Raw genomic sequence first — 144,179 nt, forward strand, 5'->3', positions numbered from 1 at the left:
AGGTGTTTTTTTACAAAGTGCCTACCTGTGGATTTTGGCCTCTAGCTCAGCCAAGACCTGGGGAAACCTTTGCAAACCAGTGCAATTTTGAAAACTAAACACCTAGGGGAATATAAGATGGGGTGACTTGTGGGGCTCTGACCAGGTTCTGTCACCCAGAATAATTTGCAAACCTCAAAATTTGGCCAAAAAAACACTTTTTGCTCACATTTCGGTGACAGAAAGTTCTGGAATCTAACAGGAGCCACAAATTTCCTTCCACCCAGCGTTCCCCCAAGTCTCCTGATAAAAATGGTACCTCTCTTGTGTGGGTAGGCCTAGCACCCACGAAAGGAAATGGCCCAAAACACAACGTGGACACATCACATTTTTCCACAGAAAACAGAGGTGTTTTTTACAAAGTGCCTACCTGTGGATTTTGGCCTCTAGCTCAGCCGGCACCTGGGGAAACCTAGCAAACCAGCACATTTTTGAAAACTAGACACCTAGGGGAATCCAAGATGGAGTGCCTTGTGGGGCTCTGACAAGGTTCTGTAACCCAGAATCCTTTGCAAACCTCAACATTTGGCCAAAAAACACTTTTTCCTCACATTTCAGTGACAGAAAGTTCTGGAATCTGAGGGGAGACACAAATTTCCTTCCACCCAGCATTCCCCCAAGTCTCCTGATGAAAATGGTACCTTACTTGTGTGGGAAGGCCTAGCACCCACAAAAGGAAATGGCCCAAAACACAACGTGGACACATCACATTTTTCCTCAGAAAACAGAGGTCTTTTTTACAAAGTGCCTAACTGTGGACTTTGGCCTCTAGCTCAGCCTGCACCTGGGGAATCCTAGCAAACCAGTGCATTTTTGAAAACTAGATACCTATAGGAATCCAAGATGGGGTGACTTTTGGGGCTCTGACCAGGTTCTGTTACCCAGAATCCTTTGCAAACCTCAAAATTTGGTGAAAAAAATACTTTTTTCTCACATTTCAGTGACAGCAAGTTCTGGAATCTGACAAGAGCCACAACTTTTCTCCCACCCAGCGTTCCCCCAAGTCTCCCGATAAAAATGGTACCTCACTTGTGTGGGTAGGCCTAGCGCCCACAAAAGGAAATGGCCCAAAACACGACATGGACACATCACATTAATCCACAGAAAATAGAGGTGTTTTTTACAAAGTGCCTACCTGTGGATTTTGGCCTCTAGCTCAGCCAAGACCTGGGGAAACCTTTGCAAACCAGCGCAATTTTGAAAAATAAACACCTAGGGGAATCTAAGATGGGGTGACTTGTGGGGCTCTGACCAGGTTCTGTCACCCAGAATCCTTTGCAAACCTCAAAATTTGGTGAAAAAAACACTTTTTTCTCACATTTCAGTGACAGCAAGGTCTGGAATCTGACAAGAGCCACAACTTTTCTCCCACGCAGCTTTCCCCCAAGTCTCCCGATAAAAATGGTAGCTCACTTGTGTGGGTAGGCCTAGCACCCACAAAAGGAAATGGCCCAAAACACAACATGGACACATCAAATTAATCCACAGAAAATAGATGTGTTTTTTACAAAGTGCCTACCTGTGGATTTTGGCCTCTAGCTCAGCCAAGACCTCGGGAAACCTTTGCAAACCATCGCAATTTTGAAAAATAAACACCTAGAGGAATCTAAGATGGGGTGACTTGTGGGGCTCTGACCAGGTTCTGTCACCCAGAATCCTTTGCAAACCTCAAAATTTGGTGAAAAAACACTTTTTTCTCACATTTCAGTGACAGCAAGGTCTGGAATCTGACAAGAGGCACAACTTTTCTCCCACCCAGCGTTCCCCCAAGTCTCCCGATAAAAATGGTACCTCACTTGTGTGGGTAGGCCTAGCGCCCACAAAAGGAAATGGCCCAAAACACAACATGGACACATCAAATTAATCCACAGAAAATAGAGGTGTTTTTTACAAAGTGCCTACCTGTGGATTTTGGCCTCTAGCTCAGCCAAGACCTGGGGAAACCTTTGCAAACCAGCGCAATTTTGAAAACTAAACACCTAGGGGAATCCAAGATGGGGTGACTTTTGGGGCTCTGACCAGGTTCTGTTACCCAGAATCCTTTGCAAACCTCAAAATTTGGTGAAAAAAATATTTTTTTCTCACATTTCAGTGACAGCAAGTTCTGGAATCTGACAAGAGCCACAACTTTTCTCCCACCCAGCGTTCCACCAAGTCTCCCGATAAAATGGTTCCTCACTTGTGTGGGTAGGCAAAGCGCCCACAAAAGGAAATGGCCCAAAACACGACATGGACACATCACATTAATCCACAGAAAATAGAGGTGTTTTTTACAAAGTGCCTACCTGTGGATTTTGGCCTCTAGCTCAGCCAAGACCTGGGGAAACCTTTGCAAACCAGAGCAATTTTGAAAACTAAACACCTAGGGGAATCTAAGATGGGGTGACTTGTGGGGCTCTGACCAGGTTCTGTCACCCAGAATCCTTTGCAAACCTCAAAATTTGGTGAAAAAAACACTTTTTTCTCACATTTCAGTGACAGCAAGGTCTGGAATCTGACAAGAGCCACAACTTTTCTCCCACCCAGCGTTCCCCCAAGTCTCCCGATAAAAATGGTACCTCACTTGTGTGGGAAGGCCTAGCGCCCACGAAAGGAAATGGCCCAAAACACAACATGGACACATCAAATTAATCCACAGAAAATAGAGGTGTTTTTTTACAAAGTGCCTACCTGTGGATTTTGGCCTCTAGCTCAGCCAAGACCTGGGGAAACCTTTGCAAACCAGTGCAATTTTGAAAACTAAACACCTAGGGGAATCTAAGATGGGGTGACTTGTGGGGCTCTGACCAGGTTCTGTCACCCAGAATAATTTGCAAACCTCAAAATTTGGCCAAAAAAACACTTTTTGCTCACATTTCGGTGACAGAAAGTTCTGGAATCTGACAGGAGCCACACATTTCCTTCCACCCAGCGTTCCCCCAAGTCTCCTGATAAAAATGGTACCTCACTTGTGTGGGTAGGCCTAGCACCCACTAAAGGAAATGGCCCAAAACACAACGTGGACACATCACATTTTTCCACAGAAAACAGAGGTGTTTTTTACAAAGTGCCTACCTGTGGATTTTGGCCTCTAGCTCAGCCGGCACCTGGGGAAACCTAGCAAACCAGCACATTTTTGAAAACTAGACACCTAGGGGAATCCAAGATGGAGTGCCTTGTGGGGCTCTGACAAGATTCTGTTACCCAGAATCCTTTGCAAACTTCAACATTTGGCCAAAAAACACTTTTTCCTCACATTTCAGTGACAGAAAGTTCTGGAATCTGAGGGGAGACACAAATTTCCTTCCACCCAGCATTCCCCCAAGTCTCCTGATGAAAATGGTACCTTACTTGTGTGGGTAGGCCTAGCACCCACAAAAGGAAATGGCCCAAAACACAACGTGGACACATCACATTTTTCCACAGAAAACAGAGGTGTTTTTTACAAAGTGCCTACCTGTGGATTTTGGCCTCTAGCTCAGCCAAGACCTGGGGAATCCAAGCAAACCAGTGCATTTTTGAAAACTAGATACCTATAGGAATCCAAGATGGGGTGACTTTTGGGGCTCTGACCAGGTTCTGTTACCCAGAATCCTTTGCAAACCTCACAATTTGGTGAAAAAAATACTTTTTTCTCTCATTTCAGTGACAGCAAGTTCTGGAATCTGACAAGAGCCACAACTTTTCTCCCACCCAGCGTTCCCCCAAGTCTCCCGATAAAAATGGTACCTCACTTGTGTGGGTAGGCCTAGCGCCCACAAAAGGAAATGGCCCAAAACACGACATGGACACATCACATTAATCCACAGAAAATAGAGGTGTTTTTTACAAAGTACCTACCTGTGGATTTTGGCCTCTAGCTCAGCCAAGACCTGGGGAAACCTTTGCAAACCAGCGCAATTTTGAAAAATAAACACCTAGGGGAATCTAAGATGGGGTGACTTGTGGGGCTCTGACCAGGTTCTGTCACCCAGAATCCTTTGCAAACCTCAAAATTTGGTGAAAAAAACACTTTTTTCTCACATTTCAGTGACAGCAAGGTCTGGAATCTGACAAGAGCCACAACTTTTCTCCCACCCAGCGTTCCCCCAAGTCTCCCAATAAAAATGGTACCTCACTTGTGTGGGTAGGCCTAACACCCACAAAAGGAAATGGCCCAAAACACAACATGGACACATCAAATTAATCCACAGAAAATAGATGTGTTTTTTACAAAGTGCCTACCTGTGGATTTTGGCCTCTAGCTCAGCCAAGACCTGGTGAAACCTTTGCAAACCAGCGCAATTTTGAAAACTAAACACCTAGGGGAATCCAAGATGGGGTGACTTTTGGGGCTCTGACCAGGTTCTGTTACCCAGAATCCTTTGCAAACCTCAAAATTTGGTGAAAAAAATACTTTTTTCTCACATTTCAGTGACAGCAAGTTCTGGAATCTGACAAGAGCCACAACTTTTCTCCCACCCAGCGTTCCCCCAAGTCTCCCGATAAAATGGTACCTCACTTGTGTGGGTAGGCCTAGCGCCCACAAAAGGAAATGGCCCAAAACACGACATGGACACATCACATTAATCCATAGAAAATAGAGGTGTTTTTTACAAAGTGCCTACCTGTGGATTTTGGCCTCTAGCTCAGCCAAGACCTGGGGAATCCTTTGCAAACCAGTGCAATTTTGAAAACTAAACACCTAGGGGAATCCAAGATGGGGTGACTTTTGTGGCTCTGACCAGGTTCTGTTACCCAGAATCCTTTGCAAACCTCAAAATTTGGTGAAAAAAATACTTTTTTCTCACATTTCAGTGACAGCAAGTTCTGGAATCTGACAAGAGCCACAACTTTTCTCCCACCCAGCGTTCCCCCAAGTCTCCCGATAAAATGGTACCTCACTTGTGTGGGTAGGCCTAGCACCCACAAAAGGAAATGGCCCAAAACTCGACATGTACACATCACATTAATCCACAGAAAATAGAGGGGTTTTTTTCAAAGTGCCTACCTGTGGATTTTGGCCTCTAGCTCAGCCAAGACCTGGGGAAACCTTTGCAAACCAGTGCAATTTTGAAAACTAAACACGTAGGGGAATCTAAGATGGGGTGACTTGTGGGGCTCTGACCAGGTTCTGTCACCCAGAATCCTTGGCAAACCTCAAAATTTGGCCAAAAAATCACTTTTTGCTCACATTTCGGTGACAGAAAGTTCTGGAATCTGACAGGAGCCACAAATTTCCTTCAACCCAGCGTTCCCCCAAGTCTCCTGATAAAAATGGTACCTCTCTTGTGTGGGTAGGCCTAGCACCCACGAAAGGAAATGGCCCAAAACACAACGTGGACACATCACATTTTTCCACAGAAAACAGAGGTGTTTTTTACAAAGTGCCTACCTGTGGATTTTGGCCTCTAGCTCAGCCGGCACCTGGGGAAACCTAGCAAACCAGCACATTTTTGAAAACTAGACACCTAGGGGAATCCAAGATGGAGTGCCTTGTGGGGCTCTGACAAGGTTCTGTTACCCAGAATCCTTTGCAAACTTCAACATTTGGCCAAAAAACACTTTTTCCTCACATTTCAGTGACAGAAAGTTCTGGAATCTGAGGGGAGACACAAATTTCCTTCCACCCAGCATTCCCCCAAGTCTCCTGATGAAAATGGTACCTTACTTGTGTGGGTAGGCCTAGCACCCACAAAAGGAAATGGCCCAAAACACAACGTGGACACATCACATTTTTCCACAGAAAACAGAGGTCTTTTTTACAAAGTGCCTAACTGTGGATTTTGGCCTCTAGCTCAGCCTGCACCTGGGGAATCCTAGCAAACCAGTGCATTTTTGAAAACTAGATACCTATAGGAATCCAAGATGGGGTGACTTTTGGGGCTCTGACCAGGTTCTGTTACCCAGAATCCTTTGCAAACCTCACAAATTGGTGAAAAAAATACTTTTTTCTCTCATTTCAGTGACAGCAAGTTCTGGAATCTGGCAAGAGCCACAACTTTTCTCCCACCCAGCGTTCCCCCAAGTCTCCCGATAAAAATGGTACCTCACTTGTGTGGGTATGCCTAGCGCCCACAAAAGGAAATGGCCCAAAACACGACATCGACACATCACATTAATCCACAGAAAATAGAGGTGTTTTTTACAAAGTGCCTACCTGTGGATTTTGGCCTCTAGCTCAGCCAAGACCTGGGGAAACCTTTGCAAACCAGCGCAATTTTGAAAAATAAACACCTAGGGGAATCTAAGATGGGGTGACTTGTGGGGCTCTGACCAGGTTCTGTCACCCAGAATCCTTTGCAAACCTCAAAATTTGGTGAAAAAAACACTTTTTTCTCACATTTCAGTGACAGCAAGGTCTGGAATCTGACAAGAGCCACAACTTTTCTCCCACCCAGCGTTCCCCCAAGTCTCCCGATAAAAATGGTACCTCACTTGTGTGGGTAGGCCTAGCACCCACAAAAGGAAATGGCCCAAAACACAACATGGACACATCAAATTAATCCACAGAAAATAGATGTGTTTTTTACAAAGTGCCTACCTGTGGATTTTGGCCTCTAGCTCAGCCAAGACCTGGGGAAACCTTTGCAAACCAGCGCAATTTTGAAAACTAAACACGTAGGGGAATCTAAGATGGGGTGACTTGTGGGGCTCTGACCAGGTTCTGTCACCCAGAATCCTTTGCAAATGTCAAAATTTGGCCAAAAAAACACTTTTTGCTCACATTTCGGTGACAGAAAGTTCTGGAATCTGACAGGAGCCACACATTTCCTTCCACCCAGCGTTCCCCCAAGTCTCCTGATAAAAATGGTACCTCTCTTGTGTGGGTAGGCCTAGCACCCACGAAAGGAAATGGCCCAAAACACAACGTGGACACATCACATTTTTCCACAGAAAACAGAGGTGTTTTTTACAAAGTGCCTACCTGTGGATTTTGGCCTCTAGCTCAGCCGGCACCTGGGGAAACCTAGCAAACCAGCACATTTTTGAAAACTAGACACCTAGGGGAATCCAAGATGGAGTGCCTTGTGGGGCTCTGACAAGGTTCTGTAACCCAGAATCCTTTGCAAACCTCAAAATTTGGCCAAAAAACACTTTTTCCTCACATTTCAGTGACAGAAAGTTCTGGAAGCTGAGGGGAGACACAAATTTCCTTCCACCCAGCATTCCCCCAAGTCTCCTGATGAAAATGGTACCTCACTTGTGTGGGTAGGCCTAGCACCCACAAAAGGAAATGGCCCAAAACACAACAGGACACATTACATTTTTCCACAGAAAATAGAGGTGTTTTTTACAAAGTGCCTACCTGTGGATTTTGGCCTCTAGCTCAGCCAAGACCTGGGGAATCCTTTGCAAACCAGCGCAATTTTGAAAACTAAACACCTAGGGGAATCCAAGATGGGGTGACTTTTGTGGCTCTGACCAGGTTCTGTTACCCAGAATCCTTTGCAAACCTCAAAATGTGGTGAAAAAAATACTTTTTTCTCACATTTCAGTGACAGCAAGTTCTGAAATCTGACAAGAGCCACAACTTTTCTCCCACCCAGCGTTCCCCCAAGTCTCCCGATAAAATGGTACCTCACTTGTGTGGGTAGGCCTAGCACCCACAAAAGGAAATGGCCCAAAACTCGACATGGACACATCACATTAATCCACAGAAAATAGAGGTGTTTTTTACAAAGTGCCTACCTGTGGATTTTGGCCTCTAGCTCAGCCAAGACCTGGGGAAACCTTTGCAAACCAGCGCAATTTTGAAAACTAAACACCTAGGGGAATCTAAGATGGGGTGAATTGTGGGGCTCTGACCAGGTTCTGTCACCCAGAATCCTTTGCAAACGTCAAAATTTGGCCAAAAAAACACTTTTTGCTCACATTTCGGTGACAGAAAGTTCTGGAATCTGACAGGAGCCACACATTTCCTTCCACCCAGCGTTCCCCCAAGTCTCCTGATAAAAATGGTACCTCTCTTGTGTGGGTAGGCCTAGCACCCACGAAAGGAAATGGCCCAAAACACAACGTGGACACATCACATTTTTCCACAGAAAACAGAGGTGTTTTTTACAAAGTGCCTACCTGTGGATTTTGGCCTCTAGCTCAGCCGGCACCTGGGGAAACCTAGCAAACCAGCACATTTTTGAAAACTAGACACCTAGGGGAATCCAAGATGGAGTGCCTTGTGGGGCTCTGACAAGGTTCTGTTACCCAGAATCCTTTGCAAACCTCAGAATTTGGCCAAAAAACACTTTTTCCTCACATTTCAGTGACAGAAAGTTCTGGAAGCTGAGGGGAGACACAAATTTCCTTCCACCCAGCATTCCCCCAAGTCTCCTGATGAAAATGGTACCTCACTTGTGTGGGTAGGCCTAGCACCCACAAAAGGAAATGGCCCAAAACTCGACATGTACACATCACATTAATCCACAGAAAATAGAGGGGTTTTTTACAAAGTGCCTACCTGTGGATTTTGGTCTCTAGCTCAGCCAAGACCTGGGGAAACCTTTGCAAACCAGCACATTTTTGAAAACTAGACACCTAGGGGAATCCAAGATGGAGTGCCTTGTGTGGCTCTGACAAGGTTCTGTAACCCAGAATCCTTTGCAAACCTCAAAATTTGGTGAAAAAAACACTTTTTTCTCACATTTCAGTGACAGCAAGGTCTGGAATCTGACAAGAGCCACAACTTTTCTCCCACCCAGCGTTCCCCCAAGTCTCCTGATAAAAATGGTACCTCACTTGTGTGGGTAGGCCTAGCGCCCACAAAAGGAAATGGCCCAAAACACAACATGGACACATCAAATTAATCCACAGAAAATAGAGGTGTTTTTTTACAAAGTGCCTACCTGTGGATTTTGGCCTCTAGCTCAGCCAAGACCTGGGGAAACCTTTGCAAACCAGTGCAATTTTGAAAACTAAACACCTAGGGGAATATAAGATGGGGTGACTTGTGGGGCTCTGACCAGGTTCTGTCACCCAGAATAATTTGCAAACCTCAAAATTTGGCCAAAAAAACACTTTTTGCTCACATTTCGGTGACAGAAAGTTCTGGAATCTAACAGGAGCCACAAATTTCCTTCCACCCAGCGTTCCCCCAAGTCTCCTGATAAAAATGGTACCTCTCTTGTGTGGGTAGGCCTAGCACCCACGAAAGGAAATGGCCCAAAACACAACGTGGACACATCACATTTTTCCACAGAAAACAGAGGTGTTTTTTACAAAGTGCCTACCTGTGGATTTTGGCCTCTAGCTCAGCCGGAACCTGGGGAAACCTAGCAAACCAGCACATTTTTGAAAACTAGACACCTAGGGGAATCCAAGATGGAGTGCCTTGTGGGGCTCTGACAAGGTTCTGTAACCCAGAATCCTTTGCAAACCTCAACATTTGGCCAAAAAACACCTTTTCCTCACATTTCAGTGACAGAAAGTTCTGGAATCTGAGGGGAGACACAAATTTCCTTCCACCCAGCATTCCCCCAAGTCTCCTGATGAAAATGGTACCTTACTTGTGTGGGTAGGCCTAGCACCCACAAAAGGAAATGGCCCAAAACACAACGTGGACACATCACATTTTTCCACAGAAAACAGAGGTCTTTTTTACAAAGTGCCTAACTGTGGATTTTGGCCTCTAGCTCAGCCTGCACCTGGGGAATCCTAGCAAACCAGTGCATTTTTGAAAACTAGATACCTATAGGAATCCAAGATGGGGTGACTTTTGGGGCTCTGACCAGGTTCTGTTACCCAGAATCCTTTGCAAACCTCAAAATTTGGTGAAAAAAATACTTTTTTCTCACATTTCAGTGACAGCAAGTTCTGGAATCTGACAAGAGCCACAACTTTTCTACCACCCAGCGTTCCCCCAAGTCTCCCGATAAAAATGGTACCTCACTTGTGTGGGTAGGCCTAGCGCCCACAAAAGGAAATGGCCCAAAACACGACATGGACACATCACATTAATCCACAGAAAATAGAGGTGTTTTTTACAAAGTGCCTACCTGTGGATTTTGGCCTCTAGCTCAGCCAAGACCTGGGGAAACCTTTGCAAACCAGCGCAATTTTGAAAAATAAACACCTAGGGGAATCTAAGATGGGGTGACTTGTGGGGCTCTGACCAGGTTCTGTCACCCAGAATCCTTTGCAAACCTCAAAATTTGGTGAAAAAAACACTTTTTTCTCACATTTCAGTGACAGCAAGGTCTGGAATCTGACAAGAGCCACAACTTTTCTCCCACGCAGCTTTCCCCCAAGTCTCCCGATAAAAATGGTAGCTCACTTGTGTGGGTAGGCCTAGCACCCACAAAAGGAAATGGCCCAAAACACAACATGGACACATCAAATTAATCCACAGAAAATAGATGTGTTTTTTACAAAGTGCCTACCTGTGGATTTTGGCCTCTAGCTCAGCCAAGACCTCGGGAAACCTTTGCAAACCATCGCAATTTTGAAAAATAAACACCTAGAGGAATCTAAGATGGGGTGACTTGTGGGGCTCTGACCAGGTTCTGTCACCCAGAATCCTTTGCAAACCTCAAAATTTGGTGAAAAAAACACTTTTTTCTCACATTTCAGTGACAGCAAGGTCTGGAATCTGACAAGAGGCACAACATTTCTCCCACCCAGCGTTCCCCCAAGTCTCCCGATAAAAATGGTACCTCACTTGTGTGGGTAGGCCTAGCGCCCACAAAAGCAAATGGCCCAAAACACAACATGGACACATCAAATTAATCCACAGAAAATAGAGGTGTTTTTTACAAAGTGCCTACCTGTGGATTTTGGCCTCTAGCTCAGCCAAGACCTGGGGAAACCTTTGCAAACCAGCGCAATTTTGAAAACTAAACACCTAGGGGAATCCAAGACGGGGTGACTTTTGGGGCTCTGACCAGGTTCTGTTACCCAGAATCCTTTGCAAACCTCAAAATTTGGTGAAAAAAATACTTTTTTCTCACATTTCAGTGACAGCAAGTTCTGGAATCTGACAAGAGCCACAACTTTTCTCCCACCCAGCGTTCCCCCAAGTCTCCCGATAAAATGGTACCTCACTTGTGTGGGTAGGCCTAGCGCCCACAAAAGGAAATGGCCCAAAACACGACATGGACACATCACATTAATCCACAGAAAATAGAGGTGTTTTTTACAAAGTGCCTACCTGTGGATTTTGGCCTCTAGCTCAGCCAAGACCTGGGGAAACCTTTGCAAACCAGCGCAATTTTGAAAACTAAACACCTAGGGGAATCTAAGATGGGGTGACTTGTGGGGCTCTGACCAGGTTCTGTCACCCAGAATCCTTTGCAAACCTCAAAATTTGGTGAAAAAAACACTTTTTTCTCACATTTCAGTGACAGCAAGGTCTGGAATCTGACAAGAGCCACAACTTTTCTCCCACCCAGCGTTCCCCCAAGTCTCCCGATAAAAATGGTACCTCACTTGTGTGGGTAGGCCTAGCGCCCACGAAAGGAAATGGCCCAAAACACAACATGGACACATCAAATTAATCCACAGAAAATAGAGGTGTTTTTTTACAAAGTGCCTACCTGTGGATTTTGGCCTCTAGCTCAGCCAAGACCTGGGGAAACCTTTGCAAACCAGTGCAATTTTGAAAACTAAACACCTAGGGGAATCTAAGATGGGGTGACTTGTGGGGATCTGAACAGGTTCTGTCACCCAGAATCCTTTGCAAACCTCAAAATTTGGCCAAAAAAACACTTTTTGCTCACATTTCGGTGACAGAAAGTTCTGGAATCTGACAGGAGCGACAAATTTCCTTCCACCCAGCGTTCCCCCAAGTCTCCTGATAAAAATGGTACCTCTCTTGTGTGGGTAGGCCTAGCACCCACGAAAGGAAATGGCCCAAAACACAACGTGGACACATCACATTTTTCCACAGAAAACAGAGGTTTTTTTTACAAAGTGCCTACCTGTGGATTTTGGCCTCTAGCTCAGCCGGCACCTGGGGAAACCTAGCAAACCAGCACATTTTTGAAAACTAGACACCTAGGGGAATCCAAGATGGAGTGCCTTGTGGGGCTCTGACAAGGTTCTGTTACCCAGAATCCTTTGCAAACTTCAACATTTGGCCAAAAAACACTTTTTCCTCACATTTCAGTGACAGAAAGTTCTGGAATCTGAGGGGAGACACAAATTTCCTTCCACCCAGCATTCCCCCAAGTCTCCTGATGAAAATGGTACCATACTTGTGTGGGTAGGCCTAGCACCCACAAAAGGAAATGGCCCAAAACACAACGTGGACACATCACATTTTTCCACAGAAAACAGAGGTCTTTTTTACAAAGTGCCTAACTGTGGATTTTGGCCTCTAGCTCAGCCTGCACCTGGGGAATCCAAGCAAACCAGTGCATTTTTGAAAACTAGATACCTATAGGAATCCAAGATGGGGTGACTTTTGGGGCTCTGACCAGGTTCTGTTACCCAGAATCCTTTGCAAACCTCACAATTTGGTGAAAAAAATACTTTTTTCTCTCATTTCAGTGACAGCAAGTTCTGGAATCTGACAAGAGCCACAACTTTTCTCCCACCCAGCGTTCCCCCAAGTCTCCCGATAAAATGGTACCTCACTTGTGTGGGTAGGCCTAGCACCCACAAAAGGAAATGGCCCAAAACTCGACATGGACACATCACATTAATCCACAGAAAATAGAGGTGTTTTTTACAAAGTGCCTACCTGTGGATTTTGGCCTCTAGCTCAGCCAAGACCTGGTGAAACCTTTGCAAACCAGCGCAATTTTGAAAACTAAACACCTAGGGGAATCCAAGATGGGGTGACTTTTGGGGCTCTGACCAGGTTCTGTTACCCAGAATCCTTTGCAAACCTCAAAATTTGGTGAAAAAAATAATTTTTTCTCACATTTCAGTGACAGCAAGTTCTGGAATCTGACAAGAGCCACAACTTTTCTCCCACCCAGCGTTCCCCCAAGTCTCCCGATAAAATGGTACCTCACTTGTGTGGGTAGGCCTAGCGCCCACAAAAGGAAATGGCCCAAAACACGACATGGACACATCACATTAATCCACAGAAAATAGAGGTGTTTTTTACAAAGTGCCTACCTGTGGATTTTGGCCTCTAGCTCAGCCAAGACCTGGGGAATCCTTTGCAAACCAGCGCAATTTTGAAAACTAAACACCTAGGGGAATCCAAGATGGGGTGACTTTTGTGGCTCTGACCAGGTTCTGTTACCCAGAATCCTTTGCAAACCTCAAAATTTGGTGAAAAAAATACTTTTTTCTCACATTTCAGTGACAGCAAGTTCTGGAATCTGACAAGAGCCACAACTTTTCTCCCACCCAGCGTTCCCCCAAGTCTCCCGATAAAATGGTACCTCACTTGTGTGGGTAGGCCTAGCACCCACAAAAGGAAATGGCCCAAAACTCGACATGGACACATCACATTAATCCACAGAAAATAGAGGTGTTTTTTACAAAGTGCCTACCTGTGGATTTTGGCCTCTAGCTCAGCCAAGACCTGGGGAAACCTTTGCAAACCAGCGCAATTTTGAAAACTAAACACCTAGGGGAATCTAAGATGGGGTGACTTGTGGGGCTCTGACCAGGTTCTGTCACCCAGAATCCTTTGCAAACGTCAAAATTTGGCCAAAAAAACACTTTTTGCTCACATTTCGGTGACAGAAAGTTCTGGAATCTGACAGGAGCCACACATTTCCTTCCACCCAGCGTTCCCCCAAGTCTCCTGATAAAAATGGTACCTCTCTTGTGTGGGAAGGCCTAGCACCCACGAAAGGAAATGGCCCAAAACACAACGTGGACACATAACATTTTTCCACAGAAAACAGAGGTGTTTTTTACAAAGTGCCTACCTGTGGATTTTGGCCTCTAGCTCAGCCGGCACCTGGGGAAACCTAGCAAACCAGCACATTTTTGAAAACTAGACACCTAGGGGAATCCAAGATGGAGTGCCTTGTGGGGCTCTGACAAGGTTCTGTTACCCAGAATCCTTTGCAAACCTCAAAATTTGGCCAAAAAACACTTTTTCCTCACATTTCAGTGACAGAGAGTTCTGGAAGCTGAGGGAAGACACAAATTTCCTTCCACCCAGCATTCCCCCAAGTCTCCTGATGAAAATGGTACCTCACTTGTGTGGGTAGGCCTAGCACCCACAAAAGGAAATGGCCCAAAACACAACAGGACACATCACATTTTTCCACAGAAAATAGAGGTGTTTTTTACAAAGTGCCTACCTGTGGATTTTGGCCTCTAGCTCAGCCAAGACCTGGGGAATCCTTTGCAAACCAGCGCAATTTTGAAAACTAAACACCTGGGGGAATCTAAGATGGGGTGACTTTTGTGGCTCTGACCAGGTTCTGTTACCCAGAATCCTTTGCAAACCTCAAAATTTGGTGAAAAAAATACTTTTTTCTCAAATTTCAGTGACAGCAAGTTCTGGAATCTGACAAGAGCCACAACTTTTCTCCCACCCAGCGTTCCCCCAAGTCTCCCGATAAAATGGTACCTCACTTGTGTGGGTAGGCCTAGCACCCACAAAAGGAAATGGCCCAAAACTCGACATGGACACATCACATTAATCCACAGAAAATAGAGGTGTTTTTTACAAAGTGCCTACCTGTAGATTTTGGCCTCTAGCTCAGCCAAGACCTGGGGAAACCTTTGCAAACCAGCGCAATTTTGAAAACTAAACACCTAGGGGAATCTAAGATGGGGTGACTTGTGGGGCTCTGACCAGGTTCTGTCACCCAGAATCCTTTGCAAACGTCAAAATTTGGCCAAAAAAACACTTTTTGCTCACATTTCGGTGACAGAAAGTTCTGGAATCTGACAGGAGCCACACATTTCCTTCCACCCAGCGTTCCCCCAAGTCTCCTGATAAAAATGGTACCTCTCTTGTGTGGGTAGGCCTAGCACCCACGAAAGGAAATGGCCCAAAACACAACGTGGACACATCACATTTTTCCACAGAAAACAGAGGTGTTTTTTAAAAAGTGCCTACCTGTGGATTTTGGCCTCTAGCTCAGCCGGCACCTGGGGAAACCTAGCAAACCAGCACATTTTTGAAAACTAGACACCTAGGGGAATCCAAGATGGAGTGCCTTGTGGGGCTCTGACAAGGTTCTGTTACCCAGAATCCTTTGCAAACCTCAAAAGTTGGCCAAAAAACACTTTTTTCTCACATTTCAGTGACAGCAAGGACTGGAATCTGACAAGAGGCACAACTTTTCTCCCACCCAGCGTTCCCCCAAGTCTCCCGATAAAAATGGTACCTCACTTGTGTGGGTAGGCCTAGCGCCCACAAAAGGAAATGGCCCAAAACACAACATGGACACATCAAATTAATCCACAGAAAATAGAGGTGTTTTTTACAAAGTGCCTACCTGTGGATTTTGGCCTCTAGCTCAGCCAAGACCTGGGGAAACCTTTGCAAACCAGCGCAATTTTGAAAACTAAACACCTAGGGGAATCCAAGATGGGGTGACTTTTGGGGCTCTGACCAGGTTCTGTTACCCAGAATCCTTTGCAAACCTCAAAATTTGGTGAAAAAAATACTTTTTTCTCACATTTCAGTGACAGCAAGTTCTGGAATCTGACAAGAGCCACAACTTTTCTCCCACCCAGCGTTCCCCCAAGTCTCCCGATAAAATGGTACCTCACTTGTGTGGTAGGCCTAGCGCCCACAAAAGGAAATGGCCCAAAACACGACATGGACACATCACATTAATCCACAGAAAATAGAGGTGTTTTTTACAAAGTGCCTACCTGTGGATTTTGGCCTCTAGCTCAGCCAAGACCTGGGGAAACCTTTGCAAACCAGCGCAATTTTGAAAACTAAACACCTAGGGGAATCTAAGATGGGGTGACTTGTGGGGCTCTGACCAGGTTCTGTCACCCAGAATCCTTTGCAAACCTCAAAATTTGGTGAAAAAAACACTTTTTTCTCACATTTCAGTGACAGCAAGGTCTGGAATCTGACAAGAGCCTCAACTTTTCTCCCACCCAGCGTTCCCCCAAGTCTCTCGATAAAAATGGTACCTCACTTGTGTGGGTAGGCCTAGCGCCCACGAAAGGAAATGGCCCAAAACACAACATGGACACATCAAATTAATCCACAGAAAATAGAGGTGTTTTTTTACAAAGTGCCTACCTGTGGATTTTGGCCTCTAGCTCAGCCAAGACCTGGGGAAACCTTTGCAAACCAGTGCAATTTTGAAAACTAAACACCTAGGGGAATCTAAGATGGGGTGACTTGTGGGGATCTGAACAGGTTCTGTCACCCAGAATCCTTTGCAAACCTCAAAATTTGGCCAAAAAAACACTTTTTGCTCACATTTCGGTGACAGAAAGTTCTGGAATCTGACAGGAGCGACAAATTTCCTTCCACCCAGCGTTCCCCCAAGTCTCCTGATAAAAATGGTACCTCTCTTGTGTGGGTAGGCCTAGCACCCACGAAAGGAAATGGCCCAAAACACAACGTGGACACATCACATTTTTCCACAGAAAACAGAGGTGTTTTTTACAAAGTGCCTACCTGTGGATTTTGGCCTCTAGCTCAGCCGGCACCTGGGGAAACCTAGCAAACCAGCACATTTTTGAAAACTAGACACCTAGGGGAATCCAAGATGGAGTGCCTTGTGGGGCTCTGACAAGGTTCTGTTACCCAGAATCCTTTGCAAACTTCAACATTTGGCCAAAAAACACTTTTTCCTCACATTTCAGTGACAGAAAGTTCTGGAATCTGAGGGGAGACACAAATTTCCTTCCACCCAGCATTCCCCCAAGTCTCCTGATGAAAATGGTACCATACTTGTGTGGGTAGGCCTAGCACCCACAAAAGGAAATTGCCCAAAACACAACGTGGACACATCACATTTTTCCACAGAAAACAGAGGTCTTTTTTACAAAGTGCCTAACTGTGGATTTTGGCCTCTAGCTCAGCCTGCACCTGGGGAATCCAAGCAAACCAGTGCATTTTTGAAAACTAGATACCTATAGGAATCCAAGATGGGGTGACTTTTGGGGCTCTGACCAGGTTCTGTTACCCAGAATCCTTTGCAAACCTCACAATTTGGTGAAAAAAATACTTTTTTCTCTCATTTCAGTGACAGCAAGTTCTGGAATCTGACAAGAGCCACAACTTTTCTCCCACCCAGCGTTCCCCCAAGTCTCCCGATAAAATGGTACCTCACTTGTGTGGGTAGGCCTAGCACCCACAAAAGGAAATGGCCCAAAACTCGACATGGACACATCACATTAATCCACAGAAAATAGAGGTGTTTTTTACAAAGTGCCTACCTGTGGATTTTGGCCTCTAGCTCAGCCAAGACCTGGTGAAACCTTTGCAAACCAGCGCAATTTTGAAAACTAAACACCTAGGGGAATCCAAGATGGGGTGACTTTTGGGGCTCTGACCAGGTTCTGTTACCCAGAATCCTTTGCAAACCTCAAAATTTGGTGAAAAAAATACTTTTTTCTCACATTTCAGTGACAGCAAGTTCTGGAATCTGACAAGAGCCACAACTTTTCTCCCACCCAGCGTTCCCCCAAGTCTCCCGATAAAATGGTACCTCACTTGTGTGGGTAGGCCTAGCGCCCACAAAAGGAAATGGCCCAAAACACGACATGGACACATCACATTAATCCACAGAAAATAGAGGTGTTTTTTACAAAGTGCCTACCTGTGGATTTTGGCCTCTAGCTCAGCCAAGACCTGGGGAATCCTTTGCAAACCAGCGCAATTTTGAAAACTAAACACCTAGGGGAATCCAAGATGGGGTGACTTTTGTGGCTCTGACCAGGTTCTGTTACCCAGAATCCTTTGCAAACCTCAAAATTTGGTGAAAAAAATACTTTTTTCTCACATTTCAGTGACAGCAAGTTCTGGAATCTGACAAGAGCCACAACTTTTCTCCCACCCAGCGTTCCCCCAAGTCTCCCGATAAAATGGTACCTCACTTGTGTGGGTAGGCCTAGCACCCACAAAAGGAAATGGCCCAAAACTCGACATGGACACATCACATTAATCCACAGAAAATAGAGGTGTTTTTTACAAAGTGCCTACCTGTGGATTTTGGCCTCTAGCTCAGCCAAGACCTGGGGAAACCTTTGCAAACCAGCGCAATTTTGAAAACTAAACACCTAGGGGAATCTAAGATGGGGTGACTTGTGGGGCTCTGACCAGGTTCTGTCACCCAGAATCCTTTGCAAACGTCAAAATTTGGCCAAAAAAACACTTTTTGCTCACATTTCGGTGACAGAAAGTTCTGGAATCTGACAGGAGCCACACATTTCCTTCCACCCAGCGTTCCCCCAAGTCTCCTGATAAAAATGGTACCTCTCTTGTGTGGGTAGGCCTAGCACCCACGAAAGGAAATGGCCCAAAACACAACGTGGACACATCACATTTTTCCACAGAAAACAGAGGTGTTTTTTACAAAGTGCCTACCTGTGGATTTTGGCCTCTAGCTCAGCCGGCACCTGGGGAAACCTAGCAAACCAGCACATTTTTGAAAACTAGACACCTAGGGGAATCCAAGATGGAGTGCCTTGTGGGGCTCTGACAAGGTTCTGTTACCCAGAATCCTTTGCAAACCTCAAAAGTTGGCCAAAAAACACTTTTTTCTCACATTTCAGTGACAGCAAGGACTGGAATCTGACAAGAGGCACAACTTTTCTCCCACCCAGCGTTCCCCCAAGTCTCCCGATAAAAATGGTACCTCACTTGTGTGGGTAGGCCTAGCGCCCACAAAAGGAAATGGCCCAAAACACAACATGGACACATCAAATTAATCCACAGAAAATAGAGGTGTTTTTTACAAAGTGCCTACCTGTGGATTTTGGCCTCTAGCTCAGCCAAGACCTGGGGAAACCTTTGCAAACCAGCGCAATTTTGAAAACTAAACACCTAGGGGAATCCAAGATGGGGTGACTTTTGGGGCTCTGACCAGGTTCTGTTACCCAGAATCCTTTGCAAACCTCAAAATTTGGTGAAAAAAATACTTTTTTCTCACATTTCAGTGACAGCAAGTTCTGGAATCTGACAAGAGCCACAACTTTTCTCCCACCCAGCGTTCCCCCAAGTCTCCCGATAAAATGGTACCTCACTTGTGTGGTAGGCCTAGCGCCCACAAAAGGAAATGGCCCAAAACACGACATGGACACATCACATTAATCCACAGAAAATAGAGGTGTTTTTTACAAAGTGCCTACCTGTGGATTTTGGCCTCTAGCTCAGCCAAGACCTGGGGAAACCTTTGCAAACCAGCGCAATTTTGAAAACTAAACACCTAGGGGAATCTAAGATGGGGTGACTTGTGGGGCTCTGACCAGGTTCTGTCACCCAGAATCCTTTGCAAACCTCAAAATTTGGTGAAAAAAACACTTTTTTCTCACATTTCAGTGACAGCAAGGTCTGGAATCTGACAAGAGCCTCAACTTTTCTCCCACCCAGCGTTCCCCCAAGTCTCTCGATAAAAATGGTACCTCACTTGTGTGGGTAGGCCTAGCGCCCACGAAAGGAAATGGCCCAAAACACAACATGGACACATCAAATTAATCCACAGAAAATAGAGGTGTTTTTTTACAAAGTGCCTACCTGTGGATTTTGGCCTCTAGCTCAGCCAAGACCTGGGGAAACCTTTGCAAACCAGTGCAATTTTGAAAACTAAACACCTAGGGGAATCTAAGATGGGGTGACTTGTGGGGATCTGAACAGGTTCTGTCACCCAGAATCCTTTGCAAACCTCAAAATTTGGCCAAAAAAACACTTTTTGCTCACATTTCGGTGACAGAAAGTTCTGGAATCTGACAGGAGCGACAAATTTCCTTCCACCCAGCGTTCCCCCAAGTCTCCTGATAAAAATGGTACCTCTCTTGTGTGGGTAGGCCTAGCACCCACGAAAGGAAATGGCCCAAAACACAACGTGGACACATCACATTTTTCCACAGAAAACAGAGGTGTTTTTTACAAAGTGCCTACCTGTGGATTTTGGCCTCTAGCTCAGCCGGCACCTGGGGAAACCTAGCAAACCAGCACATTTTTGAAAACTAGACACCTAGGGGAATCCAAGATGGAGTGCCTTGTGGGGCTCTGACAAGGTTCTGTTACCCAGAATCCTTTGCAAACTTCAACATTTGGCCAATAAACACTTTTTCCTCACATTTCAGTGACAGAAAGTTCTGGAATCTGAGGGGAGACACAAATTTCCTTCCACCCAGCATTCCCCCAAGTCTCCTGATGAAAATGGTACCATACTTGTGTGGGTAGGCCTAGCACCCACAAAAGGAAATTGCCCAAAACACAACGTGGACACATCACATTTTTCCACAGAAAACAGAGGTCTTTTTTACAAAGTGCCTAACTGTGGATTTTGGCCTCTAGCTCAGCCTGCACCTGGGGAATCCAAGCAAACCAGTGCATTTTTGAAAACTAGATACCTATAGGAATCCAAGATGGGGTGACTTTTGGGGCTCTGACCAGGTTCTGTTACCCAGAATCCTTTGCAAACCTCACAATTTGGTGAAAAAAATACTTTTTTCTCTCATTTCAGTGACAGCAAGTTCTGGAATCTGACAAGAGCCACAACTTTTCTCCCACCCAGCGTTCCCCCAAGTCTCCCGATAAAATGGTACCTCACTTGTGTGGGTAGGCCTAGCACCCACAAAAGGAAATGGCCCAAAACTCGACATGGACACATCACATTAATCCACAGAAAATAGAGGTGTTTTTTACAAAGTGCCTACCTGTGGATTTTGGCCTCTAGCTCAGCCAAGACCTGGTGAAACCTTTGCAAACCAGCGCAATTTTGAAAACTAAACACCTAGGGGAATCCAAGATGGGGTGACTTTTGGGGCTCTGACCAGGTTCTGTTACCCAGAATCCTTTGCAAACCTCAAAATTTGGTGAAAAAAATACTTTTTTCTCACATTTCAGTGACAGCAAGTTCTGGAATCTGACAAGAGCCACAACTTTTCTCCCACCCAGCGTTCCCCCAAGTCTCCCGATAAAATGGTACCTCACTTGTGTGGGTAGGCCTAGCGCCCACAAAAGGAAATGGCCCAAAACACGACATGGACACATCACATTAATCCACAGAAAATAGAGGTGTTTTTTACAAAGTGCCTACCTGTGGATTTTGGCCTCTAGCTCAGCCAAGACCTGGGGAATCCTTTGCAAACCAGCGCAATTTTGAAAACTAAACACCTAGGGGAATCCAAGATGGGGTGACTTTTGTGGCTCTGACCAGGTTCTGTTACCCAGAATCCTTTGCAAACCTCAAAATTTGGTGAAAAAAATACTTTTTTCTCACATTTCAGTGACAGCAAGTTCTGGAATCTGACAAGAGCCACAACTTTTCTCCCACCCAGCGTTCCCCCAAGTCTCCCGATAAAATGGTACCTCACTTGTGTGGGTAGGCCTAGCACCCACAAAAGGAAATGGCCCAAAACTCGACATGGACACATCACATTAATCCACAGAAAATAGAGGTGTTTTTTACAAAGTGCCTACCTGTGGATTTTGGCCTCTAGCTCAGCCAAGACCTGGGGAAACCTTTGCAAACCAGCGCAATTTTGAAAACTAAACACCTAGGGGAATCTAAGATGGGGTGACTTGTGGGGCTCTGACCAGGTTCTGTCACCCAGAATCCTTTGCAAACGTCAACATTTGGCCAAAAAAACACTTTTTGCTCACATTTCGGTGACAGAAAGTTCTGGAATCTGACAGGAGCCACACATTTCCTTCCACCCAGCGTTCCCCCAAGTCTCCTGATAAAAATGGTACCTCTCTTGTGTGGGAAGGCCTAGCACCCACGAAAGGAAATGGCCCAAAACACAACGTGGACACATAACATTTTTCCACAGAAAACAGAGGTGTTTTTTACAAAGTGCCTACCTGTGGATTTTGGCCTCTAGCTCAGCCGGCACCTGGGGAAACCTAGCAAACCAGCACATTTTTGAAAACTAGACACCTAGGGGAATCCAAGATGGAGTGCCTTGTGGGGCTCTGACAAGGTTCTGTTACCCAGAATCCTTTGCAAACCTCAAAATTTGGCCAAAAAACACTTTTTCCTCACATTTCAGTGACAGAGAGTTCTGGAAGCTGAGGGAAGACACAAATTTCCTTCCACCCAGCATTCCCCCAAGTCTCCTGATGAAAATGGTACCTCACTTGTGTGGGTAGGCCTAGCACCCACAAAAGGAAATGGCCCAAAACACAACAGGACACATAACATTTTTCCACAGAAAATAGAGGTGTTTTTTACAAAGTGCCTACCTGTGGATTTTGGCCTCTAGCTCAGCCAAGACCTGGGGAATCCTTTGCAAACCAGCGCAATTTTGAAAACTAAACACCTAGGGGAATCCAAGATGGGGTGACTTTTGTGGCTCTGACCAGGTTCTGTTATCCAGAATCCTTTGCAAACCTCAAAATTTGGTGAAAAAAATACTTTTTTCTCAAATTTCAGTGACAGCAAGTTCTGGAATCTGACAAGAGCCACAACTTTTCTCCCACCCAGCGTTCCCCCAAGTCTCCCGATAAAATGGTACCTCACTTGTGTGGGTAGGCCTAGCACCCACAAAAGGAAATGGCCCAAAACTCGACATGGACACATCACATTAATCCACAGAAAATAGAGGTGTTTTTTACAAAGTGCCTACCTGTGGATTTTGGCCTCTAGCTCAGCCAAGACCTGGGGAAACCTTTGCAAACCAGCGCAATTTTGAAAACTAAACACCTAGGGGAATCTAAGATGGGGTGACTTGTGGGGCTCTGACCAGGTTCTGTCACCCAGAATCCTTTGCAAACGTCAAAATTTGGCCAAAAAAACACTTTTTGCTCACATTTCGGTGACAGAAAGTTCTGGAATCTGACAGGAGCCACACATTTCCTTCCACCCAGCGTTCCCCCAAGTCTCCTGATAAAAATGGTACCTCTCTTGTGTGGGTAGGCCTAGCACCCACGAAAGGAAATGGCCCAAAACACAACGTGGACACATCACATTTTTCCACAGAAAACAGAGGTGTTTTTTACAAAGTGCCTACCTGTGGATTTTGGCCTCTAGCTCAGCCGGCACCTGGGGAAACCTAGCAAACCAGCACATTTTTGAAAACTAGACACCTAGGGGAATCCAAGATGGAGTGCCTTGTGGGGCTCTGACAAGGTTCTGTTACCCAGAATCCTTTGCAAACCTCAAAAGTTGGCCAAAAAACACTTTTTCCTCACATTTCAGTGACAGAAAGTTCTGGAAGCTGAGGGGAGACACAAATTTCCTTCCACCCAGCATTCCCCCAAGTCTCCTGATGAAAATGGTACCTCACTTGTGTGGGTAGGCCTAGCACCCACAAAAGGAAATGGCCCAAAACACAACAGGACACATCACATTTTTCCACAGAAAATAGAGGTGTTTTTTACAAAGTGCCTACCTGTGGATTTTGGCCTCTAGCTCAGCCAAGACCTGGGGAAACCTTTGCAAACCAGTGCAATTTTGAAAAATAAACACCTAGGGGAATCTAAGATGCGGTGACTTGTGGGCTCTGACCAGGTTCTGTCACCCAGAATCCTTTGCAAACCGCAAACTTTGGTGAAAAAAACACTTTTTTCTCACATTTCAGTGACAGCAAGGTCTGGAATCTGACAAGAGCCACAACTTTTCTCCCACCCAGCGTTCCCCCAAGTCTCCTGATAAAAATGGTACCTCACTAGTGTGGGTAGGCATAGCGCCCACAAAAGGAAATGGCCCAAAACACAACATGGACACATCAAATTAATCCACAGAAAATAGATGTGTTTTTTACAAAGTGCCTACCTGTGGATTTTGGCCTCTAGCTCAGCCAAGACCTGGGGAAACCTTTGCAAACCAGCGCAATTTTGAAAACTAAACACCTAGGGGAATCTAAGATGGGGTGACTTGTGGGGCTCTGACCAGGTTCTGTCACCCAGAATCCTTTGCAAACGTCAAAATTTGGCCAAAAAAACACTTTTTGCTCACATTTCGGTGACAGAAAGTTCTGGAATCTGACAGGAGCCACACATTTCCTTCCACCCAGCGTTCCCCCAAGTCTCCTGATAAAAATGGTACCTCTCTTGTGTGGGTAGGCCTAGCACCCACGAAAGGAAATGGCCCAAAACACAACGTGGACACATCACATTTTTCCACAGAAAACAGAGGTGTTTTTTACAAAGTGCCTACCTGTGGATTTTGGCCTCTAGCTCAGCCGGCACCTGGGGAAACCTAGCAAACCAGCACATTTTTGAAAACTAGACACCTAGGGGAATCCAAGATGGAGTGCCTTGTGGGGCTCTGACAAGGTTCTGTTACCCAGAATCCTTTGCAAACCTCAAAAGTTGGCCAAAAAACACTTTTTCCTCACATTTCAGTGACAGAAAGTTCTGGAAGCTGAGGGGAGACACAAATTTCCTTCCACCCAGCATTCCCCCAAGTCTCCTGATGAAAATGGTACCTCACTTGTGTGGGTAGGCCTAGCACCCACAAAAGGAAATGGCCCAAAACACAACAGGACACATCACATTTTTCCACAGAAAATAGAGGTGTTTTTTACAAAGTGCCTACCTGTGGATTTTGGCCTCTAGCTCAGCCAAGACCTGGGGAAACCTTTGCAAACCAGTGCAATTTTGAAAAATAAACACCTAGGGGAATCTAAGATGCGGTGACTTGTGGGCTCTGACCAGGTTCTGTCACCCAGAATCCTTTGCAAACCGCAAACTTTGGTGAAAAAAACACTTTTTTCTCACATTTCAGTGACAGCAAGGTCTGGAATCTGACAAGAGCCACAACTTTTCTCCCACCCAGCGTTCCCCCAAGTCTCCTGATAAAAATGGTACCTCACTAGTGTGGGTAGGCATAGCGCCCACAAAAGGAAATGGCCCAAAACACAACATGGACACATCAAATTAATCCACAGAAAATAGATGTGTTTTTTACAAAGTGCCTACCTGTGGATTTTGGCCTCTAGCTCAGCCAAGACCTGGTGAAACCTTTGCAAACCAGCGCAATTTTGAAAACTAAACACCTAGGGGAATCTAAGATGGGGTGACTTTTGGGGCTCTGACCAGGTTCTGTTACCCAGAATCCTTTGCAAACCTCAAAATTTGGTGAAAAAAATACTTTTTTCTCACATTTCAGTGACAGCAAGTTCTGGAATCTGACAAGAGCCACAACTTTTCTCCCACCCAGCGTTCCCCCAAGTCTCCCGATAAAATGGTACCTCACTTGTGTGGGTAGGCCTAGCGCCCACAAAAGGAAATGGCCCAAAACACGACATGGACACATCACATTAATCCACAGAAAATAGAGGTGTTTTTTACAAAGTGCCTACCTGTGGATTTTGGCCTCTAGCTCAGCCAAGACCTGGGGAATCCTTTGCAAACCAGCGCAATTTTGAAAACTAAACACCTAGGGGAATCCAAGATGGGGTGACTTTTGTGGCTCTGACCAGGTTCTGTTACCCAGAATCCTTTGCAAACCTCAAAATTTGGTGAAAAAAATACTTTTTTCTCACATTTCAGTGACAGCAAGTTCTGGAATCTGACAAGAGCCACAACTTTTCTCCCACCCAGCGTTCCCCCAAGTCTCCCGATAAAATGGTACCTCACTTGTGTGGGTAGGCCTAGCACCCACAAAAGGAAATGGCCCAAAACTCGACATGGACACATCACATTAATCCACAGAAAATAGAGGTGTTTTTTACAAAGTGCCTACCTGTGGATTTTGGCCTCTAGCTCAGCCAAGACCTGGGGAAACCTTTGCAAACCAGCGCAATTTTGAAAACTAAACACCTAGGGGAATCTAAGATGGGGTGACTTGTGGGGCTCTGACCAGGTTCTGTCACCCAGAATCCTTTGCAAACGTCAAAATTTGGCCAAAAAAACACTTTTTGCTCACATTTCGGTGACAGAAAGTTCTGGAATCTGACAGGAGCCACACATTTCCTTCCACCCAGCGTTCCCCCAAGTCTCCTGATAAAAATGGTACCTCTCTTGTGTGGGAAGGCCTAGCACCCACGAAAGGAAATGGCCCAAAACACAACGTGGACACATAACATTTTTCCACAGAAAACAGAGGTGTTTTTTACAAAGTGCCTACCTGTGGATTTTGGCCTCTAGCTCAGCCGGCACCTGGGGAAACCTAGCAAACCAGCACATTTTTGAAAACTAGACACCTAGGGGAATCCAAGATGGAGTGCCTTGTGGGGCTCTGACAAGGTTCTGTTACCCAGAATCCTTTGCAAACCTCAAAATTTGGCCAAAAAACACTTTTTCCTCACATTTCAGTGACAGAGAGTTCTGGAAGCTGAGGGAAGACACAAATTTCCTTCCACCCAGCATTCCCCCAAGTCTCCTGATGAAAATGGTACCTCACTTGTGTGGGTAGGCCTAGCACCCACAAAAGGAAATGGCCCAAAACACAACAGGACACATAACATTTTTCCACAGAAAATAGAGGTGTTTTTTACAAAGTGCCTACCTGTGGATTTTGGCCTCTAGCTCAGCCAAGACCTGGGGAATCCTTTGCAAACCAGCGCAATTTTGAAAACTAAACACCTAGGGGAATCCAAGATGGGGTGACTTTTGTGGCTCTGACCAGGTTCTGTTATCCAGAATCCTTTGCAAACCTCAAAATTTGGTGAAAAAAATACTTTTTTCTCAAATTTCAGTGACAGCAAGTTCTGGAATCTGACAAGAGCCACAACTTTTCTCCCACCCAGCGTTCCCCCAAGTCTCCCGATAAAATGGTACCTCACTTGTGTGGGTAGGCCTAGCACCCACAAAAGGAAATGGCCCAAAACTCGACATGGACACATCACATTAATCCACAGAAAATAGAGGTGTTTTTTACAAAGTGCCTACCTGTGGATTTTGGCCTCTAGCTCAGCCAAGACCTGGGGAAACCTTTGCAAACCAGCGCAATTTTGAAAACTAAACACCTAGGGGAATCTAAGATGGGGTGACTTGTGGGGCTCTGACCAGGTTCTGTCACCCAGAATCCTTTGCAAACGTCAAAATTTGGCCAAAAAAACACTTTTTGCTCACATTTCGGTGACAGAAAGTTCTGGAATCTGACAGGAGCCACACATTTCCTTCCACCCAGCGTTCCCCCAAGTCTCCTGATAAAAATGGTACCTCTCTTGTGTGGGTAGGCCTAGCACCCACGAAAGGAAATGGCCCAAAACACAACGTGGACACATCACATTTTTCCACAGAAAACAGAGGTGTTTTTTACAAAGTGCCTACCTGTGGATTTTGGCCTCTAGCTCAGCCGGCACCTGGGGAAACCTAGCAAACCAGCACATTTTTGAAAACTAGACACCTAGGGGAATCCAAGATGGAGTGCCTTGTGGGGCTCTGACAAGGTTCTGTTACCCAGAATCCTTTGCAAACCTCAAAAGTTGGCCAAAAAACACTTTTTCCTCACATTTCAGTGACAGAAAGTTCTGGAAGCTGAGGGGAGACACAAATTTCCTTCCACCCAGCATTCCCCCAAGTCTCCTGATGAAAATGGTACCTCACTTGTGTGGGTAGGCCTAGCACCCACAAAAGGAAATGGCCCAAAACACAACAGGACACATCACATTTTTCCACAGAAAATAGAGGTGTTTTTTACAAAGTGCCTACCTGTGGATTTTGGCCTCTAGCTCAGCCAAGACCTGGGGAAACCTTTGCAAACCAGTGCAATTTTGAAAAATAAACACCTAGGGGAATCTAAGATGCGGTGACTTGTGGGCTCTGACCAGGTTCTGTCACCCAGAATCCTTTGCAAACCGCAAACTTTGGTGAAAAAAACACTTTTTTCTCACATTTCAGTGACAGCAAGGTCTGGAATCTGACAAGAGCCACAACTTTTCTCCCACCCAGCGTTCCCCCAAGTCTCCTGATAAAAATGGTACCTCACTAGTGTGGGTAGGCATAGCGCCCACAAAAGGAAATGGCCCAAAACACAACATGGACACATCAAATTAATCCACAGAAAATAGATGTGTTTTTTACAAAGTGCCTACCTGTGGATTTTGGCCTGTAGCTCAGCCAAGACCTGGGGAAACCTTTGCAAATCAGCGCAATTTTGAAAAATAAACACCTAGAGGAATCTAAGATGGGGTGACTTGTGGGGTTCTGACCATGTTCTGTCACCCAGAATCCTTTGCAAACCTCAAAATTTGGTGAAAAAAACACTTTTTTCTCACATTTCAGTGACAGCAAGGTCTGGAATCTGACAAGAGCCACAACTTTTCTCCCACCCAGCGTTCCCCCAAGTCTCCAGATAAAAATGGTACCTCAACTGTGTGGGTAGGCCTACCGCCCACAAAAGGAAATGGCCCAAAACACAACATGGACACATCAAATTAATCCACAGAAAATAGAGGTGTTTTTTACAAAGTGCCTACCTGTGGATTTTGGTCTCTAGCTCAGCCAAGACCTGGAGAAACCTTTGCAAACCAGCGCAATTTTGAAAACTAAACACCTAGGGGAATCCAAGATGGGGTGACTTTTGGGGCTCTGACCAGGTTCTGTCACCCAGAATCCTTTGCAAACCTCAAAATTTGGTGAAAAAAACACTTTTTTCTCACATTTCAGTGACAGCAAGGTCTGGAATCTGACAAGAGCCACAAAAGTTCTTCCACCCAGCGTTCCCCCAAGTCTCCCAATAAAAATGGTACCTCATTTGTGTGGGTAGGCCTGGCACCCACGAAAGGAAATAGCCCAAAACACAACGTGGACACATCACATTTTTCCACAGAAAACAGAGGTGTTTTTTACAAAGTGCCTCCCTCTGGATTTTGGCCTCTAGCTCAGCCGGCACCTGGGGAAACCTAGCAAACCAGCACATTTTTGAAAACTAGACACCTAGGGGAATCTAAGATGGAGTGACTTGTGGGGCTCTGACCAGGTTCTGTTACCCAGAATCCTTTGCAAACCTCAAAATTTGGCCAAAAAACACGTTTTCCTCACCTTTCAGTGACAGAAAGTTCTGGAATCTGAGGGGAGACACAAATTTCCTTCCACCCAGCATTCCCCCAAGTCTCCTGATGAAAATGGTACCTCACTTGTGTGGGTAGGCCTCGCACCCACGAAAGGAAATGGCCCAAAACACAACGTGGACACATCACATTTTTCCACAGAAAACAGAGGTGTTTTTTACAAAGTGCCTAACTGTGGATTTTGGCCTCTAGCTCAGCCTGCACCTGGGGAATCCTAGCAAACCAGTGCATTTTTGAAAACTAGATACCTAGAGGAATCCAAGATGGGGTGACTTTTGGGGCTCTGACCAGGTTCTGTTACCCAGAATCCTTTGCAAACCTCAAAATTTGGTGAAAAAAATACTTTTTTCTCACATTTCAGTGACAGTAAGTTCTGGAATCTGACAAGAGCCACAACTTTTCTCCCACCCAGCGTTCCCCCAAGTCTCCCGTTAAAATGGTACCTCATTTGTGTGGGTAGGCCTAGCGCCCACAAAAGGAAATGGCCCAAAACACAACGTGGACACATCACATTAATCCACAGTAAATAGAGGTGTTTTTTACAAAGTGCCTACCTGTGGATTTTGGCCTCTAGCTCAGCCAAGACCTGGAGAAACCTTTGCAAACCAGCGCAATTTTGAAAACTAAACACCTAGGGGAATCCAAGATGGGGTGACTTGTGGGGCTCTGACCAGGTTCTGTTACCCTGAATCCTTTGCAAACCTCAAAATTTGGTGAAAAAACCACTTTTTTCTCACATTTCAGTGACAGCAAGGTCTGGAATCTGACAAGAGCCACAAAAGTTCTTCCACCCAGCGTTCCCCCAAGTCTCCCAATAAAATTGGTACCTCACTTGTGTGGGTAGGCCTAGCACCCACGAAAGGAAATAGCCCAAAACACAACGTGGACACATCACATTTTTTCACAGAAAACAGAGGTGTTTTTTACAAAGTGCCTCCCTCTGGATTTTGGCCTCTAGCTCAGCCGGCACCTGGGGAAACCTAGCAAACCAGCACATTTTTGAAAACTAGACACCTAGGGGAATCTAAGATGGAGTGACTTGTGGGGCTCTGACCAGGTTCTGTTACCCAGAATCCTTTGCAAACCTCAAAATTTGGCCAAAAACACTTTTTCCTCACATTTCAGTGACAGAAAGTTCTGGAATCTGAGGGGAGACACAAATTTCCTTCCACCCAGCATTCCCCCAAGTCTCCTGATGAAAATGGTACCTCACTTGTGTGGGTAGGCCTCGCACCCACAAAAGGAAATGGCCCAAAACACAACGTGGACACATCATATTTTTCCACAGAAAACAGAGGTGTTTTTTACAAAGTGCCTAACTGTGGATTTTGGCCTCTAGCTCAGCCTGCACCTGGGGAATCCTAGCAAACCAGTGCATTCTTGAAAACTAGATACCTAGAGGAATCCAAGATGGGGTGACTTTTGGGGCTCTGACCAGGTTCTGTTACCCAGAATCCTTTGCAAACCTCAAAATTTGGTGAAAAAAATACTTTTTTCTCATATTTCAGTGACAGCAAGTTCTGGAATCTGACAAGAGCCACAACTTTTCTCCCACCCAGCGTTCCCCCAAGTCTCCCGATAAAAATGGTACCTCACTTGTGTGGGTAGGCCTAGCGCCCACAAAAGGAAATGGCCCAAAACACGACATGGACACATCACATTAATCCACAGAAAATAGAGGTGTTTTTTACAAAGTGCCTAACTGTGGATGTTGGCCTCTAGCTCAGCGAAGACCTGGGGAAACCTTTGCAAACCAGCGCAATTTTGAAAACTAAACACCTAGGGGAATCCAAGATGGGGTGACTTGTGGGGCTCTGACCAGGTTCTGTTACCCTGAATCCTTTGCAAACCTCAAAATTTGGCAAAAAAACACTTTTTCCTCACATTTCGGTGACAGAAAGTTCAGGAATCTGAGAGGAGCCACAAATTTCTTCTACCCAGTGTTTCCCCAAGTCTCCCGATAAAAATGGTACCTCACTTGTGTGGGTAGGCCTAGCACCCACCAAAGGAAAGGGCCCAAAACACAATGTGGACACATCACATTTTTTCACAGAAAACAGAGCTGTTTTTTTACAAAGTACCTACCTGTTGATTTTGGCCTCTAGCTCAGCCGGCACCTGAGGAAACCTAGCAAACCAGCACATTTTTGAAAACTAGACACCTAGGGGAATCCAAGATGGGGTGACTTGTGGGGCTCTGACCAGGTTCTGTTACCCAGAATCCTTTGCGAACCTCAAAATCTGGCAAAAAAAACACTTTTTCCTCACATTTCGGTGACAAGAAGTTCTGGAATCTGGGAGGAGCCGAAAACGTCCTTCCACCCAGCGTTCCACCCAGTCACCCGATAAAAATGGTACCTCACTTGTGTGGGTAGGCCTAGCGCCCACAAAAGGAAAGGGCCCAAAACACAACGTGGACACATCACATTTATTCACAGAAAATAGAGGGTTTTTTTTCAAAGTGCCTACCTGTGGATTTTGGCCTCTAGCTCAGCCGGCACCTGGAGAAACCTAGCAAACCAGCACATTTTTGAAAACTAGACACCTAGGGGAATCCAAGATGGGGTGACTTGTGGGGCTCTGACCAGGTTCTGTTACCCAGAATCCTTTGCAAACCTCAAAATTTGGCCAAAAAACATGTTTTCCTCACCTTTCAGTGACAGAAAGTTCTGGAATCTGAGGGGAGACACAAATTTCCTTCCACCCAGCATTCCCCCAAGTCTCCTGATGAAAATGGTACCTCACTTGTGTGGGTAGGCCTCGCACCCACGAAAGGAAATGGCCCAAAACACAACGTGGACACATCACATTTTTCCACAGAAAATAGAGGTGTTTTTTACAAAGTGCCTACCTGTGGATTTTGGCCTCTAGCTCAGCCAAGACCTGGAGAAACCTTTGCAAACCAGCGCAATTTTGAAAACTAAACACCTAGGGGAATCCAAGATGGGGTGACTTTTGGGGCTCTGACCAGGTTCTGTCACCCAGAATCCTTTGCAAACCTCAAAATTTGGTGAAAAAAACACTTTTTTCTCACATTTCAGTGACAGCAAGGTCTGGAATCTGACAAGAGCCACAAAAGTTCTTCCACCCAGCGTTCCCCCAAGTCTCCCAATAAAAATGGTACCTCATTTGTGTGGGTAGGCCTGGCACCCACGAAAGGAAATAGCCCAAAACACAACGTGGACACATCACATTTTTCCACAGAAAACAGAGGTGTTTTTTACAAAGTGCCTCCCTCTGGATTTTGGCCTTTAGCTCAGCCGGCACCTAGGGAAACCTAGCAAACCAGCACATTTTTGAAAACTAGACACCTAGGGGAATCTAAGATGGAGTGACTTGTGGGGCTCTGACCAGGTTCTGTTACCCAGAATCCTTTGCAAACCTCAAAATTTGGCCAAAAAACACGTTTTCCTCACCTTTCAGTGACAGAAAGTTCTGGAATCTGAGGGGAGATACAAATTTCCTTCCACCCAGCATTCCCCCAAGTCTCCTGATGAAAATGGTACCTCACTTGTGTGGGTAGGCCTCGCACCCACGAAAGGAAATGGCCCAAAACACAACGTGGACACATCACATTTTTCCACAGAAAACAGAGGTGTTTTTTACAAAGTGCCTAACTGTGGATTTTGGCCTCTAGCTCAGCCTGCACCTGGGGAATCCTAGCAAACGAGTGCATTTTTGAAAACTAGATACCTAGAGGAATCCAAGATGGGGTGACTTTTGGGGCTCTGACCAGGTTCTGTTACCCAGAATCCTTTGCAAACCTCAAAATTTGGTGAAAAAAATACTTTTTTCTCACATTTCAGTGACAGTAAGTTCTGGAATCTGACAAGAGCCACAACTTTTCTCCCACCCAGCGTTCCCCCAAGTCTCCCGTTAAAATGGTATCTCATTTGTGTGGGTAGGCCTAGCGCCCACAAAAGGAAATGGCCCAAAACACAACGTGGATACATCACATTAATCCACAGTAAATAGAGGTGTTTTTTACAAAGTGCCTACCTGTGGATTTTGGCCTCTAGCTCAGCCAAGACCTGGAGAAACCTTTGCAAACCAGCGCAATTTTGAAAACTAAACACCTAGGGGAATCCAAGATGGGGTGACTTTTGGGGCTCTGACCAGGTTCTGTCACCCAGAATCCTTTGCAAACCTCAAAATTTGGTGAAAAAACCACTTTTTTCTCACATTTCAGTGACAGCAAGGTCTGGAATCTGACAAGAGCCACAAAAGTTCTTCCACCCAGCGTTCCCCCAAGTCTCCCAATAAAATTGGTACCTCACTTGTGTGGGTAGGCCTAGCACCCACGAAAGGAAATAGCCCAAAACACAACGTGGACACATCACATTTTTTCACAGAAAACAGAGGTGTTTTTTACAAAGTCCCTCCCTCTGGATTTTGGCCTCTAGCTCAGCCGGCACCTGGGGAAACCTAGCAAACCAGCACATTTTTGAAAACTAGACACCTAGGGGAATCTAAGATGGAGTGACTTGTGGGGCTCTGACCAGGTTCTGTTACCCAGAATCCTTTGCAAACCTCAAAATTTGGCCAAAAACACTTTTTCCTCACATTTCAGTGACAGAAAGTTCTGGAATCTGAGGGGAGACACAAATTTCCTTCCACCCAGCATTCCCCCAAGTCTCCTGATGAAAATGGTACCTCACTTGTGTGGGTAGGCCTCGCACCCACAAAAGGAAATGGCCCAAAACACAACGTGGACACATCATATTTTTCCACAGAAAACAGAGGTGTTTTTTACAAAGTGCCTAACTGTGGATTTTGGCCTCTAGCTCAGCCTGCACCTGGGGAATCCTAGCAAACCAGTGCATTTTTGAAAACTAGATACCTAGAGGAATCCAAGATGGGGTGACTTTTGGGGCTCTGACCAGGTTCTGTTACCCAGAATCCTTTGCAAACCTCAAAATTTGGTGAAAAAAATACTTTTTTCTCATATTTCAGTGACAGCAAGTTCTGGAATCTGACAAGAGCCACAACTTTTCTCCCACCCAGCGTTCCCCCAAGTCTCCCGATAAAAATGGTACCTCACTTGTGTGGGTAGGCCTAGCGCCCACAAAAGGAAATGGCCCAAAACACGACATGGACACATCACATTAATCCACAGAAAATAGAGGTGTTTTTTACAAAGTGCCTAACTGTGGATGTTGGCCTCTAGCTCAGCGAAGACCTGGGGAAACCTTTGCAAACCAGCGCAATTTTGAAAACTAAACACCTAGGGGAATCCAAGATGGGGTGACTTGTGGGGCTCTGACCAGGTTCTGTTACCCTGAATCCTTTGCAAACCTCAAAATTTGGCAAAAAAAACACTTTTTCCTCACATTTCGGTGACAGAAAGTTCAGGAATCTGAGAGGAGCCACAAATTTCTTCTACCCAGTGTTTCCCCAAGTCTCCCGATAAAAATGGTACCTCACTTGTGTGGGTAGGCCTAGCACCCACCAAAGGAAAGGGCCCAAAACACAATGTGGACACATCACATTTTTTCACAGAAAACAGAGCTGTTTTTTTACAAAGTACCTACCTGTTGATTTTGGCCTCTAGCTCAGCCGGCACCTGAGGAAACCTAGCAAACCAGCACATTTTTGAAAACTAGACACCTAGGGGAATCCAAGATGGGGTGACTTGTGGGGCTCTGACCAGGTTCTGTTACCCAGAATCCTTTGCGAACCTCAAAATCTGGCAAAAAAAACACTTTTTCCTCACATTTCGGTGACAAGAAGTTCTGGAATCTGGGAGGAGCCGAAAACGTCCTTCCACCCAGCGTTCCACCCAGTCACCCGATAAAAATGGTACCTCACTTGTGTGGGTAGGCCTAGCGCCCACAAAAGGAAATGGCCCAAAACACAACGTGGACACATCACATTTATTCACAGAAAATAGAGGTTTTTTTTTCAAAGTGCCTACCTGTGGATTTTGGCCTCTAGCTCAGCCGGCACCTGGAGAAACCTAGCAAACCAGCACATTTTTGAAAACTAGACACCTAGGGGAATCCAAGATGGGGAGACTTGTGGGGCTCTGACCAGGTTCTGTTACCCAGAATCCTTTGCAAACCTCAAAATTTGGTGAAAAAAATAATTTTTTCTCACATTTCAGTGACAGCAAGTTCTGGAATCTGACAAGAGCCACACCTTTTCTCCCACCCAGCGTTCCCCCAAGTCTCCCGATAAAAAAGGTAAGTCACTTGTGTGGGAAGGCCTAGCGCCCACAAAAGGAAATGGCCCAAAACACAACATGGACACATCAAATTAATCCACAGAAAATAGAGGTGTTTTTTACAAAGTGCCTATCTGTGGATTTTGGCCTCTAGCTCAGCCGGCACCTGGGGAAACCTTTGCAAACCAGCAAATTTTTGAAAACTAGACACCTAGGGGAATCCAAGATGGGGTGACTTGTGGGGCTCTGACCAGGTTCTGTTACCCAGAATCCTTTGCAAACCTCAAAATTTGGTGAAAAAAATAATTTTTTCTCACATTTCAGTGACAGCAAGTTCTGGAATCTGACAAGAGCCACACCTTTTCTCCCACCCAGCGTTCCCCCAAGTCTCCCGATAAAAAAGGTACCTCACTTGTGTGGGAAGGCCTAGCGCCCACAAAAGGAAATGGCCCAAAACACAACATGGACACATCAAATTAATCCACAGAAAATAGAGGTGTTTTTTACAAAGTGCCTATCTGTGGATTTTGGCCTCTAGCTCAGCCGGCACCTGGGGAAACCTTTGCAAACCAGCAAATTTTTGAAAACTAGACACCTAGGGGAATCCAAGATGGGGTGACTTGTGGGGCTCTGACCAGGTTCTGTTACCCTGAATCCTTTGCAAACCTCAAAATTTGGCAAAAAAACACTTTTTCCTCACATTTCGGTGACAGAAAGTTCAGGAATCTGACAGGAGCCACGAATTTTCTTCCACCCGGCGTTCCCCCAAGTCTCCTGATAAAAATGGTACCTCACTTGTTCTGGGTAGGCCTAGCACACACGAAAGGAAAGGGCCCAAAACACAACGTGGACACATCACATTTTTTCACAGAAAACAGAGCTGTTTTTTACAAAGTGCCTAACTGTGGATTTTGGCCTCTAGCTCAGCCTGCACCTGGGGAATCCTAGCAAACCAGTGCATTTTTTAAAACTAGATACCTAGAGGAATCCAAGATGGGGTGACTTTTGGGGCTCTGACCAGGTTCTGTTACCCAGAATCCTTTGCAAACCTCAAAATTTGGTGAAAAAAATACTTTTTTCTCACATTTCAGTGACAGCAAGTTCTGGAATCTGACAAGAGCCACAACTTTTCTCCCACCCAGCGTTCCCCCAAGTCTCCCGATAAAATGGTACCTCACTTGTGTGGGTAGGCCTAGCGCCCACAAAAGGAAATGGCCCAAAACACGGCATGGACACATCACATTAATCCACAGAAAATAGAGGTGTTTTTTACAAAGTGCCTACCTGTGGATTTTGGCCTCTCGCTCAGCCAAGACCTGGGGAAACCTTTGCAAACCAGCACAATTTTGAAAACTAAACACCTAGGGGAATCTAAGATGGGGTGACTTGTGGGGCTCTGACTAGGTTCTGTCACCCAGAATCCTTTGCAAACCTCAAAATTTGGTGAAAAAAACACTTTTTTCTCACATTTCAGTGACAGCAAGGTCTGGAATCTGACAAGAGCCACAACTTTTCTCCCACCCACCGTTCACACAAGTCTCCCGATAAAAATGGTACCTCACTTGTGTGGATAGGCCTAGCGCCCACAAAAGGAAATGGACCAAAACACAACATGGACACATCAAATTAATCCACAGAAAATAGAGGTGTTTTTTTACAAAGTGCCAACCTGTGGATTTTGGCCTCTAGCTCAGCCAAGACCTGGGGAAACCTTTGCAAACCAGCGCAATTTTGAAAACTAAACACCTAGGGGAATCTAAGATGGGGTTACTTGTGGGGCTCTGACCAGGTTCTGTCACCCAGAATCCTTTGCAAACCTCAAAATTTGGCCAAAAAAACACTTTTTGCTCACATTTCGGTGACAGAAAGTTCTGGAATCTGACAGGAGCCACAAATGTTCTTCCACCCAGCGTTCCCCCATGTCTCCCGATAAAAATGGTACCTCACTTGTGTGGGTAGGCCTAGCACCCACAAAAGGAAATGGCCCAAAACACAACGTGGACACATCACATTTTTCCACAGGAAACAGAGTTGTTTTTTACAAAGTGCCTACCTGTGGATTTTGGCCTCTAGCTCAGCCGGCTCCTGGGGAAACCTAGCAAACCAGCACATTTTTGAAAAGTAGACACCTAGGTGAATCTAAGATGGAGTGACTTGTGGGGCTCTGACCAGGTTCTGTTACCCAGAATCCTTTGCAAACCTCAAAATTTGGCCAAAAACACTTTTTCCTCACATTTCAGTGACAGAAAGTTCTGGAATCTGAGGGGAGACACAAATTTCCTTCCACCCAGCATTCCCCCAAGTCTCCTGATGAAAATGGTACCTCACTTGTGTGGGTAGGCCTCGCACCCACAAAAGGAAATGGCCCAAAACACAACGTGGACACATCACATTTATTCACAGAAAATAGAGGTGTTTTTTACAAAGTGCCTACCTGTGGATTTTGGCCTCTAGCTCAGCCGGCACCAGGGGAAACCTAGCAAACCAGCACATTTTTGAAAACTAGACACCTAGGAGAATCCAAGATGGGGTGACTTGTGGGGGTCTAACCAGGTTCTGTTACCCAGAATGCTTTGCAAACCTCAAAATTTGGCCAAAAAACACTTTTTCCTCACATTTCAGTGACAGAAAGTTCAGGAATCTGAGGGGAGACACAAATTTCCTTCCACCCAGCGTTCCCCCAAGTCTCTTGATGAAAATGGTACCTCACTTGTGTGGGTAGGCCTAGCACCCACAAAAGGAAATGGCCCAAAACACAACGTAGACACATCACATTTTTTCACAGAAAACAGAACTGTTTTTTACAAAGTGCCTAACTTTGGATTTTGGCTTCTAGCTCAGCCTGCACCTGGGAAAACCTAGCAAACCAGTGCATTTGTGAAAACTAGATACCTAGAGGAATCCAAGACGGGGTGAATTGTGGGGCTCTGATCAGGTTCTGTTACCCAGAATCCTTTGCAAACCTCAAAATGTGGTTAAAAAAAAACATTTTTCTCACATTTCAGTGACAGCAAGTTCTGGAATGTGACAAGACCCACAACTTTTCTCCCACCCAGCGTTCCCCCAAGTCTCACAATAAAAATGGTACCTCACTTGTGTGGGTAGGCCTAGCACCCACAAAAGGAAATGGTCTAAAACAAAACGTGGACATATCACATTTTTTCACAGAAAACAGAGCTGTTTTTTTACAAAGTACCTACCTGTTGATTTTGGCCTCTAGCTCAGCCGGCACCTGAGGAAACCTAGCAAACCAGCACATTTTTGAAAACTAGACACCTAGGGGAATCCAAGATGGGGTGACTTGTGGGGCTTCGACCAGGTTCTGTTACCCAGAATCCTTTGCAAACCTCAAAATTTGGCAAAAAATACACTTTTGCCTCACATTTCGTTGACAGAAAGTTCTGGAATCTGAGAGGAGCCACAAGTTTCCTTCCTCCCAGCGTTCCCCCACGTCTCTTGATAAAAATGGTACCTCACTTGTGTTGGTAGGCCTAGCGCCCACGAAAAGAAATAGCCCAAAACACAACGTGGACACATCACATTTTTCCACAGAAAACAGAGGTGTTTTTTACAAAGTGCCTTGCTGTGGATTTTGACCTCTAGCTCAGCCGGCATCTGGGGAAACCTATCAAACCTGCACAGTTTTGAAAACTAGACACCTAGGGGAATCCAAGATGGAGTGACTTGTGGAGCTCTGACCAGGTTCTGTTACCCAGAATCCTTTGCAAACCTCAAAATTTGGCCAATGAAACACTTTTTCCTCACATTTCGGTGACAGAAAGTTCAGGAATCTGAGAGGAGCCACAAATTTCTTTCCACCCAGCATTCCCCAAATTCTCCCGATAAAAATGGTACCTCATTTGTGTGGGTAGGCCTAGCGCCCACGAAAGGAAATGGCCCAAAACACAACGTGGACACATCACATTTTTCCACAGAAAACAGAGGTGTTTTTTACAAAGTGCCTACCTGTGGATTTTGGCCTCTAGCTCAGCAGGCACCTGGTGAAACCTAGCAAACCAGCACATTTTTGAAAACTAGACACCTAGGGGAATCCAAGATGGAGTGACTTGTGGGGCTCTGACAAGGTTCTGTTACCCAGAATCCTTTGCAAACCTCAACATTTGGCCAAAAAACACTTTTTCCTCACATTTCAGTGACAGAAAGTTCTGGAATCTGAGGGGAGACACAAATTTCCTTCCACCCAGCATCCCCCCAACTCTTCTGATGAAAATGGTACCTCACTTGTGTGGGTAGGCCTTGCACCCACAAAAGGAAATGGCCCAAAACACAACGTGGACCCATCACATTTTTCCACAGAAAACAGAGGTGTTTTTTACAAAGTACCTAACTGTGGATTTTGGCCTCTAGCTCAGCCTGCACCTGGGGAATCCTAGCAAACCAGTGCATTTTTGAAAACTAGATACCTAGAGGAATCCAAGATGGGGTGACTTTTGGGGCTCTGGCCAGGTTCTGTTACCCAGAATCCTTTGCAAACCTCAAAACTTGGTGAAAAAAATACTTTTTTCTCACATTTCAGTGACAGCAAGTTCTGTAATCTGACAAGAGCCACAACTTTTCTCCCACCCAGCGTTCCCCCAAGTCTACAGATAAAAATGGTACCTCACTTGTGTGGGTAGGCCTAGCGCCCACAAAAGGAAATGGCCCAAAACGCAATATGGACACATCACATTAATCCACAGAAAATAGAGTTGTTTTTTACAAAGTGCCTACCTGTGGATTTTGGCCTCTAGCTCAGCCAAGACCTGGGGAAACCTTTGCAAACCAGCTCAATTTTGAAAACTAAACACCCAGGGGAATCTAAGATGGGGTGACTTGTGGGGCTCTGACCAGGTTCTGTCACCCAGAATCCTTTGCAAACCTCAAAATTTGGCCAAAAAAACACTTTTTCCTCACATTTCGGTGACAGAAAGTTCTGGAATCTGACAGGAGCCACAAATGTTCTTCCACCCAGCGTTCCCCCAAGTCTCCCAATAAAAATGGTACCTCACTTGTGTGGGTAGGCCTAGCACCCACGAAAGGAAATGGCCCAAAACACAACGTGGACACATCACATTTATTCACAGAAAATAGAGGTGTTTTTTACAAAGCGCCTACCTGTGGATTTTGGCCTCTAGCTCAGCCGGTACCAGGGGAAACCTAGCAAACCAGCACATTTTTGAAAACTAGACACCTAGGAGAATCCAAGATGGGGTGACTTGTGGGGCTCTAACCAGGTTCTGTTACCCAGAATGCTTTGCAAACCTCAAAATTTGGCCAAAAAACACTTTTTCCTCACATTTCAGTGACAGAAAGTTCAGGAATCTGAGGGGAGACACAAATTTCCTTCCACCCAGCGTTCCCCCAAGTCTCCTGATGAAAATGGTACCTCACTTGTGTGGGTAGGCCTAGCACCCACAAAAGGAAATGGCCCAAAACACAACGTAGACACATCATATTTTTTCACAAAAAATAGAGGTGTTTTTTACAAAGTGCCTACCTGTGGATTTTGGCATCTAGCTCAGCCGGCACCTGGGGAATCCTAGCAAACCAGCGCATTTATGAAAACTAGATACCTAGAGGAATCCAAGATGGGGTGACTTTTGGGGCTCTGACCAGGTTCTGTTACCCAGAATCCTTTGCAAACCTCAAAATGTTGAGAAAAAAACACTTTTTCCTCACATTTCGGTAACAGAAAGTTCTGGAATCTGAGAGGAGCCACAAATTTCCTTCCAGCCAGCGTTCCCCCAAGTTTCCCGATAAAAATGGTACCTCACTTGTGTGGGTAGGCCTAGCTCCCACAAAAGGAAATGGCCCAAAACACAACATGAACACATCACATTAATCTACAGAAAATAGGTGTTTTTTTACAAAGTGCCTACCTGTGGATTTTGGCCTCTAGCTCATCCAAGACCTGGGGAAACCTTTGCAAACCAGCGCAATTTTGAAAACTAAACACCTAGGGGAATCTAAGATGGGGTGACTTGTGGGGCTCTGACCAGGTTCTGTCACCCAGAATCCTTTGCAAACCTAAAAATTTTGCACAAAAAACACTTTTTCCTCACATTTCGGTGACAGAAAGTTCTGGAATCTGACAGGAGCCACAAATGTTCTTCCACCCAGCGTTCCCCCAAGTCTCCCAATAAAAATGGTACCTTACTTGTGGGGGTAGGCCTAGCGCCCACGAAAGGAAATGGCCCAAAACACAACGTGGACACATCACATTTTTCCACAGAAAACAGAGGTGTTTTTTACAAACTGCCTACCTGTGGATTCTGGCCTCTAGCTCAGCCGGCACCTGGGCAAAACTAGAAAACCAGCGCATTTTTAAAAACTAGACACCTAGGGGAATCCAAGATGGGGTGACTTGTGGGGCTCTGACCAGGTTCTGTTACCCTGAATCCGTTGCAAAACTCAAAATTTGGCAAAGAAACATTTTTTCCTCACATTTCGGTGATAGAAAGTTCAGGAATCTGAGAGGAGCCACAAATTTCCTTCTACCCAGTGTTTCCCCAAGTCTCCCGATAAAAATGGTACCTCACTTGTGTGGGTAGGCCTAGCACACACAAAAGGAAAGGGCCCAAAACACAACGTGGACACATCATATTTTTTCACAGAAAACAGCTGTTTTTTAAAAAGTGCCTACCTGTGGATTTTGGCCTCTAGCTCAGCCGACACCTGAGGAAACCTAGCAAACCAGCGAATGTTTTTAAACTAGACACCTAGGGGAATCCAAGATGGGGTGACTTGTGGGGCTCTGACCAGGTTCTGTTACCCAGAATTCTTTGCGAACCTCAAAATCTGGCAAAAAAAAAACCTTTTCCTCACATTTCGGTGACAATAAGTTCTGGAATCTGGGAGGAGCCGAAAACGTCCTTCGACCCAGCGTTCCACCCAGTCACCCGATAAAAATGGTACCTCACTTGTGTGGGTAGGCCTAGCGCCCACAAAAGGATATGGCCCAAAACAGAATGTGGACATATCACATTTATTCACAGAAAATAGAGGTGTTTTTTACAAAGTGCCTACCTGTGGATTTTGGCCTCTAGCTCAGCCGGCACCAGGGGAAACCTAGCAAACCAGCACAATTTTGAAAACTAGACACCTAGGAGAATCCAAGATGGGGTGACTTGTGGGGCTCTGACCAGGTTCTGTTACCCAGAATGCTTTGCAAACCTCAAAATTTAGCCAAAAAACACTTTTTCCTCACATTTCAGTGACAGAAAGTTCTGGAATCTGAGGGGCGACACAAATTTCCTTCCACCCAGCGTTCCCCCAAGTCTCCTGATGAAAATGGTACCTCACTTGTGTGGGTAGGCCTAGCACCCACAAAAGGAAATGGCCCAAAACACAACGTAGACACATCAAATCTTTTCACAGAAAACAGAACTGTTTTTTACAAAGTGCCTAACTTTGGATTTTGGCTTCTAGCTCAGCCTGCACCTGGGAAAACCTAGCAAACCAGTGCATTTGTGAAAACTAGATACCTAGAGGAATCCAAGATGGGGTGAATTGTGGGGCTCTGATCAGGTTCTGTTACCGAGAATCCTTTGCAAACCTCAAAATTTGGTTAAAAAAAAACATTTTTCTCACATTTCAGTGACAGCAAGTTCTGGAATGTGACAAGAGCCACAACTTTTCTCCCACCCAGCGTTCCCCCAAGTCTCCCAATAAAAATGGTACCTCACTTGTGTGGGTAGGCCTAGCACCCACAAAAGGATTGGTCCAAAACACAACGTGGACATATCAAATTTTTTCACAGAAAACAGAGCTGTTTTGTACAAAGTGCCTACCTGTGGATATTGTCCTCTAGCTACGGCACCTGGGATAACCTAGCAAACCAGCGCATTTCTGAAAACTAGACACCTAGGGGAATCCAAGATGGGGTGACTTGTGGGGCTTCGACCAGGTTCTGTTACCCAGAATCCTTTGCAAACCTCAAAATTTGGCAAAAAATACACTTTTGCCTCACATTTCGTTGACAGAAAGTTCTGGAATCTGAGAGGAGCCACAAGTTTCCTTCCTCCCAGCGTTCCCCCACGTCTCTTGATAAAAATGGTACCTCACTTGTGTTGGTAGGCCTAGCGCCCACGAAAGGAAATAGCCCAAAACACAACGTGGACACATCACATTTTTCCACAGAAAACAGAGGTGTTTTTTACAAAGTGCCTTGCTGTGGATTTTGACCTCTAGCTCAGCCGGCATCTGGGGAAACCTATCAAACCTGCACAGTTTTGAAAACTAGACACCTAGGGGAATCCAAGATGGAGTGACTTGTGGAGCTCTGACCAGGTTCTGTTACCCAGAATCCTTTGCAAACCTCAAAATTTGGCCAATGAAACACTTTTTCCTCACATTTCGGTGACAGAAAGTTCAGGAATCTGAGAGGAGCCACAAATTTCTTTCCACCCAGCATTCCCCAAATTCTCCCGATAAAAATGGTACCTCATTTGTGTGGGTAGGCCTAGCGCCCACGAAAGGAAATGGCCCAAAACACAACGTGGACACATCACATTTTTCCACAGAAAACAGAGGTGTTTTTTACAAAGTGCCTACCTGTGGATTTTGGCCTCTAGCTCAGCAGGCACCTGGTGAAACCTAGCAAACCAGCACGTTTTTGAAAACTAGACACCTAGGGGAATCCAAGATGGAGTGACTTGTGGGGCTCTGACAAGGTTCTGTTACCCAGAATCCTTTGCAAACCTCAACATTTGGCCAAAAAACACTTTTTCCTCACATTTCAGTGACAGAAAGTTCTGGAATCTGAGGGGAGACACAAATTTCCTTCCACCCAGCATTCCCCCAACTCTCCTGATGAAAATGGTACCTCACTTGTGTGGGTAGGCCTTGCACCCACAAAAGGAAATGGCCCAAAACACAACGTGGACCCATCACATTTTTCCACAGAAAACAGAGGTGTTTTTTACAAAGTACCTAACTGTGGATTTTGGCCTCTAGCTCAGCCTGCACCTGGGGAATCCTAGCAAACCAGTGCATTTTTGAAAACTAGATACCTAGAGGAATCCAAGATGGGGTGACTTTTGGGGCTCTGGCCAGGTTCTGTTACCCAGAATCCTTTGCAAACCTCAAAACTTGGTGAAAAAAATACTTTTTTCTCACATTTCAGTGACAGCAAGTTCTGTAATCTGACAAGAGCCACAACTTTTCTCCCACCCAGCGTTCCCCCAAGTCTACAGATAAAAATGGTACCTCACTTGTGTGGGTAGGCCTAGCGCCCACAAAAGGAAATGGCCCAAAACACAATATGGACACATCACATTAATCCACAGAAAATAGAGTTGTTTTTTACAAAGTGCCTACCTGTGGATTTTGGCCTCTAGCTCAGCCAAGACCTGGGGAAACCTTTGCAAACCAGCTCAATTTTGAAAACTAAACACCCAGGGGAATCTAAGATGGGGTGACTTGTGGGACTCTGACCAGGTTCTGTCACCCAGAATCCTTTGCAAACCTCAAAATTTGGCCAAAAAAACACTTTTTCCTCACATTTCGGTGACAGAAAGTTCTGGAATCTGACAGGAGCCACAAATGTTCTTCCACCCAGCATTCCCCCAAGTCTCCCAATAAAAATGGTACCTCACTTGTGTGGGTAGGCCTAGCACCCACGAAAGGAAATGGCCCAAAACACAACGTGGACACATCACATTTATTCACAGAAAATAGAGGTGTTTTTTACAAAGTGCCTACCTGTGGATTTTGGCCTCTAGCTCAGCCGGTACCAGGGGAAACCTAGCAAACCAGCACATTTTTGAAAACTAGACACCTAGGAGAATCCAAGATGGGGTGACTTGTGGGGCTCTAACCAGGTTCTGTTACCCAGAATGCTTTGCAAACCTCAAAATTTGGCCAAAAAACACTTTTTCCTCACATTTCAGTGACAGAAAGTTCAGGAATCTGAGGGGAGACACAAATTTCCTTCCACCCAGCGTTCCCCCAAGTCTCCTGATGAAAATGGTACCTCACTTGTGTGGGTAGGCCTAGCACCCACAAAAGGAAATGGCCCAAAACACAACGTAGACACATCATATTTTTTCACAAAAAATAGAGGTGTTTTTTACAAAGTGCCTACCTGTGGATTTTGGCATCTAGCTCAGCCGGCACCTGGGGAATCCTAGCAAACCAGCGCAATTTTGAAAACTAAACACCTAGGGGAATCTAAGATGGGGTGACTTGTGGGGCTCTGACCAGGTTCTGTCACCCAGAATCCTTTGCAAACCTCAAAATTTTGCCAAAAAAACACTTTTTCCTCACATTTCGGTGACAGAAAGTTCTGGAATCTGACAGGAGCCACAAATGTTCTTCCACCCAGCGTTCCCCCAAGTCTCCCAATAAACATGGTACCTTACTTGTGGGGGTAGGCCTAGCGCCCACGAAAGGAAATGGCCCAAAACACAACGTGGACACATCACATTTTTCCACAGAAAACAGAGGTGTTTTTTACAAACTGCCTACCTGTGGATTCTGGCCTCTAGCTCAGCCGGCACTTGGGCAAAACTAGAAAACCAGCGCATTTTTAAAAACTAGACACCTAGGGGAATCCAAGATGGGGTGACTTGTGGGGCTCTGACCAGGTTCTGTTACCCTGAATCCGTTGCAAAACTCAAAATTTGGCAAAGAAACATTTTTTCCTCACATTTCGGTGATAGAAAGTTCAGGAATCTGAGAGGAGCCACAAATTTCCTTCTACCCAGTGTTTCCCCAAGTCTCCCGATAAAAATGGTACCTCACTTGTGTGGGTAGGCCTAGCACACACAAAAGGAAAGGGCCCAAAACACAACGTGGACACATCATATTTTTTCACAGAAAACAGCTGTTTTTTAAAAAGTGCCTACCTGTGGATTTTGGCCTCTAGCTCAGCCGGCACCTGAGGAAACCTAGCAAACCAGCAAATTTTTTTAAACTAGACACCTAGGGGAATCCAAGATGGGGTGACTTGTGGGGCTCTGACCAGGTTCTGTTACCCAGAATCCTTTGCGAACCTCAAAATCTGGCAAAAAAAAAACCTTTTCCTCACATTTCGGTGACAATAAGTTCTGGAATCTGGGAGGAGCCGAAAACGTCCTTCGACCCAGCGTTCCACCCAGTCACCCGATAAAAATGGTACCTCACTTGTGTGGGTAGGCCTAGCGCCCACAAAAGGATATGGCCCAAAACACAATGTGGACACATCACATTTATTCACAGAAAATAGAGGTGTTTTTTACAAAGTGCCTACCTGTGGATTTTGGCCTCTAGCTCAGCCGGCACCAGGGGAAACCTAGCAAACCAGCACAATTTTGAAAACTAGACACCTAGGAGAATCCAAGATGGGGTGACTTGTGGGGCTCTGACCATGTTCTGTTACCCAGAATGCTTTGCAAACCTCAAAATTTGGCCAAAAAACACTTTTTCCTCACATTTCAGTGACAGAAAGTTCTGGAATCTGAGGGGAGACACAAATTTCCTTCCACCCAGCGTTCCCCCAAGTCTCCTGATGAAAATGGTACCTCACTTGTGTGGGTAGGCCTAGCACCCACAAAAGGAAATGGCCCAAAACACAACGTAGACACATCAAATCTTTTCACAGAAAACAGAACTGTTTTTTACAAAGTGCCTAACTTTGGATTTTGGCTTCTAGCTCAGCCTGCACCTGGGAAAACCTAGCAAACCAGTGCATTTGTGAAAACTAGATACCTAGAGGAATCCAAGATGGGGTGAATTGTGGGGCTCTGATCAGGTTCTGTTACCGAGAATCCTTTGCAAACCTCAAAATTTGGTTAAAAAAAAACATTTTTCTCACATTTCAGTGACAGCAAGTTCTGGAATGTGACAAGAGCCACAACTTTTCTCCCACCCAGCGTTCCCCCAAGTCTCCCAATAAAAATGGTACCTCACTTGTGTGGGTAGGCCTAGCACCCACAAAAGGATTGGTCCAAAACACAACGTGGACATATCAAATTTTTTCACAGAAAACAGAGCTGTTTTGTACAAAGTGCCTACCTGTGGATATTGTCCTCTAGCTACGGCACCTGGGATAACCTAGCAAACCAGCGCATTTCTGAAAACTAGACACCTAGGGGAATCCAAGATGGGGTGACTTGTGGGGCTTCGACCAGGTTCTGTTACCCAGAATCCTTTGCAAACCTCAAAATTTGGCAAAAAATACACTTTTGCCTCACATTTCGTTGACAGAAAGTTCTGGAATCTGAGAGGAGCCACAAGTTTCCTTCCTCCCAGCGTTCCCCCACGTCTCTTGATAAAAATGGTACCTCACTTGTGTTGGTAGGCCTAGCGCCCACGAAAGGAAATAGCCCAAAACACAACGTGGACACATCACATTTTTCCACAGAAAACAGAGGTGTTTTTTACAAAGTGCCTTGCTGTGGATTTTGACCTCTAGCTCAGCCGGCATCTGGGGAAACCTATCAAACCTGCACAGTTTTGAAAACTAGACACCTAGGGGAATCCAAGATGGAGTGACTTGTGGAGCTCTGACCAGGTTCTGTTACCCAGAATCCTTTGCAAACCTCAAAATTTGGCCAATGAAACACTTTTTCCTCACATTTCGGTGACAGAAAGTTCAGGAATCTGAGAGGAGCCACAAATTTCTTTCCACCCAGCATTCCCCAAATTCTCCCGATAAAAATGGTACCTCATTTGTGTGGGTAGGCCTAGCGCCCACGAAAGGAAATGGCCCAAAACACAACGTGGACACATCACATTTTTCCACAGAAAACAGAGGTGTTTTTTACAAAGTGCCTACCTGTGGATTTTGGCCTCTAGCTCAGCAGGCACCTGGTGAAACCTAGCAAACCAGCACGTTTTTGAAAACTAGACACCTAGGGGAATCCAAGATGGAGTGACTTGTGGGGCTCTGACAAGGTTCTGTTACCCAGAATCCTTTGCAAACCTCAACATTTGGCCAAAAAACACTTTTTCCTCACATTTCAGTGACAGAAAGTTCTGGAATCTGAGGGGAGACACAAATTTCCTTCCACCCAGCATTCCCCCAACTCTCCTGATGAAAATGGTACCTCACTTGTGTGGGTAGGCCTTGCACCCACAAAAGGAAATGGCCCAAAACACAACGTGGACCCATCACATTTTTCCACAGAAAACAGAGGTGTTTTTTACAAAGTAACTAACTGTGGATTTTGGCCTCTAGCTCAGCCTGCACCTGGGGAATCCTAGCAAACCAGTGCATTTTTGAAAACTAGATACCTAGAGGAATCCAAGATGGGGTGACTTTTGGGGCTCTGGCCAGGTTCTGTTACCCAGAATCCTTTGCAAACCTCAAAACTTGGTGAAAAAAATACTTTTTTCTCACATTTCAGTGACAGCAAGTTCTGTAATCTGACAAGAGCCACAACTTTTCTCCCACCCAGCGTTCCCCCAAGTCTACAGATAAAAATGGTACCTCACTTGTGTGGGTAGGCCTAGCGCCCACAAAAGGAAATGGCCCAAAACACAATATGGACACATCACATTAATCCACAGAAAATAGAGTTGTTTTTTACAAAGTGCCTACCTGTGGATTTTGGCCTCTAGCTCAGCCAAGACCTGGGGAAACCTTTGCAAACCAGCTCAATTTTGAAAACTAAACACCCAGGGGAATCTAAGATGGGGTGACTTGTGGGGCTCTGACCAGGTTCTGTCACCCAGAATCCTTTGCAAACCTCAAAATTTGGCCAAAAAAACACTTTTTCCTCACATTTCGGTGACAGAAAGTTCTGGAATCTGACAGGAGCCACAAATGTTCTTCCACCCAGCGTTCCACCAAGTCTCCCAATAAAAATGGTACCTCACTTGTGTGGGTAGGCCTAGCACCCACGAAAGGAAATGGCCCAAAACACAACGTGGACACATCACATTTATTCACAGAAAATAGAGGTGTTTTTTACAAAGTGCCTACCTGTGGATTTTGGCCTCTAGCTCAGCCGGTACCAGGGGAAACCTAGCAAACCAGCACATTTTTGAAAACTAGACACCTAGGAGAATCCAAGATGGGGTGACTTGTGGGGCTCTAACCAGGTTCTGTTACCCAGAATGCTTTGCAAACCTCAAAATTTGGCCAAAAAACACTTTTTCCTCACATTTCAGTGACAGAAAGTTCAGGAATCTGAGGGGAGACACAAATTTCCTTCCACCCAGCGTTCCCCCAAGTCTCCTGATGAAAATGGTACCTACTTGTGTGGGTAGGCCTAGCACCCACAAAAGGAAATGGCCCAAAACACAACGTAGACACATCATATTTTTTCACAAAAAATAGAGGTGTTTTTTACAAAGTGCCTACCTGTGGATTTTGGCATCTAGCTCAGCCGGCACCTGGGGAATCCTAGCAAACCAGCGCATTTATGAAAACTAGATACCTAGAGGAATCCAAGATGGGGTGACTTTTGGGGCTCTGACCAGGTTCTGTTACCCAGAATCCTTTGCAAACCTCAAAATGTTGAGAAAAAAACACTTTTTCCTCACATTTCGGTAACAGAAAGTACTGGAATCTGAGAGGAGCCACAAATTTCCTTCCAGCCAGCGTTCCCCCAAGTTTCCCGATAAAAATGGTACCTCACTTGTGTGGGTAGGCCTAGCTCCCACAAAAGGAAATGGCCCAAAACACAACATGAACACATCACATTAATCTACAGAAAATAGAGGTGTTTGTTTACAAAGTGCCTACCTGTGGATTTTGGCCTCTAGCTCATCCAAGACCTGGGGAAACCTTTGCAAAACAGCGCAATTTTGAAAACTAAACACCTAGGGGAATCTAAGATGGGGTGACTTGTGGGGCTCTGACCAGGTTCTGTCACCCAGAATCCTTTGCAAACCTCAAAATTTTGCCAAAAAAACACTTTTTCCTCACATTTCGGTGACAGAAAGTTCTGGAATCTGACAGGAGCCACAAATGTTCTCCACCCAGCGTTCCCCCAAGTCTCCCAATAAAAATGGTACCTTACTTGTGGGGGTAGGCCTAGCGCCCACGAAAGGAAATGGCCCAAAACACAACGTGGACACATCACATTTTTCCACAGAAAACAGAGGTGTTTTTTACAAACTGCCTACCTGTGGATTCTGGCCTCTAGCTCAGCCGGCACCTGGGCAAAACTAGAAAACCAGCGCATTTTTAAAAACTAGACACCTAGGGGAATCCAAGATGGGGTGACTTGTGGGGCTCTGACCAGGTTCTGTTACCCTGAATCCGTTGCAAAACTCAGAATTTGGCAAAGAAACATTTTTTCCTCACATTTCGGTGATAGAAAGTTCAGGAATCTGAGAGGAGCCACAAATTTCCTTCTACCCAGTGTTTCCCCAAGTCTCCCGATAAAAATGGTACCTCACTTGTGTGGGTAGGCCTAGCACACACAAAAAGAAAGGGCCCAAAACACAACGTGGACACATCATATTTTTTCACAGAAAACAGCTGTTTTTTAAAAAGTGCCTACCTGTGGATTTTGGCCTCTAGCTCAGCCGGCACCTGAGGAAACCTAGCAAACCAGCGAATTTTTTTAAACTAGACACCTAGGAGAATCCAAGATGGGGTGACTTGTGGGGCTCTGACCAGGTTCTGTTACCCAGAATGCTTTGCAAACCTCAAAATTTGGCCAAAAAACACTTTTTCCTCACATTTCAGTGACAGAAAGTTCTGGAATCTGAGGGGAGACACAAATTTCCTTCCACCCAGCATTCCCCCAAGTCTCCTGATGAAAATGGTACCTCACTTGTGTGGGTAGGCCTAGCACCCACAAAAGGAAATGGCCCAAAACACAACGTAGACACATCAAATCTTTTCACAGAAAACAGAACTGTTTTTTACAAAGTGCCTAACTTTGGATTTTGGCTTCTAGCTCAGCCTGCACCTGGGAAAACCTAGCAAACCAGTGCATTTGTGAAAACTAGATACCTAGAGGAATCCAAGATGGGGTGAATTGTGGGGCTCTGATCAGGTTCTGTTACCGAGAATCCTTTGCAAACCTCAAAATTTGGTTAAAAAAAAACATTTTTCTCACATTTCAGTGACAGCAAGTTCTGGAATGTGACAAGAGCCACAACTTTTCTCCCACCCAGTGTTCCCCCAAGTCTCCCAATAAAAATGGTACCTCACTTGTGTGGGTAGGCCTAGCACCCACAAAAGGATTGGTCCAAAACACAACGTGGACATATCAAATTTTTTCACAGAAAACAGAGCTGTTTTGTACAAAGTGCCTACCTGTGGATATTGTCCTCTAGCTACGGCACCTGGGATAACCTAGCAAACCAGCGCATTTCTGAAAACTAGACACCTAGGGGAATCCAAGATGGGGTGACTTGTGGGGCTTCGACCAGGTTCTGTTACCCAGAATCCTTTGCAAACCTCAAAATTTGGCAAAAAATACACTTTTGCCTCACATTTCGTTGACAGAAAGTTCTGGAATCTGAGAGGAGCCACAAGTTTCCTTCCTCCCAGCGTTCCCCCACGTCTCTTGATAAAAATGGTACCTCACTTGTGTTGGTAGGCCTAGCGCCCACGAAAGGAAATAGCCCAAAACACAACGTGGACACATCACATTTTTCCACAGAAAACAGAGGTGTTTTTTACAAAGTGCCTTGCTGTGGATTTTGGCCTCTAGCTCAGCCGGCATCTGGGGAAACCTATCAAACCTGCACAGTTTTGAAAACTAGACACCTAGGGGAATCCAAGATGGAGTGACTTGTGGAGCTCTGACCAGGTTCTGTTACCCAGAATCCTTTGCAAACCTCAAAATTTGGCCAATGAAACACTTTTTCCTCACATTTCGGTGACAGAAAGTTCAGGAATCTGAGAGGAGCCACAAATTTCTTTCCACCCAGCATTCCCCAAATTCTCCCGATAAAAATGGTACCTCATTTGTGTGGGTAGGCCTAGCGCCCACGAAAGGAAATGGCCCAAAACACAACGTGGACACATCACATTTTTCCACAGAAAACAGAGGTGTTTTTTACAAAGAGCCTACCTGTGGATTTTGACCTCTAGCTCAGCCGGCACCTGGGCAAAACTAGCAAACCAGCGCATTTTTGAAAACTAGACACCTAGGGGAATCCAAGATGGGGTGACTTGTGGGGCTCTGACCAGGTTCTGTTACCCTGAATCCTTTGCAAACCTCAAAATTTGACAAAGAAACACTTTTTCCTCACATTTCGGTGACAGAAAGTTCAGGAATCTGAGAGGAGCCACAAATGTCCTTCTACCCAGTGTTTCCCCAAGTCTCCCAATAAAAATGGTACCTCACTTGTGTGGGTAGGCCTAGCACCCACGAAAGAAAAGGGTCCAAAACACAACGTGGACACATCACATTTTTTCACAGAAAACAGATCTGTTTTTTTACAAAGTGCCTACCTGTGGATTTTGGCCTCTAGCTCAGCCGGCACCTGAGGAAACCTAGCAAACCAGCGCATTTTTTAAAACTAGACACCTAGGGGAATCCAAGATGGGGTGACTTGTCGGGCTCTGACCAGGTTCTGTTACCCAGAATTGTTTGCGAACCTCAAAATCTGGCAAAAAAAACACTTTTTCCTCACATTTCGGAGACAATAAGTTCTGGAATAAGGGAGGAGCCGAAAATGTCCCTACACCCAGCGTTCCACCCAGTCACCCTATAGAAATGGTACCTCACTTGTGTGGGTAGGCCTAGCGCCCACAAAAGGAAATGGCCCAAAACACAATGTGTACACATCACATTTATTCACAGAAAATAGAGGTGTTTTTTACAAAGTGCCTACCTGTGGATTTTGGCCTCTAGCTCAGCCGGCACCTGGGGAAAACTAGCAAACCAGCACATTTTTGAAAACTAGACACCTAGGGGAATCAAAGATGGAGTGACTTGTGGGGCTCTGACCAGGTTCTGTTACCCAGAATCCTTTGCAAACCTCAAAATTTGACCAAAAAACACCTTTTCCTCACATTTCAGTGACAGAAAGTTCTGGAATCTGAGAGGAGACACAAATTTCCTTCCACCCAGCGTTCCCCCAAGTCTCCTGATGAAAACGGTACCTCACTTGTGTGGGTAGGCCTAGCAGCCTCAAAACAAAATGTCCCAAAACACAACGTGGACACATCATATTTTTTCACAAAAAATAGAGGTGTTTTTTACAAAGTGCCTACCTGTGGATTTTGGCATCTAGCTCAGCCGGCACCTGGGGAATCCTAGCAAACCAGCGCATTTATGAAAACTAGATACCTAGAGGAATCCAAGATGGGGTGACTTTTGGGGCTCTGACCAGGTTCTGTTACCCAGAATCCTTTGCAAACCTCAAAATGTTGAGAAAAAAACACTTTTTCCTCACATTTCGGTAAGAGAAAGTTCTGGAATCTGAGAGGAGCCACAAATTTCCTTCCAGCCAGCGTTCCCCCAAGTTTCCCGATAAAAATGGTACCTCACTTGTGTGGGTAGGCCTAGCTCCCACAAAAGGAAATGGCCCAAAACACAACATGAACACATCACATTAATCCACAGAAAATAGAGGTGTTTTTTTACAAAGTGCCTACCTGTGGATTTTGGCCTCTAGCTCATCCAAGACCTGGGGAAACCTTTGCAAACCAGCGCAATTTTGAAAACTAAACACCTAGGGGAATCTAAGATGGGGTGACTTGTGGGGCTCTGACCAGGTTCTGTCACCCAGAATCCTTTGCAAACCTCAAAATGTTGCCAAAAAAACACTTTTTCCTCACATTTCGGTGACAGAAAGTTCTGGAATCTGACAGGAGCCACAAATGTTCTTCCACCCAGCGTTACCCCAAGACTCCCAATAAAAATGGTACTTTACTTGTGGGGGTAGGCCTAGCGCCCACGAAAGGAAATGGCCCAAAACACAACGTGGACACATCACATTTTTCCACAGAAAACAGAGGTGTTTTTTACAAACTGCCTACCTGTGGATTCTGGCCTCTAGCTCAGCCGGCACCTGGGCAAAACTAGAAAACCAGCGCATTTTTAAAAACTAGACACCTAGGGGAATCAAAGATGGGGTGACTTGTGGGGCTCTGACCAGGTTCTGTTACCCTGAATCCGTTGCAAAACTCAAAATTTGGCAAAGAAACATTTTTTCCTCACATTTCGGTGACAGAAAGTTCAGGAATCTGAGAGGAGCCACAAATTTCCTTCTACCCAGTGTTTCCCCAAGTCTCCCGATAAAAATGGTACCTCACTTGTGTGGGTAGGCCTAGCACACACAAAAGGAAAGGGCCCAAAACACAACGTGGACACATCATATTTTTTCATAGAAAACAGCTGTTTTTTAAAAAGTGCCTACCTGTGGATTTTGGCCTCTAGCTCAGTCGGCACCTGAGGAAACCTAGCAAACCAGCGAATTTTTTTAAACTAGACACCTAGGGGAATCCAAGATGGGGTGACTTGTGGGGCTCTGACCAGGTTCTGTTACCCAGAATCCTTTGCGAACCTCAAAATCTGGCAAAAAAAAAACCTTTTCCTCACATTTCGGTGACAATAAGTTCTGGAATCTGGGAGGAGCCGAAAACGTCCTTCGACCCAGCGTTCCACCCAGTCACCCGATAAAAATGGTACCTCACTTGTGTGGGTAGGCCTAGCGCCCACAAAAGGATATGGCCCAAAACACAATGTGGACACATCACATTTATTCACAGAAAATAGAGGTGTTTTTTACAAAGTGCCTACCTGTGGATTTTGGCCTCTAGCTCAGCCGGCACCCAGCGGAAACCTAGCAAACCAGCACAATTTTGAAAACTAGACACCTAGGAGAATCCAAGATGGGGTGACTTGTGGGGCTCTGACCAGGTTCTGTAACCCAGAATGCTTTGCAAACCTCAAAATTTGGCCACAAAACACTTTTTCCTCACATTTCAGTGACAGAAAGTTCTGGAATCTGAGGGGAGACACAAATTTCCTTCCACCCAGCAATCCCCCAAGTCTCCTGATGAAAATGGTACCTCACTTGTGTGGGTAGGCCTAGCACCCACAAAAGGAAATGGCCCAAAACACAACGTAGACACACGAAATCTTTTCACAGAAAACAGAACTGTTTTTTACAAAGTGCCTAACTTTGGATTTTGGCTTCTAGCTCAGCCTGCACCTGGGAAAACCTAGCAAACCGGTGCATTTGTGAAAACTAGATACCTAGAGGAATCCAAGATGGGGTGAATTGTGGGGCTCTGTTCATGTTCTGTTACCGAGAATCCTTTGCAAACCTCAAAATTTGGTTAAAAAAAAACATTTTTCTCACATTTCAGTGACAGCAAGTTCTGGAATGTGACAAGAGCCACAACTTTTCTCCCACCCAGCGTTCCCCCAAGTCTCCCAATAAAAATGGTACCTCACTTGTGTGGGTAGGCCTAGCACCCACAAAAGGATTGGTCCAAAACACAACGTGGACATATCAAATTTTTTCACAGAAAACAGAGCTGTTTTGTACAAAGTGCCTACCTGTGGATATTGTCCTCTAGCTACGGCACCTGGGATAACCTAGCAAACCAACGCATTTCTGAAAACTAGACACCTAGGGGAATCCAAGATGGGGTGACTTGTGGGGCTTCGACCAGGTTCTGTTACCCAGAATCCTTTGCAAACCTCAAAATTTGGCAAAAAATACACTTTTGCCTCACATTTCGGTGACAGAAAGTTCTGGGATCTGAGAGGAGCCACAAGTTTCCTTCCTCCCAGCGTTCCCCCACGTCTCTTGATAAAAATGGTACCTCACTTGTGTTGGTAGGCCTAGCGCCCACGAAAGGAAATAGCCCAAAACACAACGTGGACACATCACATTTTTCCACAGAAAACAGAGGTGTTTTTTACAAAGTGCCTTGCTGTGGATTTTGGCCTCTAGCTCAGCCGGCATCCGGGGAAACCTATCAAACCTGCACAGTTTTGAAAACTAGACACCTAGGGGAATCCAAGATGGAGTGACTTGTGGAGCTCTGACCAGGTTCTGTTACCCAGAATCCTTTGCAAACCTCAAAATTTGGCCAATGAAACACTTTTTCCTCACATTTCGGTGACAGAAAGTTCAGGAATCTGAGAGGAGCCACAAATTTCTTTCCACCCAGCATTCCCCAAATTCTCCCGATAAAAATGGTACCTCACTTGTGTGGGTAGGCCTAGCGCCCACGAAAGAAAAGGGTCCAAAACACAACGTGGACACATCACATTTTTTCACAGAAAACAGATCTGTTTTTTTACAAAGTGCCTGTCTGTGGATTTTGGCCTCTAGGTCAGCCGGCACCTGAGGAAACCTAGCAAACCAGCGCATTTTTTTAAACTAGACACCTAGGGGAATCCAAGATGGGGTGACTTGTGGGGCTCTGACCAGGTCCTGTTACCCAGAATCGTTTGCGAACCTCAAAATCTGGCAAAAAAAACACTTTTTCCTCACATTTCGGAGACAATAAGTTCTGGAATCTGGGAGGAGCCGAAAATGTCCTTCCACCCAGCGTTCCACCCAGTCACCCGATAAAAATGGTACCTCACTTCTGTGGGTAGGCCTCGCGCCCACAAAAGGAAATGGCCCAAAACACAATGTGGACACATCACATTTATTCACAGAAAATAGAGGTGTTTTTTACAAAGTGCCTACCTGTGGATTTTGGCCTCTAGCTCAGCCGGCTCCTGGGGAAACCTAGCAAACCAGCACATTTTTGAAAGCTAGACACCTAGGGGAATAGAAGATGGGCTGACTTGTGGGGCTCTGACCAGGTTCTGTTACCCAGAATCCTTTGCAAACCTCATAATTTGGTTAAAAAAAACCATTTTTCTCACATTTCAGTGACAGCAAGTTCTGGAATGTGACAAGAGCCACAACTTTTCTCCCACCCAGCGTTCCCCCAAGTCTCCCAATAAAAATGGTACCTCACTTGTGTGGGTAGGCCTAGCACCCACAAAAGGAAATGGTCCAAAACACAATGTGGACATATCAAATTCTTTCACAGAAAACAGAGCTGTTTTGTACAAAGTGCCTACCTGTGGATATTGTCCTCTAGCTACGGCACCTGGGGTGACCTAGCAAACCAGCGCATTTCTGAAAACTAGACACCTAGGGGAATCCAAGATGGGGTGACTTGTGGGGCTTCGACCAGTTTCTGTTACCCAGAATCCTTTGCAAACCTCAAAATTTGGCAAAAAATACACTTTTGCCTCACATTTCGGTGACAGAAAGTTCTGGAATCTGAGAGGAGCCACAAGTTTCCTTCCTCCCAGCGTTCCCCCACGTCTCTTGATAAAAATGGTACCTCACTTGTGTTGGTAGGCCTAGCGCCCACGAAAGGAAATAGCCCAAAACACAACGTGGACACATCACATTTTTCCACAGAAAACAGAGGTATTTTTTACAAAGTGCCTTGCTGTCGATTTTGGCCTCTAGCTCAGACGGCATCTGGGGAAACCTATCAAACCTGCACAGTTTTGAAAACTAGACACCTAGGGAAATCCAAGATGGAGTGACTTGTGGAGCTCTGACCAGGTTCTGTTACCCAGAATCCTTTGCAAACCTCAAAATGTGGCCAATGAAACACTTTTTCCTCACATATCGGTGACAGAAAGTTCAGGAATCTGAGAGGAGCCACAAATTTCTTTCCACCCAGCATTCCCCAAATTCTCCCGATAAAAATGGTACCTCACTTGTGTGGGTAGGCCTAGCGCCCACGAAAGGAAATGGCCCAAAACACAACGTGGACACATCACATTTTTCCACAGAAAACAGAGGTGTTTTTTACAAAGAGCCTACCTGTGGATTTTGACCTCTAGCTCAGCCGGCACCTGGGCAAAACTATCAAACCAGTGCATTTTTGAAAACTAGACACCTAGGTTAATCCAAGATGGGGTGACTTGTGGGGCTCTGACCAGGTTCTGTTACCCTGAATCCTTTGCAAACCTCAAAATTTGGCAAAAAAACACTTTTTCCTCACATTTCGGTGACAGAAAGTTCAGGAATCTGAGAGGAGCCACAAATGTCCTTCTACCCAGTGTTTCCCCAAGTCTCCCAATAAAAATGGTACCTCACTTGTGTGGGTAGACCTAGCACCCACGAAAGAAAAGGGTCCAAAACACAACGTGGACACATCACATTTTTTCACAGAAAACAGATCTGTTTTTTTACAAAGTGCCTACCTGTGGATTTTGGCCTCGAGCTCAGCCGGCACCTGAGGAAACCTAGCAAACCAGCGCATTTTTTAAAACTAGACACCTAGGGGAATCCAAGATGGGGTGACTTGCGGGGCTCTGACCAGGTTCTGTTACCCAGAAATGTTTGCGAACCTCAAAATCTGGCAAAAAAAACACTTTTTTCTCACATTTCGGAGACAATAAGTTCTGGAATCTGGGAGGAGCCGAAAATGTCCCTCCACCCAGCGTTCCACCCAGTCACCCTATAGAAATGGTACCTCACTTGTGTGGGTAGGCCTAGCGCCAACAAAAGGAAATGGCCCAAAACACAATGTGTACACATCACATTTATTCACAGAAAATAGAGGTGTTTTTTACAAAGTGCCTACCTGTGGATTTTGGCCTTGAGCTCAGCCGGCACCTGGGGAAACCTAGCAAACCAGCACATTTTTTAAAACTAGACACCTAGGGGAATCAAAGATGGAGTGACTTGTGGGGCTCTGACCAGGTTCTGTTACCCAGAATCCTTTGCAAACCTCAAAATTTGACCAAAAAACACCTTTTCCTCACATTTCAGTGACAGAAAGTTCTGGAATCTGAGAGGAGACACAAATTTCCTTCCACCCAGCGTTCCCCCAAGTCTCCTGATGAAAACGGTACCTCACTTGTGTGGGTAGGCCTAGCAGCCTCAAAACGAAATGTCCCAAAACACAATGTGGACACATCATATTTTTTCACAAAAAATAGAGGTGTTTTTTACAAAGTGCCTACCTGTGGATTTTGGCATCTAGCTCAGCCGGCACCTGGGGAATCCTAGCAAACCAGCGCATTTATGAAAACTAGATACCTAGAGGAATCCAAGATGGGGTGACTTTTGGGGCTCTGACCAGGTTCTGTTACCCAGAATCCTTTGCAAACCTCAAAATGTTGAGAAAAAAACACTTTTTCCTCACATTTTGGTAAGAGAAAGTTCTGGAATCTGAGAGGAGCCACAAATTTCCTTCCAGCCAGCGTTCCCCCACGTTTCCCGATAAAAATGGTACCTCACTTGTGTGGGTAGGCCTAGCGCCCACAAAAGGAAATGGCCCAAAACACAACATGAACACATCACATTAATCCACAGAAAATAGAGGTGTTTTTTACAAAGTGCCTAGCTGTGGATTTTGGCCTCTAGCTCATCCAAGACCTGGGGAAACCTTTGCAAACCAGCGCAATTTTGAAAACTAAACACCTAGGGGAATCTAAGATGGGGTGACTTGTGGGGCTCTGACCAGGTTCTGTCACCCAGAATCCTTTGCAAACCTCAAAATTTGGCCAAAAAAAACACTTTTTCCTCATATTTCGGTGACAGAAAGTTCTGGAATCTGACAGGAGCCACAAATGTTCTTCCACCCAGCGTTCCCCCAAGTCTCCCAATAAAAATGGTACCTTACTTGTGGGGGTAGGCCTAGCGCACACAAAAGGAAAGGGCCCAAAACACAACGTGGACACATCATATTTTTTCATAGAAAACAGCTGTTTTTTAAAAAGTGCCTACCTGTGGATTTTGGCCTCTAGCTCAGTCGGCACCTGAGGAAACCTAGCAAACCAGCGAATTTTTTTAAACTAGACACCTAGGGGAATCCAAGATGGGGTGACTTGTGGGGCTCTGACCAGGTTCTGTTACCCAGAATCCTTTGCGAACCTCAAAATCTGGCAAAAAAAAAACCTTTTCCTCACATTTCGGTGACAATAAGTTCTGGAATCTGGGAGGAGCCGAAAACGTCCTTCGACCCAGCGTTCCACCCAGTCACCCGATAAAAATGGTACCTCACTTGTGTGGGTAGGCCTAGCGCCCACAAAAGGATATGGCCCAAAACACAATGTGGACACATCACATTTATTCACAGAAAATAGAGGTGTTTTTTACAAAGTGCCTACCTGTGGATTTTGGCCTCTAGCTCAGCCGGCACCAGCGGAAACCTAGCAAACCAGCACAATTTTGAAAACTAGACACCTAGGAGAATCCAAGATGGGGTGACTTGTGGGGCTCTGACCAGGTTCTGTTACCCAGAATGCTTTGCAAACCTCAAAATTTGGCCAAAAAACACTTTTTCCTCACATTTCAGTGACAGAAAGTTCTGGAATCTGAGGGGAGACACAAATTTCCTTCCACCCAGCAATCCCCCAAGTCTCCTGATGAAAATGGTACCTCACTTGTGTGGGTAGGCCTAGCACCCACAAAAGGAAATGGCCCAAAACACAACGTAGACACATGAAATCTTTTCACAGAAAACAGAACTGTTTTTTACAAAGTGCCTAACTTTGGATTTTGGCTTCTAGCTCAGCCTGCACCTGGGAAAACCTAGCAAACCGGTGCATTTGTGAAAACTAGATACCTAGAGGAATCCAAGATGGGGTGAATTGTGGGGCTCTGATCAGGTTCTGTTACCGAGAATCCTTTGCAAACCTCAAAATTTGGTAAAAAAAAAACATTTTTCTCACATTTCAGTGACAGCAAGTTCTGGAATGTGACAAGAGCCACAACTTTTCTCCCACCCAGCGTTCCCCCAAGTCTCCCAATAAAAATGGTACCTCACTTGTGTGGGTAGGCCTAGCACCCACAAAAGGATAGGTCCAAAACACAACGTGGACATATCAAATTTTTTCACAGAAAACAGAGCTGTTTTGTACAAAGTGCCTACCTGTGGATATTGTCCTCTAGCTACGGCACCTGGGATAACCTAGCAAACCAGCGCATTTCTGAAAACTAGACACCTAGGGGAATCCAAGATGGGGTGACTTGTGGGGCTTCGACCAGGTTCTGTTACCCAGAATCCTTTGCAAACCTCAAAATTTGGCAAAAAATACACTTTTGCCTCACATTTCGGTGACAGAAAGTTCTGGGATCTGAGAGGAGCCACAAGTTTCCTTCCTCCCAGCGTTCCCCCACGTCTCTTGATAAAAATGGTACCTCACTTGTGTTGGTAGGCCTAGCGCCCACGAAAGGAAATAGCCCAAAACACAACGTGGACACATCACATTTTTCCACAGAAAACAGAGGTGTTTTTTACAAAGTGCCTTGCTGTGGATTTTGGCCTCTAGCTCAGCCGGCATCCGGGGAAACCTATCAAACCTGCACAGTTTTGAAAACTAGACACCTAGGGGAATCCAAGATGGAGTGACTTGTGGAGCTCTGACCAGGTTCTGTTACCCAGAATCCTTTGCAAACCTCAAAATTTGGCCAATGAAACACTTTTTCCTCACATTTCGGTGACAGAAAGTTCAGGAATCTGAGAGGAGCCACAAATTTCTTTCCACCCAGCATTCCCCAAATTCTCCCGATAAAAATGGTACCTCACTTGTGTGGGTAGGCCTAGCGCCCACGAAAGAAAAGGGTCCAAAACACAACGTGGACACATCACATTTTTTCACTGAAAACAGATCTGTTTTTTTACAAAGTGCCTGCCTGTGTATTTTGGCCTCTAGGTCAGCCGGCACCTGAGGAAACCTAGCAAACCAGCGCATTTTTTTAAACTAGACACCTAAGGGAATCCAAGATGGGGTGACTTGTGGGGCTCTGACCAGGTCCTGTTACCCAGAATCGTTTGCGAACCTCAAAATCTGGCAAAAAAAACACTTTTTCCTCACATTTCGGAGACAATAAGTTCTGGAATCTGGGAGGAGCCACAAATTTCTTTCCACCCAGCATTCCCCAAATTCTCCCGATAAAAATGGTACCTCACTTGTGTGGGTAGGCTAGCGCCCACGAAAGGAAATGGCCCAAAAACACAACGTGGACACATCACATTTTTCCACAGAAAACAGAGGTGTTTTTTACAAAGAGCCTACCTGTGGATTTTGACCTCTAGCTCAGCCGGCACCCTAGCAAACCAGTGCTTTTTTGAAAACTAGACACCTAGGTTAATCCAAGATGGGGTGACTTGTGGGGCTCTGACAGGTTCTGTTACCCTGAATCCTTTGCAAACCTCAAAATTTGGCAAAAAAACACTTTTTCCTCACATTTCGGTGACAGAAAGTTCAGGAATCTGAGAGGAGCCACAAATGTCCTTCTACCCAGTGTTTCCCCAAGTCTCCCAATAAAAATGGTACCTCACTTGTGTGGGTAGACCTAGCACCCACGAAAGAAAAGGGTCCAAAACACAACGTGGACACATCACATTTTTTCACAGAAAACAGATCTGTTTTTTTTACAAAGTGCCTACCTGTGGATTTTGGCCTCGAGCTCAGCCGGCACCTGAGGAAACCTAGCAAACCAGCGCATTTTTTAAAACTAGACACCTAGGGGAATCCAAGATGGGGTGACTTGCGGGGCTCTGACCAGGTTCTGTTACCCAGAAATGTTTGCGAACCTCAAAATCTGGCAAAAAAAACACTTTTTTCTCACATTTCGGAGACAAATAAGTTCTGGAATCTGGGAGGAGCCGAAAATGTCCCTCCACCCAGCGTTCCACCCAGTCACCCTATAGAAATGGTACCTCACTTGTGTGGGTAGGCCTAGCGCCAACAAAAGGAAATGGCCCAAAACACAATGTGTACACATCACATTTATTCACAGAAAATAGAGGTGTTTTTTACAAAGTGCCTACCTGTGGATTTTGGCCTTGAGCTCAGCCGCACCTGGGGAAACCTAGCAAACCAGCACATTTTTAAAACTAGACACCTAGGGGAATCAAAGATGGAGTGACTTGTGGGGCTCTGACCAGGTTCTGTTACCCAGAATCCTTTGCAAACCTCAAAATTGACCAAAAAACACCTTTTCCTCACATTTCAGTGACAGAAAGTTCTGGAATCTGAGAGGAGACACAAATTTCCTTCCACCCAGCGTTCCCCCAAGTCTCCTGATGAAAACGGTACCTCACTTGTGTGGGTAGGCCTAGCAGCCTCAAAACGAAATGTCCCAAAACACAATGTGGACACATTATATTTTTTCACAAAAAATAGAGGTGTTTTTTACAAAGTGCCTAACTGTGGATTTTGGCATCTAGCTCAGCCGGCACCTGGGGAATCCTAGCAAACCAGCGCATTTATGAAAACTAGATACCTAGAGGAATCCAAGATGGGGTGACTTTTGGGGCTCTGACCAGGTTCTGTTACCCAGAATCCTTTGCAAACCTCAAAATGTTGAGAAAAAAACACTTTTTCCTCACATTTTGGTAAGAGAAAGTTCTGGAATCTGAGAGGAGCCACAAATTTCCTTCCAGCCAGCGTTCCCCCACGTTTCCCGATAAAAATGGTACCTCACTTGTGTGGGTAGGCCTAGCGCCCACAAAAGGAAATGCCCAAAACACAACATGAACACATCACATTAATCCACAGAAAATAGAGGTGTTTTTTTACAAAGTGCCTAGCTGTGGATTTTGGCCTCTAGCTCATCCAAGACCTGGGGAAACCTTTGCAAACCAGCGCAATTTTGAAAACTAAACACCTAGGGGAATCTAAGATGGGTGACTTGTGGGGCTCTGACCATGTTCTGTCACCCAGAATCCATTGCAAACCTCAAAATTTGGCCAAAAAAACACTTTTTCCTCATATTTCGGTGACAGAAAGTTCTGGAATCTGACAGGAGCCACAAATGTTCTTCCACCCAGCGTTCCCCCAAGTCTCCCAATAAAAATGGTACCTTACTTGTGGGGGTAGGCCTAGCGCCCACGAAAGGAAATGGCCCAAAACACAACGTGGACACATCACATTTTTCCACAGAAAACAGAGGTGTTTTTTACAAACTGCCTACCTGTGGATTCTGGCCTCTAGCTCAGCCGGCACCTGGGCAAAACTAGCAAACCAGCGCATTTTTAAAAACTAGACACCTAGGGGAATCCAAGATGGGGTGACTTGTGGGGCTCTGACCAGGTTCTGTTACCCTGAATCCGTTGCAAACTCAAAATTTGGCAAAGAAACATTTTTTCCTCACATTTCGGTGACAGAAAGTTCAGGAATCTGAGAGGAGCCACAAATTTCCTTCTACCCAGTGTTTCCCCAAGTCTCCCAATAAAAATGGTACCTCACTTGTGTGGGTAGGCCTAGCACACACAAAAGGAAAGGGCCCAAAACACAACGTGGGACACATCATATTTTTTCACAAAAAACAGCTGTTTTTTAAAAAGTGCCTACCTGTGGATTTTGGCCTCTAGCTCAGCTGGCACCTGAGGAAACCTAGCAAACCAGCGAATTTTTTTAAACTAGACAACCTAGGGGAATCCAAGATGGGGTGACTTGTGGGGCTCTGACCAGGTTCTGTTACCCAGAATCCTTTGCGAACCTCAAAATCTGGCAAAAAAAAAACCTTTTCCTCACATTTCGGTGACAATAAGTTCTGGAATCTGGAGGAGCTGAAAACGTCCTTCCACCCAGCGTTCCACCCAGTCACCCGATAAAAATGGTACCTCACTTGTGTGGGTAAGCCTAGCGCCCACAAAAGGATATGGCCCAAAACACAATGTGGACACATCACATTTATTCACAGAAAATAGAGGTGTTTTTTACAAAGTGCCTACCTGTGGATTTTGGCCTCTAGCTCAGCGGCACCTGGGGAAACCTAGCAAACCAGCACATTTTTGAAAACTAGACACCTAGGGGAATCCAAGATGGGGTGACTTGTGGGGCTCTGACCAGGTTCTGTTACCCAGAATCCTTTGCAAACCTCAAAATTTGGCCAAAAAACACTTTTTCCTCACATTTCAGTGACAGAAAGTTCTGGAATCTGAGGGGAGACACACATTTCCTTCCACCCAGCGTTCCCCCAAGTCTCCTGATGAAAATGGTACCTCACTTGTGTGGGTAGGCCTAGCACCCACAAAAAGAAATGGCCCAAAACACAACGTAGACACATCACATTTTTTCACAGAAAACAGAACTGTTTTTTACAAAGTGCCTAACTGTGGATTTTGGCTTCTAGCTCAGCCTGCACCTGGGAAAACCTAGCAAACCAGTGCATTTGTGAAAACTAGATACCTAGAGGAATCCAAGATGGGGTGAATTGTGGGGCTCTGATCAGGTTCTGTTACCCAGAATCCTTTGCAAACCTCAAAATTTGGTGAAAAAAAACAATTTTTCTCACATTTCAGTGACAGCAAGTTCTGGAATCTGACAAGAGCCACAACTTTTCTCCCACCCAGCGTTTCCCCAAGTCTCCCAATAAAAATGGTACCTCACTTGTGTGGGTAGGCCTAGCACCCACAAAAGGAAATGGTCCAAAACACAATGTGGACATATCAAATTTTTTCACAGAAAACAGAGCTGTTTTTTACAAAGTGCCTACCTGTGGATATTGTCCTCTAGCTACGGCACCTGGGGTAACCTAGCAAACCAGCGAATTTTTGAAAACTAGACACCTAGGGGAATCCAAGATGGGGTGACTTGTGGGGCTTCGACCAGGTTCTGTTACCCAGAATCCTTTGCATACCTCAAAATTTGGCAAAAAATACACTTTTGCCTCACATTTCGGTGACAGAAAGTTCTGGAATCTGAGAGGAGCCACAAGTTTCCTTCCTCCCAGCGTTCCCCCACGTCTCTTGATAAAAATAGTACCTCACTTGTGTTGGTAGGCCTAGCGCCCACGAAAGGATATAGCCCAAAACACAACGTGGACACATCACATTTTTCCACAGAAAACAGAGGTGTTTTTTACAAAGTGCCTTGCTGTGGATTTTGGCCTCTAGCTCAGCCGGCATCTGGGGAAACCTTTCAAACCTGCACAGTTTTGAAAACTAGACACCTAGGGGAATCCAAGATGGAGTGACTTGTGGAGCTCTGACCAGGTTCTGTCAAACAGAATCCTTTGCAAACCTCAAAATTTGGCCAATGAAACACTTTTTCCTCACCTTTCGGTGACAGAAAGTTCAGGAATCTGAGAGGAGCCACAAATTTCTTTCCACCCAGCATTCCCCAAATTCTCCCGATAAAAATGGTACCTCACTTGTGTGGGTAGGCCTAGCGCCCACGAAAGGAAATGGCCCAAAACACAACGTGGACACATCACATTTTTCCACAGAAAACAGAGGTGTTTTTTACAAAGTGCCTACCTGTGGATTTTGACCTCTAGCTCAGCCGGCACCTGGGCAAAACTAGCCAACCAGCGCATTTTTGAAAACTAGACACCTAGGGGAATCCAAGATGGGGTGACTTGTGGGGCTCTGACCAGGTTCTGTTACCCTGAATCCTTTGCAAACCTCAAAACTTGGCAAAAAAATACTTTTTCCTCACATTTCGGTGACAGAAAGTTCTGGAATCTGACAGGAGCCACAAATGTTCTTCCACCCAGCGTTCCCCCAAGTCTCCAAATAAAAATGGTACCTTACTTGTGGGGGTAGGCCTAGCGCCCACGAAAGGAAATGCCCCAAAACACAACGTGGACACATCACATTTTTCCACAGAAAACAGAGGTGTTTTTTACAAACTGCCTACCTGTGGATTTTGGCCTCTAGCTCAGTCGGCACCTGGGCAAAACTAGCAAACCAGCGCATTTTTGAAAACTAGACACCTAGGGGAATCCAAGATGGGGTGACTTGTGGTGCTTCGACCAGGTTCTGTTACCCAGAATCCTTTGCAAACCTCAAAATTTGGCAAAAAATACACTTTTGCCTCACATTTCGGTGACAGAAAGTTCTGGAATCTGAGAGGAGCCACAAGTTTCCTTCCTCCCAGCGTTCCCCCACGTCTCTTGATAAAAATGGTACCTCACTTGTGTGGGTAGGCCTAGCGCCCACGAAAGGAAATAGCCCAAAACACAACGTGGACACATCACATTTTTCCACAGAAAACAGAGGTGTTTTTTACAAAGTGCCTTCCTGTGGATTTTGGCCTCTAGCTCAGCCGGCATCTGGGGAAACCTATCAAACCTGCACAGTTTTGAAAACTAGACACCTAGGGGAATCCAAGATGGAGTGCCTTGTGGAGCTCTGACCAGGTTCTGTTACCCAGAATCCTTTGCAAACCTCAAAATTTGGCCAATGAAACACTTTTTCCTCACATTTCGGTGACAGAAAGTTCAGGAATCTGAGAGGAGCCACGAATTTCCTTCCACCCAGCGTTCCCCCAAGTCTCCTGATGAAAACGGTACCTCACTTGTGTGGGTAGGCCTAGCAGCCTCAAAACGAAATGTCCCAAAACACAACGTGGACACATCATATTTTTTCACAAAAAACAGCTGTTTTTTACAAAGAGCCTACCTGTGGATTTTGGCATCTAGCTCAGCCGGCACCTGGGGAATCCTAGCAAACCAGTGCATTTATGAAAACTAGATACCTAGAGGAATCCAAGATGGGGTGACTTGTGGGGCTCTGACCAGGTTCTGTTACCCAGAATCCTTTGCGAACCTCAAAATGTTGAGAAAAAAACCTTTTCCTCACATTTCGGTGACAATAAGTTCTGGAAAGTGGGAGGAGCCGAAAACGTCCTTCCACCCAGCGTTCCACCCAGTCACCCGATAAAAATGGTACCTCACTTGTGTGGGTAGGCCTAGCGCCCACAAAAGGATATGGCCCAAAACACAATGTAGACACATCACATTTATTCACAGAAAACAGAGGTGTTTTTTACAAAGTGCCTACCTGTGGATTTTGGCCTCTAGCTCAGCCGGCACCTGGGGAAACCTAGCAAACCAGCACATTTATGAAAACTAGACACCTAGGGGAATCCAAGATGGGGTGACTTGTGGGGCTCTGACCAGGTTCTGTTACCCAGAATCCTTTGCAAACCTCAAAATTTGGCCAAAAAACACTTTTTCGTCAAATTTCAGTGACAGAAAGTTCTGGAATCTGAGGGGAGACACAAATTTCCTTCCACCCAGCGTTCCCCCAAGTCTCCTGATGAAAATGGTACCTCACTTGTGTGGGTAGGCCTAGCACCCACAAAAGGAAATGGCCCAAAACACAACGTAGACACATCACATTTTTTCACAGAAAACAGAACTGTTTTTTACAAAGTGCCTAACTGTGGATTTTGGCTTCTAGCTCAGCCTGCACCTGGGAAAACCTAGCAAACCAGTGCATTTGTGAAAACTAGATACCTAGAGGAATCCAAGATGGGGTGAATTGTAGGGCTCTGACCAGGTTCTGTTACCCTGAATCCTTTGCAAACCTCAAAATTTGGCAAAAAAACACTTTTTCCTCACATTTCGGTGACAGAAAGTTCAGGAATCTGAGAGGAGCCACAAATGTCCTTCTACCCAGTGTTTCCCCAAGTCTCCCGATAAAAATGGTACCTCACTTGTGTGGGTAGGACTAGCACCCACGAAAGAAAAGGGTCCAAAACACAACGTGGACACATCACATTTTTTCACAGAAAACAAATCTGTTTTTTTACAAAGTGCCTACCTGTGGATTTTGGCCTCTAGCTCAGCCGGCACCTGAGGAAACCTAGCAAACCAGTGCATTTTTTAAAACTAGACACCTAGGGGAATCCAAGATGGGGTGACTTGTGGGGCTCTGACCAGGTTCTGTTACCCAGAATCGTTTGCGAACCTCAAAATCTGGCAAAAAAAACACTCTTTCCTCACATTTCGGAGACAATAAGTTCTGGAATCTGGGAGGAGCCGAAAATGTCCTTCCACCCAACGTTCCACCCAGTCACCCTATAAAAATGGTACCTCACTTGTGTGGGTAGGCCTAGTGCCCACAAAAGTAAATGGCCCAAAACACAATGTGGACACATCACATTTATTCACAGAAAATAGAGGTGTTTTTTACAAAGTGCCTACCTGTGGATTTTGGCCTCTAGCTCAGCCGGCACCTGGGGAAACCTAGCAAACCAGCACATTTTTGAAAACTAGACACCTAGGGGAATCGAAGATGGGGTGACTTGTGGGGCTCTGACCAGGTTTTGTTACCCAGAATCCTTTGCAAACCTCAAAATTTGGCCAAAAAAACACTTTTTCCTCACATTTCGGTGACAGAAAGTTAAGGAATATGAGAGGAGCCACAAATTTCTTGCCACCCAGCGTTCCCCCAAGTCTCCCAATAAAAATGGTACCTCACTTGTGTGGGTAGGCCTAGCACCCACAAAAGGAAATGGTCCAAAACACAACGTGGACATATCAAATTTTTTCACAGAAAACAGAGCTGTTTTTTACAAAGTGCCTACCTGTGGATATTGTCCTCTAGCTACGGCACCTGGGGTAACCTAGCAAACCAGCGCATTTTTGAAAACTAGACACCTAGGGGAATCCAAGATGGGGTGACTTGTGGGGCTTCGACCAGGTTCTGTTACCCAGAATCCTTTGCAAACCTCAAAATTTGGCAAAAAATACACTTTTGCCCCAAATTTCAGTGACAGAAAGTTCTGGAGTCTGAGAGGAGCCACAAGTTTCCCTCCTCCCAGCATTCCCCCACGTCTCTTGATAAAAATGGTACCTCACTTGTGTTGGTAGGCCTAGCGCCCACAAAAGGAAATAGCCCAAAACACAACATGGACACATCACATTTTTCCACAGAAAACAGAGGTGTTTTTTACAAAGTGCCTTGCTGTGGATTTTGGCCTCTAGCTCAGCCGGCATCTGGGGAAACCTATCAAACCTGCACAGTTTTGAAAACTAGACACCTAGGGGAATCCAAGATGGAGTGACTTGTGGAGCTCTGACCAGGTTCTGTTACCCAGAATCCTCTGCAAACCTCAAAATATGGCCAAAAAAACACTTTTTCCTCACATTTCGGTGACAGAAAGTTCAGGAATATGAGAGGAGCCACAAATTTCTTTCCACCCAGCATTCCCCAAATTCTCCCGATAAAAATGGTACCTCACTTGTGTGGGTAGGCCTAGCACCTGCGAAAGGAAATGGCCCAAAACACAACGTGGACACATCACATTTTTTCACAGAAAACAGAACTGTTTTTTACAAAGTGCCTAACTGTGAATTTTGGCCTGTAGCTCAGCCTGCACCTGGGGAAACCTAGCAAACCAGTGCATTTTTGAAAACTAGATACCTAGAGGAATCCAAGATGGGGTGACTTGTGGGGCTCTGACCAGGTTCTGTTACCCAGAATCCTTTGCAAACCTCAAAATATGGTGAAAAAAACACTTTTTTCTCACATTTCAGTGACAGCAAGTTCTGGAATCTAACAAGAGCCACAACTTTTCTCCCTCCCAGCGTTCCCCCATGTCTCCCGATAAAAATGGTTCCTCACTTGTGTGGGTAGGCCTAGCGCCCAAAAAAGGAAATTGCCCAAAACACAACGTGGACATATCAAATTTTTTCACAGAAAACAGAGGTGTTTTTTACAAAGTGCCTACCTGTGGATATTGGCCTCTAGCTATGGCACCTGGGGTAACCTAGCAAACCAGCGCATTTTTTAAAGGTTGACACCTAGGGGAATTCAAGATGGAGTGACTTGTGGGGCTCTGACCAGGTTCTGTTACCCAGAATCCTTTGCAAACCTCAAAATGTGGCCCAAAAAATACTTTTTCCTCACATTTCGGTGACAGAAAGTTCTGGAATCTGAGAGGAGCCACAAATTTCCTTCCACCCAGCGTTCCCTCCAAGTCTCGTGATAAAAGTGGTACCTCACTTGTGTGGGTAGGCCTAGCACCCACAAAAGGAAATGGCCCAAAACACAACGTTGACACATCACATTTTTCCACAGAAAACAGAGCTGTTTTTTTACAAGGTGCCTACCTGTGGATTTTGGCCTCTAGCTCAGCCAGCACCGGGGGAAATCTAGCAAACCAGCGCATTTTTGAAAACTAGACACCTAGGGGAATCGAAGATGGGGTGACTTGTGGGGCTCTGACCAGGTTTTGTTACCCAGAATCCTTTGCAAACCTCAAATTTTGGTGAAGAAAACACTTTTTCCTCACATTTCGGTGACAGAAAGTTCTGGAATCTGACAGGAGCCACAAATTTCCTTCCACACAGCGTTCCCCCAAGTCTCCTTATAAAAATGGTACCTCTCTTGTGTGGGTAGGCCTAACACCCACAACAGGAAATGGCCCAAAACACAACGTGGACACATCACATTTTTCCACAGAAAACAGAGGTGTTTTTTACAAAGTGCCTACCTGTGGTTTTTGGCCTCTAGCCAGCCGGCACCTGGGTAAACCTAGCAAACCAGCGCATTTTTGAAAACTAGACACCTAGGGGAATCCAAGATGTAGTGACTTGTGGGGCTCTGACCAGGTTCTGTTACCAAGAATCCTTTGCAAACCTCAAAATTTGGCCAAAAAAACACTTTTTCCTCACATTTCGGTGACAGAAAGTTCAGGAATCTGAGAGGAGCCACAAATTTCCTTCCACCCAGCATTCCCCAAAGTCTCCCGATAAAAATGGTACCTCACTTTTGTGGGTAGGCCTAGCGCCTGCGAAAGGAAATGGCCCAAAACACAACGTGGACACATCACATTTTTTCACAGAAAACAGAACTGTTTTTTACAAAGTGCCTTACTGTGAATTTTGGCCTCTAGCTCAGCCTGCACCTGGGGAAACCGAGCAAACCAGTGCATTTTTGAAAACTAGATACCTAGAGGAATCCAAGATGGGGTGAATTGTAGGGCTCTGACCAGGTTCTGTTACCCAGAATCCTTTGCAAACCTCAAAATTTGGTGAAAAAAACACATTTTTCTCACATTTCAGTGACAGCAAGTTCTGGAATCTGACAAGAGCCACAACTTTTCTCCCACCCAGCGTTCCCCCAAGTCTCCCAATAAAAATGGTACCTAACTTGTGTGGGTAGGCCTAGCGCCCACAAAAGGAAATGGTCAAAAACACAACGTGGACATTTCAATTTTTTTTACAGAAAACAGAGCTGTATTTTACAAAGTGCCTACCTGTGGATATTGTCCTCTAGCTACGGCACCTGGGGTAACCTAGCAAACCAGCGCATTTTTGAAAACTAGACACCTAGGGGAATCCAAGATGGGGTGACTTGTGGGGCTTCGACCAGGTTCTGTTACCCAGAATCCTTTGCAAACCTCAAAATTTGGCAAAAAAAAACACTTTTGCCTCACATTTCGGTGACAGAAAGTTCTGGAATCTGAGAGGAGCCACAAGTTTCCTTCCTCCCAGAGTTCCCCAACGTCTCCTCATAAAAATGGTACCTCACTTGTGTGGGTAGGCCTAGCACCCACGAAAGGAAATAGCCCAAAACACAACGTGGACACATCACATTTTTCCACAGAAAACAGAGGTGTTTTTTACAAAGTGACTTGCTGTGGATTTTGGCCTCTAGCTCAGCCGGCATCTGGGGAAACCTATCAAACCTGCACAGTTTTGAAAACTAGACACCTAGGGGAATCCAAGATGGAGTGACTTGTGGAGCTCTGACCAGGTTCTGCTACCCAGAATCCTTTGCAAACCTCAAAATTTGGCCAAAAAAAAACTTTTTCCTCACATTTCGGTGACAGAAAGTTCAGAAATCTGAGAGGAGCCACAAATTTCCTTCCAGCCAGCATTCCCCAAATTCTCCCGATAAAAATGGTACCTCACTTGTGTGAGTAGGCCTAGCTCCTGCGGAAGGAAATGGCCCAAAACACAACATGGACACATCACATTTTTTCACAGAAAACAGAACAGTTTTTTACAAAGTGCCTAATTGTGAATTTTGGCCTCTAGCTCAGCCTGCACCTGGGGAAACCTAGCAAACCAGTGCATTTTTGAAAACTAGATACCTAGAGGAATCCTAGATGGGGTGACTTGTGGGGCTCTGACCAGGTTCTGTTACCCAGGATCCTTTGCAAACCTCAAACTATGGTGAAAAAAACACTTTTTTCTCACATTTCAGTGACAGCAAGTTCTGGAATCTGACAAGAGCCACAACTTTTCTCCCACCCAGCGTTCCCCCAAGTCTCCCGATAAAAATGGTACCTCACTTGTGTGGGTAGGCCTAGCGCCCACAAAAGGAAATGGTCCAAATCGCAACGTGGACATATTACATTTTTTCACAGAAAACAGAGGTGTTTTTTACAAAGTGCCTACCTGTGGATATTGGCCTCTAGCTACGGCACCTGGGGTAACCTAGCAAACCAGCGCATTTTTTAAAACTAGACACCTAGGGGAATCCAAGATGGAGTGACTTGTGAGGCTCTGACCAGGTTCTGTTACCCAGAATCCTTTGCAAACCTCAAAATTTGGCCAAAAAAACATTTTTTCCTCACATTTCGGTGACAGAAAGTTCTGGAATCTGAGAGGAGCCACAAATTTCCTTCCACCCAGCGATCCCCCAAGTCTCGTGATAAAAATGGTACCTCACTTGTGTGGGTAGGCCTAGCACCCACAAAAGGAAATGGCCCAAAACACAACGTGGACACATCACATTTTTCCACAGAAAACAGAGCTGCTTTTTCACAAGGTGCCTACCTGTGGATTTTGGCCTCTAGCTCAGCCGGCACCGGGGGAAATCTAGCAAACCAGTGCATTTTTGAAAACTAGACACCTAGGGGAATCCAAGATGGGGTGACTTGTGGGGCTCTGACCAGGTTTTGTTACCCAGAATCCTTTGCAAACCTCAAAATTTGGTGAAGAAAACACTTTTTCCTCACATTTCGGTGACAGAAAGTTCTGGAATCTGACAGGAGCCACAAATTTCCTAAAAATGGTACCTCTCTTGTGTGGGTAGACCTAGCACCCACAAAAGGAAATGGCCCAAAACACAACGTGGACACATCACATTTTTCCACAGAAAACAGAGGTGTTTTTTACAAAGTGCCTACCTGTGGATTTTGGCCTCTAGCTCAGCCGGCACATGGGGAAACCTAGCAAACCAGCGCATTTTTGAAAACTAGACACCTAGGGGAATCCAAGATGGAGTGACTTGTGGGGCTCTGACCAGGTTCTGTTACCAAGAATCCTTTGCAAACCTCAAAATTTGGCCAAAAAAACACTTTTTCCTCACATTTCGGTGACAGAAAGTTCAGGAATCTGAGAGGAGCCACAAATTTCCTTCCACCCAGCATTCCCCAAATTCTCCCGATAAAAATGGTACCTCACTTGTGTGGGTACGCCTAGCGCCTGCGAAAGGAAATGGCCCAAAACACAACGTGGACACATCACATTTTTTCACAGAAAACAGAACTGTTTTTTACAAAGTGCCTAACTGTGAATTTTGGCCTCTAGCTCAGCCGGCACCTGGGGAAACCTAGCAAACCAGTGCATTTTTGAAAACTAGAGACCTAGAGGAATCCAAGATACGGTGACTTGTGGGGCTCTGACCAGGTTCTGTTACCCAGAATCCTTTGCAAACCTCAAAATTTAATGAAAAAAACACTTTTTTCTCACATTTCAGTGACAGCAAGTTCTGGAATCTGACAAGAGCCACAACTTTTCTCCCACCCAGCGTTCCCCCAAGTCTCCCGATAAAAATGGTACCTCACTTGTGTGGGTAGGCCTAGCGCCCACAAAAGGAAATGGTCAAAAATGCAACGTGGACATATCAAATTTTTTCACAGAAAACAGAGGTGTTTTTTACAAAGTGCCTACCTGTGGATATTGGCCTCAAGCTACGGCACCTGGGGTAACCTAGCAAACCAGCGCATTTTTTAAAACTAGACACCTAGGGGAATCCAAGATGGAGTGACTTGTGGGGCTCTGACCAGGTTCTGTTACCCAGAATCCTTTGCAAACCTCCAAATTTGGCCAAAAAAACACTTTTGCCTCACATTTTGGTGACAGAAAGTTCTGGAATCTGAGAGGAGACACAAATTTCCTTCCAGCCAGCGTTCCCCCAAGTCTCGTGATAAAAATGGTACCTCACTTTTGTGGGTAGGCCTAGCACCCACAAAAGGAAATGGCCCAAAACACAACGTGGACACATCACATTTTTCCACAGAAAACAGAGCTGTTTTTTCACAAGGTGCCTACCTGTGGATTTTGGCCTCTAGCTCAGCCGGCACCGGGGGAAATCTAGCAAACCAGTGCATTGTTGAAAACTAGACACCTAGGGGAATCCAAGATGGGGTGACTTGTGGGGCTCTGACCAGGTTTTGTTACCCAGAATCCTTTGCAAACCTCAAAATGTGGTGAAGAAAACACTTTTTCCTCACATTTCGGTGACAGAAAGTTCTGGAATCTGACAGGAGCCACAAATTTCCTTCCACCCAGCGTTCCCCCAAGTCTCCTGATAAAAATGGTACCTCTCTTGTGTGGGTAGGCCTAGCACCCACGAAAGGAAATGGCCCAAAACACATCGTGGACACATCATATTTTTCCACAGAAAACAGAGGTGTTTTTTACAAAGTGCCTACCTGTGGATTTTGGCCTCTAGCTCAGCCGGCACCTGGGGAAACCTAGCAAACCAGCGCATTTTTGAAAACTAGACACCTAGGGGAATCCAAGATGGAGTGACTTGTGGGGCTCTGACCAGGTTCTGTTACCAAGAATCCTTTGCAAACCTCAAAATTTGGCCCAAAAAACACTTTTTCATCACATTTCGGTGACAGAAAGTTCTGGAATCTGAGAGGAGCCACAAATTTCCTTCCACCCAGCATTCCCCAAATTCTCCCGATAAAAATGGTACCTCACTTGTGTGGGTAGGCCTAGTGCCTGCGAAAGGAAATGGCCCAAAACACAACGTGGACACATCACATTTTTTCACAGAAAACAGAACTGTTTTTTGCAAAGTGCCTACCTTTGGATTTTGGCCTCTAGCTCAGCCGGCACCTGGGGAAACCTAGCAAACCAGCGCATTTTTGAAAACTAGACACCTAGGGGAATCCAAGTTGGGGTGACTTGTGGGGCTTCGACCAGGTTCTGTTACCCAGAATCCTTTGCAAACCTCAAAATTTGGCCAAAAAAACACTTTTGCCTCACATTTCGGTGACAGAAAGTTCTGGAATCTGAGAGGCGCCACACTTTTCCTTCTACCCAGCGTTCCCCCACGTCTCCTGATAAAAATGGTACCTCACTTGTGTGGGTAGGCCTAGCGCCCACGAAAGGAAATAGCCCAAAACACAACGTGGACACATCACATTTTTCCACAGAAAACAGAGGTGTTTTTTACAAAGTGCCTTGCTGTGGATTGTGGCCTCTAGCTCAGCCAGCACCTGGGGAAACCTAGCAAACCTGCACAGTTTTGAAAACTAGACACCTAGGGGAATTCAAGATGGGGTGACTTGTGGGGCTCTGACCAGGTGCTATTACCCAGAATCCTTTGCAAACCTCAAAATTCGTTAAAAAAAACAATTTTTCCTCTCATTTCCGTGACAGAAAGTTCTGGAATCTGAGAGGAGCCACAAATTTCATGCCACCCAGCGTTTCCCCAAGTCTCCCGATAAAAATGGTACCTCACTTGTAGGGGTGGGCCAGGTGCCTGCAACAGAAAAATGCCAAAAACTTGTAAAGATTGAGGGGATAGCACAGCGAGTTGATAAGCACATGTTTTTCTTTTATACATCTTTTAGGCTGACTCTGCTTTGGGGTCCCATGCAAGTGAGGTATCATTTTACTTGGGGGGACTGAGGGGAACGCTTGGTGGTAGGAAATTTGTGCGGCATCGGTGATCCTACAAAGAAAAGTGAGGAAAATATGATTTTTAATTCAAATTTGGAGGTTTGCCGAGGAGTCTGGGTAAGAAAATGATGGGGGATACAGGCAAGCCACACCTCCTTGGACTCCTTGGGGTGTCTATTTTTAAAACATGTCCGGGTTTGGTAGGTTTCCCTAGATGAAGGCCGCACCCAGGACCAAAACCATAGGTGCCCCCCCCCCAACACAGGTAGTTTTGCAATAGATCATTTTGGTGTGTCCACATACTTATGTGATGTTCCAAACACTAAAATTTTGAACCGAAACACACTTAGGTTGTGTTAAAAAGACCCCTCACACACCAACTAAGTTGGTGGCATGCTTCATCAGCGGGGTCCCACCCGAGGCACCTAGCGTATCACAGGTGTGCTGCTACGCCTGATTGTGGAGCAGGTAGACCAATAAGAAGCCAACAACGGCCTCCTTATCAACCCCATCAAAAGAGTCAAGCCCCAAAACCTTTTCATGTCCTCCAAATTTGTGGGAATCCACTGGATAGCTCTAGAGTGTGGCCTAAGTCTAGCAGCGTTGTCCCTCAAATACTGCACCACATACAAATTAGCCTGCTCAACAATCTCTTCAAAAAAAACATCATCCACAAATAACTCAAAGAAATTGACAGGCAAAGAGTTATCTGTATTGACTCTACGACCTGGGAGACCAGTAAAGGCAGTCAACTCTGGCTGCTCCATGTTTGGGGCAACCCAGAGTTCAGGTCTTCTAACGGGAAACGTTTCAGCCCCAAGTTGCTGCACTAATGGCTCATCAGTGTCCTCCTCTAAAACAGGCCCTTCATCTGCACTGAGTGTGGCTTCCTCATCAGAAGATTCCTCTCCAACAGAAACTTCACTGCCAGAATCTCTTACTTCCTCCTCTGCCTCAGATGCAGAGTCCACCTCATAATCATGATCAGACAATGACTCAAAAAGCATACCAACCACCTGCTGAGCGGTAATCCTGCGGCTAGCCATGATCTTTCCTATGAAAATTAACTGGACAAATGCACCACCAACAACCAGCCCTGTGCAAGATAAGTAATAAAGTGTAGCTTTATCAGTAAGAGTTATAAACTCAAAAACTATACCGCTCACTTGCCTGAAAAAGCTTGACTCACCAGCAACTACTCTGCACAGACACAGCAATCACCAATGATATCCCACTAAAAAGAAAGAAAGAAAAGCAAATTAGAAATAAGACAACACAAATAACATTGTGCACAAACCTAAGGACAATTTCACACACAAACCTGCATTTAGTACACCACCTACAAACATGTCATTCATGCATGGCAACAATGCTCCTTTGGAGTAAATTGTTTTTACTTACCTAAAACATGCAACTATGCAAACCGCAGGTCAACCACCACCAAAACTGCAAGGAGCCACAGCAAAAAAAGCAAAAGCTTTGAACTAGAACACAAAAATACATTTAGTAGTGTGTCCCCATGGGGAGCGACCCTTGCCCAAGGGGCTACCCCCCAAACAAAATAAAAAACACACACACACACTATCCCTGGTGCCTAAGTGGCTTCTGCCCACCCTTGGGGGCAGATGGGCCTAAAAAAAAATATGCCCATATGCCTCCGAGGGGGGCAAAAATGGGCAACAGCTCAATGCATCCCTTGCCCAAGGGGACGCCCCCACATAAATAAACATAAAAAAATCTCTGGTGTTCTAGTGCTTTCTGATCAGCCTAAAAATAATAGGCCGATCTGCCCCCCGGGTGGCAGAAATGCCCTTGATACACGTGCCCCCAAAGGGGGGGCAACCCTTGCCCAAGGGGCTACCTGACCATCCCCTAACACACATACCCCATTGGGGGCAGATGGCCCTAAATAAATAGGCCCATCTGCCCCCTAGGGGGGCAGTAATGGCCAACAGTTCGATGCCACCCTTGGGGGGCGCCCCTTGCCCAAGGGGACACCGCCCCCACATAAATAAACATACACAAAAAAATCCCAGGAGTTCTAGTGGTTTCTGCCCCCCTTGGGGGCAGATCAGCCTAAAAATAATAGGCTGATGACAGAAATGGCCACAACAAACATGCCCACAAATGGGAGCGACCCTTGCCCAAGGGGCCGCTCCCCAACGCAAAACATTAGAAATATACGCAAAAAATAAAAATCCCTGGCGTCTAGTGGATTCTGCCCCCCTTGGGGGCAGATCAGCCTAAAAATAATAGACCAAATGGCCACAAGAAACATGCCCCCAAATGGGAGTGACCCTTGCCCAAGGGGCCGCTCCCCGACGCAAAACATAAGTAACATACAAAAAAAAAAATGGCGTCTAGTGGATTCTGCCCCCGTTGGGGGCAGATCGGCCTAAAAATAATAGGCTGATCTGCCCCAAGGGGGGCAGAAATGGCCACAAGAAAAATGCCCCCAAATGGGAGTGACCCTTGCCCAAGGGGCTGCTCCCGACACACAAACAACACACTAAAACAAACAAAAAGAAAATCCCTGGCGTCTAGTGGGCATTCCTGCTGTCCGATCGCAATGCGATTGGGCAGTAGGAATGCTCAAAGAGACACCCGGGGAAAGGAAAAGCCTTTCCTTTCCCCGGTGGTTCTTTGTTCCAAATCCCCCACCCGCCGGAAGAGAAACTCACCTGTCTCTCTATACTCGCACTGTAAGCAAATGGCTTCCAGTGCGACCGGCACCCTGTAATCATCTCAGCGCGCGATCGCGCGCTGACGTCATTACAGGGGGGTGGGGGACGGGGGTGGAAGGGGAAGGGCTTTCCCTTCCATCACTGCCTTGGGGGGTGGGGAGGAACCCCACAGAGGTAGCGGTAGCGCTCCCTCTGGGCTGTGTGCCCAGGATGTAATGGTTACTTCCTGGGCACACGAGCACTGTGCCACATGACATAACCATTACGTCCTGGGCACAGAAGGGGTTAAAACAATAGTGTTCTTCCAGTGATCGTAACCTTCAACAGCAAGACAAGAAACAAAGGAATCTGAATAAATCAGCAAATTTTTCCTAATTCTTGAAAGAGGTAATTTGAAAAAATATGACTCTGAATTGTTTGTGTCATGCCCAGAAAAATAAGTACATTTCTCTAAATAACTTTTCGGGCTTCCCACTGGTGGTGTCGAACAATGTTCCCACTGTGTGCAATTGAGTACTGGTATATGTCTAGTTGCACGGTGCAGGTAGTAATGTCCCCAATTATTATAGCAGAGCATTTCCCCGTAATTCATTGTATTTATATATACATCTTCACTTTCAAATACTGAATAGTCCTTCATTTCAGTTAACATGGAATCAACTGTCTGGACATCCCAATTATCAGATACAGCACTGGGTGAAATGACATCTGTCATAGATATTGTAAATACATATGGAATTTGGATAACCTCAGTAGGCCTGTTTATTTCAAATGGAACTTTGTCCGACACAATCCCATCAGAAATGGGTACAGCTGAAATGTTCACTGGGGTCAAGTCTCTGCGTACCTTGTGTGAGGAATGATATGGAGTTAAGACTTAATCCACAGGCTCTACAGAGGAGCATTCAGGAATGTAACGACCATTTATGAGCAAAAAGAAAACAGTCACAAAACCAATCCATAGAAATAAAGTAGAAAATGTCAGGCTGAACCATAGATAGTTCCAGGGGTATATTAAGTATTTAATTTTAAGCCATCGATATAGCTTACATGACTTTGAAACATTTTCCATCACTGGAGTGGATGAGTCTGAAGAAAAGTCATCAATATTGATGAAGTAACCAGACGCAGTCTCTGCAAACACAGGAGATAGTGCAGTACATGTAGATAGGTCCACTTCACATGGAGGCTCATAGTAGATGGTGCCATCAGTCTGTGTTGTATTGGTGTTTAAACGGCCAAATCTTGGACAGGAGTTGTCATTGAAGTAGTAACAGGAACCAGCAAAAGCTCATTTTCCGCCCTCCCATGTTCGAGGAGGAATTTGTAGCATTGTTGGGCATTGATGCATAGTGCGCAGTAGTGTTGTTCACTCTATTCTGAAGAGGTATGTCCTGTTAGGTAGTGAGAGGGGATCAGGAACTACCCAAGGAACCTACTATGCAGGATCACCCACATGGTGTAGTTTGACGTTGTCAATTGAAACAAATTTGTTTCCTCGTGAACCAGGCAGCGGTGGCAAGATAAAAGTTCTGGTACCTTGTACTCCCAGGACTGAGACCGGTGCTCTGTAGGATGGACCGAGTTCCTTCCTCACTGCCATCTTTTCACGAACCAGAACCCTAACTTTAGGAATCCAGCCAGTGGAAGTTATTGGTATATCCCTTATTCCTAAAGTGGCAACACTGGTGGATGATTTATCATCACAAAATTGCTGAAGCTCCTGTAAGACAGCTAGATGTTCATTTATGTCAAAAGGTGTTTCTGCTGCCACCATACCAGAGCCATGAAGATCTGGGACATACATAGGTATCCCAAAGAGAACCTTATAGGGAGGGCATCCCCCCAAGGACCGTCTTGGCAGATTATTCAGTGCTCTCTGGACCCCATATAGGTGATGAAGCCAGCCGCGACCAGAACCCAATACTCTAGCTGTTAAGAACTGCTTTAGATCACTGCTCCACCTCTCCAAAACCGAATTTCCCTCGGGATGGTATGGTGAGGAGTAATGGAGTTCAACACCCATCGGCCCCATAGTGGCTCTGAATGCCATAGAGGCAAATACAGGGTCCTGGTCTGGATGGAACGCTGCAACCGCATACGTACCGATAAAGATCAGCAAGTCTTTTATAAAGGTTCGAGCATCAGCCGACCTCTGCGGTCATACCCACAGGAATCTAGAACAGGAATCTAAAGCTACTAGGATGTATCTGTATGCACCATCAGGCTGGAGTGGACCACAATGGTCCAGGTACACACATTGTAATGGCCTGCTGGACTCTACAAGTGATGTCTGTGGTTGGCGTTTGACATTGCAGCCCTTTATTTGCTGGCAAATGTCACAACAAAGGACGTATTGCTTTGTCTGTTTGTATAGACATGGCCACCAGAATCTTTTCTGCAAGAGTGTTACTGTGGCCGAAATACCAGCATGAGCAGAAGCGACACCCTAATGTGCTGCTTTCACTAAATCTAATCTCTGGTCTTGGTTGGGGATTGCTTGGTCTCCAACCCCAGGAAGTGTTGCATAAGCAACATTCTGCACACTGATGTGGTAAGAATACTTTGTAAGGTACCCTTTTGGGAGAGGCTTGCCAGCAGCTGAAGCTTTCACGGCAGTCAGAATTTCATTATCCAATCTCGTATGGGAACGAGTCACTGCAGCCACAGAAGCGTACCTACTGCGGATTTGGCTGATTCATCAGCCAAAGTGTTACCGATAATGTGTACTCCTACACGTTGGTGGCCCAATGTATGTACTACATGGACACACGGTAGCTTATCTTTACGATCAGCCACCCTCCCCCACAATGTCTTGTGTTTTGTGGTGTTCCCTTTAGAATCTCTAAACCCATTTAGCTTCCAATGATTAAGATAATCATTGTAGGGACTGAACACAGTAATATGAGTCTCAGACTATTAAAGTTAGTCTTCCTATCGCTGTGTGTTCTAGCACTAAAATAAGGGCTTTGAGTTCAGCCAACTGAGCTGTGCAGTCCCCTAGGGTCTGCGTGTAGGTATTGTGAGGGTGGAAGACTCCATCCTTCATTATTCCACTCACTGCTGCACAAGCGGCTGAGTATTGATGTTTGGTACCTATAGCTGGTTGAGCTGAACCATCAGTATAAATGACAGTATGGTAACTGTCTAAAGGTAAAAGATGTAGAGGAGCGGGGCACTCCTGTTCGTACTGGAGAAATTCTTGTGTCTGGAGTTTCGGATCAAAGATGTGATCAACATCAGTAGCGGTCAGAGAAGTTGCCCACTGAATCCAATGTGGATGTAATGCTTTAACGTTAGGAATGCTTGCTTTGGTGACGGCCTCTAAGGCTGACACCGGGGTAATGACAATGATGTGATTCCCTTGGGCAAGTGGCCTCTCCTTTATGACAGCCATCTGAACTGCAGTTAGAATTTTTAATGTGGTTGCAAAACGTTGTTCTGTATTGGAGTATAAGTGCGATTTATATGCTATGTGCACTGTCTCATCTTCATTTTAAGGTGACATAAGTAAACCCAATGGCACCAGCAATTATTCTGATGACCAAATTTGTTTTATTGTCACATGTGTGCAAGTGTTTATCTTCCAGCATGTCCTGTTGCAGTTCCCTAAGGATGCATGTGTGTTCAGCTGTCCAGTGTCTGCTAGAAAAATCTGGACGTATTAAGACATAAAGGTGGTCATTCTGACCTCGGCGGTAAAAGGCGCCTACCGCCGGTCAGAAATCCTCCATAATTCCGCCGCGGTCGCGGTAACCCGCCACGGTCATTCTGACCCGCAGCAGCCAAACCTCAGAAAATCCGACAGCCACAACAGACCGCCAGACCAGCGGTCGGCGGAAAAGTGGAGGTGACCAAACCTCCACCGTCACGCCAACAGAAATACGCCCATGCCATTACGACCCACGAATCCACGCGGCGGTCATTCAAACGCGGTTTTCCATTGGCGGTACACACCGCCGCGGTCAGAATACACACAAACGAACAAAACTCAGCCACATTGGCCGATTTGAATTCCACACACCTGATACACATACACACACCACTCCCACACACACAATACAATATAAAACACACACCCACATCACCCACAAACCCCTACGACAAAAAATTCAGAAAGAAGCACTGAGAGACACATCAGCGATCACAGAATACCATCACACAGAGGCACACTACACCATCACCCACACAATATCCACACACAAAACAACACACACCACCACACTCAACACACTTAACTACACATACTCCACCCCACACATCATACACACCACTCCATGGCACCCCAAAGACAGCCCCGCTTCTCAGACGAAGAACTCAGGGTCATGGTGGAGGAAATCGTTCGGGTAGAGCCCCAGCTCTTCGGCACACAGGTCCAATACACCAGCATTGCCCGGAGGACGGAGCTATGGCAGAGGATTGTCGACAGGGTCAACGCTGTGAGACAGCACCCCAGAAATCGGGAAGACATCAGGAAGCGATGGAACGACCTACGGGGGAAGGTGCGTTCCATGGTATCCAGGCACAACATCGCCGTGCAGAAGACTGGCGGAGGACCCCCACCTCAACCCCCACAATTTACAACATGGGAGGAGGAAGTCTTGAACATCCTGCATCCTGACGGCCTCGCAGGAGTCGGCGGAGGAATGGACACTGGTAAGTTGAAGCTTCACTACTGCTTCCCCCCCACCTGCATGCCAAATCATACCCCAACCCTCACCCCCATCCTCGAACCCCACCCTCACCCCCACCCCCATCCTCACCCCCACCCTCACCCTCACCCCCACCACCATCCTCACCCCAACCACCATCCTCACCCCCACCACCATCCTCACCCCCACCCCCAGCACACCTATTCCCTGCCAATGTCTCACCATCACAACCCACACATCCCAAAACCTAGGCCTGCATGCGTCCACTAAGCATGGACACCCATCACCAAAGCATGCCCAATGCATATACACATCCCCCCCACAAGCCACCCTCACCAAAGCCCCCACACACGAATGCCAGCACTTGGGGACACGGGAACCCACAGATACACCCATATGCCACACATTGAAACTATAACCATACCTCTATACCCCTGCAGGACCCGACCGCCAACACACCGCCACGGAGGGCCCAGAATTCTCCACACCCCCCACCCAAGAGGCCGTCAGCGATGACAGCAGCTCTGTCGACCTGGACACCGATGACCAGCCCGGACCATCGGGGACCTCTGGACAGTCGGTTCCCCTCAGACAGCCACAGGCCACTACAGACCCAAACCCCTCTGGGAACACCAGCACAGCTCCCACCCAGCGGGCCCATGCCTCTGTCTCCAGGGCGCGTCAATCTGCGGTGTGTCTACCACTACAGGGCACCCAGGATAACCCACCACCCCAACAACAACAGGGACCTGGGGGCAGTGGTAGTGGGCACACCGGCCAGGGGGCAGAGGCCCAGGGAAACAGGGCAACTCGGAGGGCAGCTGTGCGACAGGGGGGGGACGGGCCCAGGGAACCCACTCTCCACGAGGCCCTCACCACCATCATGGGAACATACAACCGCTCCCAGGAGACGATGGCAACGGTACTGGCCCGGTTCCAGGAGATCCAGGTACTGCAGGAGGAACACTATCGGGGGTACAGGGAGGACATCAGAGCCCTCACCTCCACCCTTGTTACCATGGTCGGGCTGCTGCAGGACCTCATCAACACCAGGACGGACACTCAACAACAACAAAGGGCCCCTGCCACTAGCCTGGACCAAGAACAGCCAACCACCTCCGCCGGCGCTAGTGGTCAGGAGGCCCCCGCACAACAGCAGCCCACCAGACCCCCACCTCCTGCAGGAGAAGAACCACCCCGCAAGAGGGCCCTGAGATCTCGCAAGAAGACAGAGTAGGATGTCAAGACCCCCGCCAGCAAAGGATACCACCTGATGTCACCCCACTGTCCCACATTGTCACCCTGTCCATCCTTGAACTGCCCATGCTCCATCTCTCCACAGGCCTCTGGACAATGCACCTGTGTGACTGTTACTCTGGACTCTGCCATGGACATTCCTTCACCATAGCCCCCACCCACTTGAAACCACCCATCCCATTTTGAGCACTGAAATAAACACCCATTTAGCACAAAACTATCTGGAGTCTGGCTGTGATTTCAAAATATTGTAATTGACATGACAGTGCAAATATGTCCTTGTACATAGTGAAGTCAACAAACAGCTGCCACAAAGCTGTAGTCCATGGGGAAACGAAGCACAGGACTCGTAGTGGGGACCCCAGATCTGAAATAGGGAGGGAAAAGCCACAACTCAGTCATCATACACTGGGGCAAATAGACAGGCAGCAGAGATGCAGGAGAGTAGTTCACATTCACTAAATAATGTTTGAATTGTTACCTGTGTCCTATTGGAAGTACTGTTCAATGATTCTGTCCCTGTTGTCTGTTTCAGCCCCGTCGTCTTCCTCCTCGTCACTCTCCACAGGTTCCACAGCTGCCACTACACCACCGTCTCGACCATCCTCCTGCAGGAAAGGCACCTGGTGGCGCAAAGCCAGGTTGTGAAGCATGCAGCAGGCCACGATGATGTGACACACCTTCTTAGGTGAGTACATTAGGGATCCACCTGTCATATGCAGGCACCTAAACCTGGCCTTTAGGAGGACAAAGGTGCGTTCGATCACCCTCCTAGTACGCCCATGGGCCTCATTGTACCGTTCCTCTGCCCTGGTCCGGGGATTCCTTACTGGGGTCAGTAGCCACGACAGGTTGGGGTACCCAGAGTCCCCCAATAGCCATACACGGTGTCTCTCTAGCTGTTCCATCACGTAAGGGATGCTGCTATTCCTCAGGATGTAGGCGTCATGCACTGACCCAGGGAACTTGGCATTTACATGCGAGATGTACTGGTCAGCCAAACACACCACCTGGATGTTCATGGAATGGTAACTTTTTCTGTTCCTGTACACCTGCTCCCTGTCTCTTGGGGGAACCAAAGCCACATGGGTCCCATCAATGGCACCAATGACGTTGGGAATATGTCCAAGGGTGTAGAAATCACCCTTCACTGTAGCCAATTCGCCCACCTCAGGGAAAATGATGTCGCTCCTCACGTATTTCATCAGGGCAGACAACACTCTGGATAACACCTTCGAAAACATGGGCTGAGACATCCCAGAAGCAATTCCCACTGTTGTCTGAAATGACCCACTTGCCAGGAAATGGAGTACTGACAGGACCTGCACCAGAGGGGGGAATCCCTGTGGGTTGGCGGATGGGGGACATCAGGTCGGGCTCCAGCTGGGCACACAGTTCATGTATAGTGGCACGGTCAAGCCGGTAGGTCAGGATAATGTGGCGTTCTTCCATTGTCGACAGGTCCACCAGCGGTCGGTACACGCGAGGATTCATCCGTCACCTCGCCAAACCCAGCGGACGGTGCCTAGGAAGGACAACATGGAGCACAGAGTCAAGCAACCCACAGGTACGTACTCACAGCTTGCACAGTAAACGATTCTCTATGCAGTGAATGGCGTGTCTGAGTGGCTATGCAAGGCCTAGGCCTGTGTGAAGCAGTTGAAATTGAGCCATGTGGACCCTCGAAATGGCGGCTGCCTGACCTGTGAAGTGTGACAATGGGATGTGAGGTCAATGCGCTGGCGTGGCACACCGCGGCGGTCGGCGGGCGAAGACCGCGGCGCGAAGCCGCATTGGTTAACATTGAAGCCTATGGGTTTCAGGAGCCAATGGCGAAGGGCGCCGGCCGTGGCGGTACGCCCCGCCGCGGTACGCACCGCCGCGGACGTGACCGCCATTTCCTATTTACTTATCCACTTGCGACTTGAACTTTCACAGGAGAGGACCTATACTGCAAGTGTTGCTGTGACCTCGGTCTGGAAGGGACAATGGCTGCTGCGACTGGGGAAAGGGCCCCTGCCTTCACTGGAGAGGAGTTGGAGAAACTTGTGGATGGGGTCCTCCCCCAGTATGCGCTACTCTACGGTCCTCCAGACCAACAAGTGAGTTTAATTCAATATGGATTTGGGGCCACTGGCTGGCTTGGGGGCCTGGCGGGGGCCTGGCGGGGATGGGGGGCATGATGGGGCTGGCGGGGGGCCTGGCGGGGGGCCTGGCGGGGATGGGGGGCTTGTTGGGCCTGGCGGGGGGCCTGGCGGGGATGGGGGGCATGTTGGGGCTGGCGGGGGGCCTGGCGGGGGGCCTGGCGGGGATGGGGGGCATGTTGGGCCTGGCGGGGGGCCTGGCGGGGGGCCTGGCGGGGGGCCTGGCGGGGATGGGGGGCATGTTGGGCCTGGCGGGGGGCCTGGCGGGGGGCCTGGCGGGGATGGGGGGCGTTGGGTGTAGGAGGCTGGACTGGCTTGTAGTGAGTACCAAGGGGTACTTGCACCTTGCACCAGGCCCAGTTATCCCTTATTAGTGTATAGGGTGTCTAGCAGCTTAGGCTGATAGATAATGGTAGCTTAGCAGAGCAGCTTAGGCTGAACTAGGAGACGTGTGAAGCTACTACAGTACCACCTAGTGTCATATGCACAATATCATAAGAAAACACAATACACAGTTATACTAAAAATAAAGGTACTTTATTTTTATGACAATATGCCAAAGTATCTTAGAGTGTACCCTCAGTGAGAGGATAGGAAATATACACAAGATATATATACACAATAGCAAAAATATGCAGTATAGTCTTAGAAAACAGTGCAAACAATGTATAGTTACAATAGGATGCAATGGGGAAACATAGGGATAGGGGCAACACAAACCATATACTCCAAAAGTGGAATGCGAACCACGAATGGACCCCAAACCTATGTGACCTTGTAGAGGGTCGCTGGGACTATTAGAAAATAGTGAGAGTTAGAAAAATAACCCTCCCCAAGACCCTGAAAAGTGACTGCAAAGTGCACTAAAGTTCCCCTAAGGACAAAGTAGTCGTGTTAGAGGAATAATGCAGGAAAGACACAAACCAGCAATGCAACAACTGTGGATTTCCAATCTAGGGTACCTGTGGAACAAGGGGACCAAGTCCAAAAGTCACAAGCAAGTCGTAGATGGGCAGATGCCCAGGAAATGCCAGCTGCGGGTGCAAAGAAGCTTCGACTGGACAGAAGAAGCTGAGGTTTCTGCAGGAACGAAAAGGGCTAGAGACTTCTTCTTTGGTGGACGGATTCCTCTCGCCTTGGAGAGTCGTGCAGAAGTATTTTCCCGCCGGAAGGACGCCAACAAGCCTTGCTACACGCAAATCGTGCGTTTGGCGTTTTTGGACGCTGCTGGGGCCCAGGAGGGACCAGGAGGTCGCAAATTGGACCTGAAGAGAGAGGGGACGTCGAGCAAGACAAAGAGCCCTCACTGAAGCAGGTAGCACCCGGAGAAGTGCCAGAAACAGGCACTACGAGGATGCGTGAAACGGTGCTCGCCGAAGTTGCACAAAGGAGTCCCACGTCGCCGGAGACCAACTTAGAAAGTCGTGCAATGCAGGTTAGAGTGCCGTGGACTTGGCTGTGCACAAAGGATTTCCGCCGGAAGTGCACAGGGGCCGGAGTAGCTGCAAAGTCGCGGTTCCCAGCAATGCAGCCCAGCGAGGTGAGGCAAGGACTTACCTCCACCAAACTTGGACTGAAGAGTCACTGGACTGTGGGGGTCACTTGGACAGCGTCGCTGGATTCGAGGGACCTCGCTCGTCGTGCTGAGAGGAGACCCAAGGGACCGGTAATGCAGCTTTTTGGTGCCTGCGGTTGCAGGGGGAAGATTCCGTCGACCCACAGGAGATTTCTTCGGAGCTTCTGGTGCAGAGAGGAGGCAGGCTACCCCCACAGCATGCACAAGCAGGAAAACAGTCGAGAAGGCGGCAGGATCAGCGTTACAGAGTTGCAGTAGTCGTCTTTGCTACTATGTTGCCGGTTTGCAGGCTTCCAGCGCGGTCAGCGGTCGATTCCTTATCAGAAGGTGAAGAGAGAGATGCAGAGGAACTCGGCTGAGCTCATGCATTCGTTATCTAAATTTTCCCCAGAGACAGAGACCCTAAATAGCCAGAAAAGAGGGTTTGGCTACCTAGGAGAGAGGATAGGCTACTAACACCTGAAGGAGCCTATCAGCAGGAGTCTCTGACGTCACCTGGTGGCACTGGCCACTCAGAGCAGTCCAGTGTGCCAGCAGCACCTCTGTTTCCAAGATGGCAGAGGTCTGGAGCACACTGGAGGAGCTCTGGACACCTCCCAGGGGAGGTGCAGGTCAGGGGAGTGGTCACTCCCCTTTCCATTGTCCAGTTTCGCGCCAGAGCAGGGGCTAAGGGGTCCCTGAACCGGTGTAGACTGGCTTATGCAGAATTGGGCACATCTGTGCCCAAGAAAGCATTTCCAGAGGCTGGGGGAGGCTACTCCTCCCCTGCCTTCACACCATTTTCCAAAGGGAGAGGGTGTCACACCCTCTCTCAGAGGAAGTTCTTTGTTCTGCCATCCTGGGCCAGGCCTGGCTGGACCCCAGGTGGGCAGATGCCTGTCTGAGGGGTTGGCAGCAGCAGCAGCTGCAGTGAAACCCCAGGAAGGGCAGTTTGGCAGTACCAGGGTCTGTGCTACAGACCACTGGGATCATGGGATTGTGCCAACTATGCCAGGATGGCATAGAGGGGGCAATTCCATGATCATAGACATGTTACATGGCCATATTCGGAGTTACCATTGTGAAGCTACATATAGGTAGTGACCTATATGTAGTGCACGCGTGTAATGGTGTCCCCGCACTCACAAAGTTCAGGGAATTGGCTCTGAACAATGTGGAGGCACCTTGGCTAGTGCCAGGGTGCCCTCACACTAAGTAACTTTGCACCTAACCTTTACCAGGTAAAGGTTAGACATATAGGTGACTTATAAGTTACTTAAGTGCAGTGTAAAATGGCTGTGAAATAACGTGGACGTTATTTCACTCAGGCTGCAGTGGCAGGCCTGTGTAAGAATTGTCAGAGCTCCCTATGGGTGGCAAAAGAAATGCTGCAGCCCATAGGGATCTCCTGGAACCCCAATACCCTGGGTACCTCAGTACCATATACTAGGGAATTATAAGGGTGTTCCAGTAAGCCAATGTAAATTGGTAAAATTGGTCACTAGCCTGTTAGTGACAATTTGAAAGTAATGAGAGAGCATAACCACTGAGGTTCTGGTTAGCAGAGCCTCAGTGAGACAGTTAGGCACCACACAGGGAACATATACATGCACACCTATGAGCACTGGGGCCCTGTGTGACAGGGTCCCAGTGACACATACATATAGGCCACAAACCTATGAGCACTGGGGTCCTGACCAGCAGGATCCCAGTGACACATAACAACCATACTGAAAACATAGGCGGTCATTCTGACCCTGGCGGTCAAAGACCGCCAGGGCGGAGGACCGCGGGAGCACCGCCGACAGGCCGGCGGTGCTCCAATGGGGATTCCGACCGCGGCGGTAAAGCCGCGGTCGGACCGGCAACACTGGCGGGCTCCCGCCAGTGTACCGCCGCCCCATTGAATCCTCCAAGGCGGCGCAGCTTGCTGCGCCGCCGAGGGGATTCCGACCCCCCCTACCGCCATCCAGATCCCGGCGGTCCGACCGCCGGGATCCGGATGGCGGTAGGGGGGGTCGCGGGACCCCTGGGGGCCCCTGCAGTGCCCATGCCACTGGCATGGGCATTGCAGGGGCCCCCATAAGAGGGCCCCTAAATGTATTTCACTGTCTGCTGCGCAGACAGTGAAATACGCGACGGGTGCAACTGCACCCGTCGCACAGCTTCCACTCCGCCGGCTCGATTCCGAGCCGGCTTCATCGTGGAAGCCTCTTTCCCGCTGGGCTGGCGGGCGGCCTGAAGGCGACCGCCCGCCAGCCCAGCGGGAAAGTCAGAATTACCGCCGCGGTCTTTCGACCGCGGAACGGTAACCTGACGGCGGGACTTTGGCGGGCGGCCTCCGCCGCCCGCCAAGGTCAGAATGAGGGCCATAGTGTTTTCACTATGAGCACTGAGGCCTGGCTATCAGGATCCCAGTGAGACAGTGAAAACAGTGACAAACACCCTGACATACACTCACAAACAGGCCAAAAGTGGGGGTAACAAGGCTAGAAAGAGGCTACCTTCTCACATTGGGCCACTGGCAACGAAAATGCAGACAAACTTGAACGTGGTATTTCTCCCTCCCTGTACGTGTCACATAGGTCCGCGCCCATGAGAAGATCGGGATTTGGCGTGCCATCGCCAAGGAAGTCCGGACCCTGGGGGTCCACCATCAACGGGGCACCCACTGCCGCAAGAGGTGGGAGGACATCCGCCGCGGGACCAAGAAGACCGCCGAGTCTCTGCTGGGGATGGCCTCCCAACGTAGGCGGGGTGCCTGCCGTCAACTGACCCCCCTGATGTTCCGGATCCTGGCGGTGGCCTACCCTGATTTGGATGGGCGCGTGAGGGCAGGACAGCAGACACAAGGGGGTGAGTACAAGCATCATCTACTCTGTTGTCGCGCAGTGGAGGTGTCTGGGTGGGGGAGGAGGGCTGTGGGTCCCCCTAGGCCAGGGCGATATCTGTAGGCTGGGCACCCCCGTAAGCCCCTGTGTCCCCAGCCACCACCCTCAGTAGTGTGTCAGTACAGCCATCCCTGGGCCGTGTCATCCATGGGTGCAGTTGTCAACTCTAGGCGTGTAGGGCATGTTCCACGGAATGCGTAGCGGACCCCAAGTGCGCAACTTAGTGCAGGGGGCATCTGTGTCTGTCATGTCCGCTAACTGTACCGGTGATCCATGTACTCAAAATCTCTTTATTTCTCTCTCCCCCCCCCCTTTTTGTTTGTCTTTCTGTGCTTGTGTGCATCAGCATCATCAGGCGGAGGAGAAGTGGCATCGGGGCAGGAGGGAGCTGCATCTCACATGGCCCAGGAGGGCCATGCCACAGAGTCTGACTGGACCAGTGAGACGGAGGGCGAGGGGAGCTCCACAACGGGGACGACTGGACCCTGCAGCGACAAGGACACGTCCTCGGAAGGGAGCTCCCTTGCGGGGGTGGCACCATCCGTGCCCCCCGCCATTACAGGTACAGCCGCCACCCAGCGCACCATCTCCGCCCTCCCAGCAGCCCCTCAGCGTTCGCCCGGTGCCCGCTCTGCCAGGAAGCCGGGCATCTCCTTCGCCCCAGGCACCTCAGGCCCTGCCCCTGTTACCCCCGCTGCCCTCAGTGAGGAGGTCATTGACCTCCTCCGAACGCTCATTGTTGGGCAGACTACCCTTTTGAATGCCATCCAGGGGGTGGAGAGGGAGGTTCATCTCAGCAATGCGTACCTGGAGGGCATTCATTCGGGTCAGGCTGCCCATCAGCGATCGTTCCAGGCTCTGGCCTCAGCACTGACGGCAGCCATTGTCCCTGTCTCCTGCCTCCCTCTACTAACTCCCTCCTCCCAGTCTCCTGTTCCTCTGCCTGTCCCACCCACACCATCAGACCAGCCTGCACACACCTCAACACCCAAGAGCAGCTCATCCAAACATAAGCACCACAGATCACGCAGACATTCACACAAGCAACATTCCGATGCAGACATGCCAACAGTCACTACCACCTCTGTGACCCCCACCTCCTCGTCTCCCTCCTCCCTCCCTGTGACGTCTACACTCACACCTTCATTCACCTCACCATCAGCCAGTGTTTCCATCACCAGCATACCCTCCACTCCAGTCCGCACACGTGCAGTCACCACCCCCACTGCCATTTACACGTCCCCTGTGTCCTCTCCCACTGTGTCTGTCACCCCCTCTTCCACACCACACAAACGCAGCCACCCACCCACCCAACAGCCATCCACCTCACGACAGCCTCCCGCTCCTGCACCTGCACCCAAAGACAGCAAACTTGTCTCGCCTACAACCACATCCTCTCCCTCCACTCCCATACCCACTGTACCTACCACTCTCCATTGTCCCAAGAAAATCTATCTCTCTACTGCTACCTTCTTTCCTGACCCTGAGCCCCCCACTCCTTCTCGTCGGGGTAAAAAGAGCACCTCAGCCACCACCAGCCCTGCAGCCCCCTTGACAAGGGTGCAGGGGTATTGGAGCCCACCAGCCCGTAGGTCTGGATCTTCGCCCAGCAGCAAGGGGACAGCCAGCCCACCCCCTGGGAAGAGGAGCAGAAGGCGGAAGGGCCGCCGCCGGAGCCCGGATTCGATATCCTCCCAGGACACTAGCCAGCCACCGTCAACAGCCACAACTCCAAAGGGAGGAAAGGGCCACAGACTCCCGACTAAGGAGGGCAAGGGCAGCAAGGCGGAGAAGTCAGGCAGCAGGCCTGCTGCCCATGGAGGACCCGTCACAGCTGCCCAGGAGGAGCCCGCAACCCCCATAGCCGCTGCCCCGGGAGGAACCGGCACAGCTGCCCCGGGAGAGCCCACCACCCCCATAGCCGCTGCCCAGGGAGGACCCAGCCCAGCTGGCCAGGAGGGCCCCACCACCCACAGCCCAGGTGGGCATTGAAGGAGCACCATCCCCGCTGCCCAGGAGGGCACCAACAGGCAATGAGCAGTTGGCCATAGAATGGCCGCCGTCTCCAGCACCGCTCCGCTGGGGACCGCCGTCTCAAGAACCGCTGAACTGGGCCCTTCAAGGCAAGAACCGCTGAACTGGGCCCCGCCGTCTCCAGCACCGCTCCGCTGGGGACCGCCATCTCAAGAACCGCTTAACTGGGCCCTTCAAGGCAAGAACCGCTGAACTGGGCCCTTCAAGGCAAGAACCACTGAACTGGGCCCTTCAAGGCAAGAACCGCTGAACTGGGCCCTTCAAGGAAAGAACCGCTGAACTGGGCCCTTCAAGGCAAGAACCGCTGAACTGGGCCCTTCAAGGCAAGAACCGCTGAACTGGGCCCTTCAAGGCAAGAACCGCTGAACTGGGCCCTTCAAGGCAAGAACCGCTGAACTGGGCCCTTCAAGGCAAGAACCGCTTAACTGGGCCCTTCAAGGCAAGAACCGCTGAACTGGGCCCTTCAAGGCAAGAACCGCTGAACTGGGCCCTTCAAGGCAAGAACCACTCAACTGGGCCCTTCAAGGCAAGAACCGCTGAACTGGGCCCTTCAAGGCAAGAACCGCTGAACTGGGCCCTTCAAGGCAAGAACCGCTTAACTGGGCCCTTCAAGGCAAGAACCGCTGAACTGGGCCCTTCAAGGCAAGAACCACTGAACTGGGCCCTTCAAGGCAAGAACCGCTGAACTGGGCCCTTCAAGGCAAGAACCGCTGAACTGGGCCCCGCCGTCTCCAGCACCGCTCCGCTGGGGACCGCCGTCTCAAGAACCGCTGAACTGGGCCCTTCAAGGCAAGAACCGCTGAACTGGGCCCCGCCGTCTCCAGCACCGCTCCGCTGGGGACCGCCGTCTCAAGAACCGCTGAACTGGGCCCTTCAAGGCAAGAACCGCTGAACTGGGCCCCGCCGTCTCCAGCACCGCTCCGCTGGGGCCCGCCGTCTCAAGAACCGCTGAACTGGGCCCTTCAAGGCAAGAACCGCTGAACTGGGCCCTTCAAGGCAAGAACCGCTGAACTGGGCCCTTCAAGGCAAGAACCGCTGAACTGGGCCCTTCCAGGCAGGAACCGCTGGCCCTTTGGCAGACGTGGCAGGGCAGGATCTGTCTCGGGCAGGGCTGCAGGATGTCCTCTGGCCAACATGCCTCCTCCAGTGGCAGTGGAGTCTGTTATGGACTGTTTGGACTGTGGCTTTGCTCTCCCCAGGATGGCCCAGTGGGCAGGCCACCCACTGTATGGACTGTTTGGACTGTGGCTTGGCTCTCCCCAGGATGGCCCAGTGGGCAGGCCACCCACTGTATGGACTGTTTGGACTGTGGCTTTGCTCTCCCCAGGATGGGCCAGTGGTCATGGAGTCCCCTCGTGGATCTGGCGTCGTGTACTCAAGTGGCTGAGGTGCCCCCCCTTCCCTTCCCCCTGAGGTGCCTGTCCTTTTTTCTTTCTGATGCCCCTGCGGTGTTCTCTCCGTGGAGTTCTTGTCGTGGGACTGGGCCTTGCCCCTTTGCTCAGGACCCCTGTGGTCCACGGACAGTGGTTGGACTACATTTAGTAGCTGTATATATTTTGTACATAGTTTATTTATTTATTTGGATTACTGCTGTCCATTTTTCAATATATCTGCCCGTTTGAGATGTCTTCTTTTGGTCTTTGCATTATTTCGGAAGGGGGGGGTTTGTGGGTTGTGTCAGTGATCTGTGGGAATGCATTGATGTGTGTGTTGTAGTGGGTGTGGGTGGGTTGTTGTGTGCCGGTAATCTTTTGCCTCCCCTGTGTCGTAGGTGCAGTACTCACCGATGTCTTCCGCGCCGCCGGGCGTGCTCCTGGTACAGGAGCAGGTATAGGAGTGCGGGGATGACCTGCAACTCGGGTTCCATACTGCCGGAATCTCGCGTGGTGTATGTGGAGGTGAGCGTTTTCCCGTTCGTAGTCTGTTTCCGCCGTGTTTTTATCGGCGGTGCTCCCGCCCCGGAAAAGGTGGCGGATTGGTGGGTCGTGATAGGGTGGGCGGTACATTGTCTGCCGCCTGGCTGTTGGCGGGGACCGCCGCGCTGTTTGTTTGTTCCGCCGTGGCGGGCGGAGTGTTAATGCGGCGGGCTGTGTTGGCGGTTCCCGCCAGGGTCAGAATTGCATATTTTGGACCGCCGGCCTGTTGGCGGGTTGGCCGCCGCTTTATCACCGACCGCCAGGGTCAGAATGAGGGCCAAAGTGGCTTGATATGTTGTGCATAGTCAGGAATGTATGTTCTGCCAAAATTGGAGAAAGTAAGTAAAGACTGCAGTTTCTTTAGAGTGTTTGGTGGGTGCAGTTGTGCACACTTCTCTAGGAAGTGTGGAGCCAGGCTCTTTCCTTCGTTCGATAGCTTGAATCCCACTGACATAGGCAATCCTAGTTTTCTTAAAGTTTAATTTATAACCCAGCTCCTCAAACCCCAATATTATTTGATCGACCCTAACAAGATGAATGTTGAGGTCGTCATCTGTGAGATAAATGTCATCCACATAGGAAACCGCCTTGGGATGAATATCATATAATATTGATGTTACTTGGGCTGAAAACAGCCCTGGGTCATTCTTATAGCACTGGAGTAAACGGCAAAAGCATTTTTGTGAGCCAAATGAGAATGCACTTAGGTCCCGACTTTCTTTCACTGCATTCTGACAGAAAAACCTGTTGGATATATGCAACGTTGTTTTATATTTCTTGTGCACTATATTGTTTATTAGTGCCGTGCTATGTGAATTTTGTATAGCATACGTACGCGTATGGCTGTTTAAATGTCTGTAATCTAAGACTTATCTACAGGAATGGTCTAGCTTGGCAACCGGAAATAATGCATTATTCATTGCAGAGGCACAGGGCTCAATTACTCCCAGATACTCTAGCTGAGTGAGGATCTCCCTCACCGGAGCTTTTGCTTCGTGTTTGACAGGATATTGTGTCTGAGGTTGGGGTGTAGATCTGATAGGTATTACATGACATGGAGAGTCCTTGTCCCAACCTATATGATTGCAGTATAACGCACGTGCCTACGCTAAAGCCCATTTGACAGCGTAGGCTTTTTTCACCCCTTCTGGAACAAGATTAGAGAAAGAAGGCAAAATGACATCTTTCTCATGTGGGAGCTTGCGGACGTGTTCGGTGGCCAATCTCTTTTGGGCTATAGGATATCACAATTAAGTTTTTCCCAAAATATCACACCGATGGTGCCCTCTACATCTCCCTCAATTAGAATTTTCAAATCATAAACTTTATTAGGTGGGAGTACGCGCCCGTCTGCTGTTTCAACCGCAATATAATTGCTAGTTGCTGTCGCAAACAGATGATCTTTCAGACTCTGGTGAAATAGTGTGACCTCTGCTGCGCTGTCTAGCAGTGTCACTGCCCATGTCATGTTCTTCAGCAATGTTCTCAAGTGTACTGGCCTTTTTAACTGACAGTGCTGCCACCTTTTAAACTGTGGCTTTTGTTGTGAAGTCTTGTCTTCTTTTTGACTGTAGACTGTATTGAGTCTTTCTTTTGTTTCACGTATTCAGGACGTTGGTCAGGACGGCCCCCTCTCTCGCTACGTCTATCCGGTGCGTCCTGAAAGGAACAAGAGGGACATGAATCAGTATATCTGTCTGGAGTTTTTATATTCTCCCTATTTCTGAGAGTGTACCTCCTTTCAGAGTTCTCCGGATGTGGAAAATCTGCTCTCTGCTTCTGTCTATCTTTAAATTGTCTTGGCTTATCCCAGCGCTTTTTAGAACCCTCCTGCGCTGTTTTGTACCTTCCTTAGGGGCGGTACTTTGTAACTCTAGCTTCTTCGGCTTGGCTCCCAGACTATCCCATCCTATGCTAGTATAGGTATCGGAAATAATTTTCGGTAGCTGTCTTTCCTGTTTCAAATGCGAAGTTTCTCAGAGACGCTGGCGTATAGCCAGTGCTACCGCTTCCCCTTTAATGTTACTGAGTATTATTGAGAAAACTGCATTGAAGTTAAGCATTAATTTCATCCCCAAATCTAGGGCAGGTGCTGCCCAAGATCATTCTGTATTTGTTTTAACACTTCCGGTAAATTGGCAAGTGTCGGGGTACCATGTGTGGTGGTATAAATTTCAGAGAAGACTGTACCCCATGTGGCGCAGTCATCTACCGAGGGAACCATCCTGAAGGGCAAGCACATTGTGAGAATTCTATGTTTCTCCTGTGGACCCGTATGGGGAAACACAGCTTCCAGCTGATTTGTTTTCTGGGCTATCCAGAATGGTATTTTCTCCTGTTCTGTGGGTACTTTACCCATAATAGTATGCACTGTGTGTGGATTAATCCCAGTAGCCAATTGGTGTCCAGCAGTTGCTGGTGGTGCTGGAGGCGCTGGTGTTGTGTTCAAAGTCCACATTACAAACTGAACAAGCCATTTGTATAGTGTTACGATCTCATCGTATAAATTTAGCAGATCTGCTGCTTCCATATTTTGTATACCTGGGTGAGGTGTGTATGTGGCAAACATTGGCCACGTTGGTCCATCATTACCTAAAGGACCTAATCTCACGCGTTCTATCACATGTGGTAGGGCGTCTTCAAAACAGTTCTGATGCTCTTGATAAGTGAGCGGTATTTCATGATACTGGTATGCTTGGTACCGTTGAGGTACATTAGCAATTTTATATGTGTGAAATGTGACTGTTCTGCGGTCTTCCTCCGGAAAGGTGATCCAAGAGTAAAATGTTTCTGTTTGGCACGCTTCATTAGCTTCCACTATGAAATTGATATCCCCGCCCTCTTCTGTAACCCCATGCACTACTAAATGTAATGTTAATGCTTGTCTGGCATTCTCAGGAATTTCTATGGCGTTTGCCATATTTGAAAATATGGTTAAAAGAGATGCAAAACAAAATGGGGAGTATAGTCCTTTTTTATGAGTTCGATCTCGGACAACCTACAGCCTAATTAGGTGTTCCCTGTTCAGCTGAGGAGGATCTTCCCAAAGACCACGGACGTCTCCGTATAATGGTACTGAGGGTACCTATTGCCTGTGAGATAGTGATAGTCGGGGTGCCCGTAAATTAGTGCTTAAACACCATCGTTGGTGGCGCCATGTTGTAGTTCGACTCTTGCTCTAGGCAAGACTGCTGGTTTAAGGATGACAGTACTTATGTTTGTAGATTACTATCCCTATCCTACATCAAGTCACAACTGTAGTCCCAACCCTTCCGGCTCACGAGCAGTACATCACCAAAAACCCAAATAGTTGAAGGTGATTTGTGGCAGCCTTTATGCATGGACTCAAGAGTATGACATCTCAGGTAGTATCGTGGTTAAACGGAGATCACCCCTTTCTCACAGATACATCAAGTCTCACCCAAGCACAGGCAATAACGAAGATGCAGTAATGTTTTAATAGTTTTTATTCAACACAACCTGCAATCTGTGGTTAATTGCATGGGCTGCAGTGATTAGGATAATGAAAAGTACAAGAGACAGAATTGTAAAAACAAGAGTCGTGATTATAAAGACCCCCCACCATCTTGCAGTAACATGGAAAGACATACAGGGGGTCATTCTGACCCTGGCGGTCAGTGTTAAAGCGGCGGCCAACCCGCCAACAGGCTGGCGGTCAAAAAAAGGGAATTCTGACCCTGGCGGGAACCGCCAACACAGGCCGCCGCTTTAACACTCCGACCGCCACGGCGGCACAAACAAACAGCGCGGCGGTCACCGCCAACAGGCAGGCGGCAGACAATGTACTGCCCACACTATCACAACTCACCAATCCGCCACCTTTTCCGGGGCGGGAGCACCGCCGATAAAAACACGGCGGAAACAGACTACGAACGGGAAAACACTCACCTATACACACTCCACGAGGAAGGAAGACAGCATGGAACCCGAATTAAACATCCTACCAGCTATTGTCTACTTGCTCATCTACCACGAGTAGGAACGCCGGCGCAGACGACAACGGTGAGTACTGCACCTACGACACAGGGGAGGGGGGAGGAGGAAAGGTTACGGGCATACACATATGCGACCCCCCCAACTATCTACACACCAATGCAGAGCAACAAGTCACAGTGACACCCCCCAAACCCCCTGGAAAAATGCAAAGACATAATAAAATTGAGATTTATAATTTATGTATAAAATAGGTTCATTGAAGTCATGGTAAATTAGCAATATGAAATATAAAAAATAAAGAATGAACAATGCGAAATCTATAAACATAGGCAATAAGTCCTGCACAGTCACTTAAATTTCCACTGTCCGTGGGCCAAAGTGTATCAACACATGGGCAAAGCCCACACAGGAGACCTGAGTCCTTTGGAGAGAACACTGCTGGGGCATCAGATGACAAAACTACAGGCACCTCAGGGGGAAGGGAAGGGGGGCACCTCAGCCACATGAGTCCACGACACCAGATCCACGAAGGGTCCACCATGCCCACTGTGCCATCCTGGGGAGTGCAAAGCCACAGTCTCACAAGTCTCTACAGTGGGTGGTCTGCCCACTGTGCCATAATGGGGAGTGCAGAGGCACAGGCCATCAGGTGGATTACAGACTCCACAGGTAATGGAGGAGGCAGGGTGCCCCGAGTGCAGCGTCAACACTAGCTCGACACAGAACCGGCACTGTCAATGGGCCAGCGGTGCTTGACAGGAAGGGCCCAGCGGAGCGGTGCTTCACAGGAAGGGCCCAGCGGAACGGTGCTTGACAGGAAGGGCCCAGCGGAGCGGTGCTTGAGACGGCGGGGCCCAGCGGAGCGGTGCTTGACAGGAAGGGCCCAGCGGAGTGGTGCTTGACAGGAAGGGCCCAGCGGAGCGGTGCTTGAGAAGGCGGGGCCCAGCGGAGCGGTGCTTGACAGGAAGGGCCCAGCGGAGCGGTGCTTGAGACGGCGGGGCCCAGCGGAGCGGTGCTTGACAGGAAGGGCCCAGCGGAGCGGTGCTTGACAGGAAGGGCCCAGCGGAGCGGTGCTTCCCAGGAAGGGCCCAGCAGAACGGTGCTTGACAGGAAGGGCCCAGCGGAGCGGTGCTTGAGACGGCGGGGCCCAGCGGAGCGGTGCTTGACAGGAAGGGCCCAGCGGAGCGGTGCTTGACAGGAAGGGCCCAGCGGAGCGGTGCTTGAGAAGGCGGGGCCCAGCGGAGCGGTGCTTGACAGGAAGGGCCCAGCGGAGCGGTGCTTGAGAAGGCGGGGCCCAGCGGAGCGGTGCTTGACAGGAAGGGCCCAGCGGAGCGGTGCTTGAGAAGGCGGGGCCCAGCGGAGCGGTGCTTGAGAAGGCGGGGCCCAGCGAAGCGGTGCTTGACAGGAAGGGCCCAGCGGAGCGGTGCTTGACAGGAAGGGCCCAGCGGAGCGGTGCTTGACAGGAAGGGCCCAGCGGAGCGGTGCTTGACAGGAACGGCCCAGCGGAGCGGTGCTTGAGACGGCGGGGCCCAGCAGAGCGGTGCTCTTCACGGCGGGGCCCTCTTCAGCGGTGCTCTTCACGGCAGGGCCCTCTTCAGCGGTGCCTGTCTTGGCGGGGCTATCTTCAGCAGTGCTCTTCACGGCGGGGCAATCTTCAGCGGTGCCTGTCTTGGCGGGGCCCTCTTCAGCGGTGCTTCTCCTGTCTTTCAAGGGAGCCAGACCTGGCCAGGACTCCCTGCTTAGTCGCCCTACGACCGTGCAGTTGCTGGACCCTTCTGTGACGGAGTCCTGGGCCCGTGGGTGTCCTCACTCACACCCGGGATGGGGCTTGTGGGGCCCTCCTGGTCTGCGCCCCTGCTGGCTGACTTCTCCGCCCTGCTGCCCTTGCCCTCCTTCGGTGAGGCTCTATGGCCCTTGCCTCCCCTGGATGTTGTGGCAGGTGACGGCCCAGGACTTTGCTCCTTGGGGGCAGCCGTGTCAGTCCTCTCGCGGCGGCCCTTGATTTTACGGGTCCTCTTTCCAGGGGGGGGGCTGGCTGTCCCCTTGCTGCTGGCCGATGTATCAGTGCTGGGAAAGGGTGGACTCCAAAACCCGTGCACAATGGTGACACTTGAAGCAGGGCTGGTGGTGGCTGAGGTGCTCTTGGGACTCTTAGCAGATGGAGGGGGTGGGTCAGGTGGGGCAAAGAGGTTATGTTTGGAGAGGTAAAGTTTTTTAGGACCAATGTAAAGGGTAGGTGTAGTGGGTATGGGAGTGGAGGAAGAGGATGTGGTTGTAGGAGAGTCAGGTGTGCTGTCTTTGGGCGCAGGTGCTTGTGACGTAGGCTGTGGTGAGGTGGTTGGCTGTTGGGTGGGTGGCTGCCTGCGTTTGTGTGTCTTGGAAGAGGGGGTGACAGACACAGTGGGAGAGGACACAGGGGACGTGTAAATGGCAGTGGGGGTGGTGACTGCACGTGTGCGGACTGTACTGGAGGGTGTACTGGTGATGGAAGTACTGGCTGATGGTGGTGTGCATGCAGGTGTGAGTGGAGACGTCACAGGGAGGGAGGAGGGAGACGAGGAGGAGGGGGACACAGAGGTGGTAGTGACTGTTGGCATGTCTGCATCTGGGTGTTGCTTGGGTGAATGCTTGTGTGATCTGTGGTGCTTATGTCTGGATGAGCTGCCCTTGGGTGTTGAGGTGTGTGCAGGCTGGTCTGATGGTGTGGATGGGATAGGCTGAGGAACAGGAGACAGAGACAGAGACAGGGTGGAGGCAGTTAGAAGAAGGAGGCTGGAAACAGGGACAATGGCTGCCGTCAGTGCTGAGGCCAGAGCATTGAACGATCGTTGATGGGCAGCCTGACCCGAATGAATGCCCTCCAGGTATGCATTGGTCCGATGCGCCTCCCTCTCTACCCCCTGGATGGCATTCAAAAGGGTAGACTGCCCAACAATGATGGTATGTAGGAGGTCAATTACCTCCTCACTGAGGGCAGCAGGGGTAACAGGGGCAGGGCCTGAGGTGCCTGGGGCGAAGGAGATGCCCGCCTTCTTGGGCGAGCAGGCACGGAGCAAAGGCTGAGGGGCTGCTGGGAGGGCGGAGCTGGTGCGCTGGGTGGCGGCTGTACCTGTTGAGGCGGGGGGCACGGATGTTGCCGCCACCACTAGGGAGCTCCCTTCCGAGGACGTGTCGGTGTCGCTGGTGTCACCACGGGTCCCCGTTGTGGTGCTCCCCTCGCCCTCCGTATCACTGGTGACCTCGGTGTCTGTACCATGGCCCACCAGGGCCTTGTGAGTTGAAGCTCCCTCGTGCTCCGATGCCAATTCTCCTCCGCCTGATGATGCTAATGCACACATGCGCAAGAAGATAAAGAAAAAGGGTGGGGGGAGAAATAAAAACAGGTTGAGTGCATGCATTGTCAACACCGTTGGCGGAGAGGACAGACACAGGAGCCTCATGCACTACGCCGCGCAATCGGGATACACTACTCAGTACTTGTGACTAGGCCAACAGGTCTATGGACAACAAATGCGCACATGGGTGATGCTGGACCATGGATTGCTGTACTTGGCACCCTACAGAGGTGGGGTGCGGGGGCACAGGCCCATGCCTAAAGGAGGGGACTACACTACAGAAAGCGCCCTGGCCTAATGTCACCCACAGACCTCCTCCCCCACCCAGACGCCTCCACTGCCTGTAAAAATAGCAGAATGTGCTGGTACTCACCCCCTTGTGTCTGCTGTGATGTCCTCATGCGCCCATCCAAATCGGGGTAGGCCACCGCCAGGATCCGAGACATCAGGGGGGTCAAGGTACGACTGGCACCCCTCCTACGTTGGGAGGCCATCCCAGCAGTGACTCGGCGGTCTTCCTGGTCCCGCGGCGGATGTCCTCCCACCTCTTTCGGCAGTGGGTGCCCCGTCTGTTGTGGACCCCCAGGGCCCGGACTTCCATGGCGATGGCACGCCAAATGTCGACTTTCTGATGGGCGCTGACCTATTTGACATGTACAGGGTGGGAAAGGAATTTTCATAAATTTTCTGCATGTTAGATGTGATTGCCCCCCCCCTCCCCAACCCTGCCATGTGGCACATGCTCTCATCTGTCGTGCCTTGCACTCCTCATTCGCTCCCCACCCCACCATCTTACATCCACCATACACAACCCAGGCATAGCCCATTCAACGTGCACCCAGTGTACTTACCTGTTGGTCTGGAGGACCGTAGAGTAGCGCATACTGGGGCAGGACCCCATCCACAAGTTTCTCCAACTCTTCTGAAGTAAAGGCAGGGTCCCTTTCCCCAGTCGCAGCAGCCATTGTCTCTTCCAGACCGAGGTCACAGCAGCACTTGCAGTATAGGTCCTCTCCTGTGGATGGTCAGGTCTCGAGTGGTTAAGCAGATAGAAAATGGCGGTCACACCCGCGGCGGTGCGTACCGCCGCAGTGCGTACCGCGACCGCCGGCGCACATCGTCATTGGCTCCTGAGACCCATAGGGTTCAATGTTAACCAATGCGCCTTCGCACTGCGGGATTCGACCGCCTACCGCCACGGTGTGCCACGCCAGCGCGTTGACCTCATATCCCACTGTCACACCTCTCAGGTCAGGCAGCCGCCATTACAAGGGCCCAAATGGCTTAATTTCTACTGCGTCACACAGGCCTAGGCCTTGCAATGTCACTCATACAAGCCTTTCAATGCATAGCGATTCGTGTACTGTGCAAGCTGGGTGAACGTACCTGTGGGTTGCTTGACTTTGTGCTCCATGTTGTCCTTCCTAGGCACCGTCCGCTGGGACTTGCGAGGAGAATGATGAATCCTCCCGTGTACCGACCGCTGGTGGACCTGTCGACAATGGAAGAACGACATATTATACTTCGATACCGACTTGACCGAGCCACTATACATGAACTGTGTGCCCAGCTGGAGCCTGACCTGATGTCCCCCATCCGCCAACCCACATGGATTCCCCCTCTGGTGCAGGTTCTGTCAGTACTCCATTTTTTGGCAAGTGGGTCTTTTCAGACAACAGTGGCCATGTCATCAGGGATGTCTCAGCCTCTGTTTTCTAAGGTTTTGTCCAGAGTGTTGTCTGCCCTGATGAAATACATGCGGAGATACATTGTTTTCCCTGAGGAGGGTGATTTGGCCACTGTGAAAGGTGATTTCTATGCCCTTGGACATATCCCCAACATCATTGGTGCCATTGATGGGACCCATGTGGCTTTAGTACCCCGAAAAGACGATGAGCAGGTGTACAGAAATCGAAAAAGTTACCATTCGATGAATGTCCAGGTGGTCTGTTTGGCTGACCAGTACATCTCCCATGTAAATGCCAAGTTCCCTGGATCAGTGCATGACGCGTATGTCATGCGAAATAGCAGCATCCCTTATGTGATGGAACAGCTACAGAGACACCGTGTGTGGCTAATAGGTGACTCTGGTTACCCCAACCTGCCTTGGCTATTGACCCCAGTGAGGAATCCCCGGACCAGGGTAGAGGAACGCTACAATGAGGCACATGGGCGAACTAGGAGGATTATAGAACGGACCTTCGGGGTCCTGAAGGCCAGGTTTAGGTGCCTGCATATGACAGGTGGATCCCTAATGTACTCACCAAAGAAGGTGTGTCATATCATCGTGGCCTGCTGTATGCTGTATGCTTCACAATCTTGCATTGCGACGCCAGGTGCCTTTCCTGGAGGAGGATGGTCCAGATGGTGATGTTGTAGCAGCTGTGGAGCCTGTGGAGAGTGAAGAGGAGGAAGAAGAAGAGGACGACACAGACAACAGGGACAGAGTGATACTGCAGTATTTTCAGTAGCACACAGGTAAGAATCACCCACGCCTTTTTACATTTACTTCTGCCCTCCTGATTTATTTTAAGTGCTGCATATGGGTCCATGATAGTAAAACGGTGATGGGTGGGGGTGGAGTAATGTCCATGGCAGAGTCCAGTTCTCAGTCGCACAGGTGCATTGTCCATATGCCTGTGGAAGGATGGAGCAGGGGCAGTTCAAGGTTGGACAGGGTGACAATGTGGGACAGTGGGATGACATCAGGGGGTATTGTTTGCTGGCGGGGGTCTTGTCATCCTACTCTGTCTTCTTGTGAGATCTCAGGTTCCGCTTGCGGGGTGGTTGATCTTCATCAGGAGGTGGGGTTCTGGTGGCCTGTCGTTGTGTGGGGGCCTCCTGTCCACTAGCGCCGGCGGACGTGGTAGGCTGTTCGTGGTCCGGGCTAGTGACAGGGGCCCTTTGGGGTGCCACATGGTCCCGCAATATGGTGACTATCTGGTTGAGGGCCAGGACGATGGTCCCCATTGCGGTACCTATGTTCCTGAGTTCGTCTCTGAAACCCATGTACCGTTCCCCCTGCTGTGCCTGGATCTCCTGGAACCTGGCCAGTACCGTCGCCATCGTCTCCTGGGAGTGGTGGTATGCTCCCATGATGGTGGTGAGGGCCTCTTGGAGAGTCGGTTCCCTGGGCCGGTCCACCCCCTCTCGCACTGCAGCCCTCCCAGTTCCCCTGTTTCCCCGGGCCTCTGTCCCCTGGACGGTGAGCCCACTACCACTGCCCCCAGGTCCCTGTTGTTGTTGGGGTGGTGGGTCAGCCTGGGTGCCCTGTAGTGGCGGACACACCGCTGATTGAGGCGTCCTGGAGACAGAGGCATGGGCCCGCTGGGTGGGAGCTGTGCTGGTATTCCCAGAGGGGGTTGGGTCTGCTGTGGCCTGTGTCTGTGTGTGGGGAACCGACTGTCCAGAGGTCCCCGATGGTCCGGGCTGGTCATCAGGTTCTAGGTCGACAGAGCTGCTGTCATCACTGGGGGCCTGTTCTGGGGGCGGGATGGACAAATCTGGACCCTCCTGGCCGGTGTGTTGGCATTCGGGCCCTGCAGGGGTAAAAGAGTATGGTTATTGCTTATGTGTGTGTCATGGCGTGCGATTTGTGGGTGCCCTTGTCCCCCAGTGCCGGGCATTCCCTTGTGGGAGGAGTTGTGAGGGTGGTTTGTGGGGGGAATGGGTATGTGCAGTGGTCATGCTTAGCTGATGGGTGTCCATGGTTTGTGTTGGCATTCAGGGATTGGTGTTGGGTTGGGTGGGTTGTGCTGGTGAGACATTGGCAGGGAGGATGTGTGCTGGGGGGTTGGGGGTGAGGGTGGGGGTGTGGGTTGGCATGCTGGTGGTTGGGGGGGGTGAGGTAGTTGTGATAGACTTACCAGAGTCCATTCCTCCGCCTACTCCAGCGAGGCCCGCAGGATGCAGGATGTTCAAGACCTCTTGCTCCCATGCTGTGAATTCGGGTGGAGTGGGTGGGGGTCCGCCGCCAGTCTTCTGCACAGCGATGTTGTGTCTTGACACCATCGACCGCACCTTCCCCCGTAGGTCGTTCCAGCGCTTTCGGATGTCTTCCCGGTTTCTGGGATGCTGTCCCACAGCGTTGACCCTGTCGACGATCCTTTGCCATAGCTCCGCCTTCCTGGGTATTGTGGTGTGCTGCACCTGTGTAATTATTTCCTCCACCATGACCCTGAGTTCTTGGTCCGAGAACCTGGGGTGTCTTTGGGGTGCCATGGGGTGGTGTGGGGTGGTGTTTGTGGTGATGAGTGTGGTGTGTGTGGTGGTGTATGGTGTTTTGTGCGTGGATGTAGTGTGGGTGATGATGTTGTGTTCCTGTGTGTGTTGGGGTTTTCGATAGCTGTGCTCTCTCTCTCTCTCTCTCTCTCGCCTTCTCTCCGAATTTCTAGTAGTGGGGGTTTGTGGGTGATGTGGGTGTGTGTTTCATAGTTGATTAGATGTGTGGGAGTGGTGTTTTTATGTGTATCAGGTGTGTGTATTTCAAATTGTCCAATGTGGCTGTGTTTTGGAGCTGGGTGTGTATTTTGACCGCGGCGGTGTGTACCGCCAATGGAATACCACGGTTGTAAGACCGCCGCGTGGATTCGTGGGTCGTAATGGCATGGGCGTGTTTATGTTGGCGTAGCGGTGGAGGTTTGGTCATCTCCAGTTTATCGCTGACCGCTGATGAGGCGGCCTTCCGTGGATGTCGGGTTTTTGGCGGCTTGGCAGTTGTGGGTCAGAATGACCGTGGCGGTTTACCGCGGCGGTAGAATGGCGGTCTTCTGACCGGTGGTAAGAGCCTTTTACCGCCGAGGTCAGAATGACCCCCACAGTGTATAATATGTTCTATTACCCTATTCTGATAGACCTAACCTTCTACCTAAAGGAGAGCTGGGTATGTTAAACCCAATCTGCCAATGCCATGTCCCTAAGAAGAGCCCCCAACCCTTGTTATCTTGGAATAAGGTCTCTAGCTCAGACTCCGTTAGGAACACGTCCGGGTCAGCATCCAGGCGACATGCAGCATCGATAGCAGCGATGGTATCTAGTCAGAATCCCTCTGATTATCTGTCTTAAGTGAGGTGTATTTATACAGATCTACTTGGACCCCTGATGTAGGTTGTTCCCAAAGAATAGATAACATTGCATGCTTGGGACGGTTATTAATATAAACAATTCCCTCAAAAGCGTGAAGAGGGAAAGTACTTAATGTGAACATCTACAGTTTGTTTGTCTTTGTCGATTTATTTGACGCCTTAGCCCAGTGGCATTGATAACATAAACTTAAACAAATGGACTAACTATAAACACAGCAGCCATCTTAGAAGAATTAATTAAATGAATGGGCTAAGACAGAGCAAGCTAAGTGGGTTGAAAGTCACTAGGTATCGGGGGCACGAGTCTGCAATCCAAAGGCTGAGCTAACTCCTGTTGTCCCATTAAAACAAACTAGGATTCACTACAATAGTTCACCAAGTTCCCTATGTTTTCTCTGTATTCTATTATTTGTATTTTTGCTTTTTCTGCTATTCATGCAAAATTGCAAGTCCCATGATAGAAACAGCCTGGTGAAATCTTCACACATGCTTGAGACTCTTTTATGCAAACACTGACATCATCATAGATGAAACCATCATTGTTTTACAAGTCAGGAGTGGGTGTCTTTCTCCATTACATAGTCCCATACCACTTGAACCTTACTGAAACTCCACATATCTACCCAAAATGAGGATTGTTCTGTGTTGCACAGGTCTGCAGCCAAAGTCACACTAGCAAGATGTGAATCGACAATCAACCAATCAACATGGGCTGAATAAGCCAGGTTTTATTTTCTCCTAACTTGTTTGCAATTTAATTTTGCTGGCCATGATAGTCTAAGCCATGATTGTGGAATTATGTGATGTACGGCATCCGTGTTTTACGCATAATTATGTACTTGCTGCATTTGCCACATAATCCATGTTCTGCTGCATATTCTATAGATTTCACCCGAAAACTGTTTCTACGTCAAACTGAACAAAACCTACTTAAAACATGGTGCCATATGTTGCCCCACAGTAGAAATTTCCTTGCAAAATTGAATGATTATTCTGTTGCATAAATGTACCCAACATAAATCTACTCAATGTCACATAACAGCAATCCACATAAATACACTCCACACTGTGCCTCATAATTTCACTCAACATAAATTTACTGTATACCACACAATTCCACACTACACAATTTAACTTCACATAATTCCATTCCACACCACAGATTTCCACACCAAACCACATAATTCCACTAGACAAAACAATTCCGCCCCACACCACATACATCCAATCAACAACACAAAATTCCACATCATGACATAAAACTCAACACCACATAATTAATATTCACATAATTGCACTGCACACTATGCCACATAATTCCACTACATGTAACTCCCCTCAACACCACACAATTCCATGCCACAAAATTCCACAACAAACAATTCCAATCCAACCCAAAGAATTCCACTCCACGCCCCATACATTCAATCCATTCCATAACACATGGCTAAAGACAATCACATTGAAAATGCCTATAGCTTTTGGATTGCAGAGATCCAATGGTTTGGATGATGCTTGGGTTGTTGGGTTTGTGTGACTGTTCGCCAGTGGCACGTGAGGTAAGAGTAGATGTTGTAGCATCCAGGTGTAGGAGGCTGGCCTGGTTTGTAGTGGGTACCTAAGGTACTTACACCTTATACCAGGTCCAGTTATCCCTTATTAGTGGAATGTAGGCAGTGTCTAGCAGCTTAGGCTGTCTAGGGGTAGCTGTAGCAGAGCAGCCAAGGCTGAACTAGGTGCCATGCAAAGCTCTTGCAATACAACTATAGTCACACAGTACTTATACACAATAAAAGACAATACTCTCTTACCAAAAATAAAGGTACTTTATTTTAGTGACACAAGTCCAAAAATATCTCAGAGGCAATACCCCTCCTGGAGGTAAGTATTATACACAATATATACACTAGTAACCAAAATCAGGTAAGTAAACAGTCATAGAATAGTGCAAACAGTGAAAAACACAATAGATTGCAATGGGCCATGGGCAACACAAACCATATACTAAAAAAGTGGAATGCGAAAGTGGGATTCCTCCCTAGGCAGGTGTAGTATGTAGAGGGGCACTGCGAGTATATGAAAACACCAAAGGTAAGTAATGTAACCCACCCCAGAGCCCAGGAAAGCAGGAGTAAAGTACAACAAGCTTCCTCAGAACACACTAGAAGTCGTGGTGAAGGATTATGCAAGAACCAAGCATGACTGCAAGAAACCAATGATGGATTCCTGGACCTGAAGACCTGTGTATAGAGGAGACCAAGTCCAGAAGTCAATCAAGAGTCCAGGAAGAACAGGAGCCCCTGCCAACCTGGAAGAAGGTGCAAAAGTGGATTCTCATGTTGGAAGAAAAGTACAGAAATGCACCAAAGAAGATAGTTGCGGGTTCCTGCTTGGTGCAAAAGATGTCCCACGTTGAGTTGTTGGATGCAGGCTGTTTACTTTGCTGGATTGTGCCAAGAAGCCTTGGTTCATGCAAGAACACGTTTTTATGTCAAAGCGGAGCTTCCTGGATACAGGGGGGCCTGGGGGTCTCAACTTGGACTGAGAAGACAGAGTGGACTCTCAGCACTTCTAAGAACCCTAAGAAGACCAGGCAGCACCCACAGGAGTCCCAGGACATTGGGACAAAGGAGTTGCAAACTGCGATCATCACAGCACTACACTGAGGAATCCCACGCCACCAGAGAGCAACTCAGGGAGCTGAGCGTCACAGGATAGAGTGCTGGGGACCTGGGCTACGCTATGCACAAATAACTTTTGGAAGAAGTGCACAGAAGCCCAAGGAGTTGTATAGGACATGATACACAGGGGTACTGTCTGGCATGGGGAGGGAAGCTCTTACCTCCACTAAATTTCGACAGCTGGACCTTTGGACAGTCAGGATCAATTTGATCCACCATCTGTGTTCCACAAATCACACTCTTCAACAGGAGAGGATTCCCAGAGTACCGGTCATTGTCACAGAGAGGTGCCTGCTGAAGCAGGGAAGTGACTCTGTCACTCCATGGGAAATTCCTTCGGTTCTTGTGGTGAAGGGTGAAGACAGGCAGTCCTCAGAGCATGCACAACCTGTAAAATGTTGCAGTTGCTGGCTGAAGCTTAAGTTGCAGGTCACAGTAGCCTTCCTGGAATGGTCAGACGCTGAAGCAGAGGATGCAGAGGAATCCTGGTAAAGTCTTGCAAACCGAATCTGAAGAAACACCCAGAGGAGAGACCCTAAATAGCCCTGAGAGAAGGATTGCCTATCTACCCAGGCATGCACCTATGAGGAGGGGTCTCTGACATCACCTGCTGACACTGGCCACTTAGATGCTCCCAGAGGGTCCCCACACCTCGCAATCCAAGATGGCTAACACCGGAGACACTCTGGTGGAGCTCTGGGCACCACCTATGGGTTGGTGATGGACAGGGGAGTGGTCGCCATTCCCCTTTCCTTTGTCCAGTTTCATGCCAGAGCAGGGACTGGGGGTTCCTGATCCAGTGTGGACTGGATTATGCAAGGAGGGCACCGTTTGTGCCCTTCAAAGCATTTCCAGAGGCTCTGGGAGGATACCCCTCCCATGTCTGTAACATCTATTTCCAATTGGAGAGGGTGTAACACCCCTCTCCTAAAGGAAATGCATTGTTCTGCCTTCCTGGGATTGAGTTGTTCAATGCCTAGGAGGGCAGAAACCTGTCTGTGAGGTGGCAGCAGCTGGGGCTGCAGTGGAAACCTCAGAGAGCCGGCTTGGCACTACTGGCTGTCCTTGGTGGAACCCCCAGGGTGCATGTGATTGGCCTCCCATACCAGATTTGGATTGGGGGGTTCAATTTCAAAATCTTAGACACCTCACATGGCCATTTTCTGAGTCACCATGGTGAAGCTACATATATATTGACATATATGTAGTGCACTCTTATAATGGTGTCCCTGCACTCACAAAGTCTGGGAATTTGGGCCTGGACAACATGGGGGCAGCTTTGCTAGTCGCTAGCAGGATCCCATTGAGACAGTAGAGGGTGACAAGCGGGCCCGTCAGGTTTCAACGACGTGGATTCCGCTGCCACCTCTGACCCGGAAGTGCAGCGTCCCTCTGCCAACCCCGTCTACATCTGGGGCACAAGGAACAGAGTGAGCAGTTTGGCGCCATCACCCGGCTTCATAACGGGAATGGCTCAGAGGAAAGGCGCACGGACAAGTGGCGAAGACGGAGCTGGGGAACCGCGGAGGAGGACGGAGAAGACCAGGAAGAAGGTGCTGTGACTAGGACCCGACAGGAAACTCTCCCGACGGCTTGTATCCTCGAAACAGCGGCGCGGGAGGCACCCAGCGCAAACTCCGGCCACGCTTGGGAAAAAGCGTGGCCTCTTCAGGTGCGTGCCTCTCATAGGGAAGAGGGAGGGGGGAAGCGCCGAAAGGGAATACAAGGTCGCATAGTGAGGGAAGGGGTGGGGAAGGTATTGTTTGATTGATAATTGTGTGATGTCAGGGGTATTTACTCAGGGTACACTTGTGTAATTTTGTCGATCCGGGTGACCACATTAGGGGACAGAGCAGACGAGGAGGGTACATGAACAGGAATATACAGACTCCAGTGGGGCACAAGGGAGACACAGGGTCGCAATAAAGTCATCCCTTCACTAACAAGGGGCAGAGACAGCCACAAGGAGACGAAAACAGAGACATAGGCGAAAGGAAGAGAGATTGAGAGGAAAAGGGTCACGGGAAACTAGAATGATTCTGTGTTAAAAACGGAAGATAAAAACGTGTGGAAGTAAAGGATCCTGGGAAAACCCCCATAAAAGAGACGGGAAGATCAGAAAGGAAAAAGAAGAAAAGAAAGAGGAGAAGAAAGGAGAAAGAGGAGACACTGAGTACAGGAAACTGCAGGACAAAAAGAAGGCAGGACCGGTGTTAAGAAAAACAAGGGGGGGGGAGAAAAGGGGAAGAAATAGAGCTAAGCAGAGGACAATCCACTTACCTGTATCTATTTCGCTCTTTTTCCCACATGCGCCTCCCAGGAGCCCTAAAAGAGAAGACGAAGAAGAGACTCTCAGATGAACTGTTAACTAACCACAGAGGACAAACGAACATTTGTTTTGGAATCTTTCCATACCTAATAAAAAGTACTACCGCATCTGACTACTGGCTATCTGTCCTCATTGCGCCGCCCTGTCACAGGTCCCAAAAGTGAGATCTATGGCCATGCCAATGCTTGTTAAGCATGTCTTTGCCCACCAGCACCATTCTTTCATGCTGTCCCATCGCACGCACTGCTTTGCTTCCGGACTGACCGGTCAGGACTTTCAGGGCAAGCTGAGCCTTGGCACTGGAACCGTGTTTGATGATCGGCCACTGGGATGCGTAGAGTTTGTGAGCTTGAGGTACTGGGTTTTTCAGAACCGGTACTGATCCGGTAACCCAGCGGTGCCAGGGTACACCCAAAGACCTCGGGTACTTTCCTGATTCAGACCACAGAAACTCAGAGTCTTCTAGGTGAAGTCAAAGATCGAATTTATTGGCTGCAACCAAGTAACAAGCGTCCTAGAAGTACAACAGCACGGTTTGTATGTTCTCAGGAGACTGTGTTTCAATGCAAAGTCAGGTTTCCTTATATACAGTTTTTTAAGCTTCAGGCAAACATTCTTGACATTTTGGTTGGTCATTCACATGTTTTCACTACAAAGGAAAAAACAGTGTCATGATGAAACCTCATATTTCATGTCATCCAACCCATAATAAATTACCCGGCAAGGCCTAGTATTTTACATCAGATAAGTGTGGACCCCCAATAAAAACGGGCACCTCCCCCTCGTAAAGTAAGAAGAAGAAAAGAGCAGGTGCAGGTGTGAGCAAGATTAGGCAGGGTGTGTGAGCGATAATAAGGGTTTTATGGCATGGTGTGCCTTGATGCTATCTGATTCGGCCACTGGGAGAGGGACTGACCAAACAGGTTTGGCCTGAGGCAATGGTTCCAGCTTGCCCAGGTCAGAGAAAAGTCAATCAAGGTGTACGTGTCCTTGGAATCAAATCTGACTGTATTATAAGCCTATGTGAGGGCAACTTTTAAAGATGGCTGCCGTGTATAAAATGGGAGCCACGAGTGCAGGACGAAAATGACGATTTCGAGGTGAAAACGCTGCTGGAATTGAGCGAAAATGCTCATGCTTAGTGTACTAGTCATTATCGGTATTTTGATACTAAAATCGTACTGCTGTGGCAAAGTAAATTACATGGGTACAGAATTTTTAGAACCACAAGCTGTCCTTGAGGGTTGTACTGCACTGCAGACCATTTTATAGCGCTGCTGGCAGGATCTGGTGGAATGACAGTCACAGTGCCATCGGAGCTGCTCAGAAGGAAAATTTGTGACAGCTGAAGGCAGACTGGCTAGCACTGTTAAATGTATGGGCTCGTCTGCTGGCATAAGATTGGACTTCAGGGACCTGTACTACAACTGTCTATCAAGTCAGTCAAGAAATACTTTATTCAGCTAATTAAAGCCATAAAAGCACCCTAAACCACACAGTATAAACATGACAAACATTTAAAATTGTACATTTCACATCAAAATAAAGCCATAAAAAGGTATTGACAAAATTGTTAAAAATGTAAAAGATATGACCAGAGTGAACATGTGTCATATGCATTTGGATCATGCTTACATACTACAACTGTCAGTTCATGTTTACCTTTAAAACTCTCTTTTACCTATGCGTAGTTGTATTCTCATCTTTGTATCAATTTCTATAATTAAACATCAACATTTTTTATACTAATTTTAGAATGTGCTGATTTCTACATGGAATTATCATTTTGGTGATTAGTAGAGGGAGAATGGGGAATTCAAGAGAGGAATGAGGGTGAATATGACCTTGTTTCAGTGTTTGTTGCCCTTTTTAGGGTTGAGCCTGTGAGTGCATGCACTAGCGCAACGCCTTGCTTGCGAGACCATTTTGTATGCAGAAAAGTGCTTGGAGCCCTCCCATGCTTATCATTTGTAATCTGCAGCATCACTCCTCATTCTTGTGTCCCTAATTGGCTAAGTCAGCCAAAACCTCACTTCTGGTGCTTGCAGTTGAGCACTGGCCAACCATCAGATTGATTAAACTTAATTAGTGCTCGTCTGCTGCTACTGACGCAATTCAGGTACTATTTTTTAGATTACCTCAACATATGTTCTGATGTACATGTGCAGCTGGTGTTTGCAACCAGTGTTCCTGCTTTTCCTTCCCACCTACTGTTTCTCTGTGTGCTGTCTTCTCGCAACACCCCCTACCCCATTCTTATTATTAAATAATCATTCTGAGCACCCCTGCTCTGGGCTAGGTCCCACCCACCACTGTTGCTGCAGAGTGTCACTTCTGTGTCCAAACCAACTGATCTTCTACTTCTACAACCCACCTCGGGGCAGCATCTCCACCGAGGCCACCATGAGGGTTGTACGTGAAACTAGTGTTATTATAGTAATATTTGGGGGTTCCATTTGTTTTATTTTCACTGTGATGGACAATACTCTCCATGGGGCAAACCTGCTCCTCATCTCTTCCCTTACCCTGCATTGACAACAGCTCCGTTTTCATGAGTTACAGAGCAGGGCAAATTGTAGCTGCTCTGTGCTGCTGCCTGACTCAGACTTGTTTGTGACTTTGCTTTATCCCCTGCCCTAGACCTCTTCAAACCAAACTCACCACTCAGAAAAGAGTATTAACGGCTGCTTTAGAGGTGACAGGTCCATTAACTCTTTTATCATTCAAACCCTTGACCTGGAATACTCACAGATCTCTACGGAAAGCACCCTTAGCAATGTATACATATTGGCATCTAAGAGCTATTGTGTCTCTGCAGAAAGCACTATAACCGACTGAGATGCCTTATCAGTGCATTCTATTTTCTGTCAGATATAGATGTGATCATCTCCGTGGGCTCATACTCATAATGAGAGCACTTTTGGTCAGTTCTGCTTATTTCCTCTGTGAGGTGTATAAAATAAGTTCTGCAAAGTTGTAAACTGCAAGTTTGTGTATGTATGTGCTTGGGTGAGTGTGTCTCTGTGTGCATGTCCTTGTGTGCCTGAGTGTGTCTGTGTGTCTTCGCTTGTGTGCTTTAATGAGTGCCTATGTGTACATGTTCATGTGTGTGCTTATGTGCTTGTGTGTGTGCTGATTAGCAACATTTTTAGGTGCTGAATAAAAACAATGATTACAGAACAAACCAGGCTGCAGGAAGGAGCCGCCGGTTTGGAAGCCCTGGCGTTGCCTTTTGTACAGGACACATGCTGTGTGCTGACTACCATTGCAGGAATCCAGCTCCTGCATGTATTCGGCAAATGTAACCCACTAGGATGCCTTACCAGTGGATACTATTGTCCACCAAATATAAATGTGATAACCTCTGTGGGCTCAGACTCATAATGAGGGCACTTTTGGCCAGCTAGACTTTTCTTCCCTCTGACGTGTATAGTCTGCAGACTTGTAAACTGCAACTGTATGTTGGTGTGTGCTTGGATGTGTGGATGTGTGTGCATGTCCTTGTGTGCATGAGTGTGTCTCTGCGTGTGCTTGACTGTGTGTGTGGGCTTGGGTGTGTATGTGTGCTACTGTGTGTCTGTGCTTTTGTGCTTTAGTGCGTCTCTGTGTGTATGTGCTTGAGTTTGTATCTGTGCGTGTGCTTGAGTGTGTGTGTGTGTGTGAGTGTATGCTTTTTAAAATACATTGATAACCCTTTGGTTTACATTATAGACCCTATCAACAGTAAGTCTAAAAAAAAACCTTTGGTTCACCAGACAATAACATTCATTTGGTACGAATCCTATGCTTCATGTAAAACCGCTTTCTTATTTAACATTGTTCTTTCAAAGCTTCCAAATAAACTTAAGCTCCATACACACTCTAAACTGCCCCACTCCAATCTGCCCCACTGAAATCTACCCCACTCAATATGCCTCACTCCAATCCAAAACAGTGGGAAACTCTAACCCACCCCACCCCAATCCAATACATCCTACCCCAAACCAATATAATCCACCCCAATCCAATCCAGTCCATCTCACTGCATTTCAATCCATTCCACCCCACTTCAGTCCAATCCACCCCATCCAGTTCACCCACTCCAAGCCAACCCACTCTTACCAATACAATCCACCCCAATTCAATCCACATTACTACCTCAATACACTCCAACCCACTCCACCCTATTCCACCCCACTGTCAGCATCAGGACAGTGCGCGCTCTACGGGCGACGTAAATGCAAAAACCCATTCCTTATGCAGAGGCATATTTCATGCATTGTGTTTCTATGCAGTATGGTAACCTTTTGCATTGCAGAGCTTTCATCTTGAAAAGTAATTAATGCTGTTTGTTATTCACTGTTCATTTGCAAGGCTTGTTTGCAGGACTACAGTGTGTGGTCCTTTATTCTAAGACTTTCTAGAAGCCTTTCTTGCAGCATGGTTGGGTATGGCTCATGGGCGGGGCTTGGCTCTATATAAGGGAGTCAACCCAGCTCCACGTGCTCACTATTCAGAGGTCCCGGTCCAGAGCAGCAGCATTTTCCAGAGCTCAGGCACCGGAGGCCTATCCAGTCATTTCCAGGCCTGCACTTGCTTATTTGGTGATCTTCAAGCAGGGCGGTAAGGGCAGAGGTCGGGTTAGGCCCGACTCCGTTTTCCAGTGACACTCGAGTTGTGGGCCTAAACTTGAAATCGCGTGTGCGATTGTTTTCATGGGATTTACTTCTTGGCATTCAGATCAGCAGTGTGCGTGATCAGTTTGTCGAAGCTTCCTTTTCTATCTGCCCTCAGGAACAAACCAGAGACCAGCCAGCCTTAAGGTACAAGCAGAAATATTTAATAATACCTGCACGGAGACTGTGGCTTGAAAGGCCAAAGCCAAGCAGTCTGAATTGCGGAACTCCAATACAATCTTTTATGCATGAAAACCACAAAAGGGTGAAAATACATCATCCAATCAGAACAACTGAAAGATAATTTCTTCATCAAGTACATGGTGTGATGTTGATCAGGAGAAGTATGGTATTACACATATATTAGGCATCTATCCAATCGCAGTAGAATAACAGTTCATGGTGTCAGCGTGATACAAGATGACCACAAGCATGACCTTCACATTTCTCAGACGGTTGGGACTTTCCAAGGCATCACCAATCCAGCTTCCTCATAACCTCTCCTCAGACCTATGTGGACATCGAGATGTCTGTCTGTTGCTGGGCGAATGAAGCAATGCATGTCGCATGAGCTGTCTCTTGTAAGCAAGCCTTGCATTACAAGCTGCCTGTCAGGGTTAATGTACTAAAGACCATCCAACCTTCTGCATATGTTTTTCAGGCCTGTACATCATTGAGTATCACAGGATGAGGTCAGGCCCAGGGGGATAATAAAATGGATTCCTTAGCCAGTTTCCACAAGTTCTTGGCATTTGTATCGTGAATTCCAAATCGGCAACAGTGTGCGTGATTCTTTCCAGGCATTTACTTCTTGCCACTCAGATCGGCAGTGAACGCGATCATTTCATGGCATTTACATTGTGAATTCCGAATCGGCAACAGTGTGCGCGATTCTTTCCAGGCATTTAATTCTTGGCATTTAAATTGGCAGTGTGCGCGATCAGTTCATGGCATTTGTATCGTGAATTCCGAATCGGCAACAGTGTGCGCGATTTATTCAAGGCATTAATTTCTTGCCATCCAGATCGGCGGTGTGCGCGATCATTTCATGGCATTTGCATTGTGAATTCCGAATCAGCAACAGTGTGCGAGATTCTTTCCAGGCATTTATTTCTTGGCATTCGGATCTGCAGTGTGTGCGATCATTTCATGGCCTTTGAATCGTGAATTCCGAATCGGCAATCAGTGTGCGTGATTCATTCCAGGCATTTACTTCTTGGCATTGAGATCGGCAGTGCGCGCGATCATTTCATGGCATTTACATTGTAAAATCCGAATCGGCAACTGTGTGCGCAATTCCTTTCAGGCATTTGTTGCTTGGTATTCAGATCGGCAGTGTGCACAATCATTTCATGACATTGGTATCGTGAATTCTGAATCGGCAACAGTGTGCGCGATTCTTTGCCTGCATTTAACTCTTGAATCATAGATCGGCATTGTTGCGCGATCGTTTCATTTGCATGTAAATCTAGATGTTCGAATCGGCAACAGAATGCGCGATTCTGTCCTGGTGTTTAACTTTTGAAATACAGATCGTCGGAGTGCGCGGTCATTTCTAGACATTGAAACTTAGATGAGCAGTTTTGATTCAAGTGCATAATATTCCCTCAACATTTGAGTATAAAAACTCCTAATCAGAGAGTGACATAGAAGTGTTATTCATGGTATTTGTACAGTTCATTCATGCAGAGAAAAAGCAATGTGCTCATTGATTCTTGCTACAATATAGAGATTGGTCTAAGAAGTATTTTGGAGAGAGTTTATTGCTCAAAAGATAATATGCTAATTCTGGAATGTTCATGAGAAAACTTGCATAACCTTTCTTGATTTCCAGGTACCTAGATTCTTGAGGCCAGTTATAGTGAAGCCTTAGGCCATTCATGTTTTCAGCATAAGTGTTTATTTGAAACAAAACTTATTGAAAGTCATTGTGATTAATCTTGCAATTGTGTTGTTTAACTCTTGCTTCCACAGGTCTCCTTCCCCACTGTTCCCAACCCAAAACCCATTCCCCCACTTGGTCATTCTTTAACTCTGTGCTATATAACTAGTGGAGTTTGGAGCTGCCAAGGGGTGGACATGTTGGGAACATGCGCAAGCCCCGAGGATCTGGTCTCCTTGGCACCCAATCCAAGCCATTCCACAACACTGCACTCTGAGACACTCCACCTACAACACTCTTTGCTACTGAACTCTGCTCCCCTACTCAACTCTGCTCCCCCATTCCGCTCCGCAACACTCTACTCCAACAATTACAATCTATGACAATCCACTCCTCCCACTCTACTCTAGGACAATGGCAACTACCTTAAAGCAACAATCCACATACATAAATTCTACATCATGCCACATAATTCCAATCCTCAAAATTTCACTCAATATCATCACAGTTCCACTTAACACAATTCCACTCCAATCATTTCCATTCCACATAACATAATTCAGCAACAAACCACATAATTGCAAAGAAAGGGGGGACATGGCGGCCAGCTAGGCAGCTGAGCCGCGAGTGCTCCACACTGGGCGAGCTGACGCGACGACGGAGGAGGAAGAGGAGGGGCTTGCCGGGCTCGCTGAGTCAGCGCTAGTGCCGGCGTCTCCGACCGAGCTCGGTGGGACAGAACTCTGCAACCGCGTTTTCTCTTCGTGAAGATTTTTTTTTTGAAAAATCATCTAAATCCTACCACCTAGGAATTCTGAATGGGGGCTTTGTTTATGGATCTAAAACGCTTTGCAGAGGATACATTTATGGCAGCATTTGACATCTCTATTTATGTGAGCCCCTTTTCAAGGTGATTTAAGATTGAAAAATGATTGCACCTTTAAGTTAGGGGTAGACTCAAGGTGAGCCCGACTTCTGGGGGGGGGCTCTGAAAAAAGAAAAGAAAGAGGGATTTTTTTTTTTTTTTTTGCTTTCCCTCTCTGTTAGACAGTCAGAGGGTATACTCACTGTACCTAATTCTGGCCCATGTTTATGTCCGGGCCGCGGTTGCAGCAGGAAGAGTCACAAATGAAGGCCTATGTGGAGAGAGACGTAGGAGGTCCTATTCTACCTCAGGTGTGTGGAACGAGGCGGTAAGGGGCGTGCGTCAGGGAAGACGCTACACCTCTAGGTGCAGTCCTCGAGGTCCGAGAACACTCTCTGGAGCTGATTTAACAGAAGTAAAGAAGCAAGGAGCGGAGACAACTGCTCCAGCATTAATGTCACCGGTTAAGCATTATTTGAAAGGTCCTCAGGTACGCGCTGGTAAACCTGGGGCTATACGGAAAGGTAAACCTGGATCTCGGGGGCCGGAGTGCATTTTAACTACGGACAATGTATGCTTAACAAAAAGAAGGGGCAAATCTCGAGTAAAGGGGAGCCTGGGGGAGTTGGAGAACTACACAGGCGGTGACTCTCGGGGAAAAAGTGCTACCCCAGGATCAATAACTAAATACTTCCAGCCGGGGGTGGAGGAAGTAAGTGAGATTTCTCCTGCACCTATGGAAGCACAATTGGCCTTAGGGGGATCAGCTGTATTGGAACAGGACTCCCTGGAGAAGTGTGAGGTGCAGATGGCCCAGATACCTAAAACAAAGGGTAGTTTTTTAAGGGACAGGGAAGATTCCTTGCCCGCACAGGGCCCCCTGTTCGAGTCTAACGTCTCAGCCCTTTTAGAGCCCAGTAATGGGGGAGTGTATGAGCTTTTGCTTTCTCTCACGAAGGAGATTCGGGAGAAGTTTGAGATTTCCGAAAGTAATCAAGCTAAGATACAGGAAGCGTTTATGGTTTTGGAGATTAAGATTAATCAGTTAACAGATCGGGTTGGCAAGGTGGAGGAGGCTATGGACCAGCAAAAAAGCCAGGTGTTGGTCAACTCTGGAGATATCTTGCATCTTAAGCGTGGGGAGAGGGCTCTACAGGATAAATTAGAGTTTTTGGAGAACAACATGAGAAGAAACAATATTAGAGTTCTTGGAGTACCGGAGGGGGCGAAAGGAGCGGACCTTAAGGGATATTTGGTTTCACTGATTAAAGACACAATGCCGGGTTTAGCACATCTGAAATTGGAGGATGATATCCAAAGGATACACCGAGACCCGTTCAAAAAGAATGCGGGAAGGAAATCCCCTAGAAGAATCATAGTGAATTTTGTCACTTATTCAATAAAAGAGAAGATTTTGTCTGAGGCGTTGAAGATGGGAAATTTTGTCAAGGATGACTGGTCCTTCAGAATACGGTCAGATGTCTCCAGAGCGACCTTGGACAGACAGTGGGAGTTGGGGAAATTAATGCAAGAGCTTCGCTCTTTGGGGGCAACGGTGCAGCTGAGATTTCCCACAGCCCTGAGGATTATGTGGCAGAATAAAACTCATAATATAATAGAGCCAGAGGAGGTTAGGGCCTTTATAGAACAGATAAAGTTGTCGCAATAATGTTATAGTACGATTGGAGACTGCCCGGTGTGAGGAGTGCTCTATGGGATAACTATGGTTGTCCTAATAAAAGAAAGGAGGGTTCCCACGGGTGGTTGGGTTAGGGGTATGAGGGGGTTTGGTAGGGTTTGGGAAGTTTGTTGTTTTGGGTGTGGGAGCATGGGGGTAAAAAAGTAAAAAATATAAAAGTCCTCAAAATGGGATTTTCACGAATAAAGAAGGGGAGGATCCAAAAAGTATTCTTTTTTCAGTGGATGGGTATGCAGGAGGGCTTACTCCTAAAAATAAGTTCATGGAATATCAACGGGCTAAAGGTCGAGCGTAGAAGAAGGAAGATTTTGGAGTTTCTCAGGCAGGCGGATGAGGATGTGATTATATTATAAGACGCTTCTCTCACGAGAGGAATGGGAAAAAGTGTTTAAAAATACACGATGGATATATCGGGGGATAGTGACTAATCAGTTGTGCCCGATCAAAGGCGTTGCTATTCTTTTTAAAGAGAAAATATCTAAGGGTTATGCATAGGTGATGTGCATGTAGACTCAAAGGGTAGATGGGTGGTGGCTGAGGTTTGTTTTTTGGCTTATGGCTTACGATTGCAGGTTATTATGGCCCCAATACTTATGACTCCACCCCGTTTATAGAATTATATACTCTTCTTTTAAAAACTAAGTACCCGGTTGTGTTAGGCGGGGCCTTTAATATATTGCTGAATTTTTTTTTGGACAAATCCACCACCCGGGCGACGGCTAATTCCCCTAGATGTAGGTCATTGGTTAAACAGGCAATAATCGACTTGGGGCTGGTGGACGTGTGGCAGGTTAAGGGGGGTGTAGGGCCCAGATTTACTTTTTATAATAAGAAATATGGGCACAAGTCCAGAATAGATTTCTTTTTATTGCAAAACAGCCTGATAGGGAACGTTTCTTGTATAGCGCATGCTCCGGCACATCTTTCAGATCATGCGGCTGTTAAGTTGTACCTCTCCTTTACGACTCAAGTCCCTAGGTTTCGGTGTACAATAAGTCGTTCATTATTATTGGATGACCTGATTATTGAGATATTAAGAAAAGATACAAGAGAGTTCTTTGAGTAGAATCAAGGGTCAGCTAGTCTGCAAATAGTTTGGGATGCATATAAGGCCTATATAAGGGGGAGATTGATTAGCTTGGCTGCATTCAGGCGTAGGGAGGAAAGAGAGAAATTATGTAATGTCGAGACCAGAATGAAATTTTGCAGGAGTCTATACAGGCCGCCCAGAAAATGGAGAACATGGATCAATTAACGTCACTCGAGCAACAATATGAAAAAGTATACTTGAATTTAGAGTGACTTTTAGAAGGTCAAGAAAGAAAGAAATGGGAAGCTAGTCAGTATGCTCATTATGAATACGGGGAAGGGTGCAGTAAATTACTAGCCTGGAAAGTAAAGTCTGATCATTCAAAGAAACATATCTCTTCAATTAGATCTAAGGTCACCGGGCAGATTTGTGTTGAAAGATCAGAAATAGAAGCTGTTTTTGTTTCTTTTTTTCAAAATTTGTACTCAGATGAGCTGCAGAATTCTGAGGAGCAGATCAGGGATTTTTTGGCTACTGTTAGATTGCCATGTCTTGAGAACTCAGCATTACATCTATTGGAAGGAGAGCTAATTGGGACCGAACTAATTGAAACTTTTAAGGGTTTGAAGAGAGGAAAGGCATCGGGCCCAGATGACCTCCCGAACGAGTTCTATTTGGTACTGAGGGAAGAATTAATCCCGGTTCTATTGAAATTGTTCAATCACATGTTTTTGGAAGGGGGGCATGCACCGAGTTCCTGGGCGGAGGCGGTAATCTGTTTGATTTTGAAACCCCGTAAAGATCCAACACAGTGTTCTTCTTATCAGCCTATTTCACTACTTAACTCAGAATATCAAATTTATACAAGTTTATTATCTAAAAGATTGGGGAAGGTCATCCCGGGATTAGTCCATTCAGATCAGAAAGGGTTCATTAAAGGTAGACAGCTACAGGAATTAGTTCATGACTTGCTGGCAGCAATGGATTGGACTTAGCAGATAGGCTCCCTCTGGCAATAATAACTTTTGACGCAGCCAAGGCATTTGATCAGGTAAATTGGCTATTTTTGCAGGTTGTTATGGAAAGGTTTGGATTAGGGACCATTTTTATTAGAGCAGTTAAAGAACTATATAGGTCACCAACAGCGAGAATTTTGATTAATGATGTACTATCACAAGAAGTAGTGATTTTTAGAGGGACACGTCAGGGTTGTCCCTTGTCTCCTCTGTTATTTGATTTATATATCGAGCTGCTAGCAACATTGCTTAGAAACAACGGGGAAATTCTTCCTTTTAAGAGTAAGAGCTGGGAGAAGAAGGTTGCATTGTATGTGGACGATATCATGATTTACACTAGGGATCTTTCTTTTTCACTCCCCTCAATAAATTTGGTGATAGAAGGTTTCGGTAGAATGTCAGGTTATAATGTTAATTTTGAGAAGACAGAGAGTATGTGTTGGAATATGTCATATGAATCCCCGTTAGTTAAACAAGAAATTAGATATTTAGGAGTTCAGATTACAAAAGATTTGCGGGACTTGGCAAGGATAAACTTTGAGAAAATACATTTTGAGACTAAGAAACTTCTTAGAACATGGGCAGCCCTCCCGTTGTCTTTAATAGGTAGATCTAATATCTTGAAAATGATAATTTTGCCAAAATTTACTTTTTTATTTAATACCATCCCCTTGGAATTTAAGGGTAAGTGGTTCACAAAATTGCAGGGAGATTTGTCTTCGTTTGTTTGGGCACACAAGGGAATAAGGATATCCTGGAAAAAATTGTGTAAGCAGAAGGAATGTGGGGGTTAGCAACACCTGATTTTTAGAAGTATTATCTGGCTTTTCAATTTAAGAATAGTAGAATTCTTTTAAACAAAAAGTCAGAATATACTCCAATGTGGGAAGCATTGACTGCACACGTGGAGGAAGGGGCCGAGTTTTTTTTGTATAAATTTGGTCATCCAAGGTTTTAAAAAAAGTCAGACTTAAGATTTTGTGTCAGGCCTGTGAGATCTGGCTACAGATTCGTAATCTGCTGGGGATAGCTTACTATTCTGGACTAGCTCCGATTTGGGATTCACCCGGTACCCCGGTATGTCTCCTTGATAAACTATCAAACCCACTGAAAGTGAGTGGGGTACTACGGTGGGGACAGATTATTGAGGGTGTGAACTTGATACCATGGGCCACATTTCTGGAGAGAGGGGGGGGTCCGTTTTTAAATTTAAGTACTATCAGTTGGCCAGTTGGATTAAATCATTACAAGGAGGAGAAATTGGTGGATCTTGTTGGGAAGAGAAATTAACAGAGAGACCTTTACCTAAGGAAATTGCGTTTTGGTATCAACCCTTGTTGGAGGCGGTTGAGGAGGACCCCCCTCTCCTGTTCCAGAAATGGGGAGAGGTTTTCCCAAACATGGATATAATATCAATGTGACAAAAGTCTTGCTCAATTCTATGGTCCACGGTCAAATCAGCGGCAATGAGGAGGAATCATTTGTTTACTCTGCACAGAGTGTATTGGACTCCAGTTAGGCTATCTCGTATTGGTAAAATCCAGAAAAATTGTCCACGATGTGATGGCACAAATGCGGATGATATCCATATGTTCAGGGAGTGTTCTGGCTGAGCTAATTTTTGGGAAGCTGTGCAGAATGTCTTAAATAAGATATTTGGTGTAGAAATAACATTGAATTCTGCTTTAGTGTTATTTGGAGTTTGTGATTTGGGAGACCAATCACAGCAACGTCTTTTGTTTGTTTTGATGCTTATCGCCCGGCGGCAAATCTGTCATAATTGGGTACGCTCACAACCCTCTACAGTGCAGGAGTGGCAGAACTCAATAGATCGATTATATAAATTGGATAAAGCCGGGCCTATTAGTAAAAGAGATGTTTTTTGGGTGGGATGGGAAAATATTTGTCAAATTCTTACTTGATTGGTGTTTGGTTTGGTTATGAAGTCCGATGATTATATTTGATCCCCCCTTCCGCATATTTAGTCCTATTGTCTTTCTAGGATACTAGGCGGAGATGGGAAGGATTTGCCAAGGTTATAAGGGGATCCATGGAAAAGAACGCCAGGTGGAATGGCCCGTTGATATTAGGGGGCTAGATACCTGGGGCAAAGAGTAATGGATCCTTCCTTTATTGGCACAGATTACTGAGATGAGGACAAAAAAAAAACAAAGAAAAACCCCCCACATAATTTAGCTCAACAACACATTTACACAACACATCACATTCATCCAATCCACACCACAAGTTTGTGGAGGGAAGGCCAAAGACAGGCACCTCCATTTTGTGTTCCTCTGTGCATCTCCCCTGTGTCTTGATACAGCCCAGTGTTCAAGGATTGCAAAAAGACCTAGGTAAGGTGCCCAAACATATTTCTGGTTAAATAGTATTATTTGTTCAAAAAGTGTTTGTTTTACTGTGGACTCTCTGCGTTTCAGGCAGCCTGGCCTCTATTAAAGTGGTGTTTTAAAAAAAAACGTTTTTGCTGTGACTGTGTGAATTCCCTTGCTAGTTTGTGCCCCCCCCCCATTCTTAGTAAAAAGGCTACATACATCTGTCAGAGTGTGGTTTTAGGTGACTGTTTTAATCTGTTTGTGTGATTTAAATTGTGCTTAAAAACTGTCTGCCCCCCTGTATTTTTGCCTTAAAAAAGCCCAATTTTAGAGTGTGCGCCCAGCACTATTGCAGTGTTTGTCTCTTAAACAATCTCCCCCTTACCTGGAAAGTAGACTCTGCTAGCTTGGAAGTGTGGATTCAGCCTGTCTGTATCCAAGGAGATACTGAATAGAGCAACAGTTGCCTTTCCCCCTGCCCACAGGACTGGAGTTTAGTTACCTTGCTCCTTATATAAGTACCTTGTGGTTGTTGCATATGCTGTTGTGATAGGTTGTTGGGAGATGGTGTTTCATTGGTTGCTAGCTCCAGGGATGCAGTTATGATTGGTGGATAGGGCTGAGATTCTGATTGGCTGCTGGTTCTAGGGCTGTGATTGGTGGATAGGGCTGGGATTCTGATTGGCTGTTGGTTCTAGGGCTGTGATTGGTGGATAGGGCTGAGATTTTGATTGGCTGTTGGTTCTAGGGCTGTGATTGGTGGATAGGGCTGGGATTCTGATTGGCTGTTGGTTCTAGGGCTGTGATTGATGGATAGGGCTGGGATTCTGATTGGCTGTTGGTTCTAGGGCTGTGATTGGTGGATAGGGCTGGGATTCTGATTGGTTGCTGGTTTTAGGGCTGGGGCTGTGATTGGTGGTCAGGAATAGGGCTGTGACTGGTGATTAGGGCTGGGTTTCCCATTAGTTGGCTAAATCAGGGTTTAAAATCGGATTGGCTAGGGTTAGGACCAGCTTCTTATTGGCCAGTAGGGCTATAAAAGGCCAGGATTCAGGGCGTCTCAGCCCGGGCGCCGAGGCAAAGGGCGGAGAGGACAAGGGCAGTTGCTTGTTTGGGCCTGCTAAGGACAGGTAGGGACTAGGGCCAGAAATGCTGCCCAATTCACTATTGGCCAGGATTGATTTTAGTCCCTACACATCCATCAACATGCAAACACATTATCTGCATAGACATCCAACTCATGCATCACAAACTGACCACAGACAGATTGCATTGCCCCACCACCCAACACAATACCCTACATACAACACATATACACATACCCCCCACAACTACTACAGTCAAACACCTTCATTTGCACAGCAAACACTACTCTGTCCCCTCCCACTAACACTACCTGCCACCACCCACACAATACAAAACTACAACATACATTTCTCTCAGTTTCAGTTTCCCAGATACACACTCTCTGCTGATACTAACCAACAACACTATCCGCTGTTCACTCCCCACAGACCACCTGACATCATAACAATGCCCAAACCCTGCATTCAAACACATCATCTACAAACACTCGTCCCCTCTCCTCACCAATTAGACACAACCATAAAATCCCCACATTTCACTCCACCACACATATTACCTCTTCCGGTCATCTCAACTAATACTTACTACCCTGACACACACCCATCACCTCTTACACACCTCATACATTCATCTCCAAAACACAGCAACGCCCCATCTAACACTCAAATTCCACTTAGCAGCATTAACTCACATACAAATCCCTCACCAAAATCAACTACACCAATTTCCCCTCTCATTATTCCACAAAAACAATACCGACCACAAACATCAACACATCAAAGCAACACAAACTTACATTACACTCATCGTCATACCCACTCCCACCCCCAGGACTACACAAAGGATACAAATTCCATCCTATCTCCACCCCTACCCCCCCACTCTTCACAAACACCTACCTCAAGCACCCCAACCCAGCAACTTTCATTCACTCGCCTCTCCTCCATTGCACAATTTAGAGCCTTACATCATGATCCACATGCTCCTCCACCACCCCTAACCCATACTCCATCCACACTAAACAAACGCAAACAAAATAAAAAACATGCCACTCATAGCAACCTTGCATCCTCTTGTCTGTTACGTAATAAAACTACCCTACAAAAAACACTACACTCCTCATGGCTCTCTCAGCCACCAAGTCCACCACCCACACACATAGACCCAACAAAATGCCTCCTTAACCTGCTGGAAGAGGAACACTATATTGAAAAGCAAGACTATTGTGAGCCTCAAACAGTTATCACAACTAGCAACACTCCTGCTTCAAGCTCACATTACACTACTTACCCTTCTACTAAACAAAACAACACTACCACTAACACACCTTATCTAAACTGCCAGCTCATAAATGCTCAATCACTCTCAAAAAACAGGCAATAAACCTCAGTAAAACAGACAACATCTCCATACAAGGTTGTGAAGCCCTCCTTACCAGATGCCACCCTACTCCAACTTCCTCCTGTAACTTTCTCCTCCTTTACAGACCTCCACCTAACAACTCCACTTTCCCAGATGCTTTTTTTGACACAGTCTCAAAACCTATTTACACTATACTCCAATCTATGCATTCTTGGGGATCTAAACATTTGGTTTGACAAACCCAATATGCCCCATCCAAAAGCTATCACCACTGGCCTACTCGCATTGAACCTACATCAGATTGTACACAATCACACACACATCGCTGGTCACATCCTAGATGTCATTTTTGCTAAGCCTGAACTCGTTACTGTTCATAGCATCACACCAACCACCTGGTCAGACCACCATCTGATAACTTTCCGACAGACAACTCCACAAATCAACACACCCCACAACCACTTACATACATACACCTATCGACCATGGAGCAAACTCAATTTGGATCACTTAGAAACACAACTAACAGCAAACACAGATCTAGATACAATTAATTCTGTACCAAAACTTTATGAGTGGCTACAGGAAGCTTTTGATGTCCTAATACCACTCAGAAAAACTAAACACGACAAAAGAAAACCAACACCTTGGAGAAACACAGAACTTAACAAGATAAAGCAACAAATCATAAAGTTGCAGCGTACCTGGCTCAAAACAAACAATAGTCAAGACAAACTGCAGCTACACAAACTTAACAGGATATACAAATCATCAATCAAAAAAGCTAAAAAAAGATACTGCTCAGACAGAATTCTAAATGCTCAATCTACAACCAAGGAATTTTACAAAATTCTCAATGAATTTCGAAAACCTACATGCATGGAAGGAAGTCATCCGACCACTCAAGATTTCACAAACAAATTGGCAACTCACTACACAACCAAGGCAGACACATTGGACTCCATCATCTCCAAGAAAACCATCAGCACCAACCCCTTTACTAAAATACCCCTTTAAGAATAAACCATCCCAACCTCTACAGTCCTTCAAACAAATATCCCAGGATGAATTTATGGATTTGGTCAAAGCAAGCAGACCTTCTGGTTGCCCTTCTGACCCCTGCCCACCACAAATCTTCAAGAACATCCTGCTATCTACATCTGCTGCCACACCTGTAAGAAGAATCATCAACAACTCTTTAACTTCAGGAACTTTTCCTGCAGACCTGAAAAAGGCATACATACGACCATTATTAAAGAAAACAAACCTAGACCCGCAAGACCCCAACAACTACAGACCTATCACAAATGGACCTTTCCTGGGCAAATTGATAGAAAGAGCAGCATTCGCCCAGATGTCACAATTCATTGAAGACAATTCTATACTTTCAGACTTCCAAACTGGATTCCGCCCAGGAAGAAGCACTGAATCAGCACTCATGGCAATCTGGGACGATCTTAAAAACACAGTCGACTGAAATGGAGTTGCTGCACTACTTCTCTTGGACCTCTCAGCTGCCTTTGATACGGTTGACCATGACACCCTAACTCAAAGACTCCACGAAGCCGGCATACAAGGGATTGCTCTCGACTTGATTACTTCCTGTCTCCAAAAAAGAGCGAATATCATCCACTCGTCCCCCTTCTCATCCAAACCCTACCTCACAAAAGCAGGGGTCCCCCAAGGGTCAATCATCTCACCTTTGCTTTTCAACATCTACATGATATCTTTACCAGAACTGATCAATGATTTACCTCTCACATGCTACAACTATGCAGATGACACACAAATACTACTTAAATTAGAAGACCCCAAAAACATTGAAAACTCACAAATCTTCAGTTGCCTCAGAGCCGTTGATCAGTGGATGACCTGGAGCCATCTCAAACTAAATACCTCCAAAACAGAAATACTCATATGTGGTGACTGGAAAAATTATGACCCTCTGTGCGTCTGGACTGACGATCTCGGACCACCTCCTCAATTATCCAAGGAAGTTAAAAACCTAGGAATCACCATGGATTCCAAGCTAACTATGAATGCCCAACTAGACAAATTAGCACGCACAAGCTTCATCACCTTAAAGACTTTACGACGCATCTTCCCCCACCTCGGATTTCCACACAAGGTGCAAGCTACTATCTCGCTTGTACTATCCAAACTGGATCATGCCAATAGCCTCTACCATGGATCATCTCTATCTGTTATGAAAAAACTACAACGTATCCAGAATTCCGCAGCCGGGCTACTACTACATGTAAAGCCGCAAGCCTACATCTCCCCTGCCTTGAGAGCACTACACTGGTTACCCGTTGCCAGAAGATGCACTTTCAAGCTGCTTTGTATCACCCACAAAGCTATACATGGAACAGGACCGCTTTTTATCAGAAAGAAAATTACCAAATACATCCAACAAAGAACCATCCGCTCAAGACTGGCACCCCGCCTTAGAACACCACCATACAAGAAAAAGACTGTAGGTTGTACATCCTTCTCCGTCCAAGCAGCCAAACTATGGAATTCACTACCCCCAACTATAAGAGCCACATATACATTTCTTGTCTTCAGAAAACTACTCAAGAGTTGGCTCTTTCCTTCATAACCACCTTTTTCAAACAACTATGAACTGCATATGCCTATGTGGGTAAATATTTTTTTTCAGATTATATGTATATTTCTATTTATTTATAGTTTCTTTGGAAAATATATATTGCTACTGTCATAACCATAAAATACACACACACTCTTTAAACCTGTCTGACTAAGTATTTTTTACCCATGATTCTAATTATGTATTGTATATGCATAAGTGTGTGTATTCACGTGTGTGTGTGTGTATATATATATATATATATATATATATATATATATATATATATGTGTGTGTATGTATGTGTATATGTTGTTTCTGTGCTTGGCATGTTCGTGGATCATTGCATGGCTCCTGGTTTTGGGTTGTTATACTAGATATCTATGAATTCCTGCTCTCATCTTATCACACTTATCTACTCATCACTCTTATGTCATGTCTCTATCAAACTATCCTCCATTCTCACTCTGACTCATCCCAAATCCCTTCTACCACTTTCATCTCCTAAATATCTCTGCCTAAGCTCTTCCCTCCACCTCCACATCTAACTCACCAAACCTCACTCTACCTCTGTGACCTCCCACACAACCCTACTAAATTCTCCTGCATTCATCTCACCCTGCTACTATGCTCTCCCTAACCCTTCCACATACTCTTCCCCCTCCGCCCCCCTTTATTCATCCCAAGCCTTTGGGTTGAGTAAATGAAGGATATACTCCCAATTAACACTTCTGGATTTCTTTCCTCCTCCACCCCTCCATTACTCCAGTCAATCTAACTAACAAACTCTCATATCCGCGGCTCAAATTAACTCATAATAATACTAAAACTGTACTCATTATTAAACGATACTAATCCATCACTAATTCTTGTTGGGTTCCGGAGTAGCGTGCTACTCATCGAAAAGCGCTTCAACGCCTCGTCAGGGGTGGTAAGCGCTATATAAATACGATTACAATACAATACAATACATAATACCACATCATGCCACAAAATTCAACAGCACACTACATAAATAAACTCCACAACATACCACTATACAACACAAAATGCCATTCCCAATAGTTAAACTCCATGACACACAATCCCACTCCACATAATTCCAGGACATTTAAAACCACATAATTACTACCCACATAATTCCACCTCACAGTATGCCACATATTTCCACTGCACACATCCACCCCACACAATTCCACAACTAACAATGTCAATCCAACCGACATAATTCCATTTCAACCACATACATTCACTTCACTCTTTGATAAATGGGTTAAAGACATTGGCCCTCGTTACAAACCTGGCGGACGGTGTTAAAGCTGCGGAAATAACGCAAACAGGCCGGTGGACAAAAAAAGGGAATTATGACCCTGGCAGAAACCGCCAACAAAGACAGCCAATTTAACACACCGCCCGCCACGGCGGTGCAAACAAACAGCGCGGCGGTCACCGCCAACAGACAGGCGGAAGACAATGTACCGCCCACAGTATTACAACCCGCCAATCCGTCACCTTTTCCGGGGCGGATTCACCGTCGCTAAAAACACGGCGGAAACAGCTTTTGCTTTGGGAAAACGCTCACCTCAACACATCCCACGAGGAACGAGGACTCCATGGAGCAGGAACTACAAATACTCCCTGCCCTTGTGTTTCTGCTCCTCTACGACGAACAGCTACGTAGGCGCCGAAGACAACGGTGAGTACTGCACCTACGACATAGGGGAGGCAAAAGTTAGGGGGACACCCACCAAACACCCCCACCCTCGCATATTACAACATACACACCAATACATTCACAAAAATCACAGTAACAACCCACAATCCCCCCGGAAGAATGAAAAGACAATGCAAAATTCGGTCGAACATTGTAATGTGGCAATATACATGTCATACAAAAATATACAGATATATATATGAAAATCAGTCATAATTATATACAATACGAGAAGTAGTGCAGATATGTACATAACAATGTCCGTGTACCAACAGTCCAAAAATGCATGGGCGAGGCCCACAAAGGATACCTGACCACAATCGGAGAGAACACTGCTGGGGCATCAGATAGAAATACTACAGGCACCTCAGGGGGAAAGGAAGGGGGGGCACCTCAGCCAGAGGAGTGCAAAGCCAGATCCACGATGGGGCTCCATGCCCATTAATGTATCCTGGTGAGTGCAAAGCCACAGTCTCTCAAGTCTTTACAGTGGGTGGTTTGCCCACTGTACCATCCTGGGGAGTGCAAAGCCACAGTCTCTCAAGTCTCTACAGTGGGTGGCTTGCCCACTGTGCCATCCTGGGGAGTGCAAAGCCACAGTCTCTCAAGTAGATGCAGGTCTCTACTGGTACTGGGGGGACTGGTGCCCAGACTGGATGAGTCTCCCCATGAAAGTTCCTGTCCTCTCACTGTCCCAGCTGCACATGGGATAAGGATGCCTGATGTGGTGGTCCATTCATTCCTACCTGGTGCTTGCCCTGTTCAGCGGTGCTTTGACAAGGCGGTCTTTGCCCTGTTCAGCGGTGCTTGCCATGGCGGTCTTTGCCCTGTTCAGCGGTGCTTGACTTAGCAGTTTCTGACCTGTTCAGTGGTGCTTTGACACGGCGGTCTTTGCCCTGTTCAGCGGTGCTTGCCATGGCAGTCTTTGCCCTGTTCAGCGGTGCTTAACTTAGCAGTTTCTGACCTGTTCAGCGGTGCTTTGACATGGCGGTCTTTGCCCTGTTCAGCGGTGCTTGCCATGGCGGTCTTTGCCCTGTTCAGCGGTGCTTGCCATGGTGGTCTTTGTCCTGTTCAGCGGTGTTTGACTTAGCAGTTTCTGACCTGTTCAGCAGTGCTTTGACATGGCGGTCTTTGCCCTGTTCAGCGGTGCTTGCCATGGCGGTCTTTGCCCTGTTCAGCGGTTCTTGACTTAGCAGTTTCTGACCCGGTCTTTGCCCTGTTCAGCGGTGCTTGTCTTAGCAGTTTCTGACCTGTTCAGTGGTGCTTTGACATGGCAGTCTTTACCCTGTTCAGCGGTGCTTGCCATGGCGGTCTTTGCCCTGTCAGCGGTGCTTGCCATGGCGGTCTTTGCCCTGTTCAGCGGTGCTTGACTTAGCAGTTTCTGACCTGTTCAGCGGTGCTTTGACATGGCGGTCTTTGCCCTGTTCAGCGGTGCTTGCCATGGCGGTCTTTGCCCTGTTCAGCGGTTCTTGACATAGCAGTTTCTGACCTGTTCAGCGGTGCTTTGACATGGCGGTCTTTGCCCTGTTCAGCGGTGCTTGCCATGGCGGTCTTTGCCCTGTTCAGCGGTGCCGTGCCATGGCGGTCTTTGCCCTGTTCAGCGGTGCATGCCATGGCGGTCTTTGCCCTGTTCAGCGGTGCTTGTCTTAGCAGTTTCTGACCTGTTCAGCAGTGCTTTGACATGGCGGTCTTTGCCCTGTTCAGCGGTGCTTGCCATGGCGGTCTTTGCCCTGTTCAGCGGTGCTTGACTTAGCAGTTTCTGACCTGTTCAGCAGTGCTTTGACATGGTGGTCTTTGCCCTGTTCAGCAGTGCTTGACTTAGCAGTTTCTGACCTGTGCAGCGGTGCTTTGCCATGGCGGTCTTTGCCTGTTCAGCGGTGCTTTGACATGGCGGTCTTTGCCCTGTTCAGCGGTGCTTTGACATGGCGTCTTTCCCCTGTTCAGCAGTCCTTTGACATGGCGGTTCTGATACGGACATTGGTGTGTGGCATGACGTTCTCTACACTGGACATTGGTGTGTGGCATGACGTTCTCTACACTGGGCATTGGTGTGTGGCATGACGTTCTCTACACTGGGCATTGGTGTGTGGCATGACGTTCCATCATTGCCCAGCGGGGCTGTCGCGGCCGGGGCCCTCCAGGGCACTGACTCCGGCGGTGGCGGTGGTCTGCTGACCAGTGACGATACTTGGGCCCTCCTGGGCTGTGACTCCGGCGGTGGTCTCCTGACCAGTGACGATACTTGTGCCCTCCTGGGCTGTGACTCTGGCGGTGGTCTCTGGACCACTGACGATACTTGTGCCCTCCTGGGCTGTGACTCTGGCGGTGGTCTCTGGACCAGTGACGATACTTGTGCCCTCCTGGGCTGTGACTCCGGCGGTGGTCTCTGGACCAGTGACGATACTTGTGCCCTCCTGGGCTGTGACTCCGGCGGTGGTCTCTGGACCAGTGACAATACTTGTGCCCTCCTGGGCTGATGATACTTGTTCCCTCCTGGGCTGTGACTCCGGCGGTGGTCTCTGGACCAGTGACGATACTTGTGCCCTCCTGGGCTGTGACTCCGGCAGTGGTCTCTGGACCAGTGACGATACTTGTGCCCTCCTGGGCTGTGTCTCCGGCGGTGGTCTCTGGACCAGTGACAATACTTGTGCCCTCCTGGGCTGTGACTCCGGCGGTGATCTCTGGACCAGTGACGATGGTGCTGGCGGTTGTGTGTCGACCGCCGGAAATGATGGCGCACTTCTCCTCCGTGACACTCACAACAGGTTGGGCAGACTTCCTCTGGGCCTTCACCACCTTTGGTGGAGTCACAGCTGACTCTCCAATCCCCTTGGAACCCATGTCAGTTGTTTTCCCACCAGGAGTCTTAACACGGTCCCGTCATCCACTCTCCAATTTTACAGCCTTTACAGGGGGTGGGCTGCCAGTGCCTTGGCTCCGGGTCATACTGCCTGCCCTGGTGGCCGGTGCACTCCACAAACCTTGAACAGGCACCACTGGTATTGGAGGCTTTTTGGCTGAGGCGCTACGAAGGGACTGATGGATTGGAGAGGGGGTGGGGGCAAAAAGGTCAACTTTACAGAGGGACAGTTTCTGACGAACACTGGGATGGGTAGCTGGAGGGGGTCTGGGAGTGGAGGAAGAGGAGGTGGTTGTCGGAGGTGTCACTTTAGCTGTTTTGGGTGCAGGTGCAGGTACTGGAGGCTGTCGTGAGGTGGATGGATGTTGGGTGAGTGATTGCCGGCGTTTGTGTACTTTAGGAGGGGGCGTCACAGACACACTGGGAGAAGACACAGGGGACGTGTAAATGGCAGTGGAGGTGGTGAGTGCAGGTGAGCGGCTTGTGGTGCTGGGTCTCCTTGTGCGATTCATGGTGCCTGTAGATGTGGTGCATGCAGATGTGTGTGTAGACGAGACTGGGAGGGAGGAGGGAGAAGAGGAGGAGGGGGACACAGTGGAGGCAGTGGATGTTGCTGTGTCTGTACGTGGGTGAGGCTTGCGTGAGTACCTGTGGTGTGTGTGGTGCCTATGTTTGATTGAGCTACTTGTGTGTGTTGACTTGTGTGCATGCTGGTCTGTAGGTGTGCTTGGGATGGGCTGGTGTACAGGAGATTGGGTCTGGGTGGAGGAAGTTGGAGGGGGGAGGCTAGACACAGGGACAATGGCTGCCATCAGTGCTGAGGTCAGAGATTGCAGGGTTCGCTGAAGGACAGCCTGACCAGAATGAATGCCCTCCAGGAATGCATTACCGTGTTGCAACTCTCGTTCTACACCCTGGATGGCATTCGCAATGGTAGACTGCCCAACAGTGAGTGACCTGAGGAGGTCAATGGCCTCCTCACTGAGGGCAGCAGGGGTGACTGGGGCAGGGCCTGAGGTGCCTGGGGCGAAGGTGATGCCCACCCTCCTGGGTGAGCGGGCACGGGGCGAACGCTGAGGGGCTGCTGGGAGGGCGGTGCTGGTAGGGGAGGTGGCGGCTGTACCTGTAGAGGTGGGGGGCACAGATGGTGCCGCCACGACAAGGGAGCCCCCATCGGCAAACGAGTCCATGTCGCTGCATGGTGATCCGGTGGCCGACGTGAAGCTCCCCTCGCCCTCCGTCCCACTGGTGCATTCAGAGTCCGTGGTGTGGCCCTCCATGGACATGTGGGATGCAGCTCCCTCGTGCTCCGGTGCCACTGTACCTCCGCCTGTTGATGCTGATGTACAAAAGGACAGGGAGAGCAGAAAAAAGGGGGGGAGACAGAATAAAGAGAGTTTTAGTGCATGGATTACCGCTACCGTTGGCGGACAAGACAGACGCAGCAGCCCCCTGCATTACGCCGCGCTCCTGCCCTCTGCACATGCAATTTCTGGGATATGGCCTACATGGCAATGGTGGACATCTGCGCACATGGATGCCACAGGGACATCTGTACCTCGACTTGACACTCTGCTGAGGTGGGGTAGAGTGCCACATTGCCTACATTACGGAGGGGCCTTGCCTACCTAACTCGCCCTGGCCTAGGGACACCCACAGCCCACCTCCCCCACCCAGACACCTCCACTGCACGCAAAGTCAGCAGAATGAGAGTGTACTCACCCCCTTGTGTCTGCTGTGATGCCCTCAAGCTCCCATCCAACTCCGTGTAGGCCACCGCCAGGATCCGGAACATCAGGGGGGTCATGGTGCGACGGGCACCCCTCCTACGTTGGGAGGCCATCCCCAGCTGAGCCTCCGCCGTCTTCTTGCTGCAGCGGCGAATGTCCTCCCATCTCTTACGGCAGTGGGTGCCCCGTCTCTGGTGGGCCAAAAGGGTCCGGACTTCCTTGGCGATGGCACGCCAAATGTCCCTCTTCTGGTGGGCGCTGACCTACATGACATGCACAAGGGAAGAGGAACAGTCATTACCAACTGCACCGTCAATGTGAGTGGCCCCCTCCCTACTCTGGCCATGTGGCCCATTCATTCCCATGCATTGTTGTTCTATGAACTCTGCCCCTTCCCTCTTCCAACCAGCCCTCTCCACCCAGGCCTAGCCCATAAAACGTGCTCCCTGTATACTAACCTGTTGGTCTGGAGGTCCGTAGAGTAGCATGTTCTGGGGGAGGACCCCGTCTACCAGTTTCTCCAACTCCTGTGCAGTGAAGGCAGGGGCCCTTTCCCCAGACGCAGTAGCCATCGTCGCTTCCAGACCTAGGTCACAGCAGCACTTGCAGTGTAGGTCCTCTCCTGTCGAAGGTCAGGTATCTAGTGATTGAAAAGATAGAAAATGGCGGTGACGTCCGCGGCGGTGACGTCCGCGGCGGTGCGCTTCATCACCGCCGTCGCACCTGTTCATTGGCTCCTGGGACCCATAGGGTCCAATGTTAACCAATGCAGCATTGCGCCGCGGTCTACGACCGCCTACCGCGACGGTGTGCAACGGCAGCGCAGTTACCCCACTATCCCATTTTCCCACTTTAGAGGTCAGGCAGCCGCCATTTCAGGGGCCCACATGGCTTCATTTACTAATGCGTCACACATTGCTAGGCCTACACTCAACACACATACAGGAAGGGTTTTGTGAGTGGTGTAGTCTTGGGTGTAACTGTGGGTACATACCTGGAGGAATAATGACTGGATCTTCGCTGTTGTAGTTCGTAGGCACCGTCAGCTGGGACATATGAGAAGATGGCGGAATCCACTGGTGTACCGACCGCTGGTGGACCTGTTGACAATGGAAGAGAGACATGTCATCGTCACCTACCGGTTTGACCGTGCCACAATCCAGGAACTATATAACCAGTTGGAGCCAGACCTGATGTCACCAATCCGCCATCCGACTGGAATCCCCCCTGACGTGCAGGTGCTGTCAGTGCTCCATTTCCTTGCAAGTGGGTCTTTTCAGACAACAGTGGCCATGGCATCAGGGATGTCCCAGCCTATGTTTTCCAACGTGTTGTCCAGAGTGTTGTCTGCCCTGCTGAAACACGTAAGGAGATACATCATTTTCCCTCAGGTGGAGGATTTGCCTACAGTGAAACGTGACTTCTATGCCCTTGGACATATCCCCAACGTCATAGGTGCCATTGATGGGACCCATGTAGCTCTGGTCCCCCCCCACAGGAGTGAACAGGTGTACAGGAACAGGAAGAGTTATCATTCAATGAATGTCCAGATGGTCTGTTTGGCAGACTAGTACATCTCGCAGGTAAATGCTATGTTCCTTGGCTCAGTGCATGACGCCTACATCCTGCGGAATAGCAGCATCCCTGAAATGATGGGTCAACTCCAGAGGCACCGTGTATGGCTATTGGGGGACTCTGGTTACCCCAACCTGTTCTGGCTATTGACCCCAGTGAGGAATCCCAGGACCAGGGCAGAGGAACGGTACAATGAGGCCCAAGGGCGGACTAGGAGGGTGATCGAACGCACCTTCGGCCTCCTGGGTGGATCCCTATTCTACTCACCGAAGAAGGTGTGCGACATCATCATCGCCTGCTCCATGCTCCATAATTTGGCTTTGCAACGCCAGGTGCCTTTTCTGCAGGAGGATGATCCAGATGACTGTGTTGTAGCAGCTGTGGAGTCTGTAGAGCCTGTGGACTGTGATGAGGATGAAGCTGATGAAGAAGACAACGACAACAGGGAGTCAGTCATACAGCAATATTTACAGTGAGACACAGGTGAGAACATTTTCAGGTTTAACATTATATTAACTTTCACACGTCTACCTCTATCCTGTTTCTCGATTTAAATCACTATTTGGTAACTGAGTTGTACCTTTCCATTACGGTTTCACAGGTGTGGTTACCAACGTGTGTCATCTGCTTGCATCCTTCAAGGACTTGTGATGTGTGACATAGGTATGTTAGCCTTACAATGGTAAACCCATTATGACACTGTCATTGATAATACATAATTACTAAATCATAGACTGACTCCAGATTGTTTTGTGTTTCAAGGGTGTTTATTGAAGTGCTCAGAAATGTGAGGGGTTTGTAAATTGGTGAGGGGTGATGGTGGAGGAATGTCCATGGCAGAGTCCAGTCTATTAGTCTCACAGATGCACTGCCCAAATGGGCATAGGATGTGGAGCTGGTGCAGTTTAAGTATGGACAGGGTAACAAAGTGGGACAGCGGGAGGACAATCAGGGTGGTCTCATTTCCTGGTGGGGGTCTTGCCATCTTGCTCTGTCCTGTTCCTGGATCTCAGGGACCGCTTGCGTGGTGGTTGTCCGTCTGCAGGGGGTGGGGTGCTGGTGTGGTGGTCCTGTGGTGGGGCGTCCTGTCCTCTAGCGCCGGCGGAGGTGGTCAGGCAGTTCATCGTCCTGGCTAGTGTCAGGGGCCCCTTGGAGTGCCACGGTGTCCCTCAAGGTCTGCTGTATGTCCTTCAGCACCCCTACGATGGTGCCCAGGGCAGAGCTGATGGTCCTGAGCTCCTCCCTGAACCCCAAATACAGTTTGCCCTGCAGGCGCAGGGTCTCCTGCAACTTGTCCAGGACCGTCGCAATCGTCTCCTGGGAGTGGTGGTATGCTCCCATGATGGAGGATAAGGCCTCGTGGAGAGGGGGTTCCCTTGGCCTGTCCGCCCCCTGTCGCACAGCAGCCCTCCCAGTTCCCCTGTGTTCCTGTGCCTCCGTCCCCTGGACCGTGTGCCCACTACCACTGCCCCCAGGTCCCTGTTGTTGTTGGGGTGGCGGGTTAGCCTGGGTTCCCTGTAGTGGTGGACACACCGCTGATTGACCTGTCCTGGGTAGGGAGGTTTGGGCCCGCTGGGTGGGTTCTGTGCTGGTGTTACCAGAGGGTGGAAGGTCGGTGTTGGGCTGTGCCTGTGCAAGGGGAGCTGATTGTCCTGAGGCCCACGATGTCCGGGCTGGTCATCAGGATCCAGTAGGGCAGAGCTGCTCTCGTCACTGTGGGCCTCTTCTGGGGGTGGAGTGGTGTTGTCTGGACCCTCTGGTGTGGTGACGGTCCTTCGGGTTCCTGCAGGGGCATAAGGGCATGATTATTGCATGTGTGTGTGTAATGGTGTGCAATGTGTGGGTGAGCGTGTACCCCAGTGCAAGCATTCCTGTGTGGGGGCTTGTGTGATGATGGTTGAGGGGGGTGTTCTGGGTATGTGAAGTGGGCATGGTTTTGTGCTGGGGGTCCATGCTTAGTTGTGTCATGCAGGGCTTGGTGTTGGGATGGGTGGTTTGTGTTATGGGTACATTAGTGAGGAGTTTGAGTGATAGGGGAGGGTGTGAGGGTGGGGGTGTGTGATAGCATGCTGGTAGGGTGGGGGATATGATAGTTAAGATTTTACTTACCAGTGTCCCATCCTCCACCGACTCCTCCGAGGCCCTCAGGATGCATGATGGTCAAGACTTGCTCCTCCCATGTTGTTAGTTGTGGGGGAGGAGGTGGGGGTCCGCCGCCAGTCCGCTGTACCGCGATGTTGTGCCTGGAGACCGTTGAACGCACCTTCCCCTGTAGGTCGTTCCACCTCTTCCTGATGTCCTCTCAATTTCTTGGGTGCTGTCCCACGGCGTTCACCCTGTCCACTATTCTGCGCCATAACTCCATCTTCCTGGCTATTGATGTGTGCTCTACCTGTGAGCCAAATAGCTGTGGCTCTACCCGGACGATTTCCTCCACCATGACCCTGAGCTCCTCCTCGGAGAAGCGGGGGTGTCTTTGGCGTGACATGGGGTGGTGTGTGTGATGTGTGGGGTGGTGTATGTGGTGATGAGTGTGTTGAGTGTAGTGGTGTGTGGTGTTTTGTGCGTGGATGTTTTGTGGGTGATGGTGTTGTGTGCCTCTGTGTGCTGGGGTTGTCTATTCTGTGCTCTCGCTCTGGCCTTCTTTCTGAATTTTTTGGTCGTAGGGGTTTGTGGGTGATGTGGGAGTGTGCTTTATATTGTATTGGGTGTGTGGGAGTGGTGTGTGTATGTGTATCAGGTGTGTGTATTTGGAATTGTCCAATGTGGCAGTGTTTTGGAGATGTGTGTGTATTTTGAGCGCGGCGGTGTGTACCGCCAATGGAATACCGCGGTTGAAGGAACGCCGTGTGGATTCGTGGGTCGTAATAGCATGGGCGTGTTTCTGTTGGCGTGGAGGTGGAGGATTTGTTTCTGCCAGTTTATCACTGACCTTTGGTGTGGCGGTGTTGTGTGGGTGTCTGAATTTCGGCGGATTCCAAGATGTGTGTCATAATAGCTGTGGCGGAATACCGCCGCCGTGGCGGTGTATTGGCGGTCTTCTGCACGGCGGTAAGCACCTTTTACCACCAATGTTGTAATGACCCGCATTGTCATTTACAACGCCAATAGCTCTAACTCTCACAAATGTGAGAACTATTTGCACTGCCAGTGCCTGATTTTTTATCCTAAGGCCTCATGGTGTCTATAGATGGAACAGCACAAGCTGATGTTACATGGCATGTGTTACGTCTCTATTTTAGATTTACTGTTTAGCTTGACATCTTTTCTTAATGGTGACTCTTTACTTAGTTTTCTACTAACATGAGAATCTGCTGCTCACACATTTATTCCTGGTATGCATTGTTGCCTTGTAATATTCAATTTCAGTTCAGAGACATACAAGTAGAACACAATGCCTTTGTTTTCCTTTCATGTGCTAGCTAGGAGACAACCCATTTTTGTTTGAAGAACCAAGGTGACTGTTCTATACCTCTGTCACAGCATAACAGGGAGAATGTTTTATTATATAAGCAGCATCTGTGCTACATTCCTTGAGAGAAGCACTTCATGCCAGATGATCATGGAACCTCTGTGACTGAGATGCAGCCCTGCTGACTCTGACCTTCATCTTGCTAAGGAATATAACCTGTGCACTTAGACTGGCTTCCTGACACCTAAGCCCAAGGGTTGGGGGTTAGAATATCCCAACTGATCTGGCAGGAGGGTATTCCTGCTATGCTCTCTCTAGTATAGTATTAGATACAGATACGAGTGAGCTACCATTAGTAACAAGTAACATGGTTGAATTGTTTATGTTATTTACCATTCTAACAATGCTGATTACAGAAATACGTCTCTTTTTTAATATTTGCAGCTCGTGCTTTCTATGCAAGAATACTGTCATTTCGATAAAAGTTTTGAAAATGCATTGTTGTATCTTTCTTCCGTTTACTTTGGGCATGCAAGAGTGACCAAACAAAAGGATAGCTTTGTTTCCATGGGCCCCTTGGGAATTAGTATCATGTTTGAGGTTGTTGTTAACGTCTATTAGCCTGGTCAGTTTAGAGGTTTGGATGTGGTACTCTAAGCTAGCCAAACCAAACCAACAATTACTGATTATATAGGAAGACTAAATTTCTATATTATTAAGTTCTTGCTATTGTATACACACTCCTACCAACCTTACAGGAGCTATTTAATAAGGCGCCTCCAACATTTTAGGTCAGGTACTTATTTAATGGGTCTCCTGAGTAGTTTTCTCGTGTGTGCCCAAGGCCCCTTTTTCACCTATACATGGTGACGTCCGTGGTGAAAAGGATTCATCCTCCTCAGCTTAAAAAGAAGTACCTATTTATGTTTGTAGGTTGTTCAAGCCAAAATGTTTTAAAAAGATTACCTCACTATAGTTTTACCTTTCTTTGACTTCCATTCATTAACATGGAACAACCAGTGAATATTCCTGTCAATTGTAGACAGGCAGTAGCTGCACGTTTAATTGCACATGAGCTCGTCCATGCTGGGGGAGATGCCACCTTCATGGCTGAGGCACCCAAAGCTTATAAAAGTTAAGTTTTTTTGGGCCACATGTAGCAAACTCCGAGATTGCGACTCGGAAATTGCGAGTCTGTCCGTCTCGCTATGGGGTCGAAAAGACCCACCTCATCAATATTAATGAGGTGGGTCGCATTTTGCGACCCCATAGCGAG

Source organism: Pleurodeles waltl, chromosome 6 (genome assembly GCF_031143425.1).
Source record: "Pleurodeles waltl isolate 20211129_DDA chromosome 6, aPleWal1.hap1.20221129, whole genome shotgun sequence".
Taxonomy (NCBI): Eukaryota; Metazoa; Chordata; class Amphibia; order Caudata; family Salamandridae; genus Pleurodeles; species Pleurodeles waltl.